Here is a 138,415-nt window from a genome sequence, read left to right as displayed (position 1 = left end):
ATCTCTTATGTGTGCTACACGTTTGTCGAAATTAATAATATAATATGATAAATAATAATAATAATAATATAGTTGTAATTCTAATAATAATATTAAAATTAATAATAACAATATTAATAATACTATTAATAATAGTAATGTAATAGTATTAGTAGTAGTATAATAATAATACTTCATACGTAACGAAATATATGTTACACTTTTCAAAAAAACGTTTTTCTAAGCAAAATTTCTTAATGATGATTAATAAATTGAGAGGGCATGTAATTAAATTAATTATGAAAGTAAAAGTGGAGCCAAGGGATGGGAACACCACCACCACCACTCCAGAATTACGAACACCACCAACATTAAGACAACCATCAGCACCAACTTAAAAACAACCACCGCAACTCTGACATCACCACATACCACCACCTATTCACCACCAAGCACCCAAACGGAAACCAACGACACACCGAAACACCAAACAACAATCAACAATACATCAATTGCACTCACTAATCACCACCAAGCACCAACCATTAAAGATCGGGCGAAGACGAAGAAGAATTGATCGAAGGCGAAGAAGTAGAATTAGTCAAAGGCAAAGGAGCGTCGTTTGTATCTGAGCGTATATCGATGAAGATCGGTGGCTGGAATATTGGTGGGTGGCGGTTGTTCGAAGATATGTGGTTACTGGCGGACTGGCGGTTATTTGAAGATCGGTGATTAGTGGTCGTTGTTGGGGTGAGGAGAAAGAAAGGTGGCTTAGGTGGGTGGGTAAGGAAATAGAAAGATTGTGGTTGTTGGGTGAGGAAAGAGAAAGATGGTGGTTGTTGGATAGGGTGAGGAGAGAAAAATAGGCGGTGAGTGTTGGTGGAGTATAAGGAGATGGTGATTATTAGTGATTTCATTAAGTTAAATTAATAGTTAAGTATAGTTGGTTAGTTTCATTAAGGCCCTGTTTGGCACTAGCGTTTGAGGTAGCGGTTAGCGGTTGGACAAGATTGAAACGCTACTTAAGAAAATTATGAGTGTTTGGTAAGGTAGTGGTTGTAGTAGCGGGTAGCAGTTGGAGTAGATTATGAGTAGCGGTTGTGGAACGTTACTATAAGTAACGTTTGAGGTTTAGAGGTAGCGGTCTACCAAATAAACCCTTCATAAAAGCATAAGGTAGAATTATTAACCAATGTTTTTTTTTTATCTTTCACAATTCCAACAGCTACTTTTGCCAAACACTTCTAATTAAACAACTAATTTAATCGCTGACCGCTGACAGCTACTAGTAGACAGCTAGCAGCTACCCCCAACAGCTACAGCTACTAAAACCGCTAACAGCTACTAGATATGCTAGTTTTGCCAAACATGCCCTAAGTATGTTTACATTTATATAGTAAGGCTAATTTTATAATTTCGGCATTTAAAACTTACTAAAGTAGGAAAGAAAAAAAATTTAATATCTATTTTGTTACAACCTAAAATGAAAAGTGTAACATAACCTAAAATGAAAAGTGTAACATATATTTCGTTACGAAAGAAGTAATAATAATAGAATAATCATGATTGTAATTATTATTATCATTGTTCTAATATTAAAAAAATAAATTAAAAATGGAATTCAATTGTATCGAACTAAGGGCCTGTTCTCCCCAGCTTATTTTCAGTTCAGTTCAGTTCAGCTCTAATAAGTTCAGTTCAGTTCAGTTCAGCTCCAATAAGTTCAGTTCAGTTCAGTTCAGCTCCAATAAGTTCAGTTCAGATCAGTTCAGTTCAGTTCAGTTCAACTCTATTCTTTTATAACCATTTTGTTAAATATTATTATTATTATGTTGATATAATTTATTTTACTAATTACTATTATTATTATTATTTAAATATATATCATTACTATTAAGTATTATTATTATTATTATTATTATTATTGTTTCTATATATTTTTTTTATTGTAGCTTTACTAATTATTATTACTATTATTATTAGGAGGAACATGGTTTAGGTCAAAGCACAAATAAACCCACTTTTTTTAGCCCATAAACCAATCAAATCGCGTCAAGACGGTTTATTGTATAATTTTCGCGGTCCAACCCAATCATTATTTTTATTACTAAATATTTTTAAGTTATTAAATATATTATTAAAATAGTAATATTAATTTACTTCTTAGATATTATTGTTATATATATATCATCGTCAAGTATTAATATATTAATGCAAATAATATAAATATTATTATTAATTATCATTACTATCATTAATTATTATTATTATTATTAATTTATGATTATTAATATTATTATTTATAACTATCGTTTAAAAATATTCAAAATACATATTATTATTATTCATTATTATTATATCATTATAATTATTATTTAATATTCATTTATTATTGTTTAAAATATTATTTATATATTTATTACATTCAATTATTTCAATGTAATATAATTCAATTCAATTCAATTCAATTCAATTCAGTTCAGTTCAGTTCAGTTCAGTTCAGTTCAGCTCTGATAAGTTCAGTTCAGTTCAGTTCAGCTCCGATAAGTTCAGTTCAGTTCAGTTCAGCTTTGATAAGTTCAGTTCAGTTCAGTTCAGCTGTTTTATGCCGAAGAGAACAGGCCCTAAGGGTATGTTCTCTTCGGCGTAAAACAGCTGAACTGAACTGAACTAAAATGAAATGAATAGTATTGCCAAGAGCTGAACTGAGCTTAGAATAAGGGCGGAGAATAGGTCCAAATTTTTTTTTCTTTTTTTTTTTGAAACTAACATTAATTCATTGATTCAAAGTCATACTACATCTACAATAGAAGTAAAAACTAAACAAATACTACCTCTGTTTTTATTTAGTTGCAACGTTTTGACTTTCACGTTTACCAATGTACAATTTCAAATCGTTTTATCTCTAATTGTATATAAGTAAAAATTATAAAAATTTGATATTATGAAAGCTTACATCGAAACGAATCAAACAAGACCCCACATGACTATATTTTGTTTAACATATAAATCAATAAATGTGGTCAAATAAGAGAACATAAATAGTGCAATTTGTCAAACGTTGTAACTAAAAGAGAACGGAGGTTATACATTTCAAAATGAAATAAATACAATTCTAATATGATAAAACCACACTTTAATTTGATGGTAAATTTAAAAATTTCCAAATTTAGTATTATTCCTTCACCAAAAAAAATAAAAACAAACATTACCAACGTGGCAAGTAGAATGGCATGAACCGTAATAAACCCCAAATTCCGGCATAATTCTAAAACATGAAGAACAAAAATATCTTCTCCTTCCCCAAATTCTAAAATCTCTCGAAGTTTCCTCCGTCGTCAGAATAACTCAGAACCACCCCTCTTTCTCTCTCTAAGGAGAGAACGAGGGGAAAAAACAGATATTTTTCTCTCTCTTCTCTCAAACTCTCTTTTTATCTCTCCATTATTTTCCCACAATCTCATTCTTAAAATCCCTTCTCTAAACTTTCTACTAATCCTCTATCATTTAACCAATAACAATTCTTAAATATTCTCTAGAATTTGTCGACTCAACGTTGAATTATCTTCAATTTACAGCCGTTAGATCTTGTAAATCAAAGATGGAAAGAGGAGGATCCAACGGTAGTAATGGATCTTCTTCTACGTCGTCGTATTACTCTGTTCTTGGAGTTCGTAAAGATGCTTCTTTCTCTGACATTCGTTCCGCTTACCGTAAACTTGCTCTTGTACTTCATCTTTCTCAAATTTTGTTTTTTTTTTATTTAAAAAAATATATGGAATTAAAAAATTTCTATTTTTTTTTTTAAAAATGGTTGAAGAAATGGCATCCGGATAGATGGGCCGCGAATCCTTCCGTTGCTTCTGATGCTAAACGCCGGTTTCAGCAAATTCAGGAAGCTTATTCAGGTTTTTTTCTTTACTTTTTCTTATTTTACTGAAATTTCGTCTTGTTTTTTTCGTATTCCGTTTCAATTTAGTTGTGACACTTTTGAAATCACGAACTAGGAGAGAGATATGGAGAAGTTTATACCAAAAATAAAAGTATCACAATTAAATTGAAACTATCTAACATAGAAAGTGTCGCAACTAAATTGAAACGAAGGAAACGAAGAAAGTAAATGAAATTTATTTAATTTGTTAATTTTTCAATTGTGAAAATTTGTAGTGTTGTCGGATCAAGGTAAACGATCAATGTACGACGCAGGATTTTATGATCCAACGGAAGAAGAAGATCAAGTTAGTGTTGTGTATTTTTCTCAGTCGTTCTTTGAAATGAATTTTAATGCTTTTGCATGTATGTTTGATCATTGATTGGATCATTTCGGTGTCGTCTTTGGGATTTTTCTTAAAACGACGCCGTAATGGGAAGTTTTGGACCTGAAATTTTGTGTTTTTGGGGGAAAATTAATTTTTATTTATTTTTGGCTTCAAAATTATGGAACAGGGGTTCTGTGATTTTATGCAAGAAATGCTGTCAATGATGGACAATGTTAGAGGGGAGGTAAAAAGCTATGAACCTCTCTTCTTCTTTTTTTACTTCTTTGAATTGATTTTATCTCTTGATATTTAAAGTAGTTCAATTTGAGTTTAGCTTGTATTAGTTGGTTTGATCAGATGATTTTATTAGCAGTTTTTTGAAAGAATTTGGTAAATGGATTTTAGCTGGTTGGAAGTAACTATAGTATTCTATTAGGGATTTTGTAGGATTACTTGTTAGGATACTAAATTTGACCAATTTTAGAATATATTTTCTTTATTTAGAAATAGTTGCACCTTTTTATGTTTTCATGATTGTCGATGCATGATTTTAAATGTTAATGTCTTTATTTATTAATAAGTAAAAATTATAAAAAGTTAATATAAAAAAATATATATCGAGACGATTCTTACAATAAGATCTAATATGGTTATGTTTTTTCTAATATATAAATCACTAAAAATAATCAAAATATAAGATGTGAATAATAAACACTATGTAAATGAGTGCAGCTATTTCTAACGGTAAAAATTATTAAAAGAAGAAATTAACTTAGTCATTATTAGTCTTCTTCTCTTTTTAATATTGTACTCATTATTGTATAATTTGAATTTTTTAAAATAGACAGTCTTTTGCAAAACAAGCTCTTCTAATAGAGGAAGTAACAATCATTTATTAGTAAATTCATTAAACTTTTGGGCTGAAATCTCTCATGTACTTTTACGATCCCTTTGGTAGTTGGTCATAAATGGTGGTAATGAGAATGAACTTGTGTGTAAATTTATGAAAAATATCATTGTCCATTTGTTCCATTGTAATGCTAATTTATCCTAAAATGTCCATTTTTCTTCTTGAATTTCATTCTCATCCAATACCACCTTGTAGGTGGTAATGAGTGGTAATGAAAATTGCGTCCCTTTGGAGGCAAAAACACAATTTTAGGGGTGAGATTGTTTGTCCATGGAGAAAAAATGCCTCCCCATAGACTTTTTAAGGGTGCTTCTTTAATAAAATTATACTTAAAATTCATTCTCATTATCGCAATTTATTAACGACTACCAAACGGGCCGTTAGAGGTTTGAATTAGTGAAACCTCCCCTAGGGGCTAGGGCCTAGACTTTCGAGTTTTGAGAGGCTTAAATTAAATTCGTATCAACATTTTCGCTCAGAATAAATTTTGGTAGTATATTCATAAAAATTGAAGTAATTTCGAAGTATAAGATATAGTATTAGTATATAAAAAATTAACATATGAACTCATATAATTATAAGTCACACTTTTGGTTCCAATACCTCTTTTACTATATACACTACTTTTTTATTAGATACTTTATTGTTTTTTTTATCGTACCATTTGGTTTGGCCATGAAAATAAGGGGAAAATAAGAGAGTGAAAATAGACATGAAGTATACTAGTCTCAAAATGGATCGGATGATAGAGCAAAAACTTTACCATAATAGAAAAAAGCGTAACTGAAAGGAAACACCTAAAGTATACTAGTCTTTTCCTTTTATATAAGGGTGGCAATAAGACGAGACAATTTGAGAGCTTTTTGAGATCTATTTAGTCAAAATTCGGTTAAAGCTAGACTTGAGACCTTGGTGAGTCGAGTTGAGCAATTTGATACTCGAGTCGAAAATTCATAAGAGGCTTGAATACCCAATTATAAATAACAAAATATCTAAATTTAATATTTTTCTACCTTATTGTTGCTTTTAACATGAGACACTTGTAAACTACTCAAAATCTTTTCGGTCAGAATTCGGATAAAATTCGGCTAAAGCTCGATTCGAAATACTAATGAGTCGAGTTGTTTTATTGCTATCCTTAATCCTATAATGTAGTGTTAGTATTTTTATAATATTAATTTTTTATTGATGGAGAGTTAAAGGTATTGGAGGTTAAAGGTATATTTTGGAAACAATGTTAAACGGAAACAAGTACAATATTATGAGGCGAAATAATTTTTTTGATATACTTGAAATAAAAAAATTATATAGAACAGTTTTAAATTAGTGAAAGAGGTGATGGATTATAGGGTTGAAAGATATTTATGTGAATGTGATATTTGGCAGACGGAGAGTCTAGAAGATCTCCAAAAGATGTTCGTGGAGATGGTCGGTGGAGATGGGATGTGCTTTGACTTTAATACTGATCCAACGGCTGCTAAGAGGTCACGAAGTGGAGCTTCCAAAGGGAATAATGTAGCTGTCAAACGAAGCTCCTCTTGTTGCTGAGACGGTGTCGTTTGTACATTGTTTCTGATACTTTCTTTTTTTTGGTTGCCCACCCGGTTCACCGGAGCTTTGCTCCGACTACATCCGAGTCCGACCCGGGTCGCACACCTGGCTTTGGTGGGTGAGTCTCCCAACAAGAGTTTCTGCATACGGTGAGGCTCGAACTCGAGACCTCCCTTAAGCGACATCAAGCTGCTTACCACTTGAGCCAACTCTTGTTGGTGTTTCTGATACTTTCTAACCAACTAGTCTTTCAATTTCGATTGTTACTGGCCTTAATACAAGGGCCCCTTATTTTTTCCTTTTTTTTTTCTTAGCTTTGTTCAACCTCTTGTGTGTCTTTAAGTCTCTGTAATCGTTTCACCAATTTGTCAAATAAAACACTCCTTTTTTAGTTTATTTAAGTGTTGTACTCGGTTGCGTTTTGTTCATTTTAGATAATATATTTCCATAGGAAAATTGAAGAGGTTTTAGTAAGTTCAAATACACTTCCCCTGTTTTCGAGTCGGTTTTTGGTGGCGCGTTTTGGTCAGGCCTCCCCGCTGTTTGGTTATGTTGAGAGTCGCTAGTTCTCCCCGTTGGTCATCCTCCTCCCCGTCGTTGTCCATGGATCTCGTCCCTGGTTAGTGTGGTAGATATTCTGGGCTTCCCCTCCCCCTCCCCTTGTTTAGTTTCGGGCCTCCCTTTCTTCTCTCTCTTGTTAGTGTCGGGCTTCTCTTTCCCCTATCCCCTTGTTAGTGTCGGGCTTCCCCTTCCCCTCCCTTGTTATGGTTGTTGTCGGTTAGTCTAGCCCTTCCTTGAACAGTGTGTTTACTCTCCGAATAATAGGAGTGTGTTGGTTTTATCGAATTGTTAACGATCAATGGTTGGTTATGGCCATCGACAAGTAGTTCCCATTTGGGTCAGGAATGGTGGTTCAAGGTTATCACAGTAGGATTTGTTGGTTTTTGGGACTATGTGCGGAGGGACAAAGTGCATAAGCATGGACGAGGCGATGATGAATTTTCATGGTTGGGACGTTTGTTTTCCAATTCCGTAAATCGGAGGTGTGTACGAGAGCTTGACTTGTTCGACTCTCTTTTTAACTTGGCATTGATATCAATTGTCTTTGCCTTGAAAACTTCAAATTTACATGCGGCACCCCAGTTGCAAGTGGGGGTTTTCAGCACGCCGGCGTTTCTCCTACTTTACGGAGAAACCTGAGATACTCTCGATCGAGAGTAATAAGTCACAATGGAATGTGACTCATAGGATCATGAGCTCAGAATCCCAAGCGATAGTCAATCGTCGGGATTGCTCATGCGGCGAGACGCGACACTCGTCGATGGTTGTTCGTTGTCTGGATCGTGATTGTCATCCGCTTCTTCTCTCCTTTTCATCATCTCTGAACCCCGACGACCTCCTTCTTTTTTTTTCTTTTTTTTTTTTTTGATAATTGTTAGTTTTCATTTCCATTAAATATCTCGTTACAGCTTAAAAACATCAACTGCCTTTTAAAAATTAGGCCATATGAAAACTACATCTGATTCTATGATAATATTACATGGGAACACCTTTAGATCCAAGCTATGAAGTTGTCCACCCTACGGAGGCCCTGCTTGGCCAGAGCATCTGCCACGTAGTTGGATTCTCTACCCCTGTAAACTATAGAAAAACCAAGCCCTTCCTTTAAGGAGTTTCGGATGAAATTGAGAATGAAAGCTAGGTTCCATGGACCACCTTCCTTTGCATTACACCAAGATACTGCGTTATGAGAGTCCGATTCAATGACTATGTGGCATGCAATGTTTCGATGACTGGCCGATGAGATTTTGATAGCTCTATGAATGGCAAACACCTCAGCTGAGTTGATCTCCATGAGGGGGATTGGAGAGGAGAAAACACACATGAATATTCCCGAAGCATCCCTTAGGACTCCTCCAATTGCTGAGTGTGCATATAAGGGATTGAAAGAGGCATCCACGTTCCATTTTAGGACATTTTGGGCCGGCGGAATCCATGAGATTACTTTCGGCTGGCGAGGAGAACTTGATAGCGTAGTAGCTTCATTCCATGCCAAACATCGAGGGTTTCTTATGACTTCAGATGCAGAGTAAGGGAGAGGTTCCCCCCACCCCTTAATCCACCAACATAATCTTGTTAAGACAAGATCTTGAATTTCAGCCGGAGATGAGTATTTTCGATCAAAAATTCGCATGTTTCTTTCTTTCCATAACGACCACACAATGATGAAGAATATAGCAGCCCATATTTTTTTGAAGAATTTTCCTTTGATGGGGGGGAGCCATTGGTCATACATACTTCTCAGTGAAGAGGGGAATGCTCCTTTTAATTCCCAGATCTCTAGCCACCAATGCCAGATTTGTCGAGCTCTAATGAAGTGAAGGAAAAGGTGATCTACAAATTCCACTTCCTTATCACATTTCACATAGGATACAGGCTGCCTGATCTGCGGGGATAATGCCCAAGGATGCCAATTTTGCTTTTGTGTTTATCTTCCCAAGTAAAGCTAGCCAGGTGAAAATCTCTATGCGGTGTGGAACCAGGCTTCTCCACATTCCTTTAATGATGTCTGTTTGCCCGTTATGATACGATTTTGCGAGTTCCATTGAGAAGGACTTTACTGAAAATTCACCCGATTTTTGAGGGCACCAGACAAATGAATCCGAGGCTTCAGGAGATAGGACAACATTATCGAGAAGGGACTGGAGATTGCAGCGCTCCACAGAGTCTTGCGGTCTTAAGGAACGTAGCCATGACAGACTCCAGTTCCAGGTCCTTCCATCCCAAAAACCGAGGGAAGATACAAGCCCGTTTGGTAATGTCGAGATGGAGAAGAGTCTCGGGCAAATTATTTTAAGCGGAGTATCCCCAATCCAAATATCATGCCAGAATAGAATGTGATTTCCGTTGCCAGCCTTTTTTCGAATACATGAAAGCACCAGTTTTTTTGCTTCAGTGTGTTGCAGTAGGGCTCGGCAAATTCTTTTCCATGGACCTTCTTGGGAAGGGATTGAGATGTCTCTACACGAGAAAGCTGATGAGTAACCGTATTTTTCCTTGATGATTGTCTTCCATAGTGCAGGGGAGGGCGAGAAAAAACGCCAGATCCATTTAAATAGCAATGCGAGAAAAAACGCCCGACGACCTCCTTCTTAAGAACCTTCGTATCGCTTTTATTTCCTTTTGTTCTAGGTAGTATGTACGAGCTTCTAAAGCTTCTTTATGTTTATTTGTTTGTATCAGGTTGGATTGTATTAGCATTAGACTGTACTTTCTTTTTTAATTAATGTACAATTTTTTTATGTCAAAAAAGAAAAAAAGAAAGGTCTACAGTTCAATTCCTACTTCAAGCATTTGCTTGGAATTTAAGAAGATTGGGAGAATATCTGACTTGTAATGGGTTTATGAATGAGAATCTTGTACGAGAAAAATTTAGAGAAATTTTTTTTACCAATTTTTTAAAAAATATAGTTGAGAATCGGCTAGAAGAAAAGGTGCTTTGATCATTGATGGGTACAAACTGCAAGAAGTGGATTAAATGTTAGTATAATTAAACTGAAAAGGACACATGGCCAATTTACGCGGCGTTGCTTCTTAGTTTAGCTAACTAAATTAATGGATTAATTTGCAAAAGGCACGAAAGATATAAAAAAAGAATACGAGTCTAGGACACTGGACACATGGTACTCATATGGATTCCGGCATTCCACAAGCATGCATTAGTTTCCCTATCTAATTTGTTGTATTTAGATTACCACATTATCCTGTCTCGTTGATGTTGGGTTTGTTGGGAGAATCTAACCTTTTTCTAAGGGGTGTCTTTAGACATCTTAAAAGAAAAAAATGCCCATTAGTTTTCCCACCCATGTTTTGTAATCTTAGATTATATCATAATTATTAGGGTTTTTTGTCCCAAACTACCTTTAACTTTTATGTTTTTGCGAGAAACTACCTTATAAAAAAATTGTTGTCCCAAACTACCTTACTTTTACCATTTTGTTGTTGACAACTACCTTAGGCCGATTTCCGATGTTAACTTTTGTTTTTTCCGCTTTTTTATTGTCACATTATATCACTTGACCTCTTCAAACTCTTTTTTTAATTTTCCCCACCCTAATTTCCTCATTTTCCGGTGTGCGCGCGCTCTCTCCCTCATATCTATGTGACACTTTGTACCACCAATCCACTATTAAATTCCTCTTCTACTTAAACTAAAATTGAAACAATCACCGACCTCAATTCCCACAAGGGTAATTTTGTTTTTCCCACAATTTTGAACTGAAAAAACAAAAGTCAATGCCAGAAACCAGCATAAGGTAGCTGTCAACAACAAAATTGTAAAGTAAGGTAGTTTAGGACAACAATTTTTTTATAAGGTAGTTTCTCGCAAAAACTTGAAAGTCAAAGGTAGTTTGGGACAAAAAATCCTAATTATTAACTTGAATGTCACAAAAATGGTTCATCTGTTTCAATTGTTCGTGAGAAGCGATATAAATGATTAGATTTTAATCATAACTTTTAATTGCTGGACTTCGTCTACATGTTCCTACTTCCTACGAAAGAAGGATTGAAATTTCCCCCTAAACTCGTCAAAGAAGCAGGGCCGTCTCATAAAATTAGGGGCCCTGTGCTAAAATAAATTATAAAGATTAAATTTTTTGGTGAATAGAAAGACGGAAGAAATATAAATGGGGCTTTTTGGAGGATATGAGAAGAAAAAAAACACCAAATAGAAATTAATCTCTTTATATTTGTAATTAGATTTAGATTTTTTTTTTGGCGGACAACTAATAGAATTGGACCCTTTATATTTCGGGGGCCCTGTGAAGTTGCTCATCCTGCACATGGCCTTAGCCGCCTCTGCAAAGAAGTATATAAGACAATGATCTAAAAGTATAAATCTTGAAGTTGTGAGATCAAACTCCACTAAAGATACTTTGGGGGTGGGAATTTCTCCTTACCCTCCCCCCTACTCCGAAGGGACCTTGCTAGCAAATCCAGACCGAGTTGACATATATAAGGTTTCGATCTGGTTAGGATGTCTTATCTTTACCTTAAAAGAAAATATTGACACTTGAGAAGAGTAACAGGTGATAGTTTAGTAAACAAGTGGTGTTGACATCACCTCCGATAATCCTACATATAGTAGGACCAAATCCTATCTCATACAAAGAGGGATCCCAATTTCCCCCTTATCTACAAGCAACATCATCTTACTTTTAAAGGAAAATATTGACACTTGAGAATTTTATTAACTTAAGGCCTGTTCTCCCCAGCTTATTTTCAGTTCAGTTCAATTCAGTTCAGTTCAATTCAATTCAGTTCAGATCAGTTCAGATCAGATCAGTTCAGTTCAGATCAGTTCAGTTCAGTTCAGTCCAGCTATTTTATGCCGAAGAGAACAGACCCTTAGTCAAGTACAAGATAATTAGATAAGAAGTTGAAGATATTTTGTGCACCGAACTTTCCAAATTATGTCTTTATTTTACCTAATGCTTAAGCCCCGTTCGTTATTATTTTTTGTTTTTAGTTTTCAGTTTTTTTGAAAAATAAAAACCAAAAACAACCAGAAAAAGTGGTTTTCACTTTTCAGTTGTCAGTTTTCAAAATCATCATGTTCCCAATAGTAATACCGAATGGACCCTAAGTTATTGTTGCTGATTATTTTTTGTGAAACAGTTCTCATTTTTTCATGATTTTTTTAATCTTCACCCACCAAAATATTCCACATCTCTACCTTATTATCCTATTCTATGGCTCCTTGGGCTTGGTTCGATTTTATGCATATTGTGGTGTGACTTGTGAGTGATGTGAGTCGCAAGTTGTAACAGGGGACCAACCACGTCTGTTGATATTTTCCAATAATCAGCATGAATTAAATGTGTGGTTACTGCTTAGTTTTGGCTTGTGGAGGAAAAACAATATCAAAGTCGCAGTTTCTTTTGACCATCATATGCCTAGGTTGTCAAAATCAATGTTTGTTAGAACTTGAAGCTGTGTTGCCTTTGATGGCATTTTTAATGTATTCATTCTAAAGATTTTTTTTTTTTTGTTTTCACTTAATTGCGGAGACAAAAATAAAGAAAAAAACCCTATGGATTACAACCTTCTCACGACTTTTTTTTTTTTTAAAAAAGTTAATTTCTTTCTCGTTCGGATATACCATATGGTATAAAATTAACTTATTGTTTTTTTTTCAATAAAAAAAAAAACAAAAAGTTCGGATATACCATATGGTATAAAATTATAACCAAACTTTTATTAATTATTTTTTTATTGATTAATAAAAGTTCGGTTATACCATATTTCTTTCTCGTTCCTTTCGCTCGAAATCCCCTCCCTCAAACAAACTAAGGCTAGCTTTGTATAGGAGTAAAAATTATTCGGATAAAATCCAAAATCCAATTTGAATCTATAATTTGAATGGGATTGAAATTGTGTTCGAATTGAATCAAATTGAGATTTTTTGAAAAAAAGAAAAGGATTTTTGGATCGAATTGAATTGAGAATAATTAGATCCGAAAATCCAATATAACCGAATAGTAATATGTATTGCATTATGTATCTGAATTAGACTTAAGTGTTTAAATAATTCTTTTTTCTAAAAGAGCCTAGTCAATAGCCTAGTAGACGTAACACTTCAAACTTTCCCCTAAAACCCTAACCACACTTAATTCTTCATTCCTAAAACTACTAGGCTGTTATTGTGCTTAATTTATTTCATCGAAAAACCAAAGTTTTAAAAAATCGAATTTTCAAATCGGATCCAATCTAAAATATGAAAATTCGAATTGGATTGGATCAAATTCAAACTCTAATTGATTTAGATTCGAATTGAAAAACTGAAATCCAAATTTTGTTCGGATCGGATTGAATTAGACCCTAATCCAAACCATACACCGAACTTTCACCCTAGCTATATAATCACCAATTTCCAAAATCTAACCTTTACAGTTAGTAATAATCCGAGCCTTAAATTATCCCCCCACTATTTAAGTTCCTACATAACACAATTGGTCAGTAGAACATATTTGAAAAAACACGTCTTCAGTTGGTACTTTCATGAGCGCCTTCAAAATCCAATAATGGACAGTCCCATAGACAAGTCCTCGACTCCTATACCATAGTAAATCCTCCCAGCTCTACTAATAATTGGATCTCCGCTGCTCAGCAGGTGTCTAAAAGGACCAAACAATAAGGCACGAAAAGCGACCTAACGGCTGAGGCTCAGAGACGAATTGTCTATGTGGTGCCTTCAAGGTGCTCTCATCACAAGAGGTACATTGTGTGCTTATAACGTTCCTTCAGTGTCATCCAGGTCTTACGCGGATACTCTTTATATAGGGAGAGTTTCTTCATTATGCTCGACCGTAAGGGAGAGGATGGACTGCTTCGTCAGTAATAGCGCCTCCGGGGATCCTGAAAAGGAGCGCGCTCGTCTAGTAAAAGCATATGACTATTTCTATAAATCTCTAATTCCAGAGGTCCAGGCAGAATGTAGGCAACAAAAAGAATTCAGATCCACAATCCCGATTGCTTCTTTCATGTACTCCTTTTCCAGCTTCAGTTTATTTTACATCCTTGTTAACAGAAATATATCATCCCAGAGTCGAAGTGGACATGAAGGCACATCCACTTAATTGATCACACTTAAAACAGCTGAAAACAATCATGCCTCACCACTGGCAGCAGCCTATGGAATGAAATTCGGGACCTCTAAGAACTTCCGTGAAGGAATCGTAAGCATAATGATATCCATTAAAGGAGCAGAGGAACTCAGTTAATAGCCATAGCCATAGCCATTAACTGGATTTGAAATGCTAAACAAGCTGCGGATTCACATACATGTAATACATATCACTGAAACAACCTCTGGTTCAAGGAAGAGGGAGGGGCTGCCAAGTCAAAGGCAAACACTTATACGTGCGAATACAATTATTAGTTATTACTGTGCAAGAATGAAATCTTCTACCTCAAGAATCCTACAAGGCACAAGATTTATAATTCGTGTTGGCATATCCATGAGTGCATGCTTTGCTTATCAATGGAAAACTATATTGTATGTCAAACTGCAGAAAGATGTATACAATGAGGTTTCCAGAGGGATATCAGTTATCACGTATAAGTGTCTTGAACTGCTTCCATTTCAATGCATGACTACTTTTGTACCAAATACAGGTGACCTAGGAGCTAAGCAATCTTCACATCTCACTAAGACAACATCTTGAGATAGACACATTAGAAAGATGAATCATCAAAACTTCAAGATTAGCAAGGAAATGTCGATGCAGCTAAACAAGCAAAGAAAAACTAGAACAAGTTGGTCAAAGCAAAAATTCATCATCAAAAGCAACACAAGATCAGGAATATCATATATGGCAGAAACTGAAGTGAGAAAAATACAGAACATTCATCTAAGAAATAGTTAGTAGTCTTAGTACATGACTCTGAAAGTTTTCACATAAGCACGATCATAAAACCTAAAATATTCACATAAGCATGATCATGAAACCTTAAGACCACATCAACAAGATAAGGATCCCAATTCCAAGATCGCAAAGATAAACGGTAACATAAATAACAGTGAGATATAACTTCGTGGTGGATAAAGTATAGAGGTCGATACCTTGTTCTCCTATTCTGAAGTTATAATTAAACCAATTCAAAGGGGAAGCCTTCAGTTGACCTCGTCACTTCTTCAGCACTCAGGCAAAGATAGAGAGCCACATGTGAATCAGATGCAAAGCACCAGTCGTATTTGTAAGCATGCACTTTAGTTCCAGAAACAGTCAGCCAATAAGCAGAGAATAATAAACTTCACAATTACTGATAAGAAACAAAACATGTCAAGTGATGTCAAGGGAAAGCGAGATAAAAGAAGAAGCAACGACAATTCACATTTCAGAGCACTAGAGGTTGCAGCCACAAGACATAGTAGAACAGTAAAGTTCTTCACATTCATAAAGCTTGTATTAAGTAATGTGGCTGAGTGTCTTAAGAAGCGGCCTGAGGTCAGTAACCAGGCACAAAGTTCAGAGGCTATTGCTTCTGTGACACCTCAAGAGCTCTTATAGCAAGTGGAAGGAGTACTGTCTATTTTTGTTCGTCAATAGAAAGGAATCATGACTACAAATACGCTTAGCTTTTCTAATACGGCAAAATAATGTATATTGAAGATCAAGAAAATTTGTTGACAGAGGACTTGCTAGTCCTGCTCAAGCTTCCTTCAATACAACCATGGTGATACATTTGCTCATATATGAAGAACTCGGATATCAAGCTAGCAAGAAGCAATTATTATGGACAGTAGATATTGCCAATTTGCCACAACACAAACCAAAATCGCCAAAGGAAAAAGTGATAGCGACCATAAATTAGAAAAATTTGCATATGCATAAGCAAAGGACTAACAGACTCAACCAAACAATACATGGCAGAGCCAGCCAATAATTAGAAAATCTCTTGGGCACTTCAGAGTCTTAGCACAAAAAAGATAGTGAAAAAGATCCACACCAGCCACAGAAATACAGCATATTATCTATGAATCTAATTTAGGCATAAAGTGAGAATGACCATGGTGGACCTGCATAATTGAAACGTAGTATGGTTGAACCAAATCACATGGCAGAATCAAATGCACATTCGCACAGCAGTGTCACTTCGGAGAAGATACGTGAGCGAAACAAAGTACACAAGAAGAGCTAATTCACAATTTTTTTTTCCACAGCCACAATTACCATGCTGCAGTTTATTAGGAAATAAAGGGGCTAACACTGAGCATTTACCAAAAGACAGCAAACAGTTAAGCAGTATATGAATTTTTCCCCACAAGAAACTAAGTTGAGTAAATGGAAGCACAACAAATAACAGCCACCAAATGAAAGTAGGTCAAGCTTGTAATTCCAAAGCCAATAGGCAACTTGACATTGCAAATGAGGCTAAAAATGTCTACTGTGAGCTGTAAATCCAAACCTAACAAACAACTAGCAAATGGACAACAAATGATATTAGGAAGCAAAACAAAGGATTTGAACTAAATTTTTAGTCAGATTCACTTATACATAAATAATCCCCATTGATGGAGTGCAAAGGAGCAAGGTGAGGAACTGAGGAATAGGTGCACATAAAACATGACAGGAACTCAACACCAATTCAAATTCAACCCATAAGTGCTGCAACTCTTTAAGCAATAGATTAATGAGCCACAACTTCAGCAACTTCTTCAATCCACTTGTTATGTAAGATATACAGCATTAGATGATGTCTAATAGTAAAATAATGTAGTACTTCTATAAGACTTGATAGAAGCATCTAACCATTGATCATCAATTTGATATCAAAAAGAGGTACAATTTGATATCATTAGTCAATAATACTAGAGGAAACTCAAAACAGTTTCCATACATGAATTGAAAGACTAATCCCAAATCAGTCTACTCAATCAAAATTTCACCTAATTCAGAAAAAAAATCCCTAAAACATAACTTTTAAAAACCCTACTTATCCTTAATACTAATCCCAAGCTCACCAGCCACAATAACAGTAGTAGCCATGTTAAGAAACATACCATGCTCCACTATACCAGGAAGCCTCAAAATTGCATCACTTGCAACATTAAGATCCCCAATATCTTTCTTAAAATACAAATCAATGATATAATTTTCATTATCAGTAACAAAAGGCTGACCATTTTCAGGGTAAGTTCTAAGTTTTGCAACACACCCAGAATCTTGAAACAAAATCCTCAATCTTTGAGCTGAAAATTTCCAACAAAATGGCACAACTTCAACAGGCATAGCTAATCCACTACCACCCAAATACTTAACCAACTTAGTTTCATCAACAATACATATAAATTTCTTGCAAGCACTTTCAATCATCTTTTCCCTTAATAATGACCCACCTCTTCCTTTAACTAAATTCATAAATGGATCAACCTCATCTGCTCCATCAATTGCAAGATCAACAACAGGGTATGTATCAAGATCTGATAAAGGAATACCACATGAAATTGCTTGTTCATGGGTCATCTTTGAAGTAGGAATTCCAACAATGTTTTCAAGTTTTCCTTGTTGTAACAATTCACCAATTCTTGCAACTGCATGTTTTGCAGTAGACCCAGTTCCTAAACCAATTACCATACCAGATTCAACATATTCAACAGCTTTATAACCTGCGATTTTCTTCAATTCATCTTGGGTCAAAACACGAGCAGAAGAAGAAGAAGATGGTGAACCCAACATAAAACCATTTTCCATTGCTGCTTTCTCTGAGGATATAAAATGTGTGCAAGGAATTGCCATTCTTTGTGGGGTTATATAGAAAAATTAAAACTTTAGGTTATGAAATTATAGCAAATATGAATGTAATAAAAAAGGAAGGATTTTTGGAGATACCCAGAAAAGAATGGAGGAGAAAAATCAAACTTATAGGTTATAAAATTATAGCAAGTATGAATTCAATAAAAAAAAAGGGGGGGATTTTGGGAGATACCCAGAAAAGAATGGAGGAGAAGAAAGTGAAATGTGCAAGAAAGATAAGGGATTGTTTGGGAAATTTATAGAGAAAAGATGATAAGATGGGTTTGAGTGGTGGACGGAGGAGAAGAGATACTAGTACTTAATACGAGTAGTTTAATTAGGGTTTATTTGAGAACCTTCAAAAAGTCTAGGAAGATTGTTTGACCATGAAAGGGGGAAGAACGTTGTGTAACTTGATTAAAGGCAATGTTTATTATTTGTTGGAAAAGTAAAGAGAAGGCGTGTTAATGTGGCGGCGAAGTTTTGGATTCATTTTGGATGGTTTATCATTTACGAAGATCTGTTTTTTGATTTTTTGTTATTGTTGGTAAGATTTTGTGTGTCCTTGGTTTGTTGTACACTTTCATTATTGATGCTCGGAATAAACATGTATGGTTATAATTTTCTTCCTTATCTGAAGTGCTTTAGAGAAGCAAATAGATTAAAAAAAAAAAAAGTGTCCTTATAACTAATTCTGGGTAAGCTACTAACCTACGGAGCATACCAAGTTCACAGGTGTGGACGTGTGGTACAAGATTAAACAATATGATTGCTAAATACAATCTTACTTCACTAGATACGACCTCCCTACATACCCAGAATACCCCTTCCGTCATAATCTCCTTTCTTTCTCTTTCACTCTCCTTTCTTCCTCTTCATCTTCCTCTCTCGTGGAAATCTTTATTATGCATTTTATTTATTTTCCTTGTTAATTTCTAAAATGTTGGTAACATTTTCCTTCTTAAAAAAAATGAAAATTTGGAACAATGGCAAGCAATTACGAACCACTAGCTTCCTTTTATGTTCGATGCACTTCATTTGTTCTATTGCAAGGTGAGGTTCCTGCATATGTTATATTACAAATTAATGGCTTCCTTATGAATTGGCTTTGTTGCAAAAACCGAGTCTCAGAGACTGGCTTACCCTACTAGTTTTGGGAGACGTGGGTTCATTATTTTGTGCAATAATTATGAAATTTTGACTAGTGTTTCCTACAAATTGCATGAAATAGATTATTTTGTTTTGTTCAATTTACATGAAACAGTATACTCTACTTCTTGTATATTGCACGAACTAGTGCATTTGGTTTCATTCATATCGCAAGAAATGGTATATCCTACAATAAATATTAAAACCAAAAAATTTACATCCAATTCAAATTCATGTGGGTCAAAATTCATAAATTGAAGAACAAATTCAATTTTAATCATTTAATCTCTTGCAATGGTACGTTTTTATAGATTTGAGAGGAGGGAGACAAGATTATTTTTAGAGATAAGCTTTTTTTAAAAAAAAAAGGAGTGTGAAAATAAGAATTTGAAGGGTTGCGTTTAGTAAAGTGAGGTTGCGTTTAGTAACCCCCTTAAACAACCCATAAGTAATGCTCCAATATATCGTTGGGATAAGAATTCGAACATCGGGTAATGCCCTGAAATCCGGGATGGTTCTCCAATGAGCTACCACCTCTCCTTCATAAATAATACTCCCTCTGACCTCCGTCCCATACTATAATGCTTGTTTCTTTTTTACACGATCTCCAAGATGCAACTTTAATTAACCTTTAGTATCTTCAATTCCGTATTAATAAAAAATATAAAAAGTTGATATTGTGAAACTGCACATTGAGATGAATCTAACAAGATCCCGCATGAATACGTTTTTTTATAATATACAAATGAGAATATTCGGTCAAAAATTTTAAAATTTAACCCACTAAAAATGAAGTACTATATTATGGGACGGAGAGAGTATCTCATTACTCTTTAAATAAATAAGTTTCAAATATTAGCTTAGATAAGCCCTAAAAAATTTAGTCTCATTCAATTAAGTATAGATTCGTTTTTAACACCTCATAAAATGAATTTTAATAATTCAATTGTGAAGAATTTAAACGAAGCAAACACACCTTTGATCTTGGACATACCATGCACTGATGCATATGAACGTGCTACACTAGTATGTAACTCTGTATTAGGGGGTCTAAGGGGGGTACGTGGGAGGAGTAGTAATGTAGGATATTTTGATGACTTGAGATCTGAATAAGTTCACATAAGGACTATTGAGCAAAGGCAGGTATAGTAAATAAAAATGGGTAATTCGTAAGTAAAGGTATATGGTGTTTAGTGTTGTTATATGCCTTGAATTGTCTGGTCCTATAATTAACCAAGCATGGGGTATATGTTGTTTTGTATATTGATTTTGTTTCGAGTTTAGATTTGTTTGTTTAGGTTGATTAAAGGGATATTATATAAATTTTTTAATTAACTTATGTTTCTATATTTTGTAATATATATTCTCTTCTCTAAAGATTATAAAATGTTTCTCGTCTGTTGTTGATGTAGATAATACTTTGTTAGTGAATCACTTTAATTAATTCTTGTATCAATTGTTCTTTAATTCTTCGTTGCCTGATTGTCCGTATAATGTTCAACACCTTATCTATCTAACAAGTAGGAATTTACTATACACAGCTAATGAGTTGGCACTTGGTAGCTACTCTATCCATTTCAAAATATAAGACACACACAATATTTGAGGTTGAATTTTGAACGTTAATTACTCTCAATTTATGTTAACAGTTTTTTTTAAAAAACTTATGTTATTGTACTTCAGTATTTTTAAGACGAATCCAGCGGTATAATTTATATTTATCATATTATGAGAGATATTTGTGATCAAAATAAATTATCGTACAACGTAAATATCTTATATATTTTGAAATATAGGGGTTATATAGTTACTTATTAATTGATACTATTACTTCCTTTGTCCCAAAATATAGTTCACGATTTTATTTTTTCTAAAAAAATTATGAAAAAAAAATGAAAAACTAAATATACAAACGAAAATATATTTTGAAATATTTGAAATAAAAATAAGAATTATATTTTTGAAACGAGAGTGTATATTTATATATGATTAGCTAATCTCTATAATATAAGGGAAGGGGGATCAATGGCGTCCTCTTTTGAAATGCCTATACCCCCTTTTCCTTTCTAAATTACAAATTCACTTACAAACTATAACCTATGAAAAAATTGACTTGAAATCAAAGTATTTACTTTCTTTACAATTTATGAAGTATTGTACTTAATTCAAAAATCAACTAAAAAATTATAATATTAGAAATCATAAATAAATTCAATAAAATTTCTATTTTATTCATAGAATTTAACTTTGAAAAGTAAAAATAAAAAAAAAAAAAAGAATGGTGAGAGACTTAAGTGACAGAAACTAAACCAATCAAAATTTGCAACTAAAAATAATTATACTTCGTATGTCTAATATTTAAATTTTGACTCTTATGCTGAAGAGAATCGAGTTTCTGTTTCGAAAAAATTCAAGCACGGATCACGTGAAAAAAAACTAGTAGCTATATATCCAATGTTTCAACATTGTGTTATTTGTTTCAAATGAATTATGTGGCAGGAGAAGGAAGGGATTGGGTAATAGGGGGGTTGCCGGCTTGGTGCCTTTCGGTGTTTTGCGTAGACAAAAGGATTTGTATAATGTATTTCATCTGGAGATGTGTGATATCTAGAGACTAGAGCCTCGTCTTTATCATCCAATTTCCACAAGTCGGTGTACACTACAGTTTAAGCCTGCTCTTTGGTTGAGCTATTCAGAGACAAAATAACAAGTGCGTTAATGACTCGGTGGTTAAAAATTTTAACATAGGGTTTGTTTGGTTGTATATAGGAAGTCATACTTTTTAGGAAGTTATTTTTTTCATGTATTTGAAATATCTAGGAAGTGTACAATTGTATTTGGTTGATAATGGGAAGTAGAACTTCCCATGAGAAATTCTACTTACCTAGGAGGACCTAGGTAAGTAAATTTCTCCATTTTGGAGGAAGTAGAACTTCCTAGAAATTTGCACTTCCCATGATTTGTTTTGTCAACCAAACAAGGCCATAAAGTATATCTTATAGGTTAAGGACTTAGCGATAGGGCTCTATACACTTATACACTAACCAAGCAAGTTGAGCTAGAACGAGTTGAGTTGGGCTAAAGTAAGCTGAGCTGGGCTAAAATGAGTCGAACTGAATCCGAACTCTAATACTCATAACACAACTTAATTTAACCTAATTTTTACGAGTTTAAACTTGAACTCTCACTTGCTATAAGTTTAAAACCATTGTTAAATCTAATCGGTCTAAATAGAATTGGAATTTGACTTAATAAATGATGTTATAAGAATAAGCATACTAATTACTAATTAACTAATTATGCTATTACTTTGAAGTCGAATCTACACAAAAATCCGATTAGCGCATCTTGTGTGCTATGATCCAATTTAATCCAAATCAAATTTGTAATTTGGATTGATTCGAACTATGTTTGAATTAATTTTTTCTGAAGAATTCGATTTTCGAAATAGATTGTATTGAGGACAGTTGGATCCAAAACAATTGAATAGTAAATTGACTTTATACTTCCTCCGTTTCAAAATATATGCTACATTGTTATTAAAATGGACTCCTAAGCAAAATTTCCTAAGCATGTTTAAGTAGTATAAAGTGAGCTAGATTAATTGTAGTGGTCCCCATGTGAAAGGAGGGAAAATAAAAAAGTATTGGGGACTACATATAAAGTGAAGTAGATTATTGTACTTAAAACAAGTTAGTAAGGGTAAAATGGTAAAAGTATAAGGCAAAAGTTACTAAATAAGGAAAAAAAAAACATTATTGCATCTATTTTGAAACACCCAAAAATAGACAATGTGGCAATCATTTTGAAACGGAGGAAGTATTATATATTTATAATTAAGTTTAACAATAATTTTTTCCTAAGAAAGACTCAAATGATCTAACAACTCTTTCCTTCTTTCTAAAAGTTATAACCATAAATTACTACTGTATAATTGAACTTAATGTGTAATTAAACATGTTACAATCATAATGAAGTTCAGTTCCTCTCAAGTCAAAACAAAAAAAAGGCCTCAAGAAAAGAGATGATAATTCAAAGATCACCTGGATTCTACAGGCAGTGGGGAAGCGAGTGTTTTTGGGCCTAAAGCTAAACCCTACAGGCTACAGCTGCTACTTGTGTATAGATATAGACACGTAGTAATTAGTAAACCTTCCATGGAATCAAGAAATGGGCCTAAATCTCTATTATATAAAGGAAAGGGGAGCAATGGTGTCCTCTTTTGAAATATCTATTTTGCCCCCATTTTTTTTCTAAATTACAAAAGGATTGTCAAAATCAAAACTACCAAAAATTAATTTACAACACTCACTCACAAATCACTTTAAAGAATAAACTTTACAATTCACTCATACAATTGAGAAAATCACGTTATAAAAAATCACGCAAATCACTCAAATAATCAGGAAACTTTATTAAAACTTAAAATTAACATACAAACTAAAACTAATAACCTAGAACGTCGATACATACAAAAACATTTACAAAATTTACTAACAAATCACTATTATCAAGAACCATTCACAATTAATGATGGACCACGATAAAAAATAGAGGTGTATTTGTCGTGAAATTATAATTTAGAAGTTAGACAAGGAAAAAAAATTATTTACTTTTTTATAGTATTTCCTATATGTAATAAAATTTTTACATAAATTTGGACCTATCTTTTTCTATTATATAATAGTTATTAATTATCAAGGTAAAAAGGTTTATGTAACATATTATTCAAGAATGAAAGTACAACTTGTTTCTATTATGCAAGAGAAGGCGGGGAACTATGATGTCCCCAAATGAAGAGACTATGTTACCTCTTTCCCATTCTAAATTACAAATTCACTTACAAATCAAATGGAACTTCAAACAAAAATGCCAAAAATATAATTAACAATCACTCACAAACTACTACCTATAATTATAAAAAAATTGACTTGAAATCAAAGTGTCCACTTTTTTTACAATTTATGAAGTAGTGTACTTAATTCAAAAATCAACTAAAAAATTATAATATTAGAAATCATAAATAAATTCAATAAAATTTCTATTTTGTTCATTGAATTTAACTTTGAAAAGTAAAAAAAATAAAAAGAATGGTGAAAGACTTCGTATGTCTAATGTTCAAATTTTGACTCCTATGCCGAAGAAACTCGAGTTTCTGTTTCCAAAAAAAAAAGCAAGCACGCATCGCGTGCAAAAAATTCTAGTTATCACTTGTTGAAAGAGTACATCAGAATTTATAACCATGATGATTAGATTTTTGGAAAAATTGACAAGAATAATTCAAACTATCACTGTTCAATTCAAAATAATTTCAATTATAAATTATTCTAGAATAATTCAAATTATTAAGAATATTTTCTCAAAATAATCCAAACTTTTAATCATCCTATATATAATAGATCCAAAAAGGATCATTAAAAAGGATCATTAAAGACAAGAAAAATAAAATTTGGATTACTTTGAAAAGGTATCTCATATAGTTCGAATCATTCCAGAATAACCCGAAATTGAGATTATTTTGAGCAAACCGATAGTTAACATAATTTCTGTCAATTTTTCCTAGATTTTTTAATCATACTTATAAGGTAATCATTTTTTTCGAGAATTTCTAGTCAATACTCTCCTTATACGAATAGTGTCCTCTAATTTATAGCTAATGCGATAATGAAAGTATTAAAAAATTTCATCCTACAACCACTCGATAATAAAAGGATTAAAGCACGTTGATAAGTATTAAAAATTTCATCCCAAAATCACACTATAATCCGAGAAGTAGCTCATTAGGGTAACAAAATAAATTTCCTAACAAAAATAATATTATTTCTCGTTTTTTACAATGTGTAGAGGTTAATTATACATAATTAAAATTACCATTATAATCTTATAAATATTAATCAATAAAATACAATAGATAAAAAAAATCGCATTATCTAAAATGATATTAAGAGCAGATTAAATATTAAATAGTCTAATCTAGAAAAGTTCCTCTCCTATAAGTGGTTGGCAAATCAAATCCACAATCAAGATTCACAAACAATCATAAAAACACAATTTTTCGCCAAATCTTGATTTTTTTTTTTGTATATTCCTTATCACCCATCTTTAACATATAAATCGGACATTTCCCAAATTCTCATAAATTTGCCAAAAGTACCATCAATATATTCAAATAATACATATCTCTATTATATAAGTCGAGGAGAGAGGTATGATGTCCTCATTTGAATACCCTCTCATAAATTAAAACAACATTTTTATAATAAATTTAAAAGTGAAAATCATACAACTTGCTATATGAATAAGTCAAAAATGAAATATGAAATCACCATTAATAACTTGATTAGATTTTTTTTTTTTTTTTTTGAAGGAAACTTGATTAGATTTATACAATCAATTCAAAAAATTAATTAGAATCTTCAAATAAAAAAATAATAATGATATATCGTAACATAATACTTCATATTTATAAAGTTCAAACAATATACTTTATTACATTTACATTGTTTAAAAACTATATTAAAGCCAACAAAGAATTGTTAAATCTCAACCAAAACTTTATAACAATTAAAATCGACACAAAAAATTCAATAATTTAAATCACTATCAAAATAATTTTTAGATTAAAAAAATATATACACATATATACATAATATTATCAACGCGCATCGTGTGCATATACCGCTAGTAACCAATATCGAAGATCACCCTTCACATGAAAATATGTCTAACATAAATTATTGCAAATCCGTCTTAGGTTATGTTTAGTTCACCTGAACTTATCTGATCTGAACTTATTTTTTCTGATTTGATTACAATATCTTATCTTTTAGATTTTTCTCAATATATAAGAAAAAATATAACCATATCGGATCTTGTTTGATTCGTCTCAATGAATACTTTATTAATATTCAATTATTATAATTTTTACTAATATGTAATGAAAGATATTTAATAGTAAAAATGAATTTTTAAAACTAACTGATCAGAACTTATTTTTTCTAATCTAATCTGATCTGATTAGATTTGAATTAAGCAAAAATAAGATGAACTGAACATAGCCTTACATAAACGTTTCTATTATCATCAGAGAGGCAGAGACCCACATTACATATTTACAAACTAATTCAACCCATTTGAGGCTACAACTCACATGTTCAAAAAACATAAAACTTGAGCACCTCTCGTCATTTTCATTTTGCCTATAAACTTTTCTGCACTATTCTACGACATTCTCCTAAATTCTCCCCCATTAAACAAAACCTCCACTAAACCCCAAAAAATACCCTCATAATCCCATATATAATCATAACCACTAAATTACAATAGAAGGATCTACAAACTAATTATTCAATTAATTAATCATACCCATAAAAAAAACTGCTCCTATTAAGCAAAAACAGAACCACAAGACAAAGACATTAGCAAAATAGCAGCTTGCTCAACTTCCCCTAATTTTCTATTATCACTACTAATACTTTCTTCACTGCTGCTTCTTTGTTTCTTAAACTGTGAAGATGAAGAAGATGAAGATGATGATATAGTTGATCTTTGAACAAACATATTATTATTACTCAAATCACTGTAATTATATCTCATCTTTATGTATTCATTCATTTGGTAATCATATTCATAATCATAACTTCGACTGCTACATGTTTTCTCTAATCTTCTGATTTCTGAACTTGGTTGTTTATCTTCTGACATCTTCCTCTTCCTGTATCTAATTCCACATGCATTACAGAGTGACTGTCATAAAAAAACATAGAAGAAATATTAAAAATAACCCAGAAAAATTTAGGAAAAACCCAGTAATTATTAGCTGAAATACCTAAAGAAAATAATTTTCTTGAATTAAAAGGAATATAATTTGGTTCTGATTTCATACCCTAGGACCATGAGGACCAGTCCTCCACAAAGGAGTTTTTGTGGTCTTGCAATCACCACAAAATTTCTTCACTTCGTTCATCTTCCTTTTTTTTTTTTCTTCTTTGATTCTTCAAATATATGAATTAATATTCAAAAGAAAGAAAGAAAAAAAAAGATGGGTATATACTTTGATAGTTTGATGAATTATGGGTAAAAATGAGAATATTATAGGGGGTTTTTGTACTATAAGAAGAAGAAACAATGAACATATTTTATGAAAGAGAAGGGGAAACGATGAGGTTTATGAAATGGGATAGATTAATAAGCAAAATTAAGACCGACATAAATAATATTGGCTCGGTGAAGGCGCAAAGTTCTAGAAAAATCAGGATTTTGGGAGGTTCTATGAATTTGGAAATGTTTTTGTCTTATAACTTCTCATGAATTTACATTGTGAAGGAAATTTTATTTTCTATGAAGTACATTTTTTTGTTTGGTTACAAAGAAAAATTTTATGTTTTATGGGAATTTCTACTTACCTAAGAGGCTTAGGTAATTTATTTCCTTCATTTTATAAAAAATAGAACTTTTCCTATTTTTGGCAACCAAACAACAACATATATATTTACTTCTTAGGAATTGTAACTTCTCATGCATATGAAGGTTAATCAAATAAGCTTTTACTATAAGGAGTTTTCCATCATCTTTGACGGGTGGACTAATCTTTGCGAAAGTTTACATGAGTACTTCAAAAGATAGTATCGCTTTTAGTTGAAATTTATTTTATACCCAAAGCTCGAACAGAAAATCTTAATTAAATAGTAGGAGGTCTTTAACCATTCACGCCGACTCGGTTGGTATGAATTTGGAAATTTTAGGGAATAGGAAAGTGCAAAACCATAAAAACATGAAAAAAATAAGTTAAAGGACACCCGCCAGAATGAGGGTGGAGGGAGAGTGAAGGCGGGAGATTACGTGGCAATGTATGAGGAATTTGATCTGTGATTTTCTCTTACATGAGTGATGAGTTACTGTCTTTCTCATATGGTGGGTGTTGAGTGGCTCACACACTCTTTAGATTATTTCAGGTTTGGAGTCGTTTCTGTTGAGCTTATGCTACTACAACAGTTTGTGATAGTCATTGGGATTCGTTGCTATCTCATGGATAAATAACATATGAGTAGAAATAGTCCTTAAATATGAGTAGATTCATAGAGAAATAAATAACTTAACAAGTTTGAAGAGTTACTCAACCTATTGTCGATTATTGATTAGATCTCAACCTATTGTCGATTATTGATTAGATATAATCTTGTAGGATTATTGTAAGTGTTCCAAATTCTTCCCAAGTTAAAGGGTGCGAATAGTTTGGTTATATATTGACCTGTATTCTCTTTTCGAATGTCTTCAAAGCTTTTGGTGTTCTTGTACTTCCTCGCTCTTTTGAAAAGAAATGAGATAATTAACAAGACATCACATGACCATATATATTACGGACAAATTATTAAATCAAAATGATGGTAAAGTTGAAGTTATGTGTAGTTTATAGATAATAGGGCAAGGAGGGTATTAGTTCAAGAGTTTTTTTTTATACATGTAGACATGGCCGGTGAATGGGCTGTGCAAACAGACCCATTGCACAGGGCCTCCAAGTCAATAGGGCCCCCAAATCAGTTTATAATTATGTTGTTGTAATAGAATAGCAAAGGTTTATGTTGTAGCACATTGGTACTACCTTATAATGATTCCTTGTCTTTGTATTTAGTCAAGGGTTCAAATCCTATGAGGTAGCTTTTGAGCCCCTTTTTTTTTCCTCTTTTATTTATATACAATTAAACTAATAAAAGCAAGTATGTTTTTCTCAAAAAAAAAAAACCAAGTATCATTTTCGTGGAAAATTACCAACTCTAGAAATTTATCTCTTTTTTTTACCAAATTAACTCTTAATGTTTTTCATTTTTTACATTCAAGTTTTAAATAATGATAAAGATTTCTCGTTCTTAGGTAGTATTAGTTTATTCTCAACTATGAATTTTGTCGTTTGAAATAACAAATATGACATTATATGCCTCGTATGTATTTTCACATATGTCGTAGCTATATATTCTAAAAATTTTGGGGCCTAAATTTAAAATTAACACAGGGCCCTGAATTGTTTAAGACGGCCCTGCATGTAGACATAACATTTTTATTAAATGCCACATCATTTGGTGTTTGACCCATTAAATTAAGTCAAATATTGACTTTTATTATTAAGGGATCATAAGAAATTAAGAATTAATTAGTTTGGACTTGCTATTAATTTGGCCTATTTTGATGAAATCATTTATTATTGGGTTAAGTCCCATCAAATGAAAGTTGGACTAATAAAAGGATGTATGTCCATGAGGTCCAGAAGGCAAGATAGTTGAAAATCCTAAGTTCAACTAAGCTTTATAAATAGGGAGCTCCTCTTCATTTGTCAAATGTCAGAAGAGAAATACAAAAGATTAAAAAAAAAAAGGAGAGAAAGAAAGCTGCTCCACAGACTTTCTAAGTCGATCTGTACATCTAAATCAAACATTCAACCTAGAAGAACAACAAGCATCAAAGTCGTTCCATTCTAGACGACCAAACTTGAAGAAGAAACCAAGCTGCAGAGCCATCAAGGAGAAAAGCATAAAGCACGACCTAAACCTCCTCTCAAAGACTCTCTCTACTAGTCAAGTTACATCAAATTCTCTCCCGGAAGAAGGAAACAAGATCAACGAACCTTGGACGCGATCAAGCCTAAAGCCCCTCATTCAAGAAGATCATATTTGTTTGTGAGCAACAACAATTCAACATAAAATCCTTTCAAGTAGAACCAGAACAACAACCATACAAAACTGACGTGCCGTTCTATTCTACATCAACTTCTATTTTACATCAACATCCTTGGACAACTTCAAGCCCGAAGGCCCTTATTCAAGAAAATCAAAGTTCAAATACATGTGGATCGGAGATCGAATTAGAGGATCAAATATATTAGAGATTATAATCCAAATACAAAATTCAATAAAATATTATTTTTTTCACATGTTTTGAGTGACTTTGCAAATTTAAAATGTGTGTTTAAAGTTGTCGTAGTTAAGTGGTAGTGGGATTTGTGTGAAGTTTCAAGGTGAAAAAAATGTGAACTATTACTATTTCTCACATATCGTGAACAATTATATTTAAAGAGATTTCATTCACAGCTGATGCAACACCATGTTTATTTACGTTATATCAGTTGATATATGATGAGTTTATAACTCAGAATTTGGAAAGGATTAAAAACAAGATAATGAGCTTTGGAGGATAATGAGAGAGCAAAGTTACTCCTTCATTGATTTTCATTCATTCTCTCTTGGGAGCTGTAAAACGGCGCCCCTCCTTTTGTAGACTCCTTAGGACACCAATCCCTAGGTTACCTAGGACACCTCATGCTACAGGACAAACCAACTACAAGACAAAACCCATTAATCACCTGATCACCCCATACAATAATAAGACAACACACACTCATTCTTACATGACATTTATTACACAATCATGTTACTCCTCACAACACTCCCCCTCAAGATGAGAGTGGAGGCTTGCTGGTAACTCCCATCTTGGTGAGTAGCATCTTGTGCTTGTCTACAGGAAGACTCTTAGTTAGGATATCTGCAAGTTGCTTGTGAGTGGAGATGTATTCTGGAAGAATAACTTGCTGGGTTACCTTGTCTCTGATGAAGTGACAGTCCACTTCAACATGCTTAGTTCGTTCATGATGCACTGGATTGGATGCTATAGATATTGCAGCTTGATTATCACATCTTATAGTGACAGGATAGATACTTGAGATTCCCAGTTCCTTCAGAAGTTGGGACAACCACACCACTTCACAAGTAGTGAGAGCCATAGCTCTGTATTCTGCTTCAGCAGATGACCTTGCCACTACCTTTTGCTTCTTTGCTTTCCAGGATATCAGAGATGAACCAAGGAGACAACAGAAGCCTGTTGTGGATTTCCTTGACATAGGACAGCTTGCCCAATCACTATCTGTATATGCAGTAAGCACAACACCTGACTGAGAGGCTAGGAAGACTCCTTGTCTTGCAGTTCCCAGAAGGTACCTGAGAACACGTTTGGCTGCCTGCATGTGCACACATGTGGGAGTGTGCATAAATTGACTCAGAATATGCACAGCAAATGTGATGTCTGGCCTGGTTATAGTCAGGTATATAAGTTTCCCAATGAGATGTTGATACTCAGTGGGATTTGGAAGAGGTTCACCTACTTCAGGTGTTAGCTTCAGATGAGGATCCATGGGAAGCTTCAGTGGCCTTCCCTTGTGAATGTGGTATTCTTTGAGAATGTCCAAAGTATACTTTCTTTGAGATATGAATATTCCTTCACTGCTTCTATCTACCTCTATTCCAAGGAAGTACCTCAACTCCCCCAGATCTTTCATGTGGAACTGAGATGCCAGGAATGCTTTTACTTGCTTAATTCCAGCTTCATCATTCCCTGCAACCAGTAGGTCATCTACATAGATCAACACTACTATCAGATTTCCTTTTTCTCCTTTTGTAAAGAGAGAGTAATCTGTCTTGGATTGAGCAAATCCATCTTCCTTGAGAGCACTTGACAGCTTGGCAAACCACTGTCTTGGTGCTTGTTTCAGTCCATATAAGGACTTAGTTAGCTTGCACACTTTGGTTTGAGACTGATCTTTGCACTTATGTTCAGGTTGACTCACACAAATCTTCTTTCCAGGGCCTACATATCCAGGTGGTAACTGCATGTACACATCCTCTATCAATTCTCCATGAAGGAATGCATTCTTTACATCCATTTGATGTAAGAACCATCCTTTTAGAGCAGCTACAGCAAGCAGAGACCTTACAGTGGTCATTTTTGCCACTGGTGCAAATGTCTCTTCATAGTCAATGCCTTTCTTCTGTCTATTACCCAACACAACCAGTCTTGCTTTCTTCCTTTCTACTGATCCATCAGGATGGAACTTGGTTTTGTACAGCCATTTGCATCCTATGGCCTTCTTTCCTTGTGGGAGATCACTTAACTTCCAAGTGTCATTTTCTTCAAGAGCTTGCAGCTCTTCATTCATAGCTTTGACCCATGCTTCATCTTGAACTGCCACCTTGAAATGCTGAGGATCAACAGTCACCTCCACCTGATTTACAAATGCAGTGAAGGCACATGACACTGGTGTGTGAGCCAGGTTGCTTGCAGCTTCTCTTGGAACCATTTGTCCTCCTTTTTTCAGAGGTATCACATAGTCTTTCAACCATTCAGGTTGTTTTTGGTGCCTGGTAGATCTCCTCACTCCAATTTCTTCAGGTTCTACTTCATCATGTCTTTCCACAACAAGCTGTTCTCTTTCAGTTTCTTCAGCTCTTCCCTCTATCTCAACTGTTTCTTCTTGTTCCAGTTCATTTTCTTCTTCCACAACATTCACTTCATCTGCCACACACTCTGAGTGCTCAGTCATCTCTTGGACTTGATCACCAGGTATCTTCACAGGTTGTGGGTGCATGTACTGTATCTTGCAGGCCTTGTTACAAGGAAAAACATTTTCATAAAATACAACATCCCTTGACACAAAACATTGCTGATTTGTGACATTCAACAGCTTATAGCCTTTTTTGTTGTAGGGATATCCAAGAAATATACATGGGACCCCTCTCATGTTGAATTTATCCTTCTTCCTGCAAGGGTTACTTGCAAAAGCCAGGCACCCAAATGCCCTTAGGTGGCTGTAAGAAGGCTTCTTGTTGAACAGCTTTTCATAAGGTGTGGCATGCTTTAACACTTCACTAGGAAGTCTATTGGTAATGTGGACTGCAGTGAGGACACAGTCTCCCCAATACTTTAATGGGAGCCCTGCTTGAAGTCTCAATGCCCTGGACATTTCCAAGACATTCCTGTGCTTCCTTTCCACCCTTCCATTCTGTTGTGGTCTATCCACACAGGATGTTTGGTGAATGATTCCCTGCTTGCCAAAAAACTCCTTGCACTCAGAGTCATCAAACTCTAAGGCATTGTCAGATCTCACAACTTTCACACTTTTATCAAATTGATTTTTAGTAAAGTTGCAGAACATTTTCAAAATTTCTATGGACTCAGACTTCAACTTGAGTAAGTGAACCCAAGTTGCCCTGGAGAAGTCATCTACAATGGTCAAAAAATACTTGTACTTACCACCTGTACACACATGGTATGGGCCCCATATATCTATGTGTATTAATTCAAAAGGGGCAGATGCATGAGAGAAACTCACATTATAAGGAATTTTAGTGAATTTAGCCATAGGACAGGTTAAACAAACATCTTGAGTTTGACTCAATTCAGAAATACATTCAATGTGCTTGATTCTATTCAAAGGAGCATGACCCAATCTATTGTGCCACAACACAAAATCGTTTTTCTTGATTACATGATTTGCACAAGAAACTACAATATCAGTGCTTGCAACATTGCTACTTCTTCTTTCTTTATTTTCTTCTCTTCTCCCTGCCTCTGCTAAGGATTGAGGTTTGTTTCCTACCTTTCTCCAGATCTCTTCCATGGGAATGTTCATCAGAAAATATAGCCCATTTTGAGCTTTACCAATTCCTTTAATGACTTGACTGAGAGAGTCCTGAATCACACACAGTTCAGGATAGAATGTCACTTTGTATTTGTTGTTTTGCACCAGTCTATTCACAGACAGAAGGTTATGTTTAAATTCAGGGACATACAAAACATGATTCAACAGCAAATTGTTTTCCAGCCTCTTGTCACCTACATGGGTTATCACAGAAGTTTTTCCATTTGGGAGGTTTATTTTTGGTTTGTTTTTAGTTTCAACAAGGTTCATCAAGCTATCAGCATCACATGTCATGTGATCTGATGCTCCAGAGTCAATAATCCAATCACAAGCATCAAATGAAGCATTACAACAAGTCACCATACCTGCAAAGCTTCCTTCCAACTCCTCTTCGGTTTCTGAACCAGCCCTGTTTGCTCTTGATGAGTTAGGCAAAAGCTTCAACAGCTGTTCTATCTGTAGAGGTGTAAGGAGCTGACCAGTATCTTCTTCTTGTGTGTGAACATTTGCAGCTATCCTCTGTCCTTGACCCTTGTTTGCACCCCATTTCTTCACTCCATATCCTTCACCAATCTTTCCTTTGCTGTACATTGCAGCTGGTTCCAGACTCAGTTTTGAGATGTTCAAGATGTCTCTTTGACTCTCTTCTTGCTGTAGAGAGGCACATACATTTTCTACACTTGGCAGTGGGCTTTGCATCAGCAGTTGGCTTCTTTGAGCAGCATATTCTTCGTCCAATCCGTTCAGGAACTGGAATAACCTGAGTTCTTCTTTCTGAAGATTAAGAGCTTGCACAAAGGCATTTATCTCTACATTCATCTCAGTTATAGCAGGAAGCAGGTTCAAGGAATCTTGTTCCTCCCACATTCCTTTCATTTTTGTGTAATACTCATTTACACTCATTCCATTTTGTTGTGTCTCATACACTTCTTTATTCAGTTTGTATTTATGAGACCCATTTGTCACATGAAACCTAGTTTCAAGTTGCTTCCAAACTTCCTTTGCTGTGGTTACATACAGAACTGAGTTCTTTATGGACTCAGATATGGATGCATGAATCCATGCTATCACCATATTGTTGCATGTTTCCCACTGTTCAGCCTTTGATTCATCCCCAGTCTCTTTCTTCACACTTCCAGTAACAAATCCCAGCTTTCTCTTTGCAGCAAGACTTATCTCCATAGATCTGCGCCATGGTCTGTAGTCTTGTGCACCTTGAAGCTTTGGCACAGCAAGGGAGTTGGGTCCATCAGAGGGGTGAAGGTAGAGTGGACTTTGAATATCAGCTAGGCTTACTTTTTCTTTCGACATTGAATGAGGAAACACAGCAGGTGAAGATGAACAAAGAGAAGTTTTTTTTTTTTTAGAAGGAGATGAAAAGAAGAATTTTTTTTTCACTCACAGTAATCTTGCTATTAATCACAACCTCTGCTCTGATACCATGATGAGTTTATAACTCAGAATTTGGAAAGGATTAAAAACAAGATAATGAGCTTTGGAGGATAATGAGAGAGCAAAGTTACTCCTTCATTGATTTTCATTCATTCTCTCTTGGGAGCTGTAAAACGGCGCCCCCTCCCTTTTGTAGACTCCTCTAGGACACCAATCCCTAGGTTACCTAGGACACCTCATGCTACAGGACAAACCAACTACAAGACAAAACCCATTAATCACCTGATCACCCCATACAATAATAAGACAACACACACTCATTCTTACATGACATTTATTACACAATCATGTTACTCCTCACAACAATATATGATCAATAATAATATACAACTTTTGACCATAGTTTAATTAAAAAGTTCAGATATGATATATCCCATTAATATACAAAATTTACGGTATGACATGATAATATGAATAATTAAGACAAATTTCATACTCCAATAACATGATGAACAAAAGAGACAAGTTGTTGAGATGCATCATGCATGCAATGATGCAATCATGTCTCAACGTCGAGGAACTAGGAGGGGAAACTAGGATAATATATATATATATAGACAATAGTACTGTGTAGAGTATTAACTTAACAAATACACGGATCAGGTTCTCTAATTTAATACTACTGTCTTAACTATTAAACGTCATTCACAGATTTACTAAAGTTGGGGATTACGCAACTTCTAAGATCCATCGTTTACTCAGTACTTGGAATTATCATAGAAGTGGGGTATAAAGCATTAGATAAATGGAATATTCTCACTATTATATTGCTTTCAGCTCCAATCTGCTGACTTCATTTATAGATTACTATTCTTCATTACTACCACTAATAGACAAATGTTATATTTACATCTATTTAAGCCTATTTTTTTAGTGGGGGAATGATTGAATGAAACTACACAAAAGGTTGTTAGTTTGTGAAAATATGGCTGTGGGTCTAGTAAGTGATCTAAAGTAGTATGCATGATTCATACTATGAAGCACACGGAAATCTATCTCAAAACTTTACTGATAAAACCAATTAGTATAATTTCTACCCTTATCTTTGCATGGTTTTCAACCCCTAATATTATGAGTGAATGTATTTATGTTAGGTTGCACATAGTTGGATATATGTATGGGTTTGGAGACGGAAAAGGGTAAGTGAAATTTTAAGAATGGGTATGCATATCCGTACACATATATGATACATAGCGTATCGGACACGAGCACGAGTACGAATACGTGACCTAAAAGAAGTACCCATACTATATAGCTTATGAGTACATTCGTACAAATGGAATAAGGGCTAGGGAAATTAAAGTGGCATATATATATAGAAAAAGAGAGAATGAATAAATAGTAAATGGTAAGAAGGGCCAATTTTTTAGGGAATCCTCTATCGAAAGAAAACTTAAAGTTGATATATTATCGTAATGTAAAATGAAATAGAGCAAGAAAAACATCGTTGCTATATTTATTTTCAATTCAAAATCAGCTATAATAGTAACTAAGGCTATGTTTAGTTCACCCTAAATTTTCTGATCTGAACTTATCTGATCTGATCTGAACTTATTTTTTTTGATCTGAACTTATTTTTTCTGATTACAAGATCTTATCTTTTAGATTTTTCTCAATATATAAGAAAAAATATAGTCATGTGGGGTCTTGTTTGATTCGTCTCAATGAGTACTTTATTAATATTCAATTATTATAATTTTTACTAATATGTAATGAAAGATATAATGATTTTTAAATATAAGCATGATCTGAACTGATCTGATCTGAACTTATTTTTTCTGATCTGATCTGATCTGATTAGATCTGAAATAAGCAAAAATAAGGTGAACTGAACATAGCCTAAATGCCCATAATTTGCAAATGAATCATATGCATGATTGCCTTATTCTTAGATATGTCGGACTCATGCTATGTTCAGTTCACCTTATTTTTGCTTATTTCAGATCTAATCAGATCAGATCAGATCAGGTCAGAAAAAATAAGTTCAGATCAGATCAGTTCAGATTATGCTTATATTTAAAAATCATTATATCTTTCATTACATATTAGTAAAAATTATAATAATTGAATATTAATAAAGTACTCATTGAGACGAATCAAACAAGACCCCACATGACTATATTTTTTCTTATATATTGAGAAAAATCTAAAAGATAAGATCTTGTAATCAGAAAAAATAAGTTCAGATCAGATCAGATCAGAAAAAATAAGTTCAGATCAGATAAGTTCAGATTAGAAAATTTCAGGTGAACTAAACATAGCCTCAATAACCCAATAAGTAGACATTTGAGAAAAAGTGGTTAATAAATAAAAGAAAATATGATTTATTACAGACTTATGACCTATAAATATATTCAGATACATTGATTTAGACCAGATCATTTTTTTTAAAAAAAAAATTTGGTGTATGGAGTGATTAAGGCCCCATTCTTTGGTGTAAAATGATTTAGACATACGAGAAACTGAACCAAACTTAAATAAAATGAACTTAACCTAGTTAAACTGAGAAAAAATGAATTGTAGAGAGAAATTGAACTAAAATGAAAAGACGAATTCAATTCTAGGTTTTGAGTAGCACCCACACAAAACTTTACCAACTAAATTAGATGATGTCCATAGAAGTGTCTTACTTATGAGTTATGACATACTCTATGAGTTATTTTCTTTTGTCCTTCCCACCGCTTTCGACGAGTGGACTAATCTCTTGCGGAAATTTACATGAGTACCTCAAAGAGTAGCATCCCTCCCAGGTCAGATTTTTTTCCATATATAAGACTCAAACCCAAAATCTTGATAACAAGAAACCCTTAACCACTCACACCAACCCTAATTGATACTGACTCTATAAGTTATGACTTACGAGTAGAAATTAATTTCACTAGTGTTGTAAACTTGTAGGTAGGAAAAAAAGGGGGAAAATGAAGATGGAAATTGGGAAAATACGAAGTGAACCCGAGAAGAACGGAGCGAGCTCGTGATCCGAATCTCAAGAGTTGGGTTAATCCGCTTGCTAAGCAAACATCGTTTCATTATTCATTTGCTTGCTTCTCCCACTTTCTCTCTCCTCTCACATGCGTTCTGGTTTGTAATGCTTTTCTTGCCCCAAATAACTACCCCTCTTTTTCTATAAAATTCGTTTACCCAAATTAGAAAAAAAACTACTTCATTTGACATTTCAACCAATGCAGTTTCTCATTGCATTTGATTTTCAGGCATGTTTTCTCTCTCTCTCTTCTTCCTCCCTCATTTGGGTTTTAATATTTTTAATTTTACGATACTTTCATTTCATGCGATTTTCTTCTTCAAGTTTCTACCTTTATAAATTGATAGATAGATTTATGAAGTGGGTTTGGATCCTAGATCATTAATTCTTATGGGTATCTGAGATTTTGCTTGATTGAGCTTATTATCTTTGTCATTTATTTTCGTTTGATTGAGCTTGTAATATATGGGTTTTGTCTTATTGAGTTGATTTTTTGAATATATGTCATGAATGGTGTTATAATTTCCAATATTTCTGGGCAAGTTTGGAACTTTGGATGATCATTTTTCCAATTAGTTTTAGTAAGTTAGCTAATTAAAGAGTTTGTCCAAATGAATCACAAATGGTTACTTTTTGTGTGTGTATTTGTTGTAATTGTGATTAATGTGCTCGTATAGATTAGAAAATTTGCATAATGTTAATTAATTGACTTTGCTGTAGAATTTCAATCTGATCTTTTTCTTCAATTATTTATTTGCGTTTTTTTTGGTGTTGTAGAGAAATTTCTTAATTTGTTTTGGTCTGCCTGCATTGTATTATCTGCCATTCACAATCATGTCTAGCCTTATCAGTGGATGTGTATTCTCTTGATTGTTAATCTATGGACAGTCTGATTTTCGGCCTGCATTGTCTTAAGTATATGCATCTGATAATTAGGATTAGATTTACGAGAAGCCGAGTTTCCTGTAATTGGAAAACATTGCTTTGACCATGGCCTTAGTTATATTCCTTGGTGGTTGTGACTTATACTGTTCTTGTTGGATCTTATTTCAGAAGATTGGCTATTCCTTAATCTGACACTTCCATACCATAGCATGATAGCTACTTCCATCATCGAGATTTCTGCGAAAGCTATCAACTTCCAAGCTTATTTCAGATAGTCTCTTGATTTATTGAAATGGTTTCGACTTGGTTCATTATAGTAAATGATTAAGATGTACATATTTCAATAGGAGTACTGTTGGGTGGGTTGCAGTAGGTCTTTTCCTTTTGGATGACTATACTTATGCTATACAACTAATGTAACTAAGATTACTCTGTCTTCTTTCTGTTGCTTAGATTATCACTATCATATACCAGATTTAATTAATGACATCAAAAAAAGATTGCTTTTGTTACTGAACAAAAGAGATTAAAGAGGATCGTTTACTGGCCTGGATGGTAAAAGACAAGTAAATTTCATAAATTGGAAAGCTGATTCTATAGCTGATTCTATGTCCGTGGATTAATTACTTGGGATCGTGGTTTCCTACTTTGGATTTTCTACCATAGGTATTTTAGTTGTTGGTGTCATGTCCCTTGGTTTAAAAATTTTGGCCAAGCAATCTTCTGTGAAGTACTGATAGACTTACTGTGTCTTTTCTCTTTGGTCCAATTATTTCCATCTACTTGTTATTCTATATTTTGGGTTAAATTTTCTATATATTAGAATTAGGTTTGGTTTTAGAGGCATAACTATTAAATAGGGAAGGGAGCTTAATTTGTTTGTTTTCACTTTTCACCCTTGTACACATATTTTAAATAAACGCTTATGGAAGGAAACTCTATGCTGGAGGCTGGAGCCTAATTTTGTTTTGCTAACTTATGATGGTGAACTGTAATCTGTGCAAGCTGCATACCCTTTTACATTCATACAACAATTATTTACTATACTCTGAAATTGTTGTCATCAGGTCTGAGCTATCCGCTTCTGATGCAAAATTCCTTGCTTTGCTGGTTTTGCTGTTTTACTCGTTTTTTAAAGTTCAGATGAGAACTGCCCCCATGTGCTTCTCAGTCTTACGAGTTCCTAGGTTCAAGGTTCACTCTTTGGTTAATACATGGTTTCAAGGCTTTGATGCCATTCATCCAACATGTAAATTGGGGTACAACTTTAGGCTCATAAGTTCCAGTATTGGTGGGCGTGAAAAAAGCAGTGGAAGTTGGAGTCGAAGACCCCTAACCACAGGAGTGGAAGGAAAAGGTAAAAAGCCCTTGAATAGTGCGGCCAATGTGAGGCATGACTTACCAGATAAAGTAATTGCGACGACAAGCACAAACTTAATCATAGAAGGTAGCAATTCTCAACAAGTTCAATGTCCAGATGTTAGACAACTGATAGCTGAGAATAAGGATTTGGCCAGCCTTGCAACTTTTATTGTCTTTGATCTGGAGACGACTGGTCTTAGGAGAGATGAGAGAATCATTGAGATTGCGCTGCAGGATATTCACGGTGGTGACAATAGCACCTTCCACACTCTAATTAATCCTGGACGTGCTGTCCCAAATGCGTTTATCCATGGTATTACAACCAGCATGGTCAGTAGACCTGGTGTACCAAGGTATTTCAGTCATAATGTTCTTACAAACTTGATTGCGAAAAGTGAATTTTGTTTCTTTTTGACAGGAAAATAGTGCATTTTAGTTAGGTGTAATGAATTAGTTACTCAGTCTGTTATAGGCTCATGCCATAGAATAGCTAGTAAGTGTGAATTTGTCAGGTAAATATTCTTCTGCCCCACATATGCAAGACAGTTTGAGATCATACAGAATTTTACACCCAATAGTGGAAAAAAAATGCTTTTGTGTACAGTATACTCACATTGCATACTTCCTCCGTTTCGAATTAAATGCGACGAAAGAATAATTTTATGTCTCACAAATAATACCTCTTTGTTGCATTTGAAAAAGTACTTTTTGTTCAATACACTTTTTTTTTTTACTTCACTAACTTCTATCTTTATTTCCTTGGTTCCAATTTGCATTCTTTTGTTAAAAACACTTTTGCACTTCATTTAAGCTGAGCATAGATTACTTGGTGGAATGATTCTTCATGTTTCTGTGTTTGGACTCTGATGCATATGTAGGATGGAAGAGCTTATCCCACTCTTGCTTCAGTTTGTCAAAAGCCGTCAGAAACCAGGGGGATATGTGGTGTTTGTTGCTCATAATGCTCGATCTTTTGACGTTCCCTTCCTGGTTAATGAATTTAGACGCTGTGGTTGGGAAATCCCTTCAAACTGGTCTTTTCTGGATACTCTTCCTTTGGGTCGTCAAGTAATTAAATCCGCAGGTGCAATATTTTTCTTTAATTTTTCCCTCCTTCATCCTTTCTTTTTCTTGGCTGGGATTTTGTAACTGAAGTTTTTTCATTGTCATCAGGAGTGAAAACCGGGGGGAAAGCATCCTTGCAAGGACTTCGTGAGTATTATGGAATTGAGTTAAAAGGTTCGGCACACAGAGCCATGGCAGACGTGCATATATTGTCACTCGTACTTCAGAGATTAACCATTGATCTGGAGCTCCCAAAAGCTGGTTTAGTGCAGAAAACTTTTACAGCTAATGAATTAACAAGTAGCAATGCAAAGAAGAAAAAGGACTCCAGTTAGTTCTTTAGTTCTTTCTTGTCATTCCTGTATCATCCATTGTTGTTGATTAATTTATGATGTAATTCTTCTAATTTTAGGTGAATCACCCATTGTATTCCAATCTGTGGGGGCAGTTATAGAAATGAAGCAAAATTTACTATCAGTCATTCTCATTCCCCTGCCTTTTCTCCTGTTTATTGTTTTCCTTTGTTTTCGGAAAGTTAGGCCCTGTTTGGTTGGATACAAAACATTTTCAAGCGAAAACGCAATTGTAAATTAATGTCCTTTGTTTGGTTCCTCAGAAGAAAAGTTAGAGAAAAAATAAAAATGGACAGAGATGATGGATGAGAGAAGAGAGAGGAAAATAAGGAGTAGAAAGGAAAATTTGACATCTTTTCTTTTTTTTTTCGACCGGACATCCTTCTTTTAGAAAGGATAATTAGTGTTTAGGCCCGGATGATGTTTCGGGGGGTCTATAGTATTATTGTAAATATAAGGGTATTAGTGGTTAAAATTGCTCTTCAAATGGTATCATGCATACATAATTAATTTTCAATAATTATGGAGAAAATGCTCTTGTTGAGAGTCGAACTCAAGACCTCCCGCTTACTAAACGGGTGCTCTAACCAACTGAGCTACAAGAGCTTCTTAAAAAAATTCCAAAATATTTTTAATTATCAAAAACAGTTTCCATAAACTGCATTAACGCAATTCAGCCTTCTACATTCAGGAATTTGCTAACCTCAGAAGACAGAATATTGAATTTTTTAAGGAATTACCTAGTGCTCTGTTTGGGAAGTAGGATTTCTTTACTGGTGCTCTATTTTCTATTCCCTCTTGTTCTGACCCACAACTATTTTTCTCCTCCTTAACTCAAAGACATTATGTTGGCAATGTTATTTTAATGTTATTTAGAATTCAACATCCAATGTTATTTTTAAAAATTGAAATGAATAATATTTTTTTTGTATAAATTGAAATTGATAATCTTAAATAAACGTGGATTTACAAATAGTGAGACTTTTTGGGTCTAGTATTATAGTTGTGCAACTCCAAGTGATGAGAGTATGAGAGTAGGGTTTGAAATCTAGGGGACAACATTTGTGATGGGGTGAAGGGCATGAATTAGCTTTGCTTTTGGCTAGATGAAGCTTCATATAGTATAGGTATTCCGTATTCGTCAAATAAAGATGTGTAAAAGTTTTATTAGACGACGAGGTGATGGGATGGTAAAAGAGAAAATGAAGAAAAATATAAGTGATTAACAAGGTTGTCTATTTTACACAATTTCCCGATCACTTAGAACCATTTTCACCAATGGTAATTTGGTAGTCTATATCTCAAAAATAAATAACTCTGGTCTATGTCAATTAAAAGAAAAGGATGAAAAGTACTACTAAAGTCTTATCGAGGTACCGGAATCCCTTGGATTTTCCAAATTAAGAAGGTATCCATATAATTGGAATGATTATGAAACACTAAAAAGTTGGATGGTGATAGAACACGCATTATAAATAATGGTGTAGTTTACTAGTCCGCTTGAAAACAAAGAAAAATAATTTGGTGACATAAATAAAGAAAATACTATTACCAGTTTCTTAATATGATTCAGTGAGAATACATTATGCATTTAGTCATCACTTTGACTGACACTACATCTTCTGGCAGATACCAAGGATGTCTTGGCTTAGTGGTTAAGATTGAGGTGTTGTGAACGATAGGTCACAGGTTCGAATCCCCCTCCTTTTCTTTGTACTTTGTACCGCTTTCGTTGCTCATATGGATCCAAAAGTAAAAACATCTTCTGGCAGATTATGCAGCTCATTGTGATTTGTGACGACTGAAGACTAAGCACTTTGGAAATCAAACATTGTAAATTTATAATACCTTGTTCCATTAGAAAGAATGTGTCGATTTCATTGCTATAAAACGATTACAATGTATGAATACTGAAAATAAAAAGAGGAACAATTGAATACAAAAGATTGACAAGTCCCAAATAATTAATGTCCAACTTCCTTGGCAAATTAGTCGTTCTAACAGAAAAAATTACATTTGCAAGTATAGATCAGATTGTGATCAGCCTCAGCCCTCATGTAACCCCTAGCAGATGCTTCAAACAAAATGGGGGACGAGATTAAGAACTTATATTCCATCCGAAGTGCTATTAGAACCTCAGGAAAAAAAAGAGGGACGAAGAGTAGACTATATTGACTATGGCTTCGTCAGAGTTCCAGATGAAGCAGCCAAGAATCTGACAACGGATACAACAAACATGATGATAGAAGGTCGAATCCAAAATATTTCACAATCTACTAAAAAATTTCTTTCAAAACCAGGAGAACCAACATGACAAAGCACATTATAATGAGAATTGTTGCACATTTGACGATTCCCCCATGCTTCTGAGTTCTTTCTGCCTGCAAGTCCACCATCCCAACAAAAAAAGAAGGGGAGAAGAAAAATGAAAAATCAGCAAGCATATAAGATGAGGCAACAGAAGAAATAAGCTGGACAGCAACTTCGTTACAATTATCACACAAAAGAGAACCTTCTGCAGCTGCTTTAGGCCCTCCTGGACAGTGGCTGCTACATTTTGAATGTTGTAGTCTATCCTGTCGACAATTGTACCCTACACGCGCAAGATAGATCAGTAAATCTATATCATGGATGCTCAACTGAACACGCGTAAAAGCTGTGCAGCTGCTAACCTGATCTATCACCAACACTGAGAGATCCTTCATGATCTGAGCAATGTCATTCACCGATTCAACAACCTATAGTCCAATAAAAAAAAGAACAAGATTGGTAACAAACAACTAACTAAAAACTGAAAAAGAGAACATATTATATAAACTTATTTTCAAGGATTAGTCATGTTAAGTTGTTAACTGACACTTATAACTGATTACTTATTTATCCAATTATCCAGCTCAATCTTTCCTTTAGGCGGGATAAGTTGATAAGCAAATTAGCAACCCCAACAAATCGAAAAGATGAAAAAGTAAGAAAATTTGGCTAGATGTCATTTTAACATCAGTGCATCTTCAAAATAAAAAGAATCGCCAAAAGTTTGGTGCATATATGTATACTGTGTAGTCAAATTCCAATAAATTTAATAGATCCAATATTCTTTTATGATGATTAGAGGACGATGACGAAACCAAAATTGCTTATTATAATGAGGAACATTCTTTTTAAATTTAAGCAGCAGATATTGTATTATACATGAGGATTAAGAAAATGGCCTCTCGACCCCCCTACCCTCTTTGGGCAAGAGCCTCTGAGGTGATTGTGATGTTAATGTGGAGCAATAAGCATGCAGCTTAGAGTCACTGAAAGTTTTGTGGCCCAGGCAATGTCTCGGATATTGGATGAAGAACAGTTATGATTTTACTGATAAAACGACAAACCAAAATGATGGAAATATATATATAGCACAGAGAATTATAAGTCATAAGATTACATTGGATTAGTGGTAATTCATTGATTATCATACTTGAGGTTGCAGGTTCAAGGTTTGCAATGACCATGTTTGATTTAATTTCCTTTTTTAAGTATGAGGGTGGCACGGACTAAAGTCTATTGAAGAACCGGAGGTGGAAGAAAACCACATGGATGATAGACAGGCTTGACAATGCCTTTTACTATACTCCTGTATAGGTAAGCAACAAGGTTTCAATTCTCTACCTTTTTTTTTGGGCTTTTCTCAATTGATATTTTCTCCCTTCCCTATTACTACATGTTCTGTTGCATTATATATACAGCACAGAAAATTACAGTGGATAAGGAACAATTGCACTAAGCACTTGACAGCAGTCACTAGAGGATTAGAGAGAAATAATAAGCAAGGATCATACTAATACGTTCTTTTACTAAAACACAAAAAGATTTGGCAAACCAGAAAAAAAAATATCCTACAGAACAAGGCACCTTACTACTTTTATAAAAATGAAGTACAAAAAGCAATATGGCTCGGTAAGCAGTTAGGCTAATTTACACTTACCTGCTGGATTTCTCGCTCCCTTTCTACTGTGAAGGCTTCACTTCTCTTTATCCTGGTTAGCTGATGCTCACTAAGCTCCTAAGATATATAAAAACAAAGCAATTTTAAAATTGACTTAGAAACACTATGATATAGGTGTGTGTTTGTGTGTATTTATGTACAGGGCTTTACTGAACAGAATGCGACTTGGCCAACAACAGTTCCAACCCAAGTTGCAAAACATCTTCTTGAGACTTGATAGTCAAAGTTTTTTACAGTCTCTGTGGAAAATTTTCATAGTTCCTCACTTCCTCCAGACAAAAATCATTATTTCTAGGGAATAAAGAACTCAATAAGCTCGAAACAGATCAGGAAATCACATTTTAGTACCTGGTCATCTTCTTCTACTTGAGATCTGCTACCGTTCATATTTATTTCCAAGTCTCCATCTGAGCCCTGAATCAAGAAATCAATCACCTTAATGTTTGGACTTCAACAAGACAATGATTGAAAGATAGCAATCTTAGCAAACTACCAAAAACAAATTAAGTCAAAGCATCACCTGCACGTACAATTTCTAGATGCAAGCTATCAAAAATCACCAAAGGATCTAAGTCTTTAAAGTCTAACCTATAGATATGCTATGCATACATTAGATACTGATTCTAACCTCCTTTTGCTTTTGAAGGCGCTTCAAGTATGCAGATTGCTTCTTCCGAAGTTCCAATGATAAGTTTTGAAGATCCGTTGCAAGTGAACGCTGCAGGAGAAACATCCAACTTAACTTTGTTGAACATATAACTATCCTTATTCACATGGTCCAAACTCCAAGAAGTCAAATTATACCTGCACATTCTTCCTGACATTTGAGTCCTCTGAAGGTCCACCAGCAGAAAGCCCTTGCAATCTCTTCTCTGATCTCCTTATCAAATTCGTTATTTCATGAGTCAGGTTCTCAATTAGGCGTTGATCTTCATTACCATCTCCAAATGATGGCATCAACGCTTTTGCATGGGCTTTTGTCAACTCAGCCATCTTTGAACGAGCTCGCTGCACATTAGATGCCACATCTTCAGATACATCTACCCAGGCCGGTGGAAGACCAACTGCTACTGCACCCTTACTGCATCAAAACAATATTTGGATTTCTTGAGATAACAGCTATAATAATGTACTAGGGGTTCATACAGAGACGAAGTTGCAAAGTTCAAAGTCTCGTTTTTGTTAATGTGGCTTGCTACATATACCCGGGAAAGCTGAATCTATACATAGAACTATACGGCACAGAGGGAACCAGATTTTGTGTACTTGTCCATGAGCTAAACCAAAAGGACACTCCAACAACATGACTAATGTCTCCTCAATCCCCATCATCTCGTTGCCTCGAGGCTTACCATTTTATAACCTCCAAGATGAGAGTAATGACTCATAACCCATTTGTTCTAGCTTAGTCAGTAGAAATTTTGTCCCTCCCGATGCAATGCAAACTTGTCCCATCCATAAATTACATTTCTTAGAAATTTACTGCTAATTATATTTGCAAATTAGTGCTAAACTGCTAATACAAATCATATATCTCAACTTTTCTTTGTTTTTCTCTCTTTTAACTTATTCCTTAACTCTTCTCGTTTCACTTTTCACGGACAGTTCCTTATGACGGTTCATGTTAGCTGGCCTCAAATCATATTGGACTAGAGCTCTATTTTTGTTGTATACTCCCTCCGTCTTTTATTAGTTTACCCCTTTCTTTGGGGCACATTTACCGAGATACTAATTTGAACCTTAATATCTCTAATTTTCGATAAGCAAAAATTACAAAAAGTTGATATTTGGATAATACACATTGAGACGAATCCAACAAGATCTCACGTGACTACATTTTTCCTTAAATACAAATTACAAAAGATAGTCAAAGTCATGTATGTGAATAGTGTCAAAAGTCAAAAGGGGTAAACTAATAAAAGACGGAGGGGTTTTCTCTTTATTTGGGACGTTCCCTCTTCAGCATTAAAAAAAAAAAAAAAAGACGGAGGGAGTATAATCTATGTTGTTCAGACTCGGGTACCTATATCCGACACGGATACATGTCCAACTCGGCTATTTTGTAGAACCTTTTCAAATTTTGGCCCAAAATAAAATGTCCAAGTGTCCTATCCATGTCCGAGTGTCAATGATCTGATACGGGTACTTGAGGTGAAATGAAGAGTCCGAGCAAACCATATGTCCGCGCTTAGTGTCTCAATCAAAAAACCACAAGAACTAACAGAAATACCTAAATTATTCCAAATAATCTGTCGTAATCCAACAATGTAGATCCCATAAAACAACAACAACAAAAAAAATCACCAAAAATTATTAATTCAAACAAATGAAACTAACCTGGAAGTTCCAGGATCCTCAGTACTAAGAGCAGTATAAGAACGAGTACCACGATGAAGCAAAGACGTAGTAGTCAATTCAACACTCTGTTGAGACGACGTCGTATTTGTCGATGAAGAAACTCCTTCGATCGCCGGTGAACGCACGCTCTTCAGCGCGTCTCTGTACTTCTTATACAAGATCGTCCGATTCCTCGACGCCATTAAAAAAAAAAAACCTTACTCACAAGTTCACAACAATTTCATTTCATCGAATTATCATCGAATTTTGTGATTTGAATACAATGTCGATGATTTTAGATCTGGAAAAAAATCCCTAATTTTGAACGTAGTGTTACATTCCCCTCTCTCTTGCTATTTAGAGAGAGGGGTGAATTAGAGTGTATGGAAATGTGATGATTCAAGGAGAGTGAATTGGAGGAGAGAGAAAATGTTGAAATTTTGATCAGATTTTTGGCGGCAATTTCAGGGAGAGGGGAGATGGAGATTGATCGGAAGTTGATGTAGCTGTTGCACTTCAATGGGGGAGAACCGAGAGAGAGGTGGTTCGGTAATGGCAAGTTGACAACGTGGAACTCAAGATGTAGGAACTAGGAAGCGTCACTATTATTACATTTCCTCCGTTTTATAATAATTGCAACATACGATACATTTTCTAAAAGAGAGTATAAAGTATCACTTACGTAGTTACGTGATAGAAAAAATATATTATCAAATAAGGAAATATTAATAGTTAATAGGAAACTTATAAATAAGGAAAGCATTACAATTAAGAGAAATGAATAAAGTATATATTATAAATTTTGTTAAATTCAATTGAATGTATATTTTCGAAATTTGGTAATATGTTATATCTACTCTTTGTGTTCGTACGTTCAGATTCATTTTATGGTCAAGTTTTATCAGCCTTTTTGAAGGAGAAAATTTCATTAATTGAAGGTCAAACGGCATCTACAATAATAGATATTAAAGAAAAATAAGATACAATCAAACAAGGTTAAATCAAATTCGTCTTCGAAAAAACTATAATGAACCAGATCGAGCAATACAACACAACCCCCTTGTATTTGCTGAATCAAACAACCATTGATGAGGAAGTCTATCATTCTGACATAACTCAACATTTGAAGACATAGATTAAGAGCAATATAAGATCTCAATTGCAAATTCTAAATATTTCTAGCTACCATGTTGAAGAATAATATAATAATCGGTTTTTTCACCAAATACCCCTGACAAATCAACAAATTCACAATATACCCTAAATGTTTCAACAATTCACCATATACCCCTGACTTTTCATTTTTGTGCACCAAATACCCTTTTTTTAACTGCCGTTAACTCACCGTTAACTTTATTTACCATTTTGCCACAATTAACTCCTAACCCTAAAATCTAAACCCTAATCCCTAACCCTAATTTAAATACTAACCCTAAAATCTAAACACTAATCCTTAACCCTAAACCTAGCCCAACCCAGCCCCTCCCCTTCCACCATACCCCCCTCCCTCTGCCGCAACCCCCACCCCTCCCCCTCCCCTGCCCCCGCCGCAACCCCTCCCCCTCCCTTTGTCGCAACTCCCACCCCTCCCCCTCCTCTACCGCAACCCCCACCCCTACCCCTCTCTGTTTTCTTCGCGGAACCCCTCCCCCGCTAGCCAAATCTGACCCAAATCCGACGAAATCATTCGAGGGAGGGAAGATGAAGACGATTCGAGGGTGGGGGAGGGGTGACGGAGACTGGTGGTGTGGGGGAGGCCGGCAAAAGCAGCTTCATGGTAGCTGGTGTTCGAAGGGGAGGGGTGGGGGTTTGGTGTCCGAAGGGAAGGGGTAAGGGGTGGTCGGCAGTGAACGGACGCGCAGGGGGTGGGGAGGCCGGCACGCGCAGCGTCGGTGGGGGTGGGGGAGGCCGGCAAAAGCAGCGGTGGTGGGGGTGGGGGAGGCCGGCACGCACATTGGTGGTGGGGGAGGAGGAGGGGTAGGGGATGGGGTGGGGTGGAGGGGAGGGGGTGGGTGTGGGGGCTGCCAAGGGGGTAGGGTTAGGGTAAGGGGGAGGGTTTAGGGGTAGGATTAGGGTTAGGATTAGGGCTTAATGATGGTAAAATCGTAAATAAATCTAACGGTGGGTTAACGACAGTTGGGAAAAGGGTATTTGGTGCACATTTTTCGAAACTCAAGGATATACAGTGCATTTCTGAAACATTGAGGGTATATTGTGAATTTCGCGATTTGTCGGGAGGTATTTGGTGAAATAACTGTATAATAATTCACTTTGTTGGGTAAGGTCGGTCAGACAAACGATTTTAGTAGGCGAAATTCTTGGGAAGGTTGGTTGTAGAGCATTGGTTGAAAGGTAAAGCACAAACCTGAATGAGTGTGAATACCAAATGCTTGAACTAGATATATCGAGAATAAATATGTGGTCAACACATAGATTTTAATTCAATATTTTGCTACATTTTTAGCTAACATCAAATACAAGTTAAATGATTTAATTTATTGGCATATATGTGAGACTCGTTAAGCTATATAGTTTGTAGCTGACACTAAAAAATACTACCTCCGTTTCTTTTTAATTGTTACACTTACATTTTTCACGCATGCCGATACACTACTTTGAGCCTTTATATCTCTAATTTTGTATTTGTAAAAAATATAAAAACTACATATTAATAAAATACATACTAATACGAATCTAACAAGATCCCACATGACTATGTTTTTATTCACGTATAAATCACAAATAAGGGTCAAAGTGCAATTTGTGAATAGTGTAAAATGTCAAAGTGTAACAATTAAAAAGAAACGGAGGTAGTATGTAATTTGAAAGTGTTGTTGCTTGGAAAGTTGGTGCAGTGAGACAAACTTTATTTATCAATGTAGCTTACCACTAAAGATGCTCTAAGCCTCTAGGTGGTAGCAAAATCTTAATTTTAAAAGATTTAAAGGCAATATAATCATATTTATTTTAATGACTTCATTTCATTTTTGCTAGAGTCTATGTTATTATGCGTGTTAGGCTATATTCAGTTTATCTTATTTTTGCTTATTTCAGATCTAATCAGATCAGATCAGATCAGATCAGATCAGAAAAAATAAGTTCAGATCAGATCAGATCAGACCAGATCAGATCAGATCATACCAGATCAGACCAGATCAGTTCAGATCATATCATGCTTATATTTAAAAACTCATTATTATTAAATATCTTTCACTACATATTAATAAAAATTATAAAAATTGAATATTAATAAAGTATTCATTGAGACGAATCAAACAAGACCCCACATGACTATATTTTTTCTTATATATTGAGAAAAATCTAAAAGATTATCTCTAATTGTGAATAGTGTCAAGATTCTAATGAGAAAGATAAAAAAAATACAAAGGGAGTATTATTATTTACTAGTACATTTGTTCAAAAGAATTATTATTGTTGTTGTTGTTGCACTTATTAATTATTAATATTGGTAATTATTATTAATCTTGTTGTTACCATTATAAATATCATTGTTATTATTAAATAATAGAAAATTAAAAGCCACGTGTTAAGAACATAAGATTGACGCAAAAATAAAAATATATAAAATATGAACTCTCAAATTCATGACAACGAAACTACTAGTTCGGATTACATTTCAAAATAAGCTAAGTGTGAGATACAAATTATAAATTTAGATTCGGTATACCTTTTCCTACCGAATTCCAAATCTCTCTAGCTATTTGAAGTTGCACGATATTTATTTATTTTTTGCTCAAGTCATAGCTGTTTGTATATCTTATTCTATTTTATATGAAAAAAAAGAGTTGAGTTTGCCGACTTCTCAAGTGTGAAACTTTTTTTTAAGGGAAAGTGTGAAACATTGTATAAATGCTCTTATAAAATAATGACTTGAGTTATATAATTATTTTTAGTAATAATAATAATTATGATATAATTATTATTGTTGTTCTTATAATAATGATAATAATAATTAATTATTAATAATAAAAGTTGTGTAAAAGTTGTAATAGAAACAAAATGATAATAATAGAAATACTATAAAGAAGATCTTATAATGTACTATTGCATAATAATGATTTACAAAGTGATAATATAATAGTAATAATATATTTTATACAAGATAAGATCTTGTAAATCAGATCAGATCAGTTCAGATCAGATCAGATCAGAAAAAATAAGTTCAGATCAGATCAGATCAGAAAAAATAAGTTCAGATCAGATCAGATCAGAAAAAATAAGTTCAGATCAGATCAGATCAGAAAAAATAAGTTCAGATCAGATCAGATCAGATAAGTTCAGATCAGAAAATTTCAGGTGAACTAAACATAGCCTTATACAATAAGTTATGGTGTAATATGTTATTCCCAAAATGCACTATTTTAAAATATCTTACGTTTAAAATTGTCCAACTTTAATCAAACACCTAAATAATCATACACCTAAATTGTAATTCTTTAATCATTTAGATTTTACTTTAAAACACGATTCTAATGCTATCATAATGATCAAATATGGATTAGCATCACGTAATGGATAACTTTAGGTACATAATTCATGAAGGCTAAAATCTACATAGGACACACACAAACACCTAGTTATCAAACATACACTAAAATTGTTGATGTTTTTCCTTTCCCTTCTTAAAAAGATTGCAGAAAATATATATGAGCCGCCAAGAAGTTGTATCCAACAACAACACAACAAAATTAAAAGAACAAACACAAATAAAAGGGAAAACCCCAAAAAATGTAATAGAAAAGAAAAACCAAAATTAAAGGAAGAATTGATAAAATTGATACAATGTGTCTTTGATATATCGAATTCATGATAATTTATTGTGCACCAAACTAACTTTATCACACGAAAACTGACTATATTAGAAGAAAACCAATTATATCATACGAAAATCGATTTATATCATAAAATTATAAATTGACCATATAAAAGATGATTATATCATATAAAAACTTATTATATCGAACGAAAACTTACTATAACGAAACATATTAAACGAATATTGACTATATCATATGAATTCCAATATATAACAAGTTATTGTCAACTAGGTCTTATTCAAGTTTTTTTAAAAGCAAAAGTTAACAGATGCTTCCAGAATGCTAGTTAAGAAGTGAAAGTATTGGGTCAGACCGTCTGACCAAATACTTACTGTCAGACGGGCTGACCCAGTGACCCAAATGAAAAAAACGTAGCTTTGAGTGGGGAAAACACTCGTTGTTACATCAAAACCACTCGTTTTTGTACCCAATCACCCATTTATTTAATCAAAGTCAAAACCTCAGAATCTGGTCCTCTTATTTTCATTGAAAGCAAAGTTGTTGCTTCCTTCAATTAGTCCTCAAAACTTCATTCTTTTCCCTCCTGCATAATAAGTTCAACATCTATGTCTTTTTTTCTCTCATCTGATCTCTGAAAACATATCCATCTATATTTTCTTGATACCTGGCTTATGATATAGCACCATCTTTGCTCAGCTCTTCTCGACTGATTGTTGTTGTCATCGTCGTCGTTGTTAACTTCTGAAAAATGTATAGATCAGCTAGTGCTACACGGTTTTCCGATGAGTTTCCAAGTTCTGATGCTGAAGAGTTGCCGCTTTACAGACCATTTTCTTAATTTCAGTCTTCATTCTTTTCCTATTTTCCATTTTCAGTTGTTTTTTTTTTGTTTCAGTTGGTTATTGTTGTGTTTCAGTTAGTTATTATTTTGTTTCAGTTGGACTTTGTTTTGTTTCAGTTGGACTTTGTTTTGTTTCAGTTGGTTATTGTTTTTGTTTCAGTTAGTTATTGTTTTGTTTCAGTTGGACTTTGTTTTGTTTCAGTTGGTTATTGTTTTTGTTTCAGTTGGACTTTGTTTTGTTTCAGTTGGTTATTGTTTTTGTTTCAGTTGGACTTTGTTTTGTTTCAGTTGGACTTTGTTTTGTTTCAATTGGACTTTGTTTCGTAATATGTATATCAACTGAAAGAAAGAATGGACCAACTGAAACAAAACAAAGTCCAACTGAAAGAAATAATGGGCCAACTGAAAGATATAATGGACTAACTGAAAAAAAATTAAGACTAACTGAAAAAAAATGAAGACTACCTGAAAAAAAAATGAAGACTACCTGAAACTCAAGTGAAGTCGTCCGACGAGAATATTGTGTCGGACGAGTCTGACACAATACGATCTCAGTTAAGAAATATATTATTCTATTTAATTACTTATAATTATATAAAATTATATAACAATATATAAATTTAAAAATATTAAATATTTTTTATATATTATTTTATATAATTTTAAGTAATTAAATAAAATAATATATATTTCTTATTTAGCGTCCGAGGATGTTAGCTAGCTTTTTTTTTTGGGTTAGGGCCTTAGGGGACCGTTAAATAGCTATGAACATAAACCAATTAATTGAGCTGTTATTTTCATCTCATCTTGCAACCTTCATTCTCACTCTCTTTTGACACCACCCGCCTTTTTCTCTCTCCTCTTCGTCACTCTCTCTCCTCCCTCTGAACCATATTTCGAGCTCACACTCTCAAATTAATTTCACCTGCAAAAGAAAAATAAACCCCCGAATTTCATCTTCATCAATCAACAATAATTACAGTATCGCTGAAATTTCAGGGGGAATTTTATCGCGCGAAACCCTAATAAATCGATTCTTTAATTTTGACGGTTTCAGCTTCCGATTTCAATCATGGATGCAGATTCTTGGACTTCTCGTTTGTCTTCTGTGTCTCAGCGTTATCAATCTGCGTTTCAAAGTCGATCAGGTAAATAAAAAGAAAAGAAAAAGCTTCAATTTTTTTGTTGGTATTATTATTAATGTTTATAATTTTTGGAAATTGCAGATGTTTTTATGGGGTTTGAGGAGATTGAGGGGGATGATGATATAAGGGAGGAGTTTCCATGTCCGTTATGTGGAGAGTATTTTGATATCGTTGGATTGTGCTGCCACATTGACGATGAGCACCCTGTTGAAGCTAAAAATGGGGTATTTCTCGTTTTATAACATTTGTTTTTAGTATTGTTAAAGATGGAAACTTTATTGTAGTAAGAAGTTTTTGTTGTGGAAAATGTTTCGAATTCGTGGTCATACTTGCGTTAGCTGCCTTGTTAGTTGCTTTCTATGTTTACTAAACGAACTTGGGTGTTTGAATGGAAAAATGTGGTAATTTTTTCTTAATATGAAGAAACTTTGGGTGGGGGTTGGCATGAATATAGTATTATAGACACTTTGAGTGAAGGTAAGATCACATGAAGCAAGGCGAAAACAAATAGATGTAGAATTTAGAAATCCATTTTCATGATCGAGATATGAAATTGGCTCGTATGGATTATGAGGAAGAATGATAGATGGGAAATGGATGTATTAGATATAGTTGCAGAATAATGAATATGCGAGCTACTTGTTTGTAGGGTGTCCCTTGCACATAACTGCATTGGCAACATCTGATTCTCCTTGGCTTGAAGAAAGCACTTTCTAGTTGCTATGCTTGAATCTGATTGACTTCAATAAAGGATTGTCAATGTTGCTTGCATATGATTGTCAAGGACTCAAATTTTAGCTTTGCTAGTTCACGCATAGGAGAATCGAAGTGGCTCTGATTGTGAAGAAGCTTTTGTCTCTTCCTTTTGTTTCCGGCTTTTTGTCCCTTATTTGTTTAATATATGGGGTGTGGGGGTAAAGAGGAGAAAGCTGTAAGTTTACAGTTTCACAGTATTGGAGGCATCAACTGGAATTCAATATATTAGATAAAATGAGTCAATATATCGCTTGTAGACTTAGTGTAATAGTAGAGAGTAGAGACCAAGTGAAAAGGAGCCACAATTTATAGGCGAAATCTGAATTGTGCTCAATTGTGAACAAGCTAGTTTTATTTCTCTATGGAATATAAGTTAAATAATTGGTTTAAGGCATTGATCTTGTAATCGAGTCAATGCCATGCAGGGTTAGCCGCAAGGACAGTAATTGAAGAATATGCTTTTGAAAAGTGTGGGAAGGTCAAGCTAAGTGAGACTAGAATAAGATTATTCAAGAGAACGACATAGTAAACCTTTCTCGGAAATGTACTAGTTGAAGGAAAAGCACTAAAAGATGTAGGTAAGCATAAGTGAAGGGGGTAGGCGTGGGTTAGTAATGCCTAGAATAAGCTGTAGATATCATAACCAAGTACACAGGCTGACATACACGAGAGGAATGGGGAACGAAGAGGAGGATACACTTATTTTGTAAATCAGGACCTAAAAAATAATGATAAGCCCCATACATTGTTGTATCCCATATCATTTACTAATATTTTCACATCTAGACTGGAGGTTAAATTTCAATTAGGAACAAGAGGTATCCATTTTTTTGTCATTCTAGAAATTAGAATCTTATTTTCTGATTCAATTTTGCTATGTTGTCCTCGATTGAAATTTCTCATGGATACTAAACACGTAGATTGCACCTTTCTTAGTGATTTTCTTATCAGAGGCCACTTCTTTTTGTTGTTGTTATTATTCCTAACTTATGGGAACATTAGTGAAATTACTGTTTTTCTTTAAAGGTTTAGAGGACTTGGGCCTATGTTCTATGGTGCATGGCTCCTTGATTTACAGTCTTTCCTAACGGTGACTGTTCTTGATCTTCAGGTATGCCCTGTTTGTGCTGTGAGGGTAGGGGTTGATATGGTAGCACACATCACATTGCAACATGGGAACATTTTTAAGATATTCTTTTAATCAATGTTGAAATTATTGCGTACTTGATTGATATATGTTTGCTATCCACTTTATATATGATTTTTTTTTTTACTGCAACAGTCCAGTTTAGGTCCACCATAGTGGTCCATATGCTCCTGCCCTTTATATAATGCATTTTTTTTGTCAAAAGCACAAAGCTCCGTTCATTAGCTCATATATTTTTCAGAACCACGAGTGGAAGAGGAAAGCACTTGCAAGAATCTGTTTAGTGTCCCTGTGTGCTTTGCATTAAGAAATGTAAAGATAAAAGAAGCACCCTTAGAAAATAGAAGATGTTCTTGGGCTTCAGCCTCTCTTACACAAAATATCATATGAGACACTAAGAAACCTATGTCATAAATATAATTTAATGTTGGTGATTCTTGCAAGGTTTGTTTTAATGTTATGATCACTCTTCCTGGCATAGCTTCTTCACATTTTCTCGTTTTTTCTTTTCATCTTAAAGGGTGTATTTCATTGTCATACTTCAAAAATAAATAGATGATATATGCGTACTTCATTCTTGAGACATACTTCCTGCTTTATTTTATAATTGCATCATTTATAGTTTTACGTATGTCATTGCATAATTTTAACCATTAATATATTTAATTTCGTTTTAGTAAAAATTATATAATGAAAATTTGGAAGTTACATATCAAGACGAATTTAATAAAATCTCACATATGTATATTTTTCTTTATGTTTAAATCACAAGAGAGGGTCAAAAGGAGAGTATGTGAATAGTGTACAAGGCTACAAGCATAAATGATGCAATGATAAAAGAATGGAGGAAGTAGGATATTATTTCTTCTGTGTTGACGTAAGCATGAGGGACCTGATATAGATGTAGAGGAAAATCTATGAGAATTGTGTTCCTTGACTATACCTTACATGCAGCGCAAGAGAAAATCACGCAAAAATGGATCCCATTCAACACTTTCATTGCTGAGAAAAGAACTGCAGGAAGGAAACTTACAGACCCTATTTGGAGGCTCTTCCTGTATACTGTCATCTTCCAATGTTGCACCTGATCCTTTGTTGTCATCTTTTATATTGCCTATGGCTGATGATATTGTGATTTCTCAGTCACAATCATCAGCTGATACAAGCGCAGCGAACAAAGTCAGAGAGGAGATTGTACTAGAAAGGTTGGTATTGTCTTGCCTGTTACCCTTTTTTCCTACATTGAAGCCTTTTGCACTTGTAGATTTATGCCTGCTTATTTTTTGTAAGGGTTTATTAGATATTAATTGCTAATGATGTAATTGAGGGAAATGTTCGACCCATAGTTGATTATTTGCATTCATTTTACATTTTTGATGCAATACTCCTAAAAAAAGATGAACCCTTGAACAGAAGTTTTAGAATTAGCTAAAAACTCTTTTCCATGGGACATAGCATTAGAACCAACATCCTGTATCTTCTGGACAGGCAAAGAAATTTCTTGTGTTCTCTGGTTTTGCCCTTGCAAATGGATGTTGCACATGGAACCTAGATTACTGAACATATTAGTATGTTGTTCATGTAAAGCTTTTGGTATGGCCACATGCTTTAAATTAAGGGCTGCAGACGATTGCTTTTCTGCTCCTATGGAAAGACATGGATGCAATCTTGTCTTGAAGATATAACAGAAGTCGTTAAGAAATGAGTTTTTAAATAGAAGGGTGTTGCCAGTAGTAGCTAAACTCTACTGGAACATACATACCTAATGTCCCCAGTTCCCCAGTGGATAGGAAGATTACATGTGGAAGAATAACACATTTGTGAGTTGAATCTAGATGAGAGGATGTAGATGAAAAGAAGGTTTGGTTTTCTTTACAACCTCACAGTTTAATCAATTGCCACTCCAACAACACTCATCTTCCAAGTGAGTTTGGGGACGGTGTGGGGAAGGATTGATCGTATAATATTGATCAATGTGTTGTAGGATAATATTTGGCTAAATTGAGCAAACACTCACACTCAAATACATCAGTATGTGCTTCAGTACATATGAGTGGTTGTCTACAAAGCACACACACAAACACGTACGGTATAGATTATAGATCTACTTCATCCTGAAACTTTTGGCCATTATTATTGAACTGACCTAAAATCTTTTCTTTTCTACAACTAAGTGTCAAAACTATGTAAATATCCCAACTTATCCCAGATTAAAAATGGAGTTCGCAGTAAATCAAGAACCTTTTTAGTCAATGCAGTTTTGAAGTTGGTGTGTAACAAGTGTCAATTCGGAAACTAAAGTGTGTTTTTTTCAACTTCATATTGTTGATTTCAGCAAGTTCTCTTCCAGTTCAAATAAAAGAATAGTGTTTTATATGTCTTGATTTGGAATATCTTCTCCTTTTTTTATATTCCTTAAACGTTTGGATTTTCAATAATAGGCAAAGATATTGGGATGGAGTAGTGCATAGTGTTTTATACTTCTTGAGTTAGTTTATGTTGGAGTAACAAAAACTTGAAGGGATAAGAAATAACTAACGGCTCGTTTGGCAAAGACCTTTATTGGAGACACCCCCTCTCTTTGTTTAGGTTTTTGTTAAAGAGTTTCAAGCAAGCTCTTTTGCAATAAGCTCAAATCTGAAGTTTGCTGTACCGAAGCAAACTAAATGATATCTCTACACAGCTTTTTACCAAAATTAAGGGTTCGGCCATATTTGGCAAAGTAGAGGGTTACCCTTGTGTCGTTACACTTCTAATCTGCTATCGTGGCTAATAATCAATCAATTGATGCAATCATTTAGTCGAACTAGCTAATACAATCAATTGGTCAAGTAAGCCCTTACAATTAGCTCCAGAAGTCCAGCTAACAACTTACAGTTTTTTGGCCAGACTCAAGCTGGTTATACTCTTTATTGCGCAGGGTGATATTGGAGGTTTTGTTGGAGTGTACTGTCGCTGTCCCAGCTTATTTAACATTGAGTTGGGGCACGGAGATGATGAGGGAGAAAAGCTAACAATTAGATAGGATAGTAGTATGTAAATCTCGAATTGCTATATATTCTTGGTAAAAAAATAGCCTTGAGCTGTGGTGGAGGGAGTACTAGATTCCAGGTACCTGTGTCTAGTTAGGTGGTAGTCTTTCTAAGAAGCCCACTTTTGGATGATGGCAATTATGACTCTGAAATAATGTGTTTGTTGGAACTTAAGCTTGCATCTGTCAGTTCATTTTGATTTACTCTTTATTCACACAAGTACATTTCAGAAAGAAAACAAGTGAGTGGGTTGATCATGTGTAGTTTTGAAGTGACTGATAGCCTGGGAAATCTTAAGAATTAAGGTATATATGCACCTAAAGTTTTGTACAAATGGGGTCTTGGGATGATAGAAGAGTCTTCTTTGGCTAAAGCTGTTACATATCAAGGCTATAGGTGAATCTTATAATGTGCCAGAAAACCAAGCTTCTGTAGCGGAGTTTCCTTTGCTTTTGTTTTCTTATATTCCTTTTTCGGCAGGGAATGGCGGAAGCTGGGAACATAATAACATATGCGATTAATTTAAATTTCCCTTGACTATCTGTTTTACGTATGTCGTGGACATCTGGGTTCTGCTTGTGTGTGTTGGGGGACCGGGATATAAGCCCTATTTGTTTGTTCCATGGTGTTCCACTATTTGTTTGTTGTGTTGTTATGAAAGTAGAATACTGCTTGGCAGAACTAATAAAGAAATTCCATTAGGAGTCCTTATTATATACTTCTTCCGACTCCTTTTCGTTGCTGCACTACCATATTTTGGGTTTCTGAATTAGTTGCAACATACCTTTTTTTAGCTTGTGGGTTAATTTGTTCTCTTTCCTCATCGCATGGGCACTTTTACTTTTTTTTTCCTCTCTCTCTTTATCACTTAGGTTTGGTTGGCCTTTGAGTAGTGGGTCTGTGTTTTAACATTGTGTTGGGGGTTTGATTTCTGGAACAACTGTAAAATTTAGTGAAACCAAACTAGTGAAAGATTCTTGTATTGATCTACAGCTCTATTTAGAACCTTTCCCATAATATCTTTATTTCCAAGATTGTCACCAAGGTGTTTCCACAACGTTGCAAAAGTAAATGTCTTCTCTCCAAGTGCATACTCCTATAGATAATTATTTGTGGAGGAGTTTGGTGGGTTACCTTGTGGAATTCAAACGAGTATAGGAGTTAATTTACAATACTAAGCAAGGGAAGGGAAAGCCAATGCATCTATTGTGGGAAAGAAAGTCTGAGTTTATGTCTTGAATATGCACACTATTGTATTCTGTGTGAATTAGGAAAGTGTTTTTACTTCCTTATGTCAGTACAGCCAACGGAGTAAAAATTCTGTACTTGGGCCCTGCAATATGTGTGTTATCGATTGACGCATGCTATATCAGCTATGATTATATATTAATTAATGATGTCAATAAAAAAAGAAGAAAAAAAGCTTTAAGTGGAATTAAAGATTGATCAGATATGTTGCTGCTTCATTGCCGATTAGGTCGTGAATTTTATTCTGTCAGTCTGCCATATAAATTTTGAATCAAACTGCAGTATTTCCACCCTATCAAACAGTATTACAAGTTCGCGTAAATCTTAAACCTGGACGAATTTGCTGGTTGCTAATTTTTGAGTGGTGACAGGCATGTAAAACCATCACCCTTGTCGATCAAAGATCAAGAGGAGCGGGCTAGGAGGTCTGAATTTGTCCATGGGTTGCTGTTTTCTACCATTTTCAATGACACGTTGTGAAGATGTTGCGGGTTGTGGATAGAGGGTGACTGGAGAACCAATTTCTAGTGAATATGCAAGCAAATGTATCCACGTGTGTGGAATAATTTGTTGGAATAAATGTAATTTATGATGAGTGTGAAATCTAGCTCTAGGCTCAAACGATGTAATCTTTGTTAAATACTCACTATCTTCGTTGATTAGTACGAGGAATGAAGATAAAGAAACTTGTATTCCCCCCCTCCCCCCTCCCCCCTCCCATACCCAACTCCCGTAAGACCAGGCAAAAGCGCGAAACACGTGAAAAAAGGGGTATGCTGCTGGAGGTTATAGCAATAAATTGCAGTGCAACTAAGGGTACCACTATTTTTCAGATATTCTACATGGTACCACTATAATTTGAATTTATTCTCTATTGTAGCATTCAACTAAGTAAAGTGTTAATTTAAGTTAGAATAGGCTAGAGTTTTACTTCGATTTACATGTTTTAATTTGCGTTAAGGTTTTAGTAATTGTTTTAGTCGTTAAGGTCAAAGTTGAGGTCATATTTGACAAAAAAAGACATAGAATATTATGATCATTTTTATGAAAATTTTGACTGAAAAATAGAGCTTTCAGGGTTAAAACGACACCCTAAAATCTTAATTTATTAAATTTTTGCAACTGCAAATAGAAACATGCAAACTCAAACAAAATCGTATTCTTATTCAACCATTAACTAACAATTTACTTAAAAAAATGGTATGATAAAGATTAATATTAAATTAGAGTGGTATTATGTGGAAGTTTAAAATAACAGTGGTACCAAATGGAAAATCCAAAAATTCAATGGTACCAAATGGAATATCCCTAAAAAAAAACATTCAGAGATCATCTCGATCAAAGTTTTGGTTAAGTTTTATAAGTCAGGAAACTGTATTAACCACCTTAACTTTGAAAAGAGTGGCAATTTATGCTTTGTATTGAGGAATATCAAATTTTAAGATCATGGGGGCATATTAAACGGTGGCTGTGTCCAGAAGTGCAGTGCTAGTATCAATTCTTGTAAGAGCTAACCACTGTCCTCTGAAACCGTGCACCACTTAACATAAAAACCGGAGTAGTTTTCTAAGGGCTAGATAAAATCTAGCACAAACCCAGCTCAGGAGTCACGATGGCGCTTCCGCCGCAGGGTGTGGTAGGATTTACACACCAATATGAAACAAAAGCCTCAAGTGAATTTGTTATAATCCTCGCCATAATAATCTAAAGAAGGTAACCAGTCATACCGTATTTCACTAAACAATAAGTGAACAAAGAACAGAAAATAAGTTGATAAGATGGCATGGCGCCATTATAGTTCAAGTTAGAGAACACGAGGACACAGTTTTTAAACCTTCATACTTAAGAGAATGTCCACAGCGTAAGGAAAAATCTTTGATGTAATTAGTGACAATTGTTCCTACAAACATGGAAGAGACAATTAGCATCCTAAGCTAAGTAAAAAAAATAAGGGGACACTGGTCAAAGAAAGGAAATGTTCTTAAAAAAATGTCCCAAGTATCTATGCACTAATGTCTAAAACCAAACCGATGAGGTTGAACTATTATCTCCAAGAACCTCTTCACAATATCCTTCACAAAACCCTCAAAACATACTAAGCAACAACCATTCACAGGACTGGTCTCTACATTCGCCAACCTACTCTCGTGATGGGAACAAGTTGGCGGTTGTGCTTCATATGTGTCGTGCCTTTGAACCTCCATCCCATACGCTGCCATAATGGTGTGTGCAGATCTCCTCAAGATTTCTACATAATCATTGTGACCTGCAAGCAACAATAGTCACTTAATATTTTGTTTAATCTTTTTTGAAAAGAACAAATTATACATCTTTCATAGAAGAGGAACTGCAGAAAAGAGCGGGGGAAAACTGGCCCAGCCTGAAATGGCCTGATTTGGACAGTAATTTCAAAATAAAAAATGAGCCTGGCCATTTCTTCGAGAGGGGTTTGGCCCTCGGCCATCTGCTCGGCCAAGCCTGATTTCACCAGGTTAGAGCCCTATTGCCCAAAAACCAGCTCCAAATGCTGAATACAATTGAAACTCGGTCGAGAGCTCACTAAATTAGATGTAAGTGCAGGATTATCCACTTTGCAATTATGACTTCTCTCTGATTCATTTGTCTTTTATCTTTGGGGGGGGGGGGGGAATTTGTGAGTGACATAAGTATTGTCCTGATACAACATAAATGGTTTCTATCAACTTCGAAATTCCCCAGTGACAACTCTCTTCACCACATCTGCGCCAAATTACATGAGCTCCTCCTTTGACTGTAAGTATCCTCACAGAGTACTGAGACTTAGAATATTTCTAAAAACAGCAACTTAGACCAACAGCACAGAAAAACTTCAAACAATGCCTATTTTCAACACTAAGACATATATCTAATCCAAGTAGCTTAGCTTTTGTAGAAAGAAGTATGAATACATGGTGCAATAGACATCCATATGGACCATATGTACTACATAAGCTAGAATATGGTATGAATGCAAAAACATGATGTGAACTTACTTAAGCTCATGTCTCGGGATAAGCTCTTCAGTTGGCTCCTCACCACTGTATGTACTCGTTGTTTCACAAAATCTGCATGTTCCTCGTGCCTATTGTGAGGGGGAGATACACCAATTTCAGGCCCAATGCTTAACCTACCAGTGCAAGGGTGAAGTTGTTCACTGGCCGATATCTGACTCTGATCACCACCCAAATTCACCCTGTCTGGCTCACTCCAATGTACTTGGCTATGAGCCAATGCATTTGAAGAGGCTGAAGACTGACCTATCTGTCCCACCATATGACTCAGCCTTCCAGGAAAAGAAACCCTACTTTGTACACTATGAGAGGGATTTTCCTGCAACCTATCTACATATTGAGCATGATGAGATGGCCCTACATCTGTTGTTGTACCCTGTTGCTGTGTTCCACTAACCCCACGACCAATCAGATTGCCCAAAGCACTTATATCAGCTCCAGGGGGAAACTGACTCAATCTAGTATAGAGTATCTGATGGATTTGACGGTGTATCATTCGTCTTCCTGATACTGTTGATACTCCCATCCCAGAAACAGGAGATGGTGCCTGTAAACTTCCACTTGAGAATCTCGGAGAAGAAAGGAACCCATTTCCTTGACTAATCGGCGTTTCAGGAATAGTCACATTAAGGTCTATTTCTGCCATGTTCTCGTAATCAGCACTAGTAATTGTCCTTTGATAAGGAGTGAGATCTTGAATTTGAGAAAGGGACGACCCAAGCGCAGCTGGTCTGCAACCATCACAATACCAATTGCCTTCAGGAACTTCCCGTCCAAGACCAACACAGTATGTGTGGGCTGGTGAATCACAGAGATCACAAAGTAACATGAGTGCGTCATCCCCACCTTGATGGCACTCTGTACAAATGACATTTTCATAAGGATTGAGGAAGCCTCGAAGTTCCTCTTCAGAAGGTTGATAGACCTGCATACAGCAAAACTGCCTGAGAAAAACTAATATAACATGAAAAAAAGTAGCTTGTATGCACGAATGTGTTGCAAAATGTAAAAAAAAGGAAAGATGTTGAAGAGCTTCAAGCTTCAGGAATGTCCGGAAACAGCACCTGATCACGCTCTGGAACTGGTATCACTGTATCCCTTAAATCAAACCCTCTACCACATCTTCCAGGCTTACTGATTGAGACAAACCTCTGCTTGCATAGTGGGCAACGAGTTTCCACTTTTGACCACTCAAAAATGCAAGCAAAGCAGAAATAGTGGCTACAACAGTTTAGTGTCCCACGAACAGTGTTCTTTCCTTCTTCTGTTAAACAAACACCGCAAACAGGCTTGCCGACATCATTCTTTTTTTCCTCTGCCTTCTCTTTGCCCTTCCTGACATTCTTGACGGGAGTTTTCTTGGGCTCATACGACACTTCGTCTTCTTGGATTCTCCTTGAACTCCTTAAGTTTGTAGCCAGGCTTCTGCAAATCTTGTTAGCTTCTCTAACTTGTTCCCGTTCTTCCTCAGATATAGTGAATTCATAGTCAGATGGGTCAGAACAAACATCTGAATCTGAGCCAGCCATCACCCTTTTCTTTCTACCCGCAGATTTCTTCTTGTTCCTATCTCTCAGAGTAGGACCCCTTTCACCGAAGTCCTCATCACCATCAGATTTTGTCCTCCTCCTCAAGCTGCTAGAATTTTTACGCTTCTTAGTATGAGCTTTCCTCACAGCCTTTGCACTTCCTTTTCTACTACTTCTAATAGAAGTTTTCTTCTTCAATGTGGTCCTCCCTCTTTTCTTGGTCGTTGTCTTCAGCAATGAAAACTCCTCTTCTTCCTCATCCTCCAGATATTCCTCATCTGGTGTAAACTCATCATCATCATCATCATCATCATCAGAGTCTTCGTCATTGTCAGACCTAACTCTCCGTCTCTTGTTTGGCCTCTTTATACCGTTCTTCCTAGGTCTTGCAGATCCCCTCCTTGCCCTTGCAGACCCCTTCACAGCCGTTGGCTTTACCACTCTTCTCCATTCACCCTCATCTTCTTCATCTTCATCTTCCTCCTCCTCCCCCTTAAAGAGACTTTCTTCTTCTGAAGCATCTCCAACCAAAGAATCCAATTCATCAGACTGATCATCTGCTCTCCGTCTCTTGTTTTGGCCCTTTACACCGTTCTCCCTAGGTTTTGCAGATCCCTTCCTAGCCCTTGCAGATCTCTTCAAAGTCTTTGACTTTACCTCTCTTCTCCATTCGCCCTCATCTTCTTCATCTTCTTCCTCCTCCCCCTTAAAGAAACTTTCTTCTTCTGAAGCATCTCCAACCAAAGAATCCAATTCATCAGACTGATCGTCTGCTTTCAGTCTCTTGTTTTGCCGCTTTATACCATTCTTCCTTGGTCTTGCAGATCCCTTCCTAGCCCTTGCAGATCTCTTCACAGCTGTTGGCTTTACCTCTCTTCTCCATTGGCCCCCATCTTCGTCATCTTCCTCCTCCTCACCCTCAAAGAGACTTTCTTCTTCTGAAGCATCTCCAACCAAAGAATCCAATTCCTCAGATTGATCATCTACTTCATCTGCTTCAGCCACATAGTCCTCGTCTGAATCCTCGGATTCCATACTTTTCACACGGACATGTCGGTTACCACTGCATCTTGAGCCACTCCTTCCTCCTCTCCCCATCTGTTTATTGTTGGAGATAAGGAAAGCCGCCCAATTTGTATGAGGGAAATACTCAAAGTACTTACTTTTATAGAGAAATGCTTAAGACGCAATCAGCATAAATCAAAGCAATTATAATCCCTTTTCGTTTTCTTTCTTGGTGCTATGAGGGGAAGGTAATTATAAGTCTGCATACACCAATTCTTTCTCAAGCTGAGTAGAATCAGAGTTCTGGAGTATCACATGGTAATTCCTATCAAGAAAAGATCATGCAAATAATCTTCAGTATCATTACTAGCTGATCTACGTATACTAAACATGAAGCGACAATAGCTAACGCGTCAATTAAGCATCAAAGATTCTTACTTTTTACCCTATAAGTTGGCCGGAAAAAGAAATAAATCAACACACTAATTACATATATGGTAGATACATCTAATCCCTCATTTCCAAATAATCCAGATCTACTCTTAATTGTTACTCAGCTGAAATTATAAAGTTTTCATACTTGGGAATAATCACTCCTCTCATTGATTCCCAATAAGCTATGAAGAATTGATCTTTATTCTCTAACAGTAACATAAAATCAGAATCTGCAATTAAGCAAGGATATCACAATTAATAAAAAAAAAAACCCTATATCAATTGAGCTGAATCATTCATTAATTACTGCATTCATTAGCTTTTTCCATCACAACCCAATTTCCAACAAAAAACAACAACATATTAATCCCTAAAACTTCACACCATCTTCATCAAAATCCAAAATTATACTCAAAAAACTACAATCTGAATTACATGAAAAACAAATACTTTCTATTGATCTACAAAAAACAAGCATCCAATTATAAAGGGCATAAACAAATCTGCTTTCTTTAGGGATAAAACATATGATTCACCATACCAAACTCAATTTGAAGAACAACCCATCAAAAAATTAATCCAATTCAACTTACCCAGAATGAGAGATTCAACCAATTCTCTAAAAAACAATCACCAACTCACAAAAAACCACCAACCCAGAAATGTCCCCCAAAATAAAAGCACCATATATTATTTATTTTCTTTTATGTTATAAAAAAGCGGTTGAATAATAGTAATTGAAGTACAAAGTAATATAGCTCAAAAAATAAATTCCTTTAAAAGAGGGAGAAAATATATATATATTAATAAATAAAAAAATAAACATTTGACATTGAGGAGAGAAGAGAGAGAAATTTGGTACCTGAGAAGAGATAGAAAGCAACGAACCAAAAGTAAGGACACACCCAAAATGAAATTTTTGTAAACGAAGTATAAGAGAAACGTTCGGCGTTAGTTTTATACGGCACTTTTTTTTTCCGCCTTTTTTTTTGGTTTGGTCGGTAAATCTGTTTTATTTTTACATGCAAGTAGATTAAAATGGTAATAGAAATAAAAGAAAATTTTATAAAATAAAAAAAATAGGTTGAATTAATGAGTAACTAGTCTTGTATAGTTATATGCGCGCAATGCGTGCGAAAATTAAAAAAATTGATATTATTCTTGAATGATGTAGCAAAATGACTCTCTCTTCTCTCCCCTCTCTTCTCTTTACTTTCAAAAACTTTAGCCTCCATTGTTGATTTTGAAAGGGGCTTCCATTGGTTTTTACCGTTGGAAAGCACCCACCTTTGTTTTTTTTATTTGTTTTTAGGTTTCCAATAACGATTTCTCCCTCGAAAGAAAGGGCTTTCGATCTCCTTCGTAAGAAAAGGTTTTTCGATCTCCTTCGAAAGACAAGGTTTTTCGACCTCCTTCGAAAGACAGGGTTTTTCTCCTCTTTTAGAGGGGGATTTCTACAGGTTACAATCCAGGATACTAGATCTAATGGATTGCCGTAAATTATTTTGTTGGTGAAGAATTATGCGGGATCACACAGGTTATCAATTTTTCGAACACGGTCAGATGAATCCGACGGAAATCATCCTCACGACTACAAGGGATCGTTAGATTGTCTCTCCAACAAGGCTGTATTTTCCAGCGACATAAGCAGGAGATGTTCCACATTGCAAGATTTGTTTGACGATCGTAGTTTTATGAAGGAAATTTTTGTTTGATTCAACTTATGTATTTGTTTGATTCGATTGCTTATGTAGATGTCGTATGATTTTTTATTAATGAATTAATTTTACTATTCAAAAAAAAAATTGAAAAAATTGATCATAAAATGCATTGCATATTTTTCTTATATTTTTTGAAAATCAATAAATTAAGGATGATGTAAATATTTTGTTAATAGAGTATAATGGTAAATTTGTATTTTATTACTTAAGGGTATAGAAGGGTTTATCATTTTTGGTGTCTCCTTCCTCCTCCTATATATAATAGAGATTCAATAAGAGTTGACTCAACAAAGTAAATGAATGGTAAAAGAGTATAACTATTTTATTAATTTTTATTAATTAATAGATATAAATTTAATGACATTAAAGTTGGATTTCAGACACATGAGATGTGTGATAGTAAAAAAAAAATTAAAGTATTTTCTCCATTTCACAAATAATGCGTCTTGAGGTTTCTTTGATAGTCTCCAATACACATCTTTGATTATAAATATTTTTAATTACGTATTAATAAAAATTAACAAAAAAATATATTTTGAAGTTACACATGGATATGAATTAAAAGATCTCACATGACCGTATTGACCTATTGTTATTTGTATAGTGGTGCAAATAGCAAATCCGTGGTCAAAGCATGTAAAGTTTGATTTTAGAAAGACAAATATTACATCCTTTTTGAAGTGTAGGATGTACGATTTTCTCTTCAATGTCATTAATAAATTTTAATTAGATTCAGTGTAAGTAATTTAAAAATCTGAACTTTTTTTTTTGAGGAGCTTTAAAAACCTGAACTTTTAAATTTGACATCGCAAAATCTATTTTTGCTAATATATTTTATATTTCATAGTCCAGTTTATTTTTAAACATTTTTTAAAACTTTGGTATAATTCTGTTTTATATTTCATATTTCATAACTCATGAAAATCAATTAATGTGATTGTTCTGTTTCATTATCCTTTTTCATTACATCTCTATTTTTGACGTTATTTTACGCGTCGTCATTCAAAAATGGGTTCTGTTGAAAAGACGGAATTATCCTCAAGAAAAAGGAAAAACTACTAAAATACCCATTTATAAGTTTTGTGATGCCAAGACCCAAGAGTAGCTCAACTGTAATTTTGACTTTCGTTGAAGCAAAACAGAAAACTGTAATCTGCTTCTACAAGGCCCACTATTATGATGTGGCCCATAATTTAGCAAATCATAGGTCTAAATTAGTGTCCAACTATTTAATTATGCACCTTCATCTAAGAATAATTTTTTATGACAAAAGTTAGTGGCCAGTGGGCATAAATTTTCTTTTTTGGGAAGTGCGAATAGCAAAGTGGAGAGAATCCATCTTAAATAAACAAAATGGTGAAGTTGCAAGGTTCTTGTACATGTAAAGATGATAAAAATATTGTCATTTAACATGCCAAGATTTAATCATGTTAGTATTAGGCACTTAAGGTAGTAATTGAGCAAATGATAGGGATATATTTTTACATTAGGATTGATGCAAATGATAGAGATATATTTTCTCCGATCTTTTTCTATTGCAAAAATGATATTTTTACACTATTTACTCACCTCCTCTCTTTAACGACTATTTCTTGTGAATTTTATCTAAGGAAAAATATAATTGTGTGGGGTCTTGTTATTCGTCTCGATATATACTTTCAGAATATCAAATTTGTAAATTCTTTACTAATACGAAATTAAAGATACTAATAGTTGATGTTGTGAATTGGCAAGTATGAAAACTCAATTATTGCAATCGAAAAAGAATGGAGGAAGCATATTTTTACTTTAGTGGCAGTTGATTCATTGATCCTCTAGTACATGATTATTGTACATAGTTGAAAACTAGCACGTTATAAGGGTGCATTTTTTTCACCCGTTTTTACTTTATCTAAATTCATATGAACTTATTAGTCTTATAGCTATTGAAATTTATTGTTTTTATTCAACTAATCTAGACTTATTAAAACATATTATAGTTGTGAATTGAACTTGACTAGTCCTTACTGTCTTTTGGTTTGATTTACCTTGGCATGCTGGTCCTGAATTTGACTTATTTAAACTCAATTTACCTGAAATAAGTGAATTAAGTGATGAGTGTTAGAAATAGAGGCTTTTCAAATTACACAAAAGAAAACAAGAAATATGTGTTTTGTGACAATGAGAGACCAATAACTGAAAAACGTCGATGTGACTATGGTGCTAATCATATTCACCATTTCGTTCCATATGGCTAACACAAAATCTACATTCTAACATACTCTTGGGTGAGAGAATTGAGCCACATAATCAGCCCAAATTGAGATTAATAGTAGAAAAAAGTCAAGAATACTCAAGTAAGATTGAAGAAGATAGTGTTGATTAGCGTGATCCACAAAAATATGAAGAGTCATATTGTAAAGTCATAGTTCACACCTTATAATTAACAACTATATGATAGAGAAGTAAAACTTTGGAACCCTCACGATTAATGAGTATCAAAGGCTATAAAAACCTAAAGGATGAAAAGATCCAAAAAGATGGAAAGAGTCATATTATAAAGCCATCTTTTACACCTTATAACAACTATATGATATAGAAGTTAATATTTGAAATTTCTACACAACTGAGTATCAAGGGATATAAAAACCTAAACGATAAAAAGAGTTGTTAGAAAGTTGTGAATTTGGCGTATAAATGATATACTTCAATGAAAAGAGTAAACTAGAATCTTAATGATAATAGATTTGAGCTTCAACATTTGAAATAATAAGCGATTACCCCCCCCCCCCCTCCAAAAAAAAAAAAGACACTAACACGACTCTCTGTGCCTCTAGCAAGATAATGCCAAAAGTATGGGTAGTCGGGCACTCTGTGCCACCCCTGCAAACAATGTTGACGTTTACTAGTCATTGTTCCAAGAATTCATCATTAGTGGGTTTGAAAATAATAGAAAGGAACGGAGCAAAATTCAACGCTAATGTTATTGAATCGAAACCCTTGTGAAGTAACAAATTACGAGTCTTGATCTCAAGAGTGAAAGGATCCCGAATTCTAACTACGACAACGCACACTATAACATATAGTTTACATGAACTCCGTAAAGTATCAATCTCTTAATCACGATAGTCGTTACTCACCTTAGGATCTATAGGTTTGGCACTTATATAGTCTAGGTTTTCTAATAAGCAACTACATACCTTGGAAATTTTCGTGTCCCCCATCAACTCTTCCCAAGTAATTCCATTCCATTTTGGACCCGAACGTGGGCTTTTCAAACCATCACAATTTTAGGTACGAGGACAAAACCCGATACGATTCGAGCACGAGATACATTATTTAAGAAAATAAAGGATGCGGCTACGACAAAGTAAATATTGCACTTCAACTTCCACTTTATTTAAAATATATACATGAAATATAATATCGAATTAATCGAATATAATTTAAAACCAATAAAGAAATATTAATCAATATAGTCACTATTTACACAGTAGTAAAGGACGCGACATTAGTAATTTACTATAAGGGAAATCCCTTAAATAAGTCCCACGAAATTTGATTCCTAAATTTCAGAGATTGGAGGTGAGAAATAAGGCCACTACTCCACCACCTCAACCTTATTTACAAAATGAACAATGTTTCTCTCAAAAAATTCTTAGTCTAAGTGCATAATATGTACTTATCCAATACGATATTAATACGGTTGCCAAAATGAAGTATCCATGCTCGATGCCTAGTAAGTCGTGGCAATCCAATGAAATCCCCTTTAAAAGACCCTCTAACAAACACGTGGCAACAAGTTTGTGGCCCTAATTTGATTCGGGGCAATTGTGTTTGTGGAGCATGCTCTATGCCACAGAACAGAACACAAATGCTGCCAATAAACATTATCTCTTAACTCTTTCACCGTTCACGACTTGATAATTTGATTACATTTCAATTTCTTTGTTCTGGACTTATGGTTCTTATAAACTCACCTAAATCCTCAACTGAATAAAATACACACGCTACTACATTTGTTAGTAGCTAAAGAAAATATAGATTACATAGAAAACCAGAGAAAGAAATTAGCTAAAATTGGTTTCTTTCTTCCTTTAATGGGCTAAAATTTCTTCTAAGTTTGTGAGAGAGAGAAAAAAAGGAGGGTTTTTTTTGTTAAGTGAACTTCAAAACCCACAAAATTTCTCATTTTCTCTCTTTTACAATGGATTTAACCACTAAAATTCACCGAATTGATCTTCGTTCAACTTTTATCACTGGTTCATCTTCTTCAACTTTGTTAGATTCTCGAAAATCTTCACTTTTACCTCTTACATCTTCATTTTCCACCATTAAAGCTTCAACCTTTAGTAACAATTCAGTAAAATCTTCAAAACCCATTTCACAGTCAAATCCTAGACTCAAACTATCTCAAATTTCATCCAAATTATCTGCCCTAGCTGTTGAAACACCAACCCCAAATACCCAGAACAGGGATGAAATTGAAGCTCTGTTTTCTAAAGATTCTGCTTCTGATTTTGATAGAAAAAGGGGAAATAATAGAAAATCAAATTCTGGGGCTTCAAGTGTTTCATCTGGGGTTAGATTGGAGAATGTTAGTAAGACTTATAAGGGAGTTACTGTGCTGAAAGATGTGAGTTGGGAAGTGAAAAAGGGTGAAAAAGTGGGGTTAGTTGGGGTAAATGGGGCTGGGAAAACTACCCAATTGAGGATTATTTCTGGGTTGGAAGAAACTGATTCTGGGAATGTGATTAAGGCTAAAAACAATATGAAAATATCGTTTTTGAGCCAAGAATTCGAGGTTTCGCTGAGTAAGACTGTCAAGGAGGAGTTTATGAGCGCGTTTAAGGAAGAAATGGAGGTTGCAGATAAGATTGAGAAGGTGCAAAAGGCTATTGAGGGATCTGTTGATGATTTGGATTTGATGGGGAGGTTGTTGGATGAGCTTGATTTGTTGCAGAATAGGGCACAAGATGTAGATGTGGATCAGGTGGATGCTAAGATCAGTAAATTGATGCCTGAGCTCGGGTTTTCGCCCGAGGATTCTGATAGGCTAGTGGCATCTTTTAGTGGTGGATGGCAGATGAGAATGTCACTTGGGAAGATTTTGCTTCAGGTTTGTTGTTGTTGAATTTTGATGTGAATTCAAATATATGAGGTTGAAATTGTGTTGATATAGTTGCAATTTTGTTGATGTTGGATGCATATCTATATAAACTATCCAAGTATTGTTTTACTTGCTTAAAGTAATTATTTCTTTTAAGATTGATGCATTGTTGTTGATATGTTCATGGAATGTATGAGAAAGAAGTTTATCTTATTTGTTTTTGGTGGGAGATATTGGGATATGTTTAGGAAGGAATAAATACAGGAATCAGTGAGAGAGAACATAAACATTGGCTTATTTGATGTTTATCATTGGAGCATCTTGTTTGAGGTATTATATGTTGTATCATACTGACCTAACAGTTGATAGTTTACCTTGTTGATAATATTCCGAAGAGAAATAAAATCCTGTAATGTAATCTATTTTTTCCTGTCTTCTTGTTTTAATGTAGTAATGAGTTCTGATAGCTTTATGCCTGCATCATTACAGGACCCGGATTTGCTGCTCTTGGATGAGCCTACTAATCACCTTGATCTTGACACCATTGAGTGGCTTGAGAAATATCTTAACAAGGTGGATGTGCCAATGGTCATCATATCTCATGATAGAGCTTTTCTTGACCAGCTTTGTACCAAAATTGTGGAGACAGAAATGGGTGTGTCTAGGACATTTGTAGGAAACTATTCTGACTATGTTATTTCAAAGGCTACTTGGATTGAAGCTCAATTTGCTGCATGGGAGAAGCAACAGAAGGAAATTGACCAAACCAAAGACATAATCAACCGAGTTGGTACGGGTGTCAGTGTTGGCCGAGGATCCACTGCAGAGAAGGTACAGTGATATATTTAACTTTTTCGTAATTTGTGTAAATTCTATGAACTTGATGTCAATTGGTTCAAAGGAGACGATTTGAGAATTGTGTTTACCTTTTTGTTAGTATTGTGATTCTATGGTTGTCGAATGGATCATGCTGCAGTTTTGATGGTATTGAGCCGATTATATCATACCATCTAGGTGACATTAGTTCTGAGGCTTTGACTTGATCAATACTTTCTGAAATCTGATATCTGGTGAATGAGATTGAATGTATGCTTGCAATATGTGTCTTCTTTCACCACTTATTTGATGGTAGTAACAAGAAAACTGCTGATATGTGAGGGTGCTTGTTCAATTTTGTGGGTTTGAATCTCATGGTGGATACCTTAAAGCCACTTCTCATCCTCTGAGTAACTCGATCGCTTTGAATATATCTCCTAATGCTGCTGCAGCAAGATCCATGTCTTTATTATTCTTACTGGCTTCACGTTTTATGACGGTTGAATCTGAATCTGAATCTGAAATTAATGAGGGGATATTTCTTCACTTTTAATGGAAATGATCTGAACTGAAAGGGGGTTTACTCTTTATCTTTTGGAATGTGAAAAAGATGATCCAAAACTTTCTCAAGTCCATATGGTCTTTATTGCTGTTGTGTTGTACAAGTCAGTGGCTGTAGGTTCAACTTTTAGTTTCAACAAATATTCTTCATGTAACTTTTATAGGTGCTGAATTTTAAGATTTTTATTTACAAGACCTTGTGGAGGCTTCAATTTTTTCATTCTAACATGCTCAAATCCTGAGGCATTTGTTCTGTGATATTCTTTTGTGATAGAAATTGGAAAGGCTTCAAGATGAGGAGCTAGTTGAGAAGCCTTTCATAAGGAAACAAATGAAGATCAGATTCCCCGACCGTGGCAGGAGCGGGAAGTTGGTTGCGACAGTGGAAAATCTGCAATTTAGCTATGGCGATAATGTGAGAAAACTACCTGCCCTCTTATCTCTATTTGGAGCGTGAAAGGGGCCTGGATGGAGCAGGGAAAATAGGTTTCCTCTCTTCATGATTGAATTATCTGACTCCTAATACATGCATATCTCAGGTGCTATTTCGCAATGCAAATCTTACAATTCAGCAAGGGGAGAAAATTGCTATACTTGGCCCAAACGGGTGTGGGAAAAGCACATTGTTAAAACTAATAATGGGTTTGGAAAAACCTACTTCTGGTGAAGTTATACTAGGGGAGCATAACGTGGTTCCAAATTATTTTGAGCAGAATCAGGTAAATCACTGTTGCCTCATGTAGTCTGAGATTTTGGTCCTTTCAGCATCACAGAGTTTGTTTTATGATGTTTAAATCATGCTGACATTTGGCTTAATTCATGCTTAGGCTGAAGCGCTGGATTTGGATAAAACGGTGCTCCAGACAGTGGAAGAAGTTGCAGAGGATAAAGAACTTAGTGAAATAAAGAAACTTTTAGGAGTTTGCAATTTTAAATCTGATATGCTAGATAGGAAGGTCTCCCTTTTGAGTGGTGGAGAGAAGGTAAACTAGTCAATGTAGTTGAGTGCTTTGTCTTAACTCTGCTATTGGGAGGCTCACAAGTTACAACATCATATTTTCTACTATTCAGGCGCGCTTGGCCTTCTGCAAGTTCATGGTGAAACCATCAACCCTACTGGTTCTTGATGAGCCTACCAATCATTTGGATATCCCTACAAAGGAGATGCTTGAGGTTGGCTGTCTTTCTCATGCTTAAAAACTTCAGAATAGTAGTAGCCATTGTAAAAAATAGTTCTTATTTCAAGTTTTATTGTTTCCCAGGAAGCTATACAAGAATATCCGGGTACTGTCATTACAGTTTCCCATGATCGGTATTTTGTTCGTCAAATAGTGAACAGAGTAATCGAGGTTAAGGACGGACATGTACAAGACTATGTCGGTGACTACAATGTAAGTCTTGCCTCACCCCTTATCGTGTTACCTATTTTGTTTATTTGGCTTCTGTTCTTTTCTTTTCTTTTAAAGTGCGTCTTTCTGTTCTTTTGTTTCTGTATGTATTCCTCGACTCATTTTTAGCCTAGGCAGAGCTTTCCACCCACCATTTCCTTTATTCATTTAGCATTTTCTATGTACAGATAGATGACAAGACAGTATAGCAGTTTGGACCATTTGCTCAATATACATGTTCAGCATTTTATGTGTCGTTTTCAATATTTATTTATTTTATCTTCTCCTTTTAAATTTAAAAGTTATAAGAATGCGTAATTCAGTTAAATATTTGCTTGACTTCTAGTTCTAGGTTTCTTAATGTGCTCAGTAACCTCATTGGCACCATGATGTTGCTAAGATGGGAAGGCCAGCCTTACCCCGTTCCCTGAAGGGCGTCTTTTCCCCTCACAAATACCAGATTGCTCTGGATATATGCTGTTCGATATCTTATCTTAAAAATATGTAGCATACTTGATGCATATCTTGTACTCCAGAGTGTAACAAAGATTTGTGGAGGTTTCTAATATAATTTTTGAATTGCAGTATTATTTAGAAAAGAATCTTGATGCAAGGCAAAGGGAATTGGAACGTGAGGCAGAGCTAGAAGAGAAGAATTCTAAAGTAAAAGCGAAATCAAAGATGTCCAAGGTAATGTTTTTCTTGTTATCAAAAGAGTATGTCCTAAAATAAAATCCCGTTTACCAGCGACTGACATTTTGTTTGGCAGGCCGAGAAGGAGGCTCGGAAGAAACAAAAAATGGTGGCTTTTCAGCAGGCAAAAGCAAAATCGAAGGGATTAAAGAACGCAAAGAGATGGAACTGATTCGACATGCAGTATCTTTTGGTATTATTAATGAAGATCCGCTCATCGTAATCGATTTCTCTTTGTTGAGGTAACCTCGAAAAGGGTGTCTATGTAAGGCTCTTTTTGATCTTTGATCTTGTACATAGCTACACGTTGGTATATAGGGACCTTCAGGTGGTCTTTGTTTTGTCATTGGGGAAAGATGAGAACTTGTAGAATCTGTAATTGAAATAGTGTACTGAACCTTAATATCAGTTTACTGCATACTTAGCTTAGAACTTGAGAGAACTATCTATAGATTTTGTAAATAACAATTTGGTATGCCCTTAATTATGCGATTCTATATCAATTTCACCATTTAACTTTTTGTTTACTCTCCAGTTTACCATCAGTTTCATCAGTTTGGTGTATACTTAGCTTAGATTTTTAGTGAAATAATTTATATACTTTGGCTTCTTCGGCAAAAGTAGCTATTGCGATAGCGGTTAGCTTTAGAAGTAGTTTTTAGCTGTTGTACTAGTTGTACTAGCTGTCAGATATTAGCTTTTAGAACATTGTGAAAATAGCTTTTATAATAATTAATGTTTTCTAAAATTATTAATAGCTTTTCCAAAACACTAGCTCAAAAAGCAAACACTAGTCCAAACACAACTTTTCACCATAATTAGAGTTTTGACTAAGTTCAAACACTAAAAAGCTACCTCAAAAGTTATTGTTGAACATGCCCAAAAATAAACTATATACAATCTTCATAAACTACTCCAAAAATTTTCTCTACTCCAAAAGCTAATCCAAACACTACTTTAAATCCAATTTCTTAATATTATTAGAATGTTAACTTAATCCAAACTCTACAATTACTACAAAAACTGTTGTCGAACACGCCTTTGTAAATAGAGTTTGGTTATGCCTGGGGAAATCTCGAATCAAACCGATTTGTTTTCATTTCAACAAAAAGAGGGACGTCCTTCCAAATAACTTGTTACCACCTCTTTTTGAATGATCTTAATTCAGTTAATTGTGCCATTCTCCTTTCTTTTCAATCTCTTCACAATTTTAATCTTTCCTTGACAGAAGATTTTTTTTACTGTCATTTCTCTTTATAGGCCGCTGCTGTTGTTAGTTCTCCAGCCAAATAATTATTCCCTTAGCATTTTGGCTAGTTGCTACCGTCGTCTGGGCCGTGTCGATTTCGGGTTTCCGTTCTCGCTTCCATCATTAAGCTTGGCTACTAACCTCATATTGTCACCTTCACTACCCACATTAATCACCTAGTCATTGTAAAAGGTCTCTGCAAGACTGGCCATATTGCTGGTGCTCTCAACCTGCTTAGAAACATGGAGTCTCATGCGCATTATAGGCCTGCTGTTGTCATTTATAGCACCATCATCGATAGTCTTTGTAAAGACCAGTTATTACATCAGGTCCTCCTATTATTTGCTGAGATGAAAAGAAAGCTCATTTCACCTGATGTTGTCACTTACACTTCCATAATTCAAGGTATGTCCACTTTGGAACGCTGTAAAGAGGCTCAGGAGTTGTTCAGTGAGATGTTGAGGAGCAACACAACTGCTACTATTGAGACCTACAACATATTGATTGACATGTATTGTAAGGACGGCAAGGTTGGTGAAGCATGGGCTATATTTGAATCTGTGGCTACTAGAGGTGTGGTTCCTGATGTTGTGACTTTTGCCACCTTGATCAATGGATATTGTAAGGAAGGAATGGTTTATGAAGCACGGGCTACATTTGACTGCATGGTTAAGATAGGTCTGGTTCCCCATGACATCACTTACAATGTATTGTTGGATGGATATTGTTTACATGGCCAGATGTTGATGGTAAATCATGGTTGCAAACCTGATCTTGTGACTATCAACACATTAATCAATGGATATTGCAAGTGTAAACAATTTCAGAAAGCTCTTTACCTTTTCCAAGAGATGTGCCTTGAAGGATTAACTCCTAATGTTGTCGCGTATAACACTCTTATTAATGCCTTGTGCAAGGACAATAGAGACTCACTTCTGTCTTCTGCATACCAGCTTCTCAAGGAAATGATAGGTCAGAGACTAAAACCTGATGTAATCACTTGGAGTTCATTGCTGGATGGTCTGTGTAAAAATGCACAAATTGATGAGGCGATAACACTAGTCGAGAAATGGAGTACATTGGAGTGGTCCCTGATATTATCAGATACAATATCCCCATTAACGCGGCTTGTGTGAAGCTGGGCGAATTGGAGAAGCAGTGGACACTTTCCATTCTCTGTCGGCTAAGTGTTTAAAGCCGAATGTGATCACTTATAGTATAATTATCAAAGGACTTTGTAAAGATGGCTTACTGGATGAAGCCACTACATTTCTAAGGAGAATGGAGGACAATGGATGCGCTCCTAACCAGTGCACCTACAATATCATTACTAGAGGTTTTCTCCGTGGCAAGGATGTCCGCAAGGCTTTGGAACTATTACGCACTATGAGAAGCAAAAAGAAGCCACTACATTTCTAAGGAGAATGGAGGACAATGGATGCGCTCCTAACCAGTGCACCTACAATACCATTACTAGAGGTTTTCTCCGTGGCAAGGATGTCCGCAAGGCTTTGGAACTATTACGCACTATGAGAAGCAAAAAGTTTGATGCTGATGCTCACACAACTTCTTTGTTTCGTAGCTTATTCTCTGATCGATGTGGTCATGCTGCTTGCGATTCAGACGAGGATTTACTTCGAAATGTTTTTAAGATCTAATTTTTTTGGTTGATGTGTAAGCTCTGGTTTTCTGGTTATAGAATCTTAATTTCATAACATCATGATAAGTCTTACCTTTGTTATAACTTCCATAATCAAGTGTTGTGGTCAAAGTGGGAAGCTTTGAATATTCCATTAGATTAAGATATTGAGTGCATGAAAACTAGAGTTTGGTGATCCAATTGTTACATAAATGGATAAAATTCATACTCTCTCAATATAGCTGAGAAATCTTGGTACAGGATTAGTAAATATTAGCAAGAAGCTAATGGCATTACGACACATCTTCTAAGACACGGCTATAATTACCTACTGAAAACTAGGAAATAAAACGCATAGTACAGGTTAACAGCATAAAAGTATGAAAAGATCTCCACAATTTTGCACTTTCCAGCAGGCAGCAGAAGTAACAAGCATAACTTTTTACTCTTTCATATCAGAAACTCAGCCATTAACTTCTTTACACTTTGGACTGCAACATATGAAGTAAAGGATGGGAACGGAAAGAGGAGGAAGCGGAGGGGAAAGATAGAGCTCCATTATCCTCCAAATCTCTCGTAATTGGAAAGATGATATGTATTAAAGAGGGAGAGGATATGAATCCTTCCCTCTCCTCTCGAATCCCCTTATCCAAACAAGGGATCTTGTTCCTCTCCCTTTCCCTTCCTTCCGTTTCTTTGCATTTCCTCTTATTCAAAACGAAAGTGGTAAAGGACATATTTTGTGGGACAAGTATCAGCAAACCTTCTGCTTCTTTCGTGCCCTGGAAGCTTGTCTGTTCATTACAATCCTGAACACTGAAAACCTTAATGCAACTCCTACTGAACGCCATCTGGGCTTGTTCAAGCCACGCGTAGTACTAGGTTGTGTGTTCCTAGTACAAGCCATTAGTTCATTTTCTAGCTCTTCAACACGGTTCATGTTGTAAGCACTCGATGGAAGCTCCGGTGATGAATCTAGGAAATCATGTAGTTGAGACACAAACCTATCTGCTGTAGAATTGAGCTGCACCCCTGACTTACCTGAACAACATGGTTGTTCTAAATGTTAGAGCAATTTCAGCATATGAATTCATGGTTCAGAGATCTAAGGGAAAAAAGGAATTCTTATTTGGCATTTTTTACAAAAACTACAATAAGACTCATACATCAATACCCTAACTGGAAAGATACTATTGATTCATTTAGGTTCCCCCCTGTGTCTTCATACCTGGATTTGCTGCGACATCATAAAGTATATTTGCAAATGAACCAGCAGTTGAGTTCATGTTATAAGTTGGAGATATCAACTGATACTTTGTCGCAGAAATGTTAAGCAGTTCATTTGGATCTTCACATGGAAAAGGCATCACATCTTTTCTCTACAGAACAAAGTCATGAATAGATAATCTGTTAACGGTGCATAATTATGGTTGCACTTTAATCAGTTCCGTATCATTGTACATGTGGAAGTAACAAAATTACTTGTATCAATGGCGTATTATTGTACATACTACTCAATTTTTTGATGGATTAGGCATAGTTAACATACCCCATAAGCAGCGGTAAGGTCCATAGGTTGCTTAATATTCGGACATGCTGATTTAGCATGTTTGACAATATCTTGAAACTTTCTGTCTGAAACATGAAGAATCTATGGGAAGGAAACAGAAGTTAGAAAACTAGGATGGAAAATCATCACTAACCACAGCACCAAGCCTATTGCAGAAAAAGAAAACAATCCTCACTTTCTTAAGCGAGTTTTTATCTGCAAGATACAGTTGTAGCAGATCGTTCACTGAATTGATCTTTTCCTCCTTCAACCTTGTGTCGATTTTTCCATCTTTTGCAATGCCTTTCAAACGCCATACATCATCATTAAGAGCTGGAGTTCTCTTTTTCTGGTAAGCTGAAGCAACACATTACTTATCAACCAAAGTTTTGAGGTAATAAAACAGGAAAGCGGAATCTATTTGTTTACATTTGTTACCAAGTGCATGTGAGGTGAAAAACACTTACACTCTCCACGACCTTCTTTGACCTTAAAAGCTTCACTCACTGCTTCCCTAATAGTCACTCCTCTGCAGTGAACATTTTTCACAACTTCAGCCCCCAATCTGAATTTCTTACTTCTTACCCAGCTTGAGTTGTCTGTAAATGCAATGTCACCAACATCTGCAACTCCTTTGCTGAGAGTCATTTTACATTCTCCAACTAACAGGGGTGGTTTGTCTTCCCTCTGTTGTTGAATATGCTCGCGGAATCTGTTTCCAGTCAAGTCATCTCCATCTTCTATTGGAAAATCACCTTTCAGAACAACAATCTTGATTTTGATGGAAGATTCAGCACCAACTTCTACAATTTTCCCAGAATCATCTTTTAAACATACTTTAAACAAGATTCCTTGCTCTAACATCTTTTTCCCTGTGAATATTTTTTCAAATGGTGGGCCTTGGAGCTCAAAGTGCAATTTCAAATTCCTTGGTGCATGTGAATGTTCCACAAGAAGCAATGGTCTGTAAGTTATTTACAACATAGAGACCATAAAAACCCAAAATGCTTCATCATCTACATTAGTACGGCGATCAAATGTTTGCAAAATCAACCATACCTTGAAGTTGAAGGTCGATTAGAGGACTGCAACGAGGGCAGACAGGCGGCTGTTTTCCTCATTTCTTCAACCTATTGACACAGGATCACCATCATCAGCTCATCACCCAGGGACAAGCAAAGAACCAAAAAAACAACTAATACTAACTACTCTAAAGATTACCATTACTGGCATTAAAGTTTGCATTTCTCTATGCAGTACTTCAGCCTGAATTAAACAGAAAATTATGATCAAACTTGAACTTAAGAGGTAAAAATAAAATGGAACAGCCAATAAGTAAACTCGCAATAATAGTTTCAGACAATCTATGAACTAGTGTAAGGGTACCAGTGCAGGAATTGAAGCTTGAATTCCTTTCAGCACTGCATATTCAACCTGAAAGTGAAACACATAATTGAAAACAGAAAATCTTTTAAATCTATAATAATTTTCTCACAAAGAACCACAAAAATATACTAGAGTAACCACTAACCAGTGTTACCTAATCCGCTAATTCCCCTGCAATTGGCGAATTCAAAAGGTGAATTAGGTAACACTGAGAGTCTGAGACTAACTAGAGTATGCAACAGTACCATTGGTGATATTAAAGTTTGCATTCCACTCTTGACAGATTCTTCAACCTAATAGCAAAGCATAAATTATGATTTAAATCAGAGATAAAATCCTTTTTGGAATTTCAACTCCAATAATAATTAAGAAATATGAAGTACCAATTTTGGGATACAAGTTTGAATTGATCTCTTCACTGCTTCTTCAACCTATAAGTTATATTCATAATGTCACCACATCAATTCAGTATAGTACTAATTATGAGCTAAAATTAGCAGTACTAACCTCTGCTCCTAATTGCTGAGAAGAACAAAATCTGCATTATAGCATAAATCATTGAAAAGGAGTAAAATGTCAAGTTTGTACACACCCATCAGAATAATATTAATCATAAATTAATCAATAACGACAACAATATGTACTACTCCCTAGTTAAGCTGATGGTTGAGGCCCTAGGAATAGATTTATACTCTATCACGCCTCCTCACGCAAGAGCCCAAGATAGAAGGGGTGGATGAGATTCGAACATGTGACCTTTTTATCATGCTGACTCTTGATACCATATCAGAGGACCAACTCAACCAAAAACACAAGTTGATTGGTCGAGGCCCCAAGAATAGATTTATACTCTATCAATCCGTATTATTTTTTAACGACAAAAAAAAAGTCGAACTAAGAAGAACAAAAGAAAACATAGTAAGGGAAATAAATTACTAACATTGTATTATGGGACTGCTCAACATCTATATTAGTAATCCAGTTATCCAAGCTCTCTTCGTATCCGCTAATATTTCCTCCCAAATCCATTCTTTTTTGCTTATATTTTGACAAAAAAATTAAGGTACAAAGATACTCAAAAATAAATATAAAGAAGAAGAAGCTGATTTAGGAGAGAACTTATAATACTAGTGAAGTATGAAAGTGAGGTAACTACTGAACATATAGTAATTAGTAAGTTAGTAACATTGCTGCTGCATTACATAGTAGTAGACTAGAAATGATCAGGAAAATTCATGGAACAATGCTTGTCTTTTCGTTTTTTCTTATAAAATAGTGAATTTTAATTAAGTTGACTAGTAGTAATTTTAAATGTTGAAGTCGTCCATCTTCAGTTTTTAATGAATGGTTAATAGCTATAGAGGAGGAGAATTTTCTTCGAGCCTGGGCAGCTAGCCGGGTGAGTGTTAATACTGTAAACTGGTAGGGACAGTAGGGACCGTTGGTTTGAAAGGAAGATGGAAATTGGTATATTCGGGTGTATGATAAAAAGTCCCCAACTTGTTATTTAGGGAAAGCTAACGAGATGATTGTTGAAAAAATAATTAATTTTCTAAATGTACATGTAACTTCCATTTGAAAATAAGCATTTTATTTTATTATGAAGCTAATTTTTTTTTTTTTTTTTTTTTTGAGCGGAAACATGTTAGTAGCTTATAATAAATCAATTTCTGCCAAAGCTAAAATGCTTTGGGGAAAAGAGTCAAACCATACAAATTCGGAGTCGAAAACAATGGTACAACTTTATCGTCTTTTTCAAATTTCAATTTTAACGGTTAGTTTTGCCCAACATTTCTATTCTAAATAGGTACTTTAAAAGCTAACAACTACTCAAATTGCTAATCGCTACCAAAATTATTAATTTTGTCATATTGGCACAAAAATACAGTATAGATAAATAATTCCTATAAATTTAAATATTAACCATTAGTTAATATTTTTTAGAAAATGTAACCAACTAACCATGATTGCTTATTTGTCATTCTTAGCTAACTAATTTCAACCTTAATGGTTTGGTTAATTAACTTATACTTCATCTGTTTCAAATCTAAGACATTCACGCTTTATGAAATTTTGCTTTGACTACTAATGTCTCTTACTATATTATAAATAAAAATTATACCATTATACTGTTAAAAAAAAATTATACCATTAAATTCGTCTTGAAAAATACTTTAATAACATTATTTTCTTATTATTTTTATCAACATGAATTGAGAGTAATTAACAATCGAAATTCGATCTCAAATATCGTACATGTCTTATATTTTATAACGGATAACATAAAAAATTTGATGGTTATAACCATACAAGTAAGGTTATAATTTTTTCTTGCACGTCCTTAGGTAGCCCATAAACGGTTGGTTTTGTGTTACAGACATTTATGGTTATTGTGGGCTGAGTTTATTTTGGGTACTCTAATAGGTTGGCCAATAATGAGCATAAATTAGGGCATGTTCTCCCCAGCTTATTTTCAGTTCAGTTCAATTCAGCTACAGTTATACATAATATTACCAAATAGGTTATGCAATCAGCTAGTTTATCAGTTTCAACACCTTAATAGTTCCAGCTGCTACTTATCAATTTTAGCCACCTTATCAGTTTAAGCTCCATTTTAGTCAATGTTGCCAAACATAGACTTAGTTTAGTTCAGTTCAGGTTTTGACAATACTTTTACTCTCACATATCACTATTCATTTCATTTTAGTTCAGTTTAGCTGTTTTATGTCGAAGAGAACAGACCATTACACTTGTAATTGCGTTTCTAAAACTTTCCAACCTTCCAAAACGTCGCCGTATTCAACTAACAACGTTACACTAAAATTGGAGAATGGCGGGAGAAATTGGTATTAATTCCTAGTAAGAGGAAGAAATTTGAACTTTGAAGCACCGCAAAAATGGAGGCCAGCGATGCAGACACTGAGAAAATTCGTTTGGTGACGTTGGCCATCGGATGTGGCTTCGACGAACAATCTGCTCACAAATGCTTAGATCGTCTCATTCATCTCTATGGTATAATTTCTCACCTTTTTCTCTCTTTTCATTTCGAAACCCTAACAATTTTATTTGCTTATTTATCTTGTTTTCAATCAGATGTTTAGTTATGTATCTATGTAACTGGAGAAATGATTTGAAAATTTTGGAAATTCCAGCTACTAAGTGTTTTTCTTGATTTGAATATACTATCAATTTCAATACTCGTGCTGCTTTCTTTTTTCTGTGTCGCCTCGTGTTGAATTGTTGATTAATTGTTAATACACCGGAGCTACCTGTGAATGAGGGCGATGCGAGGTTTCATCGTAAAACCAATTGACGATGAGAGGAGTTATTTCCTAAACTTAAAGTTGATCAACTGATTATGGACATCCTTATGTTACATCCTTCTTTGGACTTATGGAACAGTTGTAAGTTCGCAATAGTGGCCTATAGTGTGTCTACAAGCCTCGAGCACGGTATCTTATGCTTTTTAGTTATAGTAGTTAGTAATGTAATGTGTTGTATAAAACGAGGGTGGGACGAGGAAGCTGCTCTTAGGAAGAGGAAAATTGCCTTCTTAACTTCGCCTATCTGATAGATATTATTAATGAAATTGTTAAAGGTGAAGATGGACAAGATTTTATCACTGTGGAGCATTGTGGTGATGATTTTCTTGCAATGCTGGCTGAGTCGATGCAAGATACTGAAGAATGGGATGATGTACAAGCTATGGAAACTGAAACGTGTGGTGCTCTAAGCAGCATGTTGGGAAAAGAAGTTCCTATTCATGAAGTTGACTATGAAGACGAGGAGGTTCCAGGAAGTAGTGCTCATGTGATAGAAGATTCTCCTAGAACTCAGACACATCAGAACATCCTGATGGTAGATTCTTCCAGTGAAGATGAGGATCCGAAGTTTGAAACTTTTGCAAACAGGAATTCTAAGTCCTCACCACATATGGATCTTCATCATAACAGCAGCTGTTGGACTTCCCCAAGATCTGGGGTAAGATGTTTTCTAAGATTTCGAATGTTTAGCAAGATCTGGCTTTGTACTGCATCCACTCATGTAGCTGGCAACATCTCTTAGATGATCCTTTGTTAAGCATCAAACTTGATAATTATATTGCTTTTGTGTATGATGTTAACTAATGGAAATGATGATAAGAGGCTAGTTAAAGAGCTGCTAAACTTATTCAGATAGTTCCTCAGTAATTTCTTCCACAGACCACAAGTTCTCTCAGAGAATCGAACTATTAACTAGTGTCTTTTTGCTTCCTACACACTCATGATGTCTAGCTCCAAATTGCTGAAGTTTCTGAGAAGAAAATTGTTTGATCTTTTAATCATTTATCTTACATTAAGTGTAACTACTAATAAATTCTGGTACATTAAAGGAGTGTCGTAGCAGTGTCACTCACGATTCAGGCTCATCGTTATTGCGGAAAAGGGCTAGGAGTTCCCCTGCCATTCCTACAAAAGAAAGCTGTCCATCGAGTGGAAATGAGGGAATGCTAAGTTACGAAGAATTACAGGCTTTGGATGATTTTGAATTAGCTAATATCGTCATATTTGGTAATAGATCGTTTCGTCCTTTGCAACACCAGGCATGTAAAGCATTTGTCCAAAAGCAAGACTGCTTTATTCTCATGCCAACAGGAGGGGGGAAAAGTCTGTGCTACCAGGTGATTTTCTTTTGTATTATGAATTTCTACAGTTCTACGGTCTTTGCCTATGTGGTTAGAATATTGTGATTTATGTACATAGATACTTGATACGTGTTGTCACCTTCATCTAGGTTGGCCTGACATTCTAGGAAGTTGGACTCATGCAAAGTATCTGGTACATGATTTTTTTACTTACCTGTGTACCTCTTCTGCAATTGAAGGATCGTAACCATTTCCTACAGTTACCTTAAGGGTCAGATATGTCTCTGACATTGGTTATTGATGTTGTAGGTAAAGTCGAAGAGTTTAAGTGACAAAGAATTTGATAAGATTTTGTGAAATTTAGTTTGAAAGTTCTGAACTGGATGCACATTCCAATTTTTTGGAATTTTTTAATTGTGGTCTGTGCATGTCTGTCTGCTGTGCACAATTGTTAATATATCCTTGAAATTTCTATTATGCACAACAGCACAAGCTAGGTACACCCAAAACTATTTTTTTTTTGGACTCATTTTGTCATATGGGGATTTCCAAATGAGCAAACGAGTAGATTTTGGCCTTACCTAGAGATGGGTATACCTGGATAGGATCCATAATGGAGGTTTTGTATATTCCTGGCCCACATGTCTAACGCTGTCACTTCTGACTGATTTGCTGCTTGAAGTTTCAATGTAATTATAAGTTTTAATCTGACGGTTTGCGTGTTCTTACAGCTTCCCGCGACTCTACAACCAGGTGTGACCATTGTCATATCCCCTCTGCTTTCTCTTATTCAGGATCAAATAATCACGCTGAATCTCAAGTATGGGGTACCTGCAACTTTTCTCAACTCTCAGCAAAGCCCTTCGCAAGCTGCAGCGATCATTCAAGAGCTTAGGTAACAATTATTTTTCTTGATTATGTTGGGAATTTTATTCATGCAGTAGGCTTGCGCAACAGTTGTCGTTTGTTAAGTTAGATATTATGTAGCCTATTGTGGCTTGCTATAGCCTAATGTACTACACTGTTTGCTTTTCCAAGCCTGGTTAGTATGGATCTGTTTACCTTAAAATTTGATGTTTTTCCCTTGATTTTGGATAGGAAAGCCAAACCCTCATGTAAGCTCTTGTATGTAACTCCAGAACGAGTTTCTGGAAATGCATCGTTTTATGACGCTTTAAGATGTATGCATCAACAGGTGAGTTTATATATTTGTGTTTGTAGCAGGAAATTTCTAAATAAGAGATAATGACGTACATTTAAACCACAGGGGCAGCTGGCGGGGTTTGTTGTTGATGAAGCGCACTGCGTAAGGTATGCCTTTTACCTGAATAGATTTTATGAAGAATAACTTTGCTGGCTTATGTTCCACACGCTGTTGGAATTAGTATCTGTAAATTGGTAACATGATGACCATCTAATTGGGTATTTCTCGTGGAAGATGCCTCCTCAGTCCTAACTTTTCGGGGACAGAGTTCAGATCTCTAGGGTGGTGAATAGCATGACGTAAATCATGGTGAAAGCTACCCTTATTATTTGTTGCAACTCGAAGAGAAAAGAGGAAATCTTGGTTGCTCTGTTTGAGAGATGTGGAAACTCTAGTAACTAAATGCTGGGATTTATTGGTTGATACTCAACATGCTAACAATGGTGCAATTGTATATGAATATTATGATCGGTACCAAGGAAAATGATTTGGAGAGTAACCTCATTCTTTCTTACTTGACTCTTGGCTTAGTGTTGAACTCTTTTTTCTTGAACAGATTTATCTATCACACCACCGCAGTCGTAGCGGGAGGAAGATTAATGCTAAGACTGGATCTGAAATCCAAAAATAGTTGTCGTGTTAGGCCTTTCATGAAGATGTCTGCAAACTCATACCTCAAAGGAACATGTAGCACCCAGACTTGATCCGACGCAACCTTTTCCCAAACAAAATGAATATCCATCTCAACATTTGGTGCATTAATGTTCAATAGGGTTGCTAGAAAGGTAAATAGCACTGACATTGTCACAATAAACAAGAATTTCCTGCCAAAGGGGACAATGTAACTCAAGTAGTAAGTTACAGCCAACAAGATTCGACAACAACATTAGCGAGACCTTGGTATTCTGCCTCTGCAATCGATCGAGAAAGAGTAGGTTGACACTTGGAGGACCACGAAATAAGATTGTCACCAACGAATAGTGCCCTGTAGGCTGTATGTAGCGCAGGATGCGTTTCAATGCATCATAGTAAGATACCTGCTGATTGTGCATAAAAAGGCATACCTGTTGTGCCGCATAAGCTATCAGAGCGAGTGAATGTGAGGTATCGAAGAGGAAAATATTTAAGTGACTGGATCTGATAACAATCTTAGTAGAATTTTGAACTTTTTATGAATCATGAGTGTGAGATAATTAGTGTAGGGTGACTTAGTGGGGTAGTTTTGACTTTGGTTTAACATTTTGTTTTGGCTTCATTATTTGTTATACTACTTGCAGTGAAGAAATTTTAAGTTGTTTACCATACTTTAACTGCAATCTATTTCTCTCTTGCTTACTTGTGTTTAGCCAATGGGGCCATGATTTCCGTCCAGATTATCGGAGATTAGGATGTCTTAAGCAGCACTTTTCAACTGTCCCTGTGATGGCTTTAACTGCAACAGCAACTCATTCTGTACGCAAGGTATGAATAATCCTATCAACTAAATTGCTCTTGTGTGCGTGGCCATATGGTCTTATTTTGAGAAATCTTTTGCAGGACATATTAAGTGCATTAAAAATACCTCGTGCTCTTGTGTTGGAGACAAGTTTTGATAGACCCAATCTGAAATATAAAGTTATTGCTAAGACCAAGGAACCACTCGAGCAGCTTGGCAAACTACTTAGGAATGGGTTTGACAATTCTTGTGGTATAGTGTATTGCCTTTCAAAGAATGAATGTGTGGAAGTGGCGAAGTTTTTGAATGAGAAATTTAAGATCAAATCAGTGCATTACCATGCTGGTTTAGCAGCTCGTCAAAGAGTTTCCATTCAAACGAAATGGCATTCAGGAGAAGTACAAGTTGTCTGTGCTACAATTGCCTTTGGAATGGGAATAGATAAACCTGATGTGGTAAGTCTGATATGAGTTATTCTGATCATGTGACTTAAATTTCTGATGAAAATTTCTAACTCTGCTTGCATAATGCAAACTGGGGATGACATTCATTGTTAAGAAAAGCTATTCCTTCCTGCTTTTTCCTTAGTCTTAGTGCTTCTTCTATAATATTTTACTTCTATTGCCTTTTTTGGGGTATTTTTATTGCTCGTCTTCTTCAAAAAACATCTAATGGATGCTTTGTGGTCATGTACAGCGTTTTGTTGTCCATAATACGATGTCTAAATCAATTGAAAGCTATTACCAAGAGTCTGGAAGGGCAGGGAGAGACAATCTTCCTGCAGAGTGTATTGCCTTGTATCAGAAGAAGGATTTCAGTCGAGTTGTTTGTATGTTGCGAAATGGACAAAGTTACAACAAGGACAGCTTTAAGAAATCAATGGCTCAAGCTAAAACAATGCGGGAGTACTGTGAACTGAAGGTTTGTGAACCATGTTTATTTTTTGAGTTTTTTGTCAGAAACAACCTTTTAAAAGTGTCATTTTGTCAGAAACAACCTTATAAATTTTTTTTTGTGACAAACAACCTTTAAATGGGATTTTCTTGTCAGATCAGACCCTTCGACCATTTTCCGGCATTGACTTGATTTTTTCCGGCCAAGACTTGATTTTCCGGCGAAGACTTTTTTTTTTTACCCCCTTCACTCTTTTTTTCCCTCCAATTTCTTATTGCAAACCATTATCTCTCCTCTCTTTCACTTCCTTCCTTGACCCCTCATTCTCTCACGCATCATCTCTCTCGCCTTCTTCTTCTCTCTCCTCCACCTCGCTGAACAGTGCCACTGAACACCGCCATTGCTGCTCATCCTCTTTCCTTCTCTCCCAAATTTGTCGCCTCTGTTTTCTGTCTCCACTCTTATTGTTAATGGCAACAAGCTTGTGGGGGGAGGGGGGATTTTCTTAGGTTAGCAACATTGGAGGCCATGGTTTCTTACTAGTTAATGGCAACAAGTTAATTTTTTTGTGCAACCATGGTGAAATGAGAGAAAAGAGATGAAATAACAAGTTCACAAGAGATTCAAATGGGGGATGACATTTGAAAGAGAGGAGAGAGAGAATGGTTTCTTTAGGTTTGAAATAGGGGACTCTTCCCTAGGCTTCCGGCCACTGCCGATGTGGTGGCTTCTTGTGCGAAGGAGAAGGCGAGAGGGTGAGGATGGAGGATGGAGAATGGGGTGAGGATGGAGGATGGAGGATGGAGGATGGAGGATGGAGGATGGAGGATGGAGAATGGGGTGAGGCTGGAGGTTGGGGTGGGGTTGGGAGGAAGAAATTGGAGGGAAAAAGAGAGGGAAGAGGGTAAAAAAAAAAAGTCTTCGCCGGAAAAATCTAGTCAATACCAGAAAATGGTCAATGGGTCTGATCTGACAAGAAAATCGCATTTAAAGGTTGTTTCTCACAAAAAAAAAATTTATAAGGTTGTTTCTGACAAAATGACACTTTTAAAAGGTTGTTTCTGACAAAAAACCCTTATTTTTATGTCAAACATTAAATGTTCTTCACAGAAATTGGAAACAATTGATAGATTATGCCTCTGAACCTTTTTCAGGACGAGTGCAGGAGAAAAACCTTGCTTCAGCATTTTGGCGAATCTTTTGATCCAAATGGTTGTAAATATGGTCCTAATCCTTGTGATAATTGTGTGAAAAACCCTGCTTGAGAGTAATGACAAGCCTTCATTTTTGACCAAGACAATATATGATTTGAGAGATTGTCTATCCCACAAACTTTGTGCTGTAGCCATGTGATGCAGTTCTCGCTCGTACTGGAGTTGTTACAGATGGTTCGAGCTCAGTTTTCACTATGTAACCTGGACTTGGCTACAAGTAATCGAGACCGATATCTATCAACTTATATAGGTGCTAAGATTGTGCAATAGCCTGAGTTTTACCGAGTATAAGTTAGATAGAACTATAGAAGTGTCAAGTGTTTATACCCATGGTAGAATACCGAGTTATAAACTGAATTATTTTATGCAAATTAGAATCTCATATGAAGTGATGCTGTAGCTGTACCATACTTAGAAGTTGTGATAATCATGTCATTGCGAATTGTCTTGTAAGTTTGTAAGTATGTCGTATAATTTTCATTTCATCAGTTGCTTAACAGTCAAAATGAGGGACCTATGTAGGTGTGGTGTGACTTGTGAGTTCAATGATGACAATGACGAATCATTGAATCTAGAATTTAAGACGGGCAGCAGATCTATACCACCACAGGGCACAGGCTAAGTAAATAATTTGTTTCTGACACATCATGTCACCGCATGCTTTGTATTAGTAGATTGTAAAGTATGATCGACCTAAGTAGCAAACACCAAGCAAATTAGTGTTATAATTTGTGGATCATATCTTATTACCAAGTAGTACTTGATCTAGTGGTTTGGTTTGTATCTTACGACTTTAAGGTTGTGGGATCAAAACTCCACTAGAGGCACTTGGAGGGTGGGGATTTCCCCTTACCATCCCCCTACTCTCAAGGGGTCTTGCCTGTAAACCCGAGCCAGGTTGACTGGTAGTCTGGTATGAGGTTCTGCTCCGGTTAGGGTGTCTTTTCCTTGCCTTAAAAAAAATCTTAGTATCTTATTAGGAGGAATTCTAGGATGAGGATTCCCCTTACCCTTCTTATTTCCTCTTCTAAGAGTTTTTGAAATAGTAGTACAACAACCTTGTCTGCAATTGATAGCAGTGCCAAATGCCAATATTTACAATATTTACTTTTACAAAACAATTGAATAGTTTCTTTGTGCTCACGTGCGTTAGATTGCTCTTACGCTTTTGACATTTGCGAGACGTTTGGCACGACGGATATGAATTACGAGTATAAGAGGGTGGGATAAGGATGTGGAATTGATGGATGCAGTAAGGTGAAAATACGTCTTTTCTTGTTTGGTATAAGTTAGGAATAAAATTAAGATGGGTATCAAATTAACCAAAATACCGTACTAAATCTCTCTTTCTATCTTCCTTTCTTCATTTCATGAAGGGTAAGATTATATTTCTCTTCATTTTCTTATCCCCCTTATATTATCCCCTCCTAGGTATAGATTTATTGGGATAAGGCCTAAGGGGGTGGTTTCTCCCCATCCTTACCCCCCCCCCCCTAATACCCCTCCCTCTAAATAAACAGACCTTTTTTTCTATCCAATTCCCTTTATCCTTATCCCTCCTCCTATATCCGTCTAGACAATTGCCTCGTTGTTTTTAAATTTGTGTGTTTTATATCTAGTGACATATGTACCTTCCTGTTAGTTCTTTTAAGATAAGGAGAATGACTCTGTTTAAATCTCAACCCGCATGGTGTTCTTGGACTAGCTTTTGTGGGCCAAAAACTTGAGAATATGGGGAAAGGTAAGGAGAATCTCTACCCCAAGTATCGTAGTTTGGGAGGATTTAATCTTGTGACCTTCAGGTTACAAGGTGAATCCACACCAAGCAAGTTTGGTTGTGTACCTTCCTTTTAGTACACCTCTTAGACTCTTAGTACACTATAGCGTATACGAGGTATGTTTAATAAAACCAAACGGAGTGAGTTGTTAGATATTGTAGCAACGAAATATCTTTTTTACTAGATGTTACTTCTTGAAGTCTAGCTATCAAAACAGCTTTTACAACATATACTGTTCGATTAACTCATTGTTAGATGATCAAAGTTGCATAAGTGAGCTATATTCTACCTTTACAACTTACTATATTAAAACCCTATCTTCTTTAAAAAAAATTATAAGTTCAAAAAATACAACTTTTCATCAAATGTAATTTTTTTTATTAATCTTAATCACCTAATTTATATATCAAAAAATATCTACATGTTAAATATTTATATTTTATATAAATTATATATTCTTTCTTTACTCTAAACAATGAAACAAAATTATGGCCAACATGCCTCATTCATTCTTTCATAACTTGCTTTTCAATGTTGAAATAATTGTTCTTTTCCTATTGGTGTCTAGCTAAGCTTATCCTTGATTCAAAAATTGAAACAATAAATTGTCAAGAAACCAACAAAAAATGTGGTTCATATGATCTTATGACTTATATATATTGACCAAAATTAATTTATCAATTTTTGATTCTTGACACCTAACAACATATTGATAGGGGAAGACTCAATGGGGGGTCCTAATACCAGCTAAGCAGCCAGCCAATCAAATATTCAAACAAGTAAGCAAATTAAACAGAGACAAGAATTATTTAATTTAAAAAGTTTCTAAAATAGTACAAAAAATTCTTGTTTACGAGGGAAAAAATAATTAAATTATGTTTAAAAAAGTTGGAAAAAAACATTAAACCTCTTTCAATCGAAAATCCCACTACCATTTTTGCTACTTTTGACTGTTCATTACTACTTCCCTCAAGTTATTGCTCATTCAAACCTCTGTCTTCGTTTACCAGAAACGGCAACTCTTTTCATTTTCTCTCTCCTCTTGCTGTGCAAAAAACCCTAATCCTGCATTGTTGATCTGATGCAAATGTGGGTTTTATTTTGTGTAAGATTTCTGGGAAACCCTTTTAATTTCTGTTATTTTCGTTTAATTCCTTTTTTTTGAATTCTGGGCTTATGTTTATTATATCAGAGAAGTTTTTGAGTTTTAGTTGTTGGGTGTTTTTTGTTCTAGTTTATTTGGATTAAAGTTGTGTCTTTTTCTTGTTTAGGAGCTTATTATAAGGAAAAATAGAGCAATGTAGCTGGTGATTTGAGTTTTTTTGGTTTCTTTTACCAGTGAATTTGTGATTTTATGAGCTGTTTGATTTAGGGTTTTAATTTTCATAGGCTCTGGAAGTATTTATTTGGTTTTAGAGGTGGGTTGGAAATGTGAAATTTTAGGGATATCTGTTTTATTGCTTCATAATGTTGGTTAGTCTGGGAAAAATTGAGTATTGGAGTGAAATATTTGGGTTGTAGAATGTGGAGCTTGCTGTTGTTACGTTTTAAGATGAAGTTCTAGCTAATTTTTATCACCTCTAGATATTGTTATTGAAACATCATGAAACTTTAATTATTGCAGAGAAAGCGTTGAGTTGGGATGCTAAGTTAATGTAAAGGTGCTGTGGACTGTGGGTGGAGATGGCAACTGAAGGAAAACGTTCGAAGGGGCGTTTCCTCTACTTGTTCGATTGGAATGCTAAATCCCGGAAGAAGTTGTTCTCTAACAGTTCTGAATCATTTGGTATTTGCATTTGCCTCTTTCTGATTTCCTTGCTGTTTTTGTTAAATTAGGATTCTCTCCGTTTCCTATCTTTGAGTCATGGCACATAAGCTAGTATTGATTCGAAAATTGCCTTTATTTTGAACTTCATAAATTGGCAACTGTTGATTTAGGACATGGACAAGGAAATGGAGATAATCTCGTTTTGTTTTTGTTATATTTTTATGTATGTTCCTTTTGGGCTAGTCATTTCTTATCTGCTTGCGGCCTATTTAGATGCAGAAGAATCTAGCCAAGGGAAGGAAAGTGTTGACAATTTGGCAATTTCTCAGTATCTTTTGGTAAGTTATACTATTTCTCTGTCGTTCTCTCTTGTTCAGGCCTCAGATGCACATAAATAGTTAGTTTCTTAATCAGATGAGAGCTTTTCATTGCACCAAGATAAACTCGCAAGCCATAGAGACATGGCATGGACATGTTTATTTACATCCTTTCATACAGTGCCATACCCATGTTTGGACCCCCAGACCAACCTTTTTATCCTCTAACCTTATTTTGTTACTGAATGACAATAAATTCTGATAATAATTTTCATATAGAGGGAGCTGTCTGAGAATGGCGATCGTTCTTCTTTCAGAGGAAGTGGCAACTATAGTTGTGCATCATCAGTAATTGGGGATGATGGATATGGAAAAAAAGCCCCAGGGGTGGTTGCCAGGCTTATGGGGTTGGACTCAATGCCTACTACAACTTCATGTGAGACAAGTTCTTTTGCATCTTATGAAACTCATGCTATTGAGAATTCTTATTATCCTGGAGGTGCTACTCCATTTGAACTTGAGCATCATATGATGGGCTATAGCTATGCACCCAGCAGAATGGAAGGTATGCCTTGGAATTCTGTGGATTCAAGAGTTAACAAGGTTCATGGTCGGCCACCTGAGAGGTTTCAGACTGAGGTATTGCCTCCAAGGTCTGCCAAACCAATTTCAATTACTCATCATAAGCTCTTGTCTCCAATCAAGAGTCCAGGGTTCGTACCTACAAAGGACGCAGCTTACATAATGGAGGCAGCTGCAAGAATCATTGATTCTGCTCCTCAGCCAACTGGGAGGGCCAAAGTTCCGTCTGTGGGTTCTCCTTCATCGTCATTTAGGATTCAAGATCTAAAAGACAGAATGGATGCTGCACAGAGATCATCCAGGCTACCTGAGTCCTCGAAGACACCAAAGCTGTCTGCCCCTGTAGAGCAAGTGAGAAGAACAACATCTGATAGGGCTAGTCGTAAGTCTTTGTTTAAAAACATTATGAGTTCACAAGCAAGCAGCTCCTTGAAAGCGAAAAATAAAGGTAAGTCAGTTCCTTTGGCTGTTCAAGATAAAGCCAATATGGACAAAAAAGTTGGTTCAGCATATGGTGACAGTAGGAGTCAACAGCAGAAGGAGCGTAAGAAGCTCAAAGAAAAGGAGACAAATACACAAAAGGCTGGTCCAACTAGGACTTCAAGGAAGAAGAGTTCTGGTGTGCTGAGACAAAACAATGAAAAGCAGAACAGTGTTTCTCGCAAAGACCCATCAACAGCCAAAAATACATTTTCTGATCAGCACCCTAGAAAATTTTTACCTGGGGAAAATTGTGCTGGTCCAAGTAAAATTGTAAGTAAAGTATTCGTGAATGCTGAAAATGGATCAAAGAAAGTTGTGACAGCTAGTGCAATGGACCGAAAACCTCCACGGAATGGTGTTAGTGAAAGGAGGCCTTCGCTGAATAGAATGAAGAATATCTCAAAAAGCAAGCAGTGCTCAAACAAAGATAACGGCTTACGAGAGAAAGTACTGGAAAACAGTGATGAGAGAGCTGTACAATGTGATCTATCATTTCAAGGGAACTCAAGGAAGGACATGGATGTAATTTCCTTTACTTTTACCTCTCCCATAAAAAAAGCTGGATCACAGTCTTCGTCATCTGCCCCTGAAATTAATCATCGTCCTCTTTGTGCTGATTCTTATGATAATGCTCAATGTGATACAAGCTCCTCATCACCACGACGAGGATTGAAGTTGATTGATAGTGGTTCTTTAAGTCTTCTTTTGGAGCAAAAGCTCAGGGAATTAACCGACAAAATTGGGTCAACCAAATCTAATTTGATGACGGAAGATCCAGATACCAACACTGTATCTTCTCTGTCTGAATCAATTTTATCACATGATGTTGTGGCCCCTTCTTCAATGGATTATGATGATTGGTCTGATAAAGAAGAAACAAGTGCTACATGTGAGGATGATTGCTCTTCGTCTATCATAACTAAATCAAGCCAGAATTGGGAGGTATGCTCCTGGCCACTGCTTGTCGTTTTTTTTCTGTCGAACATGTTTTATGCATTAATTTATATCATCCTCAAAACATCTCGAGTTTATCAGTGTTCCTCATGTTAAAAAAGGCTGGCTTTTATATATGTAAGTTTTTGAAAAATGAAAAGGATGTGCTTATACTTGCAATGAGATTTGTAGCTAATTACTGTTTTGCTTGACAATGTCTTTGGCTCTCTTTAATACTTATGTTTGGGGTCATCTCCCTTGCATTTGTTTCATCACTTGGTCAGGCACAAGAGGTCGATGTTTACACAAAACATATGTTTCTCATCGCTTTCTTTGACATGAAAACTATTGTAGTTTATTACTGTAGTTAAGAGTTCCGTCGAGCCAGTTTTCTTTTAATTATATCACAAAATTTGAAGAACTTAATGCTTGACAATATGTACCTCAGTGAATCATAGAAGATTTATTTATCTATTTATGTATTCTGATAACTGTAAAAAGGAGATCCCTTCCCTCGGGGATTTCGATCCTCGTATCTCCCAATTCTATGGTATGAATGTATGATTGCAAGACCCATGATGTTTATGTAGCGAGATTAGGTGTAGGAGGCAGGAGCTATTGATGAAATAGTTGTTCGTCATCCTACAGCTGTTAGTTTTTGCAGTTGATGTCTCACCATCATTTTTATTGCACCCTTTAAGAGCCCACTGAGGTGGGAGGGGTAGAGAGGACATCAAGGAGGTGGGTGGCATTACTTCACCTAGACACTGGCTCTAGAGTTAAAGAGTTTGCTGTTGCAGGTTGGCATTATATACACATAGAGACTGGCTAAGTGGTATGTCCTTGATTTGGAGTTGGCCTCTTCTTGGTTTTACTTGCTAGTAGAGCACTCCTTGATGTTGCAGGTGTGAACGAAGATCTTAAGGGAGAAAGTGGGCTGGAGTAAGAGTAAGAGATGGAATCAAGAGTTTATTTATTTCTTCAAGAAGATTAGATAGAATGAGTAACTTGTGGGTTTGACTCCATTTTTTCGTCATACTTTTAGGATTCTAGTAGTCACCGAATTGTATTGTGTTTACTTACTTGTTTTTCTAGTTGCTTAAAGAACTCTTAAGTTTTTGGTCTATAGTCATTATTGGTTTTCATGGTTGAGAACATCTTGCAGTGTAGGAAAATTTTGTAACTGTGGCGCTATTCTATTCTCACATAGTTTAGTTCTCCAACTTAATTCCCTATGAAAAGAACAAGGGAAAAGGTACATGTTATTGGTATTTTTGCCTAGCGATTGAGTGATTCCCCTGAACTTCGCTAACTTTAAAAGAATTGTTAGTGATTTTTGGGGTTAAATACAAAAGCAAGTATCCATGATCAGGAATTTCCAAGGATCACTTTATAGTACTTTATGGAACTGCAACTTCTTCCAATTCCACTTAAAAAGATCTTATATGAATGGTGCTTTGGATGACATTTCCAGTTCTACCTTCAAGCTCTTGCAGAATTTGGATTGCTATTACAATTTATGTGCTGGTTTGCCTGTGTACGATATTTGTGTTGAATATCCATCCCCAATTTGATAGTTACCTTGGAGCTATTTCTACATCTTCTGAGTTGCTTGATAGAATGTTCAATAGCTGGATCATATGGACTGCTTAACTGAGGCAGAGGCACCCACCAACTTGCATTGTTACTCTTTTCTTTGCTCCCTGTAAAAGAGTTCGACTCGCCATAACTCAGAGGGCCAAGCCAACTGAGTTCCACCAAAGTATCCAAAATTCTCTACATATATAGCCGTACATGAAATTCTTAACTGTATTATTATATATGCCACCTTGAAAACTCAAATTTCCAATTTTGTCTTTCTTACCATAAGGGCAGCTGTCAATGATAAAGATAATATTAAAAAAAGTAACTTAGTATGTTCACAGTGTTGACTATCAATGATATACCTTTGCATGACATGTGTCCTTACAGTTTCCCATCTTTTCTTTCTGAAAAGGGTTTGCCTCAAAGACATCTGAAGGAAAGAGTTTAGAAGGGGTTATGATATGAGGGATTTTCCCCCGGATTTTATGACATCTTATTTTTTTCACGCTCTTACTTTTCTTAATGAAGTCAAATTCAGCACAAATAGCTATGGATTTCTATCGCCTAGCGTGGAAGGTCACGAGCAAGTTGGTTTCAAGAGTGACCTTTAACTGATAGTCATTTGACTGATTCTTCTGTAAAGTTCCTCATTTTCTATGTCCTGTGCAAAAGGACATGAAGTCAACCCCCTTTTTTGTGTTATTTCAGGCATTTCTTCGCTATAGACCCTCTACTTTTCTCCCTGATTTTTATAGCATCCATGTAATCCAGATAACTTAGGAATTAGGCAATACACATTGTTTGTGTCTTAGCTGCTCGTTTGATTAAACTTTTTCCATTATTACAGTGCTTCTCTGCGGCATCATAGCTAATAAATTTTCAACTACAGTTTAATTTTTCTAGCTGAAAAGTACCACTTTGCTCTATATTCTTAGATGGGGATTGAGAATAAAGGAAAGATCAGGAATCTTGGTGTTTGAAGACATGTAAAAGAGATTAGGCAGCTTCATATTGACATTTAATCATTTATGGCCTCGTAAATTAGTTGGGAAAAGACCGGAATAGTGCTATATGTTTGGGTTCATACTTCATAGTAGTGACTTAAACGACTGTATTTGCTTCCTACAGAATAAAATTTCATGTAATTTCACTACCTTAGGCTGGCACTGCAAATCGTTGTATCTTTAGATATTCACCCTTCAAGAATGTATCAGCAAATGCTCCTTTTTTTGTTTTCACAGCATGCCACTATAGAGCTAAAATGTTAAAACGGTTTATACATCATAGTCTTTGTAGTCTGAAGTAATTCTCCTTTTTGAATCAAACACGGAAGACTTCTTGCACTTGGTGTTTGTAATTTTTTATCATGAAGAGTGACATGTGTGTCATCCAGCTGGAAATAAATCTCACAGTTAGTACATGGTAAGGTAAATGTTGTGGCAAAGATATAGATTCCAGTGAGCAAGTTCATGTCTGGTAATCCCTGCCTAAAGGGCGGTAAATATATCACACTGTCAGGAGAGGATCCTAGTACAAGTGAAAGCAATATGTTTAGTTGATAGCCAGACTAGACATTGAGGAATCAGAAGTAAAGTTCCATCTGAAACTTGAGATTTGTTAGCATTTTGCTTTGCACAAGGTACTGCAGTCCACTAGGCACTAGCATATACTTCGTTTCTTTTAGTTGCGCCATATGCTTTTTGCACAAATATTAAGAAAAGAGAGAGAAGGAATTTGGACCCCTCTGCCCATCTAACTAGTTTTCTCATTAGGGAAAACAAGGAATAGTTGAAAGGTAAAAAGGTAAGATAGCATCAAAAAATCTTTGCCAAAATTAGAATAACAGTGCAACTAAAAGAAAACAACCCAACATGGCGAACGGTGCAACTGAAAAAAACAGAGGAAATATGTATACCCTTGTTGTCTAAAAGTTTCCTGCCTATAGCTGTTAGCCATCGAGAGTATCAAAATAACACATTCCTGCCCTTGCACCTACGAAAAAGACCATTTCTGTTATCATTAAGCAGCCTCTGATCCCAGAAAAAGTTAAAAGCATGGGATATATCAAGTGAGTTAACACTGGTTTTCAGTTAAACACATATATGCAATTTTGAAGTGCTTAGTTTAAGGTGTTCACTTAATATGGAAGACCAAATAATTTAGATCGGTTTAAGGAATGAGGATAATGAGGGCAAGAGAGTAAGCTGTTTGCCATGCTTTTCTTTTTCCCCTTCTGTTTATTGTTTACAGTAATAGAGTGATTCCTTTAAATTTAAAGGATAGAAGCTTCACGGCATTTTAAAAGTTGATCCAAGACAATTGGCATGTCAATGATGAAGGAAAGTTGTTTCACACCAATAGTATGTCTTTTATGAATAAAGTCTTAACTCCTACCATTTAACCTCCTTTTACCTTTCACCCTGACAGTATGCATGTCTTGTTACTATCTACTGACTACTCTGTACAAAATTCTTCTGTTGGTATCTGATGTGCTCTTGTCTGCAAAAGATTGAATTTTTTTTCAGTGTGCATCTTCATTATTGTTACTTATATTTTTATTTCTATATTTTAATAATTGTCAATATAACTTTAAGCTCAAGAATTCTACTTGACTCCTATCATTTTGTAAAGGATTTTGAAGGTATTGAAGAGCAGAGTGCTAGCAGCACTAACAGAGTTGAAGGCAGTGAAGAATCTCATATTGAACATCCTAACATCTCAATTGCAGAATGTTCAATGTCGGGAAGTTGGATGTCGTCAACTACTGCCACCGATGTCACTCATGGTAAAGCTTTGCCCACCATACAGTCTAATTATGAGTTCGACTTTTAACATATTTAATAACTGACAATAAGATAATCTTAATAATAAACATGTTCGGATATTAGCAACATTTGCTAGGCAAAAGCAGTATAGATCTGTTCTATAATTTTCAATGAAGGAGAACCCACTGCATTTCATTATTTTCTTATGTATAAAACTCTAATAATAGAATTTTTGTTCTGCTTGGATATGTGTTGATTTCATGTCCATTGTAAATTATATCAGATATCACATCAAACATGTGTTGTTTTTATTTCACTTGTATGACAAGTTATCAAATTGTGGGTTCTATAGTTCAGTGTTGCACTCTCGTCAAAAATCTAGTAGCTTCCCTGTAGATATCAAAATTACATGAGCATAATTACAGACATATTTCAAATCTAAGGGATGAAGTGGACAGAAATAATGAAATTTTGCCAAATTGCTTTTTGGTTTGCAGGAAATGCTCAGCCTACATCACCTAAATCTCAGGAAGTTATGAGCTGCATGTCCAGTGAAAGTGTCCATCCTAGAGAAGATGAGGCAGATTTTACCGATGCATCATCGTATTGGGAATTAGAATACGTGAGACACATGCTTCACTATGCAGGATTGAATAGATTAACATTGGATGAGGATTGTGGAAACATAGACCCTGATCTCTTTGATCTGTTGGAAAATCTGATTAATACATCAGCCAGATATGCAGAACCATGTTCAAAGCTTGAACGGAAAATCTTGTTCGATTGTGTTACTGAAAGTGTTAATACAAAGTATGAACGTGCTTTTCTTGGAAGTTACAAATTATGGGCTAAATGGGAAATGCTGCTTCAGAATGAGTGGTTAACTGAGGAAGTGTTTAAGGAGATTATATGTTGGCAAAAGATGGGAAACTTAATGGTAGATGAGCTTGTGGACTGGGATATGAGTACTCAGCATGGAAGATGGCTCGATTTTGAAATTGAATCACTAGAAGAGGGTATGGAGATTGAGGAGGATGTAGTAGAATATTTAATCGACGAGCTCGTTGCTGATCTAACTGTATAGAGTTATTCTAGATAGTAGCTTTTTAACACATCTAACCCTAATGTACAATGTCTAGAAGTACAGATCGTTCAGTTGATCTTATTACATCTTTCCTAATTGTAATATGGTAGATGAAGCTATTCTTTCAAAAGAAATTTGCACAATGAAAAATGGCTCCTTATTTCAGGCTATAAACGACTCCGATGTTGGCATCAGAACTTCCCTCAAATGCATATTTAACAGGACTTTCTCATTTCACAAGAGCAAACTGTAGCTCTTACGCCAGTAGCAGGAGTTGGAGGCGTCTTTCGTTTCGATAAAATGAGGACTAGAATCTTATTAGATAACGATGTTCGAGAGAAGGGAGCAGGAAATAGATGGACAGGTATGTGCGCAATGGATATAGGTGTGTGATAATGATGCAAGAAGCACTTAATCCAAGCTGGGATAGTGATAAATCATACTAAAACTAATAGTACTGGGTAGAATTTATATTCTTGGCCTCTTTGATTGTAATGTGGTCCTGCATTTGCTTATAACAGGATAGTACTAATTTGGCATCTTAAGAGTTGTTCAGAGAATCTTTTAATGATATTATTCCTTCATTTGTACCCCAAAAAATACCAGTGTTTACGGGATTGTGTTATGTGGTTTATTACTTTATTCATCAGTGATGATTATATCCATGGGAACTGGGAAGAGAAAAGATAGTAGTACCAAAGAAGGCCTTTGATTTGGGCCTATCTCATTAGATAAACTATCCCATTAGTTCTTTGGGGGAAGTTTTTGATTGTTTTTTTCATTTAGATAGTCATATAGTGATAACTTTTTTTTTTCTTTGAGGGGAACCATGGTCTCAAATGTGCTCACCCGCCTTAACAGGTTGAAAATGGGCTAATAAATGAGCGACCTTGTTACCTATGTGTTTAATAAAAGATCAAACAACACAATCAGGATAAGAAACTAAGTCAAGGATATCCTCTATAATAAGGGAAAAAGTACTCATTCCAAATGCTTTATGCTTCATGACCAATTAAAAAATTATCAGTATATCAGTAGTCATATACTGCTAACTTTTAAGCGGTCATGTTAATTATGATCATGGAAAAGCTAGTGCTTTAGAATAAGTTAATAAAATATGATCTTAATCATTCCTAATAGGTAAAATTTTATGATCATATACCCTATGATCGTATAGGATGCATTCTCTTTACATGAGAAAACCTGAACTTATTTTAATTGAACTTATTAGACTTCATTGACTTTTATTGAAACTTATTTTTAATTGTTAATTTAAAAACCTGATCAGAACTTATCGGACCTGACACTTATTCTGCAAAGTGAAAAATACACACCCCAATAATCATCCTATTAGTTGTATGGTAATTGTTCACTGCATGATATTTTAGCATAATACTACCCCCGTTTCTTTTTAATTGTTACACTTTGACATTTTACACTATTCACAAATTGCACTTTGACCCTCGTTTGTGATTTATACGTGAATAAAAACATAGTCATGTGGGATCTTGTTAGATTCGTATTAGTATGTATTTTATTAATATGTAGTTCTTATATTTTTTACAAATACAAAATTAGAGATATAAAGGCTCAAAGTAGTGCATCGGCATGCGTGAAAAGTATAAGTGTAACAATTAAAAAAAAACAGAGGTAGTACTCTTTTCTTAATTTCTTATATTTGCATCTTTTGTTGTGAAGCATCTATTCCTTAATTAATTTGAATATAGAAACATGGGCGTGTAATGAAAAATGACATGCAAAAAACAATCGGTAACTATTTTTGACTCCATTGAAATAAATAAGACATAAATGAATTAGGAAGTAAACAAAATAAAGACACCAAATACAGAATACACCATATACAATGTCCAGTTGAGGTTTGACCAACAAGAGCATCTTGTTATGGAGTTCATTCATCTTACATTCGAGTATATTGTGTATATGATTGATACTTGATAATACATCTAAGACTAATTTTTGCTCAATTAGAACTCTTTTTAGTATATTTTACTCACCTGGATCATTTCTAATGAACAATAAGCAAAATAACAAAGCGTGGATTATGCACCAGGGTGCACCATGCTCATTGTGCACCCAAAAAGAACATACCATTTATATAAAAGAACACGATTTTTTTTCGACAACTTTTCTACTTTAAAAAAGAACACACGACTTAAAATTAAAGAACATGTAAATCTGTATTTATAAAAGAACATAGGTTATAATGAAAAGAACATATAGTAAATGAACATGTACGCTTAAGGTAAAAGAACATGTACCTTTTAAATTCAAATTTGAAAAAGGAATATTTAGTTGCAAAATTTAAGGAAACAAATAACAATAATTTTTTAAAATTATAGACTCTAAATATGATAAAACGACGTAGTTTAGAAGAGGGTGTACCATGCTCTACGTGCACTTGGGTGCATGTACTTATTTGCGCCAAAAGAATATAAAAAATAAGCAAAAAAAAATATTGTTTCTCAAAGTAGCAACTAATTTACCAAGGATGTATTGACCTAGTAGTTAAGATTGAAGTTTTGTGAACGATAGGTCACAGGTTCGAATCCCCTTTCCATTTTTTATACTGCTTTCGTGACTCATATGAATAAAAAAGAGTAGCAATTAATTTTCTTCCACTCCTACTAGGCTCTAGCTACCAGAAAACTGCCGGTAGTTGGAAGATTAATACTGCACATGATGGTAAATTGGTAACTGGAATAAGACACAACCCCATTGACATGGTCCAAAGAGAGATTAAAAATTGTTGGATACTTGTATTTAAATGCCAAATAGAGGAATTAGAGAATTTCACATCTAATGTCACAATCAAAACTTCCTATTAGGCTATGTTCAGTTCACCTTATTTTTGCTTATTTCAGATCTAATCAGATCAGATCAGATCAGAAAAAATAAGTTCAGATCAGATCAGTTCAGATCATGCTTATATTTAAAAATCATTATATCTTTCATTACATATTAGTAAAAATTATAATAATTGAATATTAATAAAGTACTCATTGAGACGAATCAAACAAGACCCCACATGACTATATTTTTTCTTATATATTGAGAAAAATCTAAAAGATAAGATCTTGTAATCAGATCAGTTCAGATCAGATCAGATCAGATCAGAAAAAATAAGTTCAGATCAGATCAGATAAGTTCAGATCAGAAAATTTCAGGTGAACTAAACATAGCCTAAATCCATAATCCAAAATTAAGATTAACTAAGATGTCTAACAATTAGGCAATTAGCTATTCAACCATTGTTTACCCATGAATAATTATCTGACTAATTACTTGCTAGTACTAGTAAACTTTCCAATAAGACAAGCGTAAATATGTAAACTAGTCACAAAGTGAAAAGGTCCCCTGCTAACTTCTTTCTAGGGTGAAGTGAGAATACTGAAAAGGAACTCTGCCCCAAGTGGTAATAGCCATAAACTTTAATTAAATTCCCTTATATTAACTAATCCCAGAATTAATACCCCTGTATTAAAATAAAAAAAAGATATAGCCCATTTTATATTTATTGGTTGATGTTAACCTGATATCTTTTCACTCCAAGATTTTTTTTTTTGCCATGTTTAATTTAAGTACATAAAGGAAATGTTAACTGTTGTTTATAGGGTTAGCAACAACCAAAAAGTAGTTTGGTTATATAACTAAGATATTTTTTTTATATAATTTGTTTGTAGATGTTACAAATTGATTGACTGCATTACACCCTTCACAAGAAAATTAAATTGCAACTAAAACATATCGGATGAGCAAAGTTATACCAAGACTAGGAAAAAGAATTGAACCAGGGCACGCAGATCAAAAGGGATAGAGAGCCAATACAAACTTCACAGCCATGCAATAAAAACCGTCAAGTCTTTGAAGCCCTTGCTTGACTAAGGAGTCAGCCACAATGTTTGATTCCCGGCTTTTACGAATGAAATGAATGTCTTTGCCTAATTTTGCACTTCTTTTAATGAAATTGATAATGAAGGTAAGATTCCATGACCCCTTGGACTCACTAGTGCACCATTTCACCGCGTTAATTGAGTCGGATTCCACAATTAATTTGTGACATCTCAAAGAATCATGGGCCGAGAACAACTTTATATCCCGATGGATTGCTAGAATTTTAGCGTGATTAATTTCCACGAAAGGGATTGGGCTAGAGAATATAACGATGAATTTACCCTCGTGTTTCCTTAATACCCCTCCAATGGCAGATTTTAGGAGCAACAAATTTAGAGAGGCATCGACATTCCACTTAAAGTGAGCATTCGGGGAAGGAGACGAAGGCATTGCCATTTTTGGATTTTTTGGACTTGGTCCATCAAGAGGTCGAGAGAGATATTGCATACAAAGGGGATTTCTAAGGATTTCACTTAATTTGGACTATATGGAAACGATGCTCCCCACCCTTTAATCTACCAGCAGATTCGAATAAGTATAAGATCATGAATTTGCTCATCCGTGTTGATTTTCTTCTCAAAGCATCTTGCATTTCGTTCTTTCCATAACGACCATAATATAACAAGGAAACTTGATACCCGAACTTTCTTAAAAAGAGAGCCTCCTTGGGAAATGACCAGATTTCAAAAGTTTACCTAATTGATGATGGAGGAACCCAGTTAAGGTTCCACAGATTGAGCCACCAGCACCAAATCTTCCATGAGACAGAACAATGAAGAAATAGATGATCACAAGTTTCCGGCACCACTCCACAAAGAGCATAATGAATTTCATCACTTGGAATAATTTCGAGTCTCGCCAGCTTATCCTTGGTATTAAGCTTACCACGAAGAACCAGCCACGAAAATATTTCAATACGATACGACACCAATCCCCTCCATATTCCTTTGACTGATTCACGGGGAAATGTCGGATCAGCTTTTGCAATCTCCATTGTGAAATATTTTACTGAATAATTCCCACCTTGTATGGAGTCTAGAAAAAAAATCCGGGTCACAAGGGGAAAGAGCAACCCTCTCAAGCAGTTGGAATAGCAGATTGATATCAATGACATCCCGGGTCTTAACATGCGAGACCATTCAAGACTCCATCTCCACACTAGACCGTCCCCAAAACCAGAGGAGGCTATCATAGCATCCTTCAAATTGCTGAATAGAAAATAATCTTGGACACATGATTTTTAAAGGAGCCTCACCCACCCACTTTTCATGCCATAACAATGTATTTGTCCCATCACCAACCTTCTTTCGAATATTGGAAAGCAGTAGCGTTTCAGCATTTGGGTTTCTAAGCAAAGCACTGCAGATGCTACGCCAAAATCCACTCGAGATTGGAATATATAAATCCCCAATTGTAAAAGTAGCCCATATTTGTACTTTGCACGGGCCAAGCAACTCCAAAGGGAGTTGTTGTCATTCAAGAGTCTCCACACCCACTTATACAAGAGACCAAGTTGTTCATGGAGTAAGTCACCAAAACCTAGACCTCCCAAACTTTTCAGAAATTTGATAATGCTCCAAGAAGTCGGGGGTAGATGTTTTCGGCCAAGTTCACCACATCAAAGGAATTGCCTTTGAATTTTAAAATTTTTATCCACCCCACCTTTGGGATAGGAAATATAGAGAGATAATATAGGGGGAGGCTATACAAGGATGCCTTCAACAAAGCGAGACGACCGCCAAGAGAAAGAGTATTACCTTTCCAAGTAGCAAGCTTCTTCTCCATTCTTTCAGTGATCGGATTCCACATGCTTATTCTATTGGTGGAGCCTCATAGGGGACCCAAATAAGTGAATGGGAGAAAACCAATCCGACAAAGAAGAGCATTTGCGGCGCAATGAAGTTAAGAAGACTCGATATATATTGAGCCCTACAATTGAGCTCTTATGGAAATTTACTTGAAGTCTCGAAGCAAGATGAAATAAGACAATCACTTTTTTGATGTTCAAGAGAGATTCCAAGTTGGGAGAGCAATACATTATGATCATCCGCATATTGGAGATGCGTGATTCATAAATCATTTCTACACACTTCTAGGCCATTCCAAAGTTTCAAAGTTGTTGCCTTTTGGACGAGAAGGCTAAGTGATTCCACCACTAGGTCAAAGAGGAAAGGGGATAGTGGATCTCCTTGTCGGAGATCCCTTTGAAGTTTGAAAGGTATAGTGGGAGAGCCATTGATGAGGATGGCAACGAGGGAGGTCATTACACAAGATCTAATCCAATCACTCCATTTGGATGGAAATTTCATATGTACCAAAATCCAATCAGGGAATCACAGAGAAACACTGGGTTTTCCATTGCCTCACCCACGAAGCTTTCTCAACAGTGGTCATCAACTACCACTCAGTGTCCACACGTGTGTTTCTTTAAGCACCTACATTGCGCCCTACAATGGTACAAAATCATTCTCTTTAACAATGAGTATATAAACTCCTATTTATAAGACTCCATACTACCTATACTAGACCAACTAGTATTAGGAAACTAAACAACCTTCATAGTATCAACCACTAGACATTCTCCATATTATGTAGAATATCTTACAACCTTCCTAAATACAATCAACTAGTAAATAGGAAATAATAACTAGGAATATTGCAACCATTACAAAGAGGAAACTAATTAACATATCGTAGAGAACAAGTCATCCGAAACTTCTCATAGCTTTCCACGTGGAACAACCCATGGATCGCTACATGGACCACTAGCTCAAAAACCCGTGAACCAACTGATAGACCACCTCTTGACTTGGTTCATCTACTCCGTTTCTCTTCGAACAACATAATGGGTAACTATATTGGGCTTGTATTCCTAATATATGTAAAATTTGCTTTTTCACGTACTTCAACGCGTTTATTGGGACATTGATATATCTAATTGCATGCAGGTAAAAATTATAAAGAGTTGATATTTAGAATTCTTTTGATAAGACAAATTTAACAAGATTCACTTGACCATGTATTTTCTTACATAATAGCGAGAGAAAAATTGTCAAAAGTTGTTTGATGTCTTGATAAATACTGTCTAAATGAGAAATGTTGCATGTATGTGAAACGAAGATAGTATTAATGTAGCTAGTTGACAACTCGAAACAAATTTTGATTTCTATGTCAATCGTTAAGCAGTAAGCACTATTTTAAGAAAATAGATATAGTTAAAATTATCCAACCTAATAATTCCACATCTTAACGCTTAATTATGACTTTAATCCAACTTAGTAGACTAAGGGTTTATGCTATATGCAGTCCTAAATACATTGCTTAAAATGAAAATTAATTGTCAATTTATAACAAAAGTTTGCATTAATTTATGTAATATATGATCATTTAATGCATGTTTTTTCATTTTTAACTTCTTATATGTGAGGGCTGCATTTAGCTTTTCCCATAAATTAAATACGTGATGCGTGCGTTAATGTTTAAAATAATGTCTTTTATCCACTTAAAATGCAAGAGTTTGTCTTGTAAGAGTCCGCCTACTTTTAAATTAAAATTAGGCAATGGCAAGCCCAATATTAAAAAGAAAATTAGCCCAATAAACTAGTTAATTTCTTTCAGTAACTAATTTAATCCATTTAGTAACTAGGTCTACTTTTATATTAAAATTAGACCGTTTCTTTTAATAATTTTTGAAAATGCAAAGTTGAAATGAAAAATGATTCTTAAATTATTTTCTTTTGTAATTTTTTTATTCCATTAGATTATTAAGGATAATTTAGTATATTTACATAGAGACACCATCTTCCTCCCCCTTTCCCCTATATAATAGAGATAGTGTTTGGTTCATTTTCAGTAAAGGAAAGAAAGAGAAAAGAAAGGAAGGGAAGAGAAAAGAATGGAAGAGAAAGGAAAAAAAAAAAACCTTAACTTCCCATGTTTGGTATAAATTTTCTCTTTCCTCCCAAATTCCCCCACTTTTGAGAGGAAAAGAAAGTAAAATTTTATTAAAGAGTCTTTCCTTCCAATTCCTCCCATTTTCTTTCACTTAATTTTTTTTAATAAACTAAACATTGAAAAGTAATTACCAAGGATGTCTTGGCCTAATGGTTAAGATTGAGGTGCTGTGAACGATAGGTCACAGGTTCAAATCCCCCTCCCATTCTTTGTACTTTATACCGCCTTCGTGGCTCATATGTTAAATCAAATAATCTCCTTGCTCGTATGGGGAGCCCAAAAAATAAGGATCCTATGGAGAGTGTGATCCTATATTGTTTAGTGTACGAATTAAACAGCAAGTGGCTATGAAATGTATTAGATTGATGAGTTGTTGGCTATGTAAGAGGGTGTGATGAACTGATGATGATCTGGTGTACAATGTACAGTACAGCTGGGGTTCTAGAATCTGAAGGTGTAGGGATGGAGTGTGGGATTGAGAACAGAATAGTGAGAATAAAAACAGGGCACGTGACACTACAATTTTTGCAGGTGGATTAGCTATGTAGGCATGGTAGATTGGTAGGGTGGTGAGTTAATGACATCACATAGGAGATTAATTTATTCATATTGCTCTAAAATACTTATGATAAAAGATGAAAAACTATTATACCTTGTTGTTTTGAACTTATTTCCAGTTCAATTTAATTAGATTATCTCATTTAAAGGAATAAGACCTTAGTTGTCATAATTTCTTTTAACTTTGGTTCTTCCTTAATTTTTTTTTTAGTTTTGACAAATTTAACATGACAAAGAAGTAGGGAGAAAAAAATGGGTTGGTTAAAATTGAGTGCAACTTAGGGAAGTACTCCCTCCGTCCCAATTTATTTGCTACAAGCACTTTTTCACAAAGACCAAGGAGGGAGTGGGGACCATTGACATAAATGGAATTAACAAAAAAGCAAATAGGTAAATTGTGGGACCTATGTATTATATATGGAAACATTTACAAAATTAAGAAGGGAGTGATGACAAATTTGTAAATAAAGTGTGGGACCTACGTACTATATATGGAAATATTTGCAAATGTAGCAAATAAATTGAGACACCCCTAAATGACAAAATGTAGCAAATAAATTGGGACGGAGAGAGTAGTAGATAGACAATATATATTAAAGCCTAAAGGTACTTCTTCGATTTTCTTTTAATTTACACATTTTGTAACATATATTTTGTTGGACTCGTCTTAATATATATTTTAATCTTAAGAAGATATATTTTAATTGATGTAATTAATCTTAAGAAGATATATTAAACTTCAAATGATGAATGTTAATAATTTGAATTAGGATAAGATACATTATCATTCCTGTTTCGGTTATGAAACGGTTAGCGGCTTCAAGGGAAATCCGCCAAAGATTTGGAGAGTGAAGTCCTCAGTGAATAGCTGCACAATAAGCAAACGTGAGCTACCCTCAGGGTGGTTGCGAGAAAACCCCCTCCGACACTCAAGTCAATATTTGTCCAATTAGGATTTAAATAGAGAAATGAGAGAGAGAGAGATAAGCTATTCAGTATGAGAGAGAATGTACATGCAGAATAGTACTAGTGGGGTATTTATAGAAGTTTATTACTTTGACAGGGCGTGTAATCTTTCGACACGTGTATGGCTGTGACGCACTTGACAGGTGGGAAGATTCCCATACTTTTGTCTTATTGGGCAACCGCCAACATCGTCTGACCACGTTGGTGAACTAACTTGCTAGACCAGTGGATGACATTGCTATGCTCGCGAACTCGTCATAGGGGTCCGCTAATATACTTGGCTTATACCCATACAATTCCAAAAAGAATTGTAGACAATACTTTCTTTGTTCATAATCACTAATTTTTATTGGAAAATATAATCATTAATATATCTAATAATACATTATTCAAGATAATTATATAAATCAATATTAAAAAACATAAAATTAAAGAATCTAATAAGGGACGGAGAGGTGGGGGTAGTGAGCCTTCAAGCCTGTTGTCTTTTGTGCTATTTAACCTGGTACCCAACCTATTAACTGATATATCTTGCAGACTACTGTCCTAGTAGTGATCGATATTTGGACCAATTGTCTTTTGTAATAAATAAAACAAAAAAATAATCTAACAAGGATTACTTTTAGCTTCCTAGATTAAGCTCATAGCTCCCTAATATTTCAAAACAACCAGTAAAAAGGGATGGAGTAAAACTTAAGACATGTAGTACTTCAATTACTTTATCCATCTCAATTAAAAAGGTGTTATTGTTGTTTCATCTTTCTCTAAACCCAAACAAACCCTTGTTACCATAACACATTAATCAAAAAAATTTCTTTATTTAAACACAGAAAACAAAAATAAATTATTTTAAGGACACCAAACTTACACCATAGATTAGGCCCATACTTCATAGGGGCAGTCTCAGTAAAAAAAAAAAGTCCAGAATCTAAACAGCCTCATCAATACATCACAAACCCACCATCACTTTTCCCTCCGTACGGAATTCTCCTTTAAATAATTCACCATACAATGGCATTCTCGTTATTTTCCTCAAATCCAAGGTCAATTATATCCCAAACCCTCTTCTTTTCCACTCTTCTTCTTCGTTCTCCCACATTTGCACTCATTTTAATCTCTCTTTCCCATACAAAACCTCCTCTCTCTTTCTCTCTCCTCAACAAAACTTACATTTCCACAGAAAACCATGGAAACAAACCTCGAACCTCCAAAGTCCATTAATGGAGGTGATATTCTCTCTCCTCCATCTCCACCTTTACGCGAAGAAGAAGATGATGAAGATTTCTACATCGATGACAGTAACTGTTCTACTCCATATGTAAGCGCACCTTCAAGTCCTGGACGAACTTCTTATCTTCATTCTGGATTCTTCTACAGTGCTCCAACTAGTCCCATGCATTTCGTTCTTGCTACAGCTACAGGAAGATCTTCAACTGTTGGAGGTTTGATTCCGTCAACTTCCGACGCTTCTTCTAACGGTTCTTTTGAGTTTGAGTTTTCAGCTAGATTTGATTCGCCGGCGCCGGAGATCGGTTCGGCTATGTCGTCTGCTGATGAACTCTTTCTTAACGGTCAGATCCGTCCTATGAAGCTTTGCGCTCATCTTCAGCGTCCTCAGAAGCTTCCTTCTCTTACACTTCTTGAATCTGACAGAGAAAACGAAGAAGATGATGAAGATGAAGATGATGAGAAAAAAAGTAATGTGTTGTTTCAGAGGTCGTCTAGGGATTTGAGATTGAGAAGTAGATCTCAACGAAGGAGAACTCGTTCTCTCTCTCCTCTTCGTAGTACGACGCCGTTTGAGTGGTACGGTTTCGACGACGACGACGTCGTTTCAACTCCGATGAAGGAGGAGAGAGAAAATGAAGATGAGAATGGAGGAGGAGTCGGTGAGAAGGAAGGTGAAACGACGCCGTCAGGAAGTTCGTCGAGGTGTTCATCTGCAGGAAGGAGTTCAAAACGGTGGGTGTTTTTGAAGGATTTTTTAAGGAGTAAAAGTGAAGGAAGTAGTAACAACAAATTCTGGCATAACATTAACATCTCGTTTTCTCCTGCAAAAGAGAAGAGAGAGAAAGTAAACAACAGCAACAACAACACAAATGCAACTGCGAATACGACGTCGTTTCTGGAGGAAAAAAAGACGAAGAAAAAAGAAGCGTCGTCGGCGAAGAAGACGGGGAAAGCGACGGCGGTGACGGCGAAGAGAAGGTCGGCGCATGAAATGCATTACGCGGCGAATAGAGCGCAAGCAGAGGAAATGAGGAAGAAGACGTTTTTACCATACAGACAAGGATTACTTGGATGTTTAGGGTTTAATTCCAAGAGTTATGGGGCATTTAATGGCTTTGCTAGAGCACTAAATCCTGTTTCTTCTAGGTGATATCGTCATTAAATCATTATTATTATTACTATCTTCACTATCAAAACTCTCATATAAAAAGGAAACAAAAAAAAAAAGAGTAAAAATCCCAAATCAAGTCTATTGAGTAAAAAAAAAAAGTTAGTTTGAAGGATATGTAAATAGGTTTTTCTTTTTAAATTATCTTCACCTTTGGTTTTGATTTGTGTATTTAGGTTGATATATGATTATGATCATGATTAGTATTATGATGTGTAGAATATCATTATGATTGTTAAGTACCTCCTTTATGTATATCATTGAGGAGAAGATTGGTTGTAGTAGCTTTATTTTGGTTGCTTTTGTAGAAACACTTTGAAGAGGAGAGGTTTTAGCTTAGCTTCTCTATCAATGGTATTAAAGAATTTAAGTATGAAGTTATATTTGTATATTTTGGGGTTATGTTTTACTTGTTTGAAATGTAGTTTATTTATGTACACTTTTATGCAAATTTTACCCATGTTGTAATGTAGTTTGGTGTTGTAAAGGATCAATGTCAAGTTTCATAACACCTTGATCACCTACACCACCTACTAATCACTCTTGGATTTCATATTCAAATTAAAGGAATTTCTCACATATAATCTTGTGCTTGAGGCTTTTTTCTACTTTGCATCCAATTAATAATCTTAATTAGGGTTTGTTCGCTTCGGCATAAAACAGCTATACTAAACTGAATTGAACTGAATCGAATGGTGATAACTGATATGTGAGAGTAAAAGTATTGTCTAGAACTAAACTGAACTGGGGAGAACAGACCCTTATAGTTGTAAAAAGAATTTGGTAACCCTTATCAAACTTGCCTTTCTATAAACTTTTGTTTTTGTTTTGGAGTTCCAAAGTTATTTTAGGTTTGTAAAAGTATTCCTTTTGTATTTAATGTAGTATGTGAGTGAATTATCATTAATTTTTAAATTAAGGGACGGAGTTTCGTTGGGGAAATCAGTTAAGCCTCGTTCTTTTGGACTTATTTTCAGTTCAGTTCAATTCAGTCCAGTTCAGTCTAAAAAAACAGGGTCTTAATTGGGTTGGTGCTACATTACATTTACTTCTTCCTGTTCCTGCGAATTGAGATGAAGAACAACATTTGAATTTCATATTTGAAAAAGGGATCATTCATTGAAGGATTGGGAATGTGAATAGTTTGAAAGCATGTAACTACATGGGACTGTGTTCATTGTTCAGTAAAGGTAAAGAGGAGGGAGAAAATTCTAACGCAGGTAAAAAAATTCTTACTGAAAGGTAAAATCTATGTATGTGACAATAGAAGATGGATCACATACCCTTAATTGGATTACTATCATATATGGAACGTTAGAAAGAAGAAATGCAGAAAATGGCTGAGTCCCAATTATTTGCACCACATGGCTCGGTGACAGAACCATGTTAGTTGAAGACTGTCCAGAACTATGATTTTGACCCTATATAATCGTAATGGAGCTTTCAGAGTAATTTTTAGAACTTTTGTTGTTTACTACCGAACAATCAAACATCATGCTAGATTACTAGTGATTCCGTGGATGACCGCTAGTTTAGTTGGTTAAAGGGTCGATGAATCCAAAATGTCCAAGCAAATAATAAAGGCCAGCTAAACGGACCTGAAGGAAAACTATTCACTCTCACCACAAGCTCCTCAGGGCATTGAGCACATAGCTCCATAGATACCCGATAGAGGAAACTCGTACTATTTGAAGAGTTCACTCATGGTACACCCGGGTGTACCATGAGCATGGTACACCCAGGGGTATTTTTGTAATAAATTAGAATTTCAGGTGCTCATTTGACACCAAATTTGCTCATATGGGATTTTGCTCATTTACTCATTTGCTCATTTTGCTCATTTTGTAATAAAAGTGTTTGCTCATTTTCATAAATGAGTAGAAATGTTTGCTCATTTGTTCATTTGTTCACTTTGCTCATTTGCTCATTCGCTCATTTGGAGAAAATAGTCTTGGGTGTACCATGAGCATGGTACACCCAGGTGTACTATAAATATTCTCCTATTTGAAGGAGTAAATTTGCTTAATTATATAATCTTTCAGTATGGGACAAAGATTTTTCCTTTCGCCGACACTTTCCAAAACTTTAAGGCGTATTTTTCAACAAATAAACATTTATCATGTTTGTTACTATTATATTTCATCCATTCTAAAATAAATGAAATGTTTCTCTCTTTTATGTAAGAGATTTTTTAGAGAAACGTTTCATTTATTTCAGAACGAAAGAAGCACATAAATCCGAGATGTCTATATTGTGCAATCGTTGTATCGGATATTTCTAGACTCTTGAATGTGTGTGAAATGAAGCATAATGTATGAATGATTTGCATGGCCTTTGGCCCTTGGTGGTTGGGGAGTTCTTGGATGTGATGGGAATGACCCAATAATCTTTTGTCTTTGGTCTGTTTGATTGATTAATAGATTTTTTGTATTTTTTGGGAGTTTGTTGATGATAAGTAAGAGCCTCTTATTTGTTAGTTTTAAGAAACGTCCTTTTAATTTGTTATATGTAAACTGTAGCAAAAGAGAAAAGAATAGGAGTAAGATTAGATTGTTAGTGTTTAAAGAGAGGTGTTATATTAGTTTGGTACATAATATTCATTGGGTGGTAAAGGATTTGTTACTTTCTAAGTACAGAGTGTTGAGTGATCACGCTTTTTACATATAGTATGGGTTATACATGTCTTTGTCTTAGAAAATGACATTTAAGGAATTGTGAGAACTAAACAAATCAAGGACTCTATTATTGTTTTACATGCTTGGTCTTATCTCTTCTCCTCCAAAACCAAACAACCCCTTAAAAAAGAAAAAAGTTGAAATTTTTAGAAAAATAACCTTCATTATTATTTCATCTTTTTACAGGTCTCCATCAAATATCTAGTTTCCTTCCCCATTCACCCTTTATTTTCTGAAAAAAGTTATAAATAAAGGGGTAAAATGGAAAGGAAAAAGGGAGTAAAAGTAGTAGAAAGGGACTTTTCTAGTGTGCATTTTCATTCACTCTTAGGCTCCGTTTGGTAGGGCGTAAAACATTTTCAGTGTAAAATAATTTTCATGGAAAACAATTTATAATGGAAAACACAATTCCAAAATTAGTTTTCCGTTGTTTGGTTCGATGTAAGAAAAATGATAAAATGAAAGGAAAATAAAAGGGAAAGTAAGGAGGTAGTGAGAAGAGTGTACAAGAGAGATAAGGAAAATAGTTTTCCCTTCATTTTGAAAGGAAAATGGTTTTCCATCATTGGGAGAGTAATTTTACCCCAAGGGAAAAATGGTTTTACACTCTTTTGCCAACCAAACAATGTAAAACTGAAAATAGAGGAAAACAGTTTTTCGGAAAAATGTTTTACGCCCTACCAAACGGAGCCTTAGAGATAGCTGCAAATAAGTTTAAACCAAATTAAATAAAATCTCAACTCTGCCAATTTTTAGTTAAACAATATTTGTTAGTCAGATGCTTGAGAGTAGGAGGGAGAATAAGGGAATTTCTATTCCCAAATACCACACTTCGTAAGACTCGAATCCAAGACATTAAGGATTTAAGGTAAAATCTTGTCAAATAGCCAAAAACTAATTGAATTTTTTTTAAAAAAATTATATATATTTAAATAATTATAACATAATTTCAACTTCTCATAATCAAAGGTATCTCGTAAAATTATTAAAAGGCCCTTATAATTTTTTTTGAGGTTCCTTTTAAAAGTTAATCCAGTCCTCTATAGCTAGGATTATTGTGCGATGTCGACTATATATAAACCATTATCTTTTTTTTCCCTTCCGAATTGCAATCTTCTTCACCAAAATTTAATTTTTATATATAAGAAAGTATAAATAACTAGTACTATTTCCAATCCTTTAACGAGTAGGCAGTAGCTAAGTGTTTGTTTTATGAGTTAATCTAGCTAAGATCTTAAATCTATAAGAAGATATTGAGTTCGAAATATCATTGTCGCTTAGGGTCATTACATGCACGGTTAGGGCTTTTAGGGGTCTTCATGATTTTGCAGAATTGGGCATTTATAGTATTTATAAAGTACATATCACATTTTCCATCTTTGGGTTCATTTTGAGAACTGTTCACCTTGGTAAAGATGTAGGTGAAATACTAATGTAGGAGTAATTGATGACAGAAACTTTATTACAGTGTATTTCCATATTTTTCTTCCTCTTCAAAATTAGTGGTTACTTTTTGCTACAACTTGCATATTTTTCTTCACATTGGTAAAAGTGATGGACACCCGTTATGGCGTTATATATAATTGTTTGATGCGTTTTCTTTACCTGAAAACTCTTGAACTTATATGAACTTATTGTACTTAATGTATCTGATTGAAACTCATTATAACTTATTTGACCTTATTGTCAAAGGACCAACTCAACCAAAAGCTTAAGCTGATGGTTGAGGCCCCAGGAATAGATCTATACTCTATCAAGCCCCCTCACGCAGAGCCCTTTGGGCTTGAAGTGTGGATGCAACACATGCCTCCCTCATACCTGGCGCAACACAGGTCTCCCTCATTCCTGGCGCTAAATATTCCACTGAAAAAGGAGGGGTGGAGAAGATTCGAACCCGTGACCTTTTTGTCACGCTAGCTCTTGATACCATGTCAAAGGACCAACTCAACCAAAAGCTTAAGCTGATGGTTGAGGCCCCAGGAATAGATCTATACTCTATCATGTCAATGGACCAACTCAACCAAAAGCTTAAGCTGATGGTTGAGGCCCCAGGAATAGATCTATACTCTATCACGCCCCCTCACGCAAGAGCCCTTTGGGCTTGAAGTATGGATGCAGCACAGGCCTCCCTCATACCTGGCGCGAAATATTCCACTGAGAAAGGAGGGTGGATGAGATTCGAACCCGTGACCTTTTTGTCACGCTGGCTCTGATACCATGTCAAAGGACCAACTCAACCAAAAGCTTAAGCTGATGGTTGAGGCCCCAGGAATAGATCTATACTCTATCAGGAATAGATTTATACTCTATTACTTACTTAAACAAGATTGTGATGTAAGAGTAACATAATTACTACAAATAAAATATTCAAAATTAGCTTACTTAAACAAAATTGTGATGTAACAGTAACATAATTACTACAAATAAAATATTCAAAATTAGCTATCACATATTGATTATTAATCTAGTATCAATAACATTTTTTAAATAATGATTAACAAAAAAATACTATACATAATTGCAAATTATTACCTATAAATTATTAATAATTATATTAATAAATTAATAGCAGAAAATAGTAATCCACATACATGATAGTCTAACAGGGAGTGCAGAGCGACCAACATTACATGGTCCCGTTTTTTAGAGGGTCCAAAAGTGTTAAACTTAAAATATTTTTTTAGTCATATTGTTCAAACCCGAACTTTATTTTGTCAAAATCAGTTTAACAACGATATATATATTTCGTAGAATATAATACTTATAGTTTTACAATTTATGCATTATATTTATATATTTACTGCTCAAATTTATAATTAGCACATGGTCCTCAAAAATTTCAAGAGCTTGTCCACATATATAATAATTTAATAATTGTACAAGTAATAATCAATTGCTATCATCCACATATATTGATTTTGTAAAAGAGTCACTAACAAGTTTCTTACAAGAAAACTTATACACCACAGTAACTAGATAGAGATTTGAGGGTAAGTGTACAAATTAGGTCATGAAAAAGACCATACATGTTAGTTGCAATATTTATGAGTTCATTAAGGTGCACCATTTACTTAAGATTACCCTAATAATAGTACCCTCCATAGGAGAAATTGAAGAACCTTTGAGAATATTTTATGAATTACTATAAAGTCGAATAATAATAAAATATTAATAGATAAAAAGATAGATTATAGTACAATAGTAACACAAATATAACCATGATGATAGTTTGATTAAACATTTAATATTCTCTTTAATTTAAATAAATGTTTTATTTTGACTTTTTACTATTGACATATTCTACTTTAACCATTTTTTGTTTACATATGTATAAATACAATGTTAGCATAGAGGAGTTGTTCAATTTGTCCTGATGTGTGTTGTCGAAAATTTTAATTTTATATTTTTTAATAATAAATAATTAGAGATATTGATAGTCGAAGTTGTATATTGGTAAGTGCGCAAGTCAAAATGGAGCATCTATCTAAACACAGAGGGAAACGAGTTCCTCAAAAAAAAAAAACCTTTTGAATCTTATTGAAATTTAGTAGACATGAACATGATCGAAACTCATTGAATCTGACAGTACATGATTGTAACTTACTGGATCTAATTGGAACTTGTTAGACCTGATTGAAACGTATATGATCTTATTGCACCTGAAACTTATTTTTTTAAGGTGAAGAGAACACACCCTAATAAGCTATCACAAAAGAGCGATAATTTTCTCCTTATTGTGCAACAACTATTATAATATGATTGGTAAAACAACTAAACATAGTTATAAATAATCTTTTTTTTTTTTAAATGGCAAAGTGATTGTCCTTCGTTAAGAAGTCATTCTTAGACAATCTCAAAAGTCAACACTTGGATATCTAACAATTCGTTATTAAACTATAGACTCCTATTTATGCGTGTAGATATCTTTTTTCGAGGGAAAAAGTAAAGTGCATATATTAATTCGCGAACAAAGCGTCCATCATATATTAACCATAGACTCATATTTATGCATGTAGATATATATCTAACAATTCGTTATTTAACCATCCTTAACTCATATTTATGCGTGTAGATATATATCTAACAATTCGTTATTTAACCATCCTTAACTCGGCCTTTCGTTTTTCTTATACTTGACTTAAAACTCATTTTTATAAATTTACTTTAATAATTTGGGGAGAAGAAAATCCAAGACTAACCCCAAACAAAAATCTAAAAAATTTGTTGAGGAAATTATACTATGATCCAAAGAACTCCCTCTCCAAAAAGGTACCATGATGTTCACTGAAGAATCCTGACACCTAAATTGTATAACTCGTCAATCGTCTTATTCATATATATATGGACCCATTTCACAAAAAAATGAAAAGTAGAACTCCATTATTTCATTGTTCTTCATAAATCATAAACATGTATGTCCCATCTTTCTTTAAGTTACTAAGCAACATTATAAAATGTACCATCATTGTTTATTGATATGTCATTACATATTTTGCATTCCACAGCAATTTACATTAACATACGGTCGAATTGTTGGGCCAACTGGATGATATGATTGAGCCTAGTGACTACACAGTATTTGCACAATTTCTACCTCATTCTTACCTCTTGTACTCTACTTGCAAATTTTATGTCACCATTTGCGTCTGACTATAGATAGCCCTTTTTTTAAGGTTAATGTTTCAGAGAATCTATACTAAACTATGAAATTTTTTCCTGTACTTCTACTATTGATTTACTGTAAAATTAAAAGAAATAGTATGACACAGTCTTAAAGTCATTGAAGAATGAAGCAGCAAAAGGTGGAATTAGTAAATTAGTTCATTCATTTTGATAGACAAGCGATTATAAAACAATGAAAGATTGTACTTTCTCTAGTTCATTTTACTCGCTACACTTTGACTTTCACGCTTGCGGATACATTATGTATAAGTTTGGGAAAAGTTATATTATATTCATTCACAGCTAACGTATATATAATACAGTAGGAGAGTAATATTAGCTAGGTAGTTACAGAAGATAAGATAGAGATACAAAGAATAATATCTATACAAGAGAAGATATTATCTAGAAGATAAAGTTAGACTAAGTCAATGTAGATCTTTAACATGCCCCCGCAAGATGGACGGAGGAGACGTGAGGCCAATCTTGGACAAGAGCATAGTAAGACGACGACGCGGTAATGGCTTAGTTAAGACATCCGCCAGTTGATCGTCATTGGCAACACGAGTAACTCTGAGAGAGCCAGACTGAACTTTTTCCCGAATAAAATAAAAATCAATGCCAAGATGCTTCATGCGAGAGTGAAATACTGGATTGGCGGCAAGCTGAGTGGCACCAATATTATCACAGAAGATTGTCGGGATGGTCGAGGAGGCAAAGCCAAGTTCAGTGAGAACAGTAGTGAGCCAGGTGAGTTCGGCGCGGTATTGGCAATGGAGCGATATTCAGCTTCCGTGGAAGAGCGAGCCACGGAGCGTTGCTTCTTAGAGCTCCAAGAAATTGGGTTACGACCAAGATAGACCATGTAGCCGTAACGGTACTAATAAAGTCATCATGATCACCAGCCCAGTCGGAGTCAGAAAAGGCATGAAGTGTAGGTGGAGACTCACGATAAATGTTGAGGCCATAGGAGATGGTGCCTTTAAGATAACGGAGAAGGCGTTTGAGGGCCTGCCAATGGGAGGTGTTTGGTTGATGCATGAATTGTGACAACTTGTTGACAGCAAACGCCACGTCCGGACGTGTGAGACCCAGGTATTGCAGGCTACCGACGAGCCGGCGATAAGCTGAGGGATCATCAAGAGCAGGGGACGAGTTCAGTTGTAGAGAGGTGTTGGAGTCCATAGGGGTTGAGACGGGTTTGGCCTCCAGCATGTTGGCAAGAGCGAGAAGATCATGAGTGTATTTATGCTGATTGAGAAACAGACCCGTGGGAGTTGGATGCACTTCAACGCCAAGGAAGTAGGAGAGAGGACCAAGGTCCTTGAGGGAGAACCGGGAGCCAAGTTGATCGATGAAGTCAGTCACCATTGTGGAACAAGCACCTGTAATAATTATATCGTCAACATAAACAAGGACAAACATGGGGTTAGCACCTTTGAGAAAAAAAAGGGAAGTGTCCGAGAGGGAATTAGTGAAGCCGGCACTCAAGAGGTGGGATTTTAACTCGGTGTACCAGGCGCGAGGCGCCTGTTTGAGCCCATAAATGGCTTTGCGCAGATGGCATACATGAGTGGGATGGTTGGTGTCGACAAAGCCGGGGGGTTGGGCCATAAACACATCCTCTCAGCGTCCCTTGAAGGAAACGTCATTGACGTCCAGTTGACGAGGGGCCAGCTGTTGGTGGTAGCAAGGCTGAGAAGGAGACGCACCGTGGCTGGTTTGATGACAGGTGAGAAGGTTTCAGTGTAGTCAATCCCTGGGCGTTGATGAAAGCCTTTGGCGACAAGACGGGCTTTATGTTTTTGGAAAGAGCCATCAGCATTATATTTAGTGCGAAACACCCATTTGCATCCAACAATATTTTGGGAGGGGTGGGGAGGAACGAGAGTCCAGGTGTTGTTGGTGAGGAGAGCATTAAATTGTGTTTCCATGGCTTGTTTCCAGGAGGGGATGGCAAGGGCTTGTTTGACGGTTGTGGGTTCGAGGGGAGTGAGTTGGGCAGTAAGGTTTAGCTTATGGATGGGTTTAAAGATATTGTGGGAGGCACGGGTATTATAGGGGTGGGGTGGAGTGGGGAAGCGGAAGCGATGGAGGAAGGAGAGGTGAGTCAGGGGGGGAGGAAGAGGGTGAAGGGGTGGGTTTGGAGTAGCGGGGCGGTAGGCGAGGCAGGAGGGGGAGACAGGTGGCGGGGGTGAGTAACAGCAGGGCAGGAGAATTGACACCACTCGTCGACAGTGTGAGACGAGGGAGATGAGGGGGAGGCATTAGAGGTGAGCTGGGCATAGGGAAAGGTATTGTCCACAAAGCGGACATGACGCGACGTATAGACGCGATTGGTGGAAGGATGAAGGCAGAGGTAGGCATGTTGAGTGGAAGAGTAGCCGACAAAGATGCAGGCGAGAAAGCGGGGTTGAGTTTGTGTTTAGTGTAGGGTCGAAGCCATGGGTAACATAAGGTGCCAAAGCCTCGAAGGTGGGTATATTTAGGTGGTGTACCGAAAAGAAGTGCGTGGGGGATTGTGGTGGAGGCGTGGGCATACGATTTATAAGGTAAGCTGCAGTTTGAAAGGCGTAAGGCCAGTAGATGAGGGAAGGGAGGCATGAGAGAGGAGGGAGGCTAGTTTCAGTGAGATGGCGATGGCGGCGTTCAGCATAGCCATTATGTTCTGGAGTGTGGGGAGGGGAAGTGTAGTGAGAGATGCCGTGAGTGGCAAGGAAGGGATCGAGTTTTTGAAACTCACCTCCATTGTCGGAGTAGAGCGTTAGAATGGGGCGACTGAAGCGTTTTTCAACAAGGGCTTTGAAACGATGGAAAACAATTTCAGTGTCAGATTTCTTTTTGATCGGAAAAAGCCATATGTACTTAGTAAAATGATCAACAAAGACTAAGTAGTATTTGAAGCCATCAAAAGGAGGCGGGAGGACCAAACATCACTGAAGACAACTTCAAGGGGATAAGTAGTGACAAGAGAAGAGGTATTGAATGGAAGTTTATGACTTTTATTAATATTGCAGGAGTTACAATCAATAGCTAGAGAAGTAGGAAGAGCTAAACTAGTTAACATTTTATTTAATGTAGCAGGAGAGGGGTGCCCAAGTCGATGGTGCCAATCGATCGATTTGGTGGAGACGGGTAGGGCAAGTTTGGTGGTGCGCGGCCAGTGATATACTCCATCTTTAAGTGGGCCGGATAGAAGAGGTGCCCCCGTGACCTGATCCTTGACACAAAAAGAAGTGGGTGAGAATTCGACAAGAGCATGATTATCTAAACAAAATTGAGAAATAGAGATGATGTTTTTATGCATAGAAGGAACACAAAGAACATTGGTAAGAGAGAAGGAGGTGGAGGGAGTGGAGATGTGAGCGAGACCAGTGTGAGTGATGGGAAGGCCAGAGCCATCACCAATAACTATTTCGTCGGTGCCATCATATAGATAGTGAAGAGAGAGATTGGCGAGATCCGAAGTGACATGATGGGAAGCGCCGCTATCAAGGAGCCAGGAGGAGTCGGTGGGAGGTGGGGGGTTGAGAGTGGCAGCATGGGCTTGAGGGGTCGAGTCATGAAGCCGAGGAGGGCGTGGAGGGGGTTGGATGGTGGGGTGAAGGGATTTGAAAGTAGGGCAGTAGGTAAGAGTGTGCCCCTGTATGTTACACCATTGACACCTCCCCTTGAAGGGGTTGCGTGGATTTTGGTTCGGGGGAGGAAAGTGAGAGCCTTTGGTGGGAGGTGGGGCTGGGAGGAGCGGTAAGGGAGGCCGAGAGTAGGTGGGGTGGGCTACTGCAGGAAAGGCCGAGAGGGAGGCAGGAGGTGGGTTATCATTGTCGAAGCGGGCAGTTTCTCATGGAGTTCATCAAACGAGATGGGGTTTCCCTGGCATGGAGACCATCAATGAAGGTTTGTAGGTAGTCAAGACACGAGAACATGGTCAATGATGTCCTCGGGTTCGAGAGCAGCTTCGAGAAGAGAAGTTCATCAATGATGCGACGGTGTTTGTGAAGATACTCGTCGACGTTGACGTGCCTTTGGTGAGATTTTTGATTTGAGCCTTTAGTTGTTTAATGTGGCCTCGAGATGGTTTAGCGTAGGTGCGGGACAAAATATCCCAGGCTTCTTTCGAGGTGGTGGCACGCGACACAAGGGGGCCAAGGGTTGGTGAAAGGGTGCCGACGAGTGCGCCAAACAACAGTTTGTCTTGGCGAACCCATGTAACATGGGCGGGGTTGAGGATAGAGTCGCCTTCGACATTGGTGATTTTGAGAGGTGGGGGAAGCGATGATCCATCGATGAATTGATGAAGATCATAGCCAATAAGGAGGGCTTCAAGTTGAGCTTTCCAGATGATATAGTTGGAGGAGGTGAGTTTTTGAACGGAGTGAGCGTTCATAACAGTCAGTGGTTTGGAGGGTTCATTGGAGTTGGCGAGAGCAAAGTTGTCGTGCGCCATGGGAGGGGATGCCGGAAAAAAAAAATTAGGTTTAGATCGGTGGTTGTGATACCATGTAAGTTTGGGAAAAGTTAGATTATATTCATTCACAGCTAAGTAATATAATAATAAGAGAGAATATTAGCTAGGTAGTTACAGAAGATAAGATAGAGATACAAAGAATAATATCTATACAAGAGAAGATATTATCTAGAAGATAAAGTTAGACTAAGTCAATGTAGATCTTTAACATTATGTTGATTATTAATATCTTTAATTGTGTATAAGAGTAAAGGATAAGTAGGTTCGTCTTAAGTTATTCCTTATCTCTAAACCCTATTTTGACTAAGAAGCATACTCCATGTAGATATCAATTGATTTTAAAATATGGCGTATATGCTATTGAAGATTTGAGATTGATAATCTTATTTTAAATTATTGTTCTAGGCGAGATTTTTGAGCAAAAAATATGTTTTTTAAATAATATTTGTGAAAAAAGTCGTTATTAGCTCATTTATTGTAATATGGATAGACTAAGGACATAAATATTTCGATTTTTTCACCAAATATCCCCGAATTTTTGATTTATTTATGAGATACCTTCGAACTTTTGAAAATACACAAGGTACCCCTCAGTTTCACTACAATGCACCCAAATGCCCTTAATGACTAATAGCTTTAACTGCCGTTAGTTATTAACCCTAATTTTCTATTTTAAACCCTAATTAATCTAACTAAACCCTAAATTCTAACCATAATCCCTAACCTCACCCTCCCCCACCTAGCAGCCACCAGCACTGCCCCCAACCCCATCAGCCACACCTCCTCCACCACCCCATCAGCCACCTTCCCTGCCCTCACTCCCATCCCAGCAGCCACCACCCCTGCCCCCACCCCAGCAGCCACCACCTCCCCCCTCACCCCCCGCAACCCTCAAACTTGATTTTCGCAACCCTACCCATCACCCTCGTCGATTTCTGCACCCTTCTCCCCACCCTCGTCGAATTTCGCAACCCCCTAGGTCGATTTTTGGGCTCGCGACTGGCTTTAGCTTCAATGGTGAAGGAGAGAGTCGTCTCTCTGCTGCAACCCTAAAAGCACATTTTCAAGGAAAGAGAAAGAGAGCTTGTTTTAGCTTCAATGGCAAAGGAGAGAGTCGTCTCTTTGCTGCAACCCTAAAAGCACGTTTTCGAGGAGAGAGAAAGAGAGGTTGTTTTAGCTTCAATGGCGAAGGAGAAAGTCGTATCTGGACGAGAGAGGTCAATTGTGGGCAAGAGAGAGGTCGAATATGGGCTGTGACTGGTGGTTATTGGCGAGTGAAAGGTCGAAATCGATGGAGAGGGGGTTGCGGGGGATGGGGGAGGGGGGTGACGGGGATGGGGGATCTGCTGGGGTGGGGGCAGGGGTGGTGGCTGCTGGGGTCGGGGGGAGTGGCAGGGATGGTGGGAGGGTTAGGGTTTAAGGTTAGAGCCTTAGGGGTTATGATTAGAAGTTAAGGTTTAGTTAGGTTAATTAGGACTAATTATGACTTAATCAGGATTAAAACTAATGACGTTAATGGCATTTGGGTGTATTATTGTGAAACTGAGGGGTACCCCGTGTATTTTCAAAAGTGCGAGGGTATCTCATGAATAAACTGAAAACTCGATGGTATTTGGTGAAAAAACCCGTAAACATTTAATATAAGTAGTTTTGTTTTGGAATTACTTGTTTAGAACATTTTCCTCAACCAAGTGTGTAGCTCGGGCGACACTCCGAATTTTTATTTTCAATAATACTTTTATGTTTTGAACTTATATTTATTTCAGATTAGTTTGTTATATACATTTACTTTCCAAGTTATATATAATTATATGGAATATATAATACACCCAATAGTCAGTTAAATTGTGATAAGATATCTCATTTATTTACAACTTATTAGTTGCATGTCCATTTCTAAAGTGATCAACTTCTCACAAAGGAAGTATATTCTTGTATATGGCCTGTCTATATCAACTCTATACAAGAACATTAAATTAAGTTGATATTATTGAAGATACTTCAAAGGGAAATTAATACAGTACATTAGAAAACAATGGTCTACAACGGCTCTACCACCTTCTACAAAGAGTTTTGAGGTTACTTTATTTCAATAATATAAATATGCATCTTTCGAATTGAGTTCAATAGAACTAGCTGAAGTATAATTTTTTTATCATTAATTAAAGAGAGAACAGCAAATTAATCTACCTAGAACAACAGGCTACCATGAAAGGGCAAGTCTCATAGAATTCATCATCTATTATTTAAAGATATGCTAATGCTAACCTACTAACAATTACTGGTAAACTAACAAACAACCTTGAAACTTTGAAATGGGCCGGGACCACATTAGTGTACAAAATTGACATTTTTGGTTATTTATGGAGTATTGGTTAACTACTAAGTACTAACTAATTACTAGACATTTAGTTTTGCATTATTCCTTAATATGAATGGTCTTATCAAATGAGGTGCATGTTCATTTTCTTCAATATATTCTATGCTTCATTGGTAGACATCGAATACTATGCATTCAAAACACACGCAGTTTGCATCACGTGTCAGATGTCTATGGTTTTTCGTGGATGCACAATATAAGAATTTTAATTTGTACTCATATTTCGTGGTTTTCCCCCTAAATTTGAGAAAACAAATTTTAAAAAATATTAAATTGGTGTATCATTCACATGTTGAAGGTAACTTATTGCTCTCCTCTCTCCCCTCCAAAGGGAAAAAAACCCCAAACCCTATCTCAAAAACCCGAGGCCGCTGCCTAGCCTCACGGCTGGTGTAAGGCGTGTCCCCCCCCCCCTCCTCCGCGTGTCTTTTTTTTGTTTGTTTCTTTGTGTTTTCGCCCGATCTATTTCCTCATCCCCATAGTTTCTTTGCCCTCATCTTTTTGCTTAGGTTAGATTGTGGATTGTGGTTTTTTCCCTCTCATCTATTCTAATTAGAGAAGGTGAGACAAAGTGTTTTATTGTAGTAGTGGTCCTGAGGTGGTGATCTTCCTTTTCAATAAAGGTTTTGTCTTCTGATCATCTAGTAGAAGTTTGTTTTTCTTTTCTTTTTGCACTGTTTTATGGTTGTTTCACGGAAAGGTGTGATTTGGAAGATGAAAGATCTTATCTACAACAAGGGTATTGATATTCAAAAAGTTAAATCACGTTCAATGAAGATTCAGTTAAAGATGCGTAGACATCAATTCAAATGGGCTCGAATAGATTTTCAGTTATCTTCTTTGGATGATGTATTACTTTTTATATTCATATCTACCTCCGTATCTCATTTGTCAATCAATGTAGATGCTGGATGACTTTTCAATGAATGATAATTTTCTTCCTATTAAAAAAAAATTAATTGCTTATTGTTTTTGTTGAAATGATTATATGCTCCAAAAAGAAATGGTAACAATATTATTTATCATTAGAATATGGTATTTTGAAAATAAGTGGTGGACATTAATACAAAGATTGGGGTTGGTTGGGATGTTGACTTATTGGGTGCAAATCAAACCCACACCTGCAGTAGCTAGTTGTTTTACTTGGAATATTAATTTGAAAGTCCATCCCTGATCATTTCTCTGCTCCATGCCTAACTTCATAACTACTTGTCCTTTCTTTCTCTCTCTCTCACACACACCACGAAAATGATTTATGCACCAACAAAAAAACTGAGTCACAAGTTTTAGAAATGGGGAAAATACCAGTTCAACTGCATACCAGCTGAGCAGGGTATTAGAATTTTAATAAAGAATGGAACGTGGGACAAAATGGGGTGCAACAACATTCTACGTGACCAATATGACTACTTCCCATACCCTTTTCTTATATGGTTCATGATCATCGGCCCAATTTTTATATTGATTAAGGTTAGAATTTTTATATTGATTAAGGTTAGAATTTTTATATTGATTAAGGTTAGGATTTTTATATTAATTAAGATTAGGATAAACCTTAAATATTGAATATGACTACTATGACTAGATTTTACAAAATGGATTGCATGATGTATATATTTGCTTGAGTTTCTACACTTTAGTTTCTTACTTTTTGAAGGTTTTTGACTGGTTAAAGTCAATATTTTAATGGAGTGATCTATTTTAAATTAGTAACTTAAATACATAAAAAGAGAAATTATAATATAATTTATAAAATATGATTATTTATGGATTCATAATACCGTGGATTTATTTCATACAAGAACTTTTGATTTCCTAAGAATTGCATTGAGTTGAGAATTATGATAACAAGATAAAATATTATTTGGTGTTACTTTTTACTGTTTAATGTTTGTGCTTTTAATCTCTTAACCATATTAGACTTCTATATCACTATGTTAATTATGATAAAAATGGAATGGATAGGTAAGATACAAACTTGATTGTAAAGATAATAAAAGAAAGTTGACTTTTCAATTTTTATTGAAACTAATATAAAAATAAATTAAAAATGCTATAAATGAATAAAGAAGCATTCATTTATACTTTGTAGGGGAAAAAATACCTATAAGGTACGTAGATAAATTAATGGAAAAATATCTCACATGAGTCACATCTCCTAATATAAGTATTTTCAAACCGTTCAGTACGTTTACTCGTGGACTATTGTAAGAAGCTGATTTGAAGAATGAAATGTATGACATTCATAGAGCATGTGAGATAATCACTTAGTAAAAGGGATGACATCAACTTAGATATCAGAAGTCTTGGGATTGAGTTTCCCCCTTACAAAGAGATCCCCAATTTCTCACCTCCGATCCTATTAGGGATTTTAACTTACCTTATTACAAAAAAAAAGAAAAAAATTAACAAGGGGGGTCCCAACTATGGCCGCCTTTTCATGAAAGGTCCTAACTTTCGATTATTCCACATCAATCCCAACTTTGGAGGGGGGAGGGGACGTTTTACAATAATGGTCCAAGGAAAATGTACCAGTTTAAGCGGTAATTTTGAATAATTTTTTTTACTGGTTTCAGGGAGGAAGTTTCAAAGGAGGGTGTTATAGGATAAGGGAAGGGTTGGTGGGGAAGGGGAATGGGTTTAAAGGGCAGGGCGAGGATGGTGACCACCCGGCAACAATGACATAGGCGGAAGAGACAAAGAGAATCGAACAGTGTCGCTATAAGCTTGTAACACAACCGTTCAGCTCCAGTGAGAAAGACAGTCTCAGCACCACCAAGGGGAAAGGGAGAGAAACGATGTACTACTAGTTCACGCACCAATAACCAAATCAAGGGAAAGAGATAGAGTTGGGGGCAGCAGCACTGGCAACAGAAGATGAAGGTTCTGTGACGAAAAACAACGCCGACTGAGGGAGAAAGAACGAGAAAGACGGTAATTTGAGGGAAGGGGCTTAAGAGAGAGAAGCCATGAGAGAAAAAAGGGTTGGGGTGGTTATGGGTTCATCTGACCGATGTCAGGCAGGCGGGAGGGGAAAAGAAGAGACGCGGTAGAGTGAGGAGGCAGGCGAGGGGTGGCGTGGAGGCAAAGAGTGACGATTTCAAGAGCGACGGAGGAGTTGGTGAGGCGGAGGATGAGGTTTTGAGGGCGCGGGAGGGGCTGGCCAGTGAGCTAGTGGAGGAGTTCCAAGTGTCGGGGAGGGGGCTTGAGTCCAGGGGAAAGAGTGGCAGATGTGGCAAGGGTGGCAGATGTGGCAAGTTGTAACACCCCAAAACTTTGGTCCTAAAACTTTATAAAATATTCACTTTTCATTAAAATATCTGACCAAACCTTTAGGGTGTTACCGCCGCATCTATTGTTCAAAATAAATGCAAGGCTAATTATTAGAAATAAAATTTTACTCACAAACCAAAGTATCAAAATAAACCAAACTGAGTTGTCTACTTTATACCAAAACAAAACTAAACAATCTCAAATGACAGTACTGTAGTATTTATTAAACTAGGTGAACTTAAAAACTATAAATTCACTCACTCCTGCAACATAGTCCCTTTCACCAACCTGCACAATATAAATAGGAAAAGAGCAAAGAAAAAAAAATACAAAAATTAGCGAAAGCTAAGTAATTACAACTCCATCCCGTAAAATAACAATAATAATAGTTATACTTCAAAAATAATTTTTATAGCATAATACAGACAAATATAACATAATACAGACAAGTATAACATAATATAATCAAGTATATAATATATTAACCATTTCAATTATTCAAGTTTATATGAGTCATACACAACAATTTTATTTATTAGAAGGGAATTGAACGTCAGTAGGCCGGGACTAATCCCAGGTAACCACACTTCAACATGGTCGTCACCCAGATAAATAAGAGTAATGGTCAATATCGTTTGCAGAACGTCCCTAGTGTGCACACCCCTCACTAATCTAATGGGTATCCGCAATGCGCACCAATAGTATTAGGAGGAAGACAATAAAGAGTTGTAACATAATAAAATCAATACTGTTCATCACCTATGGAGGATCCAAGTCCACATGATAATTCCCTCAATAATATTTCCACTTTACGTGATTAATCGATTTTAAAAGTTGTGACACATCAAACATCACATTAACTAACAGGAAATCTTTAGTTCAAATAATATTTTTCACAACTTAGCCACTTAATAAAATTATACTAATCAACGTCCATAATTCATAGTAACCAATATATCCATCATTAGAGCCTCATAGAGTCACAATATATGTCAACTTATAATACCGTTCGCTACATCATTAACACACTAGTTATACCCATTAAGTACATTGTCAATATTAGCATAATTTTAATACGATGGTATAATTAGGTACATTAAAAAAAAATCCACTTCCATAACAACAATACCAGTAGATACATATATATTATACGCAGGGATAATAGTACTATAGTAATAATAATAATAATAATTTTAGTCATAAAAAGTACTATACGATTCCTGTCACATAATATACATCTAACATAAACATAGAATCACATAACCACATGTATTACACATAGCACATATAATTCCTAACGGGATTCTAGTTGTTGATTGACATTGTGAATTACCTCAAACGCTTCCCAAGTATAGCAATATCAACTAAAAGTCGCCTTCTACAAAAGTTCCGTCTACAACAAATAATATTACCTAAAGTAGTCACTTGATATAATATCCCACAAAAAACCAAGGTGTAAAACTTTAGCAATAATTATTAGCCAAAACTAAACAAAAGTCACGTTTTAAATAAATAACATTATTTATAAGTTTTAAATTAGAAGGGTAGAAAACTGCAACTTTCATGTACATTACTGTGGTAAAATATGTGCTACTGAAATCATCATTTTTTTCTTTAGAAACAAAATAAAACATGGTGAATTCTTCGTCACTTTCAGTGACTTCACTGTACAAAAACTACAAATCACCAACATAGCAACATGTGCCTTATTGCCATAAACCCCCCCTTACTTTGTAACACCCCGATAATTCTCTCTTTCTAGAAAATACTTTTATAACAAATCTAGAGAATTACCCAGGCATTATCGCCCGTGTGATAACGTTTCGGCTTACTCAGAATTTTGCAGCGGAAAACTTATTAAACAAAAATCAACTTTATTAAACTTATGAAACCAAATGACAATGTCAAACTTAACACACCAACTAAATAAACCTGAAACTTAAATGAAGATGTTCCTACGAAAACAACTTAAATAATACTAATGTCACAAAAGCCTCTCCATTCCAGATTCCCCAATGGTATGCATCTTCGAACCTGTAATGTCAATGCTTTCTTGACTCTGCTCCCCCGAAGGATCACCACAGGATCAATAGGCAAAGCCATGATCACAAACACAGACAAGCACGTAATCAGCAAAGCTGAGTACTACATATCAGACATAAATAATCCTAAACATGATACTACAAACATAAACTTGCAGGATAAATAATAACATAAATAATAATACTCTGCAGATGACTTTTACTGAACTAAACTTAACTAACTTTTTATCACTTTAATGGAATAGTTATTGGACGAGTTGTCCTGCCAATAAAAATGAAATGGGGCGCGACTCCGCATTTCAGAGTGACCTGCGATATCGAGGAACCTTTGAATAAAAAGGGATGGTGATCAACCATTCCTAGAAAAGCTATGGCACGCTCACCATAACCCCAACCCTTATGTCCAACTCTAGACGTGCACAGTCTAAAGTCTATAACTTATTCTCGTTTCACTTTACGTTGCATTATTTTAATACTTGTGTTGACACCACAACAACCAAATAACACACAATTCAAATCACATAATCATAACAAAATTCTTTTTATCTTTGATTAACAAGTGTTCACAACTTATCAATCAAGACTCCTTTTATTTCTTTTTATCCTTTGTTGAACCTAGCCAACGAAATCCGTACCTTTATAGGTATAATCCATACTTACCAAATAAGATCCACGGTTCTTATAAGATAAATAAATAATTCCAAGAATCTATGTAACACATGATTCCAACTTACTTAAATTAATCACTACGAATTAATACCAAACTGAACTTATTGCTTGCATCAAACTTCCATACAAACAAGTCATACTCATACATATTCTCATTTACATGTAGCACACAGGCAAGTAACATGTAAAGAATTATAGTAAATCATATACTGAACAACAAGGTCCTATACATGATACTAATAATAAAAAAACATCCCTAGGGCATGTTTCTAAACCATATAGCACGTAGACTATGTACGTACCTTGTATAAACGCAACGGTAGGCCACTTTTATGTTCTAAAAGTCCCCTACAGTAATTCTCCGCCTAGAACAAAAATAATCAAGTAAATACTTGAACTAAAAAAAATACAGCAACTTTAAAAACGTCCCAAACCCTTTTAAACGTCTTTAAAAATCGTTTTTATATTTAAACTCTCGTTATTTTTAATCCCTAGTATAGTACAACTATTCTAGTGATTAAAAATCATTAAAAACCTTAAAATACTAACTTTCTGAATTTCCAGCATTATAAAATTTTCTAAACCTTCTGAAAATATTTTAAATGCATATAAAAATCGTATTCCAATAAAATTCATATTCATACTTTAAATATACGATTTCTAGTGATTTAAAACCCTAAAAATCCATCTTTCATGATTAAAACTAAAATAATAAATCTGAAATTTTTCTTTTATACATATGAAACCGAAATATTTTCATAATAAATAATAATTCAAATATAATCATGTAAATAGAATAAAATACAATAAAAAATTAGACTTTAATGGAATCTTAAAGGAGAAGTAAGAGAAACAACCAAACAAAAGGAGGAAGAGAGCGCCGCGGCTGTGACAGCAGCAAGGAGGCGGCAGCAGGTTTTGGCTTCAAGAAATATGTTTGTGACGTTTCTTGTTCAACAAGAAACGTTACTTAGCGAAGAAGAAACAATTTTTGAGAGAAAGATGAAACTCACGCTCAAGAGGAAGAGAAGAGAGAAAATGTCGAGTGAGAGAGAGAGAATCGAATCACGTGCAAGGAGGAGAGAGAAAATAAAGTGTAGGGCAAAATATTTGGGTTTTTAGGATATTTAAATAGGCTAATCCTATTGGGCTTAGGAAAAGAATTTCAATAATTAAAACTTTGATGACTAACAAGATGGGCTTATTAGGACTTTAGTCATCAAATATCCTTTCCCTTTTTATTACTTTTGGGCTTTCGATTCCATTAAGTTTCTTTTCAAATTGCTTTTAATAATTAAACTCTTATTTAAAACACGCTTAATTAAAATATTACAAATTTTATTAAGCTAAAAAATATTTTTAGTTGACTTTTAAAATAGTCAACCCTTTTTAAAAGTCAAATCATTTTCCAAACTCATTTGGATTTAAATATTTACATAAATACTTAATATATTTATGAAAATCCTTTAAAAATGTGGGGGATTACAGTCTACCCCCCTTAAAAGAAGTTTCGTCCCGAAACTTAACACAAAACCCTCGTACTTTCAAAAGTTTGAACTAACATTTCGAAAACTTTTGGGGAAAAGGTAGTGCCTCTCGTGCACTTTCCCATTTTTAAAACACTTGTGTTACTATGAACACTTTTCTTATGCGGAGACTCTACTTCTTTTGCACTAACATGTGCAAATTGCCCAACATAGGCATACATATACATGAAAATTCATAAAAATAGACAAAAAGCGCGAAATTTATCGCATTCTACCCCCTTAAAGAAAACGAGTTACGCCCTCGTAACTCACCTCAAGGAATAGGTCTGGATACTTTTTCTTCATATCCTCTTCGGCTTCCCACGTTGCCTCTTCTGACTCGTGGTTAGACCAAAGAACTTTGACAATATGAACATCCTTGTTACGCGTACTACGCACTTTCCTGTCGAGAATCTTGACAGGTCTTTCCTCATAAGTGAGGCTACTATCTATCTGAACTCGTTCAGGCTCTAACACATGGCGCTCATCAGGGATATAGCGCTTCAATTGGGATATATGAATTACATCATGCATCTTTTCAAACTCCATTGGCAATGCCAATCTATAAGCTACTTTCCCAATGCGCTCCAAAATCTCATATGGGCCTACATATTTAGCACTCAGCTTGCCCTTTTTCCCAAATCTCATAACGCCTTTGGTGGGTGATACTTTCAGGAATACTTTATCACCTACAGCGAACTCATCTTCGCGCCGTTTTAAGTCTGCATAACTCTTCTGCCTATCTTGCGCAGCTTGAATTCAGCCTGAATCAATCTAACGTTCTTGACGGTCTCCTCAATGAATTCTGTCCCCAAAACTACATTCTCACTATAGTCATTCCAGCAAATGGGACTTCTACACTTCCGTCCATATAACGCCTCAAAAGGTGCCATCTTTATACTCGCATGGTAACTATTGTTGTAAGAAACTCAATCAAATCTAATTGGTCCTCCCAACTTCCTTGAAAATCTATAGCACAAGCTCGCAACATTCCTCCATAGTTTGGTTAGTCCTCTCAGTCTGACCATCGGTCGCAGGGTGAAAGGCGGTACTCATCTTTAATGTTGTCCCAAGGTTTGATTGGACCTTTTTCCAAAACTTAGATAGAAATCTAGAGTCACGATTCGAGATAATGTCCTTTGGAACTCCGTGCAACCTCACTACATGCTTGATATA

The 138,415-nt window shown here is 35.5% G+C and overlaps 13 protein-coding genes and 1 non-coding gene across 18 annotated transcripts; 8 read left to right on the top strand and 6 right to left on the bottom strand.

Annotated features, from left to right (window-relative positions):
* Positions 1-3,292: 3,292 nt before the first annotated feature.
* On the top strand, positions 3,293-7,095 carry LOC104890379 (uncharacterized). Of its 2 annotated transcripts, none has more exons than XM_048643518.2 (5): positions 3,293-3,692; positions 3,800-3,887; positions 4,147-4,217; positions 4,426-4,482; positions 6,535-7,095. In XM_048643518.2, exons 1-5 carry the CDS (start codon positions 3,609-3,611, stop codon positions 6,694-6,696), a joined length of 462 nt encoding a protein of 153 aa, XP_048499475.1. In that variant the 5' UTR covers positions 3,293-3,608; the 3' UTR covers positions 6,697-7,095. The 2 variants fall into 2 exon arrangements, with proteins under 2 accessions (XP_048499475.1, XP_010674147.1); XM_010675845.4 differs by having other exon boundaries at positions 3,295-3,706.
* Positions 7,096-16,964: 9,869 nt separating this feature from the next.
* Positions 16,965-18,534, bottom strand: LOC104890380 (probable ribose-5-phosphate isomerase 2). Its single transcript, XM_010675846.3, has one exon. It carries the CDS (start codon positions 18,000-18,002, stop codon positions 17,196-17,198), a length of 807 nt encoding a protein of 268 aa, XP_010674148.1. The 5' UTR covers positions 18,003-18,534; the 3' UTR covers positions 16,965-17,195.
* A 7,663-nt stretch (positions 18,535-26,197) lies between these two features.
* Positions 26,198-27,401, bottom strand: LOC104890381 (GATA transcription factor 16). Its single transcript, XM_010675847.4, has 2 exons — positions 27,034-27,401; positions 26,198-26,894 (listed from the first exon to the last, which is right to left on the bottom strand). The coding sequence occupies exons 1-2, from the start codon at positions 27,112-27,114 to the stop codon at positions 26,535-26,537; spliced, it is 441 nt and encodes a 146-aa protein (XP_010674149.1). The 5' UTR covers positions 27,115-27,401; the 3' UTR covers positions 26,198-26,534.
* Positions 27,402-37,992: 10,591 nt separating this feature from the next.
* On the top strand, positions 37,993-41,833 carry LOC104890382 (exonuclease DPD1, chloroplastic/mitochondrial). The gene is made up of 4 exons (XM_019248704.3): positions 37,993-38,273; positions 39,997-40,644; positions 41,170-41,375; positions 41,465-41,833. Exons 2-4 carry the CDS (start codon positions 40,073-40,075, stop codon positions 41,689-41,691), a joined length of 1,005 nt encoding a protein of 334 aa, XP_019104249.2. The 5' UTR covers positions 37,993-38,273; positions 39,997-40,072; the 3' UTR covers positions 41,692-41,833.
* Positions 41,834-42,241: 408 nt separating this feature from the next.
* Positions 42,242-42,315, bottom strand: TRNAT-AGU (transfer RNA threonine (anticodon AGU)). Its single transcript has one exon. It is a non-coding gene; the product is annotated as a tRNA-Thr (tRNA).
* A 1,225-nt stretch (positions 42,316-43,540) lies between these two features.
* Positions 43,541-48,639, bottom strand: LOC104890383 (tlg2p-like protein a). The gene is made up of 8 exons (XM_010675849.4): positions 48,035-48,639; positions 46,502-46,778; positions 46,326-46,415; positions 46,046-46,111; positions 45,677-45,754; positions 44,382-44,447; positions 44,222-44,302; positions 43,541-44,090 (listed from the first exon to the last, which is right to left on the bottom strand). Exons 1-8 carry the CDS (start codon positions 48,235-48,237, stop codon positions 43,986-43,988), a joined length of 966 nt encoding a protein of 321 aa, XP_010674151.1. The 5' UTR covers positions 48,238-48,639; the 3' UTR covers positions 43,541-43,985.
* Positions 48,640-54,454: 5,815 nt separating this feature from the next.
* Positions 54,455-61,688, top strand: LOC104890384 (protein DEHYDRATION-INDUCED 19 homolog 3). Of its 3 annotated transcripts, XM_057394471.1 has the most exons (5): positions 54,455-54,822; positions 54,901-55,043; positions 56,687-56,766; positions 57,673-57,927; positions 61,374-61,688. In XM_057394471.1, exons 1-5 carry the CDS (start codon positions 54,747-54,749, stop codon positions 61,480-61,482), a joined length of 663 nt encoding a protein of 220 aa, XP_057250454.1. In that variant the 5' UTR covers positions 54,455-54,746; the 3' UTR covers positions 61,483-61,688. The 3 variants fall into 3 exon arrangements, with proteins under 3 accessions (XP_057250454.1, XP_010674153.1, XP_057250455.1); XM_010675851.4 differs by lacking the exon at positions 56,687-56,766 and having other exon boundaries at positions 54,456-54,822; positions 57,677-57,927; XM_057394472.1 differs by lacking the exon at positions 54,455-54,822 and having other exon boundaries at positions 54,911-55,043; positions 56,602-56,766.
* Positions 61,689-62,864: 1,176 nt separating this feature from the next.
* On the bottom strand, positions 62,865-67,907 carry LOC104890385 (uncharacterized). Its single transcript, XM_019248910.2, has 4 exons — positions 67,863-67,907; positions 65,096-66,658; positions 64,014-64,956; positions 62,865-63,268 (listed from the first exon to the last, which is right to left on the bottom strand). Exons 2-4 carry the CDS (start codon positions 66,656-66,658, stop codon positions 63,012-63,014), a joined length of 2,763 nt encoding a protein of 920 aa, XP_019104455.1. The 5' UTR covers positions 67,863-67,907; the 3' UTR covers positions 62,865-63,011.
* Positions 67,908-72,597: 4,690 nt separating this feature from the next.
* LOC104890386 (ABC transporter F family member 5) lies at positions 72,598-77,795 on the top strand. Its single transcript, XM_010675855.4, has 9 exons — positions 72,598-73,819; positions 74,300-74,641; positions 75,462-75,602; positions 75,727-75,906; positions 76,015-76,170; positions 76,259-76,360; positions 76,450-76,578; positions 77,161-77,265; positions 77,345-77,795. Exons 1-9 carry the CDS (start codon positions 72,908-72,910, stop codon positions 77,438-77,440), a joined length of 2,163 nt encoding a protein of 720 aa, XP_010674157.1. The 5' UTR covers positions 72,598-72,907; the 3' UTR covers positions 77,441-77,795.
* A 964-nt stretch (positions 77,796-78,759) lies between these two features.
* LOC104890387 (pentatricopeptide repeat-containing protein At3g22470, mitochondrial) lies at positions 78,760-79,653 on the top strand. Its single transcript, XM_010675856.2, has one exon. The coding sequence runs from the start codon at positions 78,760-78,762 to the stop codon at positions 79,651-79,653; it is 894 nt and encodes a 297-aa protein (XP_010674158.2).
* Positions 79,654-80,344: 691 nt separating this feature from the next.
* LOC104890389 (hypothetical protein) lies at positions 80,345-84,311 on the bottom strand. Its single transcript, XM_010675857.4, has 12 exons — positions 84,032-84,311; positions 83,599-83,629; positions 83,475-83,522; positions 83,337-83,384; positions 83,092-83,139; positions 82,927-82,971; positions 82,765-82,835; positions 82,173-82,669; positions 81,902-82,062; positions 81,706-81,807; positions 81,385-81,535; positions 80,345-81,197 (listed from the first exon to the last, which is right to left on the bottom strand). The coding sequence occupies exons 1-12, from the start codon at positions 84,118-84,120 to the stop codon at positions 80,911-80,913; spliced, it is 1,578 nt and encodes a 525-aa protein (XP_010674159.1). The 5' UTR covers positions 84,121-84,311; the 3' UTR covers positions 80,345-80,910.
* Positions 84,312-85,923: 1,612 nt separating this feature from the next.
* Positions 85,924-92,950, top strand: LOC104890390 (ATP-dependent DNA helicase Q-like 1). The gene is made up of 10 exons (XM_010675859.4): positions 85,924-86,103; positions 86,690-87,072; positions 87,464-87,751; positions 88,447-88,610; positions 88,814-88,910; positions 88,983-89,026; positions 90,266-90,380; positions 90,456-90,809; positions 91,051-91,275; positions 92,403-92,950. The coding sequence occupies exons 1-10, from the start codon at positions 85,989-85,991 to the stop codon at positions 92,511-92,513; spliced, it is 1,896 nt and encodes a 631-aa protein (XP_010674161.1). The 5' UTR covers positions 85,924-85,988; the 3' UTR covers positions 92,514-92,950.
* A 2,122-nt stretch (positions 92,951-95,072) lies between these two features.
* On the top strand, positions 95,073-104,295 carry LOC104890391 (hypothetical protein). 2 transcript variants are annotated; one of them, XM_048643515.2, is made up of 6 exons: positions 95,073-95,345; positions 95,865-96,026; positions 96,288-96,346; positions 96,605-98,332; positions 102,539-102,692; positions 103,170-104,295. In XM_048643515.2, the coding sequence occupies exons 2-6, from the start codon at positions 95,924-95,926 to the stop codon at positions 103,754-103,756; spliced, it is 2,631 nt and encodes an 876-aa protein (XP_048499472.1). In that variant the 5' UTR covers positions 95,073-95,345; positions 95,865-95,923; the 3' UTR covers positions 103,757-104,295. The 2 variants fall into 2 exon arrangements, with proteins under 2 accessions (XP_048499472.1, XP_048499471.1); XM_048643514.2 differs by having other exon boundaries at positions 95,079-95,345; positions 96,282-96,346.
* Positions 104,296-114,223: 9,928 nt separating this feature from the next.
* LOC104890392 (uncharacterized) lies at positions 114,224-115,935 on the top strand. The gene has a single exon (XM_010675862.4). It carries the CDS (start codon positions 114,333-114,335, stop codon positions 115,524-115,526), a length of 1,194 nt encoding a protein of 397 aa, XP_010674164.1. The 5' UTR covers positions 114,224-114,332; the 3' UTR covers positions 115,527-115,935.
* Positions 115,936-138,415: the final 22,480 nt, after the last annotated feature.

This window comes from Beta vulgaris, chromosome 4 (assembly GCF_026745355.1).
Source record: "Beta vulgaris subsp. vulgaris cultivar EL10 chromosome 4, EL10.2, whole genome shotgun sequence".
NCBI classification, from domain to species: domain Eukaryota; kingdom Viridiplantae; phylum Streptophyta; class Magnoliopsida; order Caryophyllales; family Amaranthaceae; genus Beta; species Beta vulgaris.
Note: the sequence above shows the minus strand (reverse complement) of the source record. Positions and strands in the feature narration are given on the sequence as shown.

Coding starts and splice junctions, on each gene's coding strand:
- LOC104890380 (XM_010675846.3), bottom strand. CDS start 18,002: ATGGCAATTCCTTGCACACATTTTATATCCTCAGAGAAAGCAGCAATG.
- LOC104890386 (XM_010675855.4), top strand. CDS start 72,908: ATGGATTTAACCACTAAAATTCACCGAATTGATCTTCGTTCAACTTTT. Junction 75,603..75,726: donor AATTTAGCTATGGCGATAAT/GTGAGAAAACTA, acceptor TGCATATCTCAG/GTGCTATTTCGCAATGCAAA. Junction 76,361..76,449: donor CTACAAAGGAGATGCTTGAG/GTTGGCTGTCTT, acceptor ATTGTTTCCCAG/GAAGCTATACAAGAATATCC.
- LOC104890389 (XM_010675857.4), bottom strand. CDS start 84,120: ATGGATTTGGGAGGAAATATTAGCGGATACGAAGAGAGCTTGGATAAC. Junction 83,630..84,031: donor GAGCAGTCCCATAATACAAT/GTTAGTAATTTA, acceptor GCTATAATGCAG/ATTTTGTTCTTCTCAGCAAT. Junction 82,063..82,172: donor CAAAGAAGGTCGTGGAGAGT/GTAAGTGTTTTT, acceptor GTGTTGCTTCAG/CTTACCAGAAAAAGAGAACT.
- LOC104890383 (XM_010675849.4), bottom strand. CDS start 48,237: ATGGCGTCGAGGAATCGGACGATCTTGTATAAGAAGTACAGAGACGCG. Junction 46,112..46,325: donor GCCTTCAAAAGCAAAAGGAG/GTTAGAATCAGT, acceptor TTCTTGATTCAG/GGCTCAGATGGAGACTTGGA. Junction 44,091..44,221: donor GCCTAAAGCAGCTGCAGAAG/GTTCTCTTTTGT, acceptor GTGGACTTGCAG/GCAGAAAGAACTCAGAAGCA.
- LOC104890382 (XM_019248704.3), top strand. CDS start 40,073: ATGAGAACTGCCCCCATGTGCTTCTCAGTCTTACGAGTTCCTAGGTTC. Junction 40,645..41,169: donor AGTAGACCTGGTGTACCAAG/GTATTTCAGTCA, acceptor ATGCATATGTAG/GATGGAAGAGCTTATCCCAC. Junction 41,376..41,464: donor TCAAGTAATTAAATCCGCAG/GTGCAATATTTT, acceptor CATTGTCATCAG/GAGTGAAAACCGGGGGGAAA.
- LOC104890391 (XM_048643514.2), top strand. CDS start 95,924: ATGGCAACTGAAGGAAAACGTTCGAAGGGGCGTTTCCTCTACTTGTTC. Junction 96,347..96,604: donor CAATTTCTCAGTATCTTTTG/GTAAGTTATACT, acceptor ATTTTCATATAG/AGGGAGCTGTCTGAGAATGG. Junction 102,693..103,169: donor TGCCACCGATGTCACTCATG/GTAAAGCTTTGC, acceptor TTTGGTTTGCAG/GAAATGCTCAGCCTACATCA.
- LOC104890387 (XM_010675856.2), top strand. CDS start 78,760: ATGGAGTCTCATGCGCATTATAGGCCTGCTGTTGTCATTTATAGCACC.
- LOC104890384 (XM_057394471.1), top strand. CDS start 54,747: ATGGATGCAGATTCTTGGACTTCTCGTTTGTCTTCTGTGTCTCAGCGT. Junction 54,823..54,900: donor TGCGTTTCAAAGTCGATCAG/GTAAATAAAAAG, acceptor TGGAAATTGCAG/ATGTTTTTATGGGGTTTGAG. Junction 56,767..57,672: donor CATGGGAACATTTTTAAGAT/ATTCTTTTAATC, acceptor TATACCTTACAT/GCAGCGCAAGAGAAAATCAC.
- LOC104890381 (XM_010675847.4), bottom strand. CDS start 27,114: ATGAACGAAGTGAAGAAATTTTGTGGTGATTGCAAGACCACAAAAACT. Junction 26,895..27,033: donor CTGGTCCTCATGGTCCTAGG/GTATGAAATCAG, acceptor TTTTTATGACAG/TCACTCTGTAATGCATGTGG.
- LOC104890379 (XM_010675845.4), top strand. CDS start 3,581: ATGGAAAGAGGAGGATCCAACGGTAGTAATGGATCTTCTTCTACGTCG. Junction 3,707..3,799: donor CTTACCGTAAACTTGCTCTT/GTACTTCATCTT, acceptor AAATGGTTGAAG/AAATGGCATCCGGATAGATG. Junction 4,483..6,534: donor TGGACAATGTTAGAGGGGAG/GTAAAAAGCTAT, acceptor GATATTTGGCAG/ACGGAGAGTCTAGAAGATCT.
- LOC104890385 (XM_019248910.2), bottom strand. CDS start 66,658: ATGGGGAGAGGAGGAAGGAGTGGCTCAAGATGCAGTGGTAACCGACAT. Junction 64,957..65,095: donor CAGTTCCAGAGCGTGATCAG/GTGCTGTTTCCG, acceptor TGCTGTATGCAG/GTCTATCAACCTTCTGAAGA. Junction 63,269..64,013: donor ATCCCGAGACATGAGCTTAA/GTAAGTTCACAT, acceptor TGTTGCTTGCAG/GTCACAATGATTATGTAGAA.
- LOC104890390 (XM_010675859.4), top strand. CDS start 85,989: ATGGAGGCCAGCGATGCAGACACTGAGAAAATTCGTTTGGTGACGTTG. Junction 88,911..88,982: donor TAAGATGTATGCATCAACAG/GTGAGTTTATAT, acceptor TTTAAACCACAG/GGGCAGCTGGCGGGGTTTGT. Junction 91,276..92,402: donor GGGAGTACTGTGAACTGAAG/GTTTGTGAACCA, acceptor AACCTTTTTCAG/GACGAGTGCAGGAGAAAAAC.
- LOC104890392 (XM_010675862.4), top strand. CDS start 114,333: ATGGAAACAAACCTCGAACCTCCAAAGTCCATTAATGGAGGTGATATT.